This window comes from Neovison vison, chromosome 4, assembly GCF_020171115.1.
Source record: "Neovison vison isolate M4711 chromosome 4, ASM_NN_V1, whole genome shotgun sequence".
NCBI classification, from domain to species: Eukaryota; Metazoa; Chordata; class Mammalia; order Carnivora; family Mustelidae; genus Neogale; species Neogale vison.
In genome coordinates this window covers 186,341,699-186,463,594 of record NC_058094.1, presented here as the reverse complement: position 1 = coordinate 186,463,594, position 121,896 = coordinate 186,341,699, and the positions used below count along the sequence as shown (strand labels likewise).

Here is a 121,896-nt window from a genome sequence, read left to right as displayed (position 1 = left end):
TGATCTAAAAGGACTCAATTAATCTCTTTGAAGGGAAAAGTTCCTCTGAGATGCAATTCCTGTTGGATGATGTCCCATGCTGTTGGCAAGAGTCTATAAAACGCCGTCTCAGACACAGTAATCCAGGAGGACCCAGGCACTGCATCTTAATTGCTGTCATCATAAACAGTTGCATCTGGTTGCTGGAGTGCCAGACACATGAGTCCGTGTTCCATACCTATGGTAACTGGAACATCATTTTCTATTATGTTCTATTTTGTTCTGACAGACAAATGATTAATTAGCACAATCAGCATCTCTCCTTGAAAATGGCCATGGATCAGTGTGTTCCTCTCCATCATGTAATTGAATCAGAGCCCACACACCTGTTTCCACTTCCTTTAAACAAACACCTGCCCAATAACCAACACAAAGCAATATTAAATCTCAACCTGTCTTGTGCGTAAGTACCTCTTTCAACTTGACCTAATCAATGCTGAAAGCTATGAAAACATGGGTCTCAGAGAAGACTGCTGCCTGATCCTCACATGTAATCAGAGCGTCTGCAGCTCTGACCCCATTCAGGGGGCTGCGTGACAGAGCTAGCCATGGCTATATTGTGGAACGATTCAGAGTTTGGCTCTGGGGTCAGAGCAGCCTAGGGTCATACTTGGTTTTCCAGTTGTGTGACATTGAGCAAGTCACTTAACCCCCATAAGTCTCTGTTTCCTCATCTATAAACTGAGGATAATGGAGTTTTTAACAAATGTTTGTTGCTTTTCTACATGTAAATCATGCATACAAAGTTTTAACCTTTTAGCACATAGTAAACAACTGTTGTTAGCATTATTTACTATAATAAAAGAATATGAAGAACAATTAGATTGGCAAATTTTAGTTCTGGTTAAGATGGAGTAGATGCATGCCACTCTAGCTTTTCTGCAGATGACAACAAAAAGTCCTGAACAGAATACATGAAACACCATCTGAGGACTCTGAAGGATATATAGTAACAAGTTAACTGGGGAGGAGACCAAAAAACTCAAAGAACACCTATGGAGAAGAGTTTCTGTTTCTTCTTTCCTCCCATATTTCCTGGCATAGATTCCAGGGAAACCTGAATCTTGAAACTGTGCAGTAGGTGTTATTAGAAATTGTTGCAAGAAAAATTCTCCCTCTTAGGCTATAAAATTAGGAAAGGAGCCCCTGGAAAAGAGAGATCATTACCTATTCAAGCCCTATTTGAGATGTGTCAGAGTAATGAAGTGGCATTCCCATGGTAGTGGCAAGAGCAGCGACAGTGGAGGTGGTATAGCCTATGGCAGCATGTGGTTTGAAGACTCCTCTTGCTACTTTGCTCTGAGGTAGATCTAGTTTCAGGAAGTTCCATAGAGTGCATTGATGCTAAAACAATGGTTTTGCAGGTAGAGCCATGAAAAGAGCTCCTGGGAGTCAGTGAATATGGTGGCTTCACAGAAGGGAGGTAGCTGGAGGAAGGGATCCTTTAAATCTCTATATACAAAGTCTTGGGCTGATCACAAGTTGTACATGCATAGAACTTGATCATAAACAACAGAGCAAACACTCTGAGAGCTGAACTGTAGTGTAGACCACTACCCAGGTTTTTATACTGAGCCCTGAAAGGTGCATGAACAGGGTAGGCCAGAATTACAGAAAGGTTGTAAATACTAAATTGAAACTGAGCTACAGTGTGCAAGTGGGTAAGGACTGTGGTCTGAACATAGCTAGGTTGGTTGCCTACTAAAGCAAACAAACAAAACAAAATAAGACACTCCCCATAAATTTTTTATCCAAAGTTAAGAGCAGAACCCAGAGTTTCCTAGAATAGGAAAATATCTGGGATACAATCCAAAATTACTCGACATGCAAAGAAACCAAGGAAAAAAGTAATCAACAAGCACAAATTCTGAGATGACCCAGATGTGGGAATTATTGAACAAAGTTTTTCAAGAGCCTCTTATAATGATATACATAGAATAAGGCTGAACCTCTTAAAAATGGAAAGATAGAAATTCTCAGGCAAAAAACAGAAGTGATATCAAGAATCAAATGGAAAATTTGAATGGATAGATACTATAATAGAAATACAAAGTCCACTGTAGAACCACCAAAGCAGAATGGAGATGAGAAAGAAAAGAATCAATAAACTTGATGGTAGATCAATAAAGATTACCCAATCTGGAAAACATAGAAGAAAAAAAGTTTGATAAAATATACACAGAGTCTCAAAGAACCCTGAGACAGTATCAGAGCTTCTTACTTGACTGTTATTATAACCCTGGAAGGTGAGGAGAAGAAATGGTGCAGAAATTTATTTGAAGAGATAATGGCTGAAAAATTTCCAGATTTTATAAAGGAACATATATTTGCAGATGCAAGAAGTTTGTCAAACTTCAGATAAGATAAACTTGAAGAAAGCCATGCACTGACTCATCATAAAGAACGGAAACTAAAAGCAAAAAATCTTGAAAAGGCCAGATGAAAACAACACATAAGGAATCCGTAATTCAAATGAAGGACGCTTTCTCATCAGATATCATGAAGGCAAAGCAAAAAAATGGAAAAGGAAATAGTGGAATAACATCTTAAACTGTTGTAAGAAAAATAACTCTCTATGCATATTTCCATGCCCACTAAAAGTATCACTCAGTAAATTTAGTTCTGGGATCAGTTCCCATATATTAAAATATGTTTATTTTTTCACCAAATGCCCCTATCATTTTCTGATTACAATTCTCTCTACAAGCAATTTCAGAAAAATAAGGACTCAACCTCTCACTTTAAGAAACTTACTGTAAAGTCTGTGGAAAGGTGGAAACGTGAGCAATTAAGTGTGATGTAGAGTTTGGAATTAAGGTTGGAGTCCATAGAGGGGACTCTGGAGACACAAAGGACAACATAGTTGTCTCTCTATTCCGGCAAAAAGAGGGAACTGGGTATAGTTTTAACAGGAGATCATGGTGAATATTCAAAGATATGTCTCAATGCTGGACACATATAGTGTGTCTTAAATCATATTAACTACACACTTATAAAATAGTCCCTCTTAAGATTTAAAAAGAAAAACACAGATATCCTGTGACTCTGGTACCTTGTCATCAACAAATAAGCAATTATTGAAGGATAACAGGAATTTTAAAAAGTGCACGTACAATTTAAGAATTGTTGTCATTCACTCCCATTTTCTTGGTGAAGTACTGAGTTCTTGGAGTACTCAAAGGGAAAATTCTTCAGTGTGATTCTAATAAGAAATCATCTCCGATGCGGAGGGCTCTTCTTTTACTTAACATGGGGCAGAATCAGAAGGGCACATCTCATACTAAACTTCTGGTCGACTAAAACTACCATGTTTTAAAATTAGACTACTAGAGACTGAGTTTAGATAGAGAAAGGTGCCATAAGTTTAGGTAAAGAAAGGTGGCATCCATATTTTGCCTTCTGCTTATACTCTGAATTTTCAAAAAAAAGCAATTTGACATCATTTTTAGTAACCCATAATCCCTCAAATTATGGCTGCTCTTCGTTGTTTTGTTTACAGTTTGAAATTAGATTTGCAACCCACCAACCCACAATGAAACACTTTGAAGCTTTTCTTCTCAAAGAGAAACTACTTTCTATCTTTAAACTCTGCACAAATGTCCCATTTTATTTGACTAGTGTTGTACTACAGAAACGGATGACTTTCTTAACAAAGAAAAAACAGTTTAATAGAGCAGCTTTTCAAGTCATTAAGAAGTCTTCTGATCTTTTTTTTTTTTTTTTCCTCAACAGAATTATTTCCTTTTGAAGACAAAATAACTCTGGTCTTGCAGACAAAAATCCACATATACAGTAATACCTGTTAAAATCTATCGAATGGGACACTTTTCTGAGAAATGTTTATCTGTGGACAAAAATATATATTTGCTTAGACAAATCTATACAGCCTATGCATATGCTGTGGTTCAAAGCAGCCTTCAAGGTTTCATCTTTTTGTCTCCATCATGCAACCTGGGTCTTCACTCACGCATAACAAAACCAAGGAAAATACGTGACTTGAGTTCCCAATATTGTTTCTCAAGTCAGTCTTCTCTATTCAAAGCTCTGGCTTTGAATACAGAGATGGCATCTGGATAGAATGAAATTAATACAGGGAAGTGACCCTTGTCCTTTGATATAGAAGGGGTTAAGCTGTTCCCTTTCTAAATTCTAAATTTGATAATAAACAGGTAGTATGGTTTTACTTTTTCCTTCTTGTTCATTGAAACAAAATGGCTCCAACACTGAACTGGGTTTCAGAATTAAAGAGATTTTTGTTTTAACTTCCTACAAATATTTATTGCAATAATCTCCTCTGTTTTTCAAATACATGGCCTGTGTTTTCCTGAATATAGTCAACTTGAATACAGACAACTTTCAAAGAAAGAGAATTTAAGATCTTGGGACTTGATGATAGAACAAAAAAATGACCCAGAAAATCATTCAGAGGCTGCAAAGGGGTTCTAGCCATTATTCCTGTCAGTGGGACAAGTAGTAGTAAGCTAAGAGTTTTTAGGATGCTAGGTTCTTGAGGATTCCTATGTGGTGGAAGACATTTCCTTGTATGAAAGCAACTCGGAGCCTGTATCTGACTCTAAGAGTCCTGTATGATTAGCATAGTACAGTGCTTTTCAAACTTTTCTATAGTAAGGAGATGATTTTTTTTTTTTTTAAAGAAAAATCTCTGCTGAAGCCCACTATGTAATGTAGTCAGGAGCAGGGCTATTCTGGTTGATTTGGACCCATCAGTGGGCTCCGCATAAGCCCCACATCTTGGCAGAGCCATAAACGGGAACCACTGGCAAAGCAGGGAATCAGAGAGTCAACTCAGTCTCCTATTAGTTTCCAGAACTTAGACAATTTACAATCTTTTTGAGCACGTGTGTGTGTGTGTGTGTGTGTGTGTGTGTGTGTATTCATTCTTGCCTTTCAGGATGGTTGTGAAGAAAAGTGATAATGCACATACAATGTCTAACCCAATACCTTGCATGGAAGTAGGTATTAAGGAGTTTTCTCTCCTCTTGTTATTATTGTCATCAGAATCTTAATCATACTGAGCCATACTCGGTATGGAATCCTACTGAACCATATTCCAAAGAACCATATTGCACTCGTTCTAAAGGGCTATATATGTATTCACTCTGATAATTTATAGATGGTGACACTGAGGCTTGGGGATTAAGAAGTTTACCCAACACAGATAATAAGTAGAAGATTTGGGTTTAAGCTTCAGACCCTGGATTTAACTCCAGAGCTTAAGCTCCTACCCCCAGCATGCAGTTGCTTCTTAATAAAGCACAAGATTCAGTGTGTGCTTATGACGTCAGCCCCTCCATATCTTAGCTTCCTCGTCGTTCAGATGGGGAATACTTCCTTTAGCACTGTGAGACTCAAATGAGGTAAAGTTTGTCACAGGCAAAGACTCCTATTTTTGTGTAAACAAATGGTGACCTGCATGGTCTGTCCATCGGTTTTATCCAGTTTGATTATATAAACTGGTAACAACCAAATCTTCATTTCCATCTATTTGTGTGGAAGCAACTCAGGTAAAAAACACCTCTGAACTTCGTCAAAATACATCTGGACTCCAAAGTGGAATCTTATTTAGCTTTAAGCTAGGTTCTCAGAAGAAAAATTTTCTGAGCCTAGGGGTGCCTGGGGGGCTCAGTTGGTTGAGTGGTTAAGCATTGGACTCTTGGTTTCAGCTGAGGTTGCATCTTCATCTGCGGGTTGTGGGATCAAGCCCTGCATTGGGCTTCACACTCAGCAGGGAGTCTGCTGCTCCCTCTCCCTCTGCCCTTCCCCCTGCTCTTTCTCTTTCTCTCAGATGAATAAATAATCTTTAAAAAAAAATTTTTTTTCCAAGCCTAGTGAGCAGTTTTGCTGTGAACCCACATTTGAGAACAAGAGATTACAAGGTAAGTGCTTAGTATGGGACATTGTTTGTGTATCACCTTGAATAAAGAGGCCAGCAAGGGATGCCTGAAGGTTCAAGGTGGAAGGCATTTACTTTGCTTCAACATTCGCTCCATAACCGTAATGTTTTATGATATTTTAGGTTGAGTACATTGATATTGGAGTAAAACACTGTAGCTGCTATAAATAGTATGATATGCACATGAATTTTAGAAGCTTATTTATGGAAAAGCTGGAAGAATACAAGGGGAGATCATAAGGTCAGAGTATTTGAGTTACCTAAATGCGTATTGTCGATTCTGTCCTTGAGAAACTTGCTTCATATCCTCATGTACTATAAATAATACTCAAAACACCCAGTTTTACATTTATATTTAATATTTATGCCATAAAAGAAATTTGTCTAATTGTTCACCTTTCTAGAATGTTTGTGCTGTGTCCTAGTGGTGGAAGAACTATATACATTTAGAAGACTACTTACATATTCATAATTTTTGTAATGGGCTATTTTATACAGACATTTTCCTCCAAGAGAAGGAAGGTGTTAAATAGAAGAAACAAATAATCCTTACCCTGACCTACTGAGTCAAATATGTGTATTTAATCTGGTTTGTCAAATTTGGAATAGGACTTCTGGGAAAGGAAGGAAAACAGAACAAAGTCATCTGTTTACCACTTGTTTATACATAAAGATGAAATGTTAGAACTGATGAGCAAGGTAGAAGTCAATGCTAAAAAAATAGAAATGAGGTCCACACATCATTTTTCTTTCTCTTTTCTCCCAGTTTCCTAATTCAATGGTTGTCAATGAATCATGAAAGACTTCTTTAGCTAAGAGGGGTGGTATAGAAAGAAAAATGGGAAATAAAAGAGAGTCCTTAGAAAACAACAGGAACAGTTGAATTGTAAGGTAGCCTTTTCATCCAGAGCAACAATTTTAACTGCATATTAGAATAATTTGGGGAGCTGTTAAAATTTGTGGGTAGCTGGATCCCATCCCTGGGGATTCTTGTTTAATTGATCTGGGGTGGGGTTTCAATGTCAGTATTTTTTAAATCTCCCCAGTGAGTCTAAAGGGTATTCAGGATAGAGAATCCCTGGGGACACTAGCAGTTACTTCACAGATCACCAGGTAGCCTGGGCTTCTAGAGGTTTCATGTTTATGAGAAGAAGGACATGAACTACAGAAGATGGCATTTGGAAGTAGTGTTGGCGATCAGGTCATGATGGGCCAAAGACAGCAAAAGTTCTGGGTTGATGGGCAGCTCTCTACATCTTGGTTCCCCTTTGGTGCTCTTTGTTAGAGAGTTTGGAGAATAAACAAGGAAATGCCATGAGATGTTTAGTGATCCTTAGAGATTCCAGATGCTACCCTTCATCTGAAGGTGATGGGTGTTTTTTGCCTCCCCCTTCACTTCTGAAGTCATCTCCAGAAATTATGGCAAATTTTTCAAAGTCTACATTGGAGATAAATGGAGATAAACAAGGATGCCTAGCATCTGACCCAGGGAAAGAGTAAAAAATTTTAAAAGTTTAGAAAGGGAAAAAATTTGGGGGGTACCATATACATACATAATGTACATATGCACATATATATGGACTATATCAGGAGCCAAGTTGGGGCTGGAAGCTAAACCATGCTGCAGGAGCCAAAAGAGGGATGTGGTCCAGGGAAATGAGGCAGCAGGATGCAGGAGGGGGCATAGAGCTTGTTTGGGGCAAGACTGCTCTGGGCAGGATGATCCTGGGACTTCTCTCTAGTTCTCTAGGATAGCCTAAAAGGACTCCCTGGCTACTCACCCTAGCCCAGGGTAATATGACCCAAGTGATGACCTAGGGAGACCACTTTGGCAGAGGCCAGTATAGCTCAGAGAGAAGGAAGCTAGAGGCAATTAAAAGGCCCCTCAGTTGGTTGTTCACCAAGTAGTAGGTTCTGAGGGGGCTTGTGGGAATGACACTGTAGCAGTACCCTCAGCGTTGATGTGATCTTTGATTCTGAGGGAAGAGGATGAAGGAGGACTAGGAGACAACATGAATTTGTGGTTCTGAGTCCACACGTTGAGGAGAATGATCATGCCGTGGACAGAACGTATCAGGAAGATGAACCGATTCTGGGACATGACAGGATCAGGTTGGAGGCTGAGTGAGACAGACAGGCCAGTCTTCCAAGTGAAAATATGTTATAGAGAGTAGAGAATGCTGGGCAGGAATTCTGGAGAGGGCAGGAACTGGAGACGGGTGCCTGTAGATTGCACATATTGGGGAAATTGGTGTGGAGAGAGAAAAAAAAGAGAATTAAGGATCGAAGGGGAATGTTCCCAGTCTGAGAAAGGGCCGTCAACAGAGGAAACTGGAATGGTCCAGAGGGTAGGAGGGTTCCACTGAAGCCAAAGGTTTTCAAAAAGCAAGAAGGGTGAAGGATGAGACAGGCTAAGAGGCCCAATCTGGTAGTGGCTAGTTTCCAAAGAAATAGCTTCTGAGTTTCCTTGCTAGGAAGTGACCTCCACTGGCCCATCTCCTACACGTTATAACTTCTCTCAAGGGATTACTTTTTCCATGAAGTTCTTCTGACTGTTCCATTCTTCTTTCATTCCCCATTTTTTAGAACTCCTCCAGGGCTTTAAGACTGCCAGTGCATCCCGTGTTTCAGTGGGGTGGGGGTGGGGGGTTCCCAAGCCTCCCCAGCTGCATGGAAGCAACTCGACACTTTGCTTCTTACCGCAGGGATTACACCACAGCCTCGTCCCTGGGAGCGCTACCTAGCTGCAGGTCCCCAACCGCATGCTCCCCACTGGCAGACAGTGGGATTTTTAAATGTAAACCAGACTATCTGACAATCCTACTTAAAGCCTGTAATGGCTTCCACAAGGAAGAAGGATCCTGGCTCTCAGACCCCCATACAGTCAGCCTATGGACATCCTCGCCCTCCACGCTCCCATCACTCATGTGCTCAGCAACTTCGGCTGGTTCTGCCTCAGGGCCTTTCAACTTTCCATTCCTTCTGCTTTCAAGGTTCTTCCCTCAGAATTTCACATGGCTTCCTCTTCCTCACCATCCAGATTTTAAGCAAATAGCCTCCTTTCAGCAAGGCCCTGCCCATCACCCTCAGGAATTCTGTACACTTCTCTTCCATACCACCCCCTACAGTGTTCACATGTTGTCTTCTCCGTGGTGTTTGTCAATGTTGAAGTTATCTTGTTGTTTGTTCTTTTCTCCGCTCTCCATCCCGCTCTTTATGAGTCGAATGTCTGTCTTGTTTACAACTGTCTCTAGCGTTCGAGGATCTCCTGGGTCATGGTGGGAGCTTCTTCAATGCTTTCAGGGACCGACCACCTCAAGCCATTGGACAGGCTGGCCCTTTTGAGCCCTGGATTTTCTTTCCCTCTTCTGTTGTCACTTCCTCAACCAGGCACTCCTGACAGCTTAATCTCAGTCAGATTCCCTGCAATGTTCTCTTTCACAAAACCCTGTGATTTCCCTCAAATCTCTTTCACAGTTTTCAAAACCATATGTCTTTATGTGTCCACATTCTATCTTACCCAGTAGACTGTGTGTTTCTGCAGGGCAAAGACTGTCTATCATTTATATCTAGAGATATGTACACATATTTTGGCCCCCATGTATTCTCTGTGCCAGCCACATAGTAGGTGCTCACTTATTATGTATTGAATAAATATTGAAATATTGAGTTTCTCCTGGGTTGAAACACAGAGTAGAATATTTTTAAAAATAGCTGGAGCAGGTTGACCAGACACTTCTGGGGGGCAATTTAGATTTTCTTGTCTGGCTGGAATGTGCTCTTACACTTTGAAGGAAGATCATCAAAACCACTCTGATCTAGAGGAAGTCATTTGTACCCTTATCTCCAATAGGACAACTTGACAAGGGGGCTGGGCCTGACTCTGCCCCAGCTGGAGGAGACATCCTGGTGCTGCTCTCCAAGGTGGCTGAAGAGAAGGAAGGTAAATGGGTCACCCTTGAGCTGAGAGTTTGCTGGCCATCTTGGGAAGGAAAGGCAACCCAGGGGGCCATGGCTGGGTGGATTTTAGCACATGGAAGTCTGGCCATTCTTCTCTTCTGTCCAGTTACAGTCATGCAGGTTTGGATAGTGTTCAGTTTGTTCCTCTGTGAGAAGCTCAAAGTGCTAAATAGAAAATAAGAACAAAAAGAGCGTGCAGCTTACCATATTTGCTCCAAACAGTTAACCCAGACTTGTGGGAAAGGTGCTCCTGGGTGGGGAATTCTCTAGAGTGGGCTCTGTGAGCTGGCAGCAAATTCTGGCAGTGACTAAGCCAACTCAAAAGTTGTGTTTCTTATTCTCATTGGGAAAATGGCCAATAATAATAATAATAATTATTATTATTATTATTAATAGGTATTGCTTATTTACAGGGCAGGAGAAAAGACTGGCATAGCAATTAGACGACCTGAGTTCTAAACCTCAACTGCCATCAACTAGCCATGTGGCCTTGAGCAAAGGCTTCACTTTCTTTATACTTAAAATGAAGGTGTTGGCACATAATCCTAGAATCTGAAAGGATCGCACAATCAGGTTTCGGATCTAACGCATCCCTCTGGTGGTCTTCAGGATGGAGTCAAGTGTCACCCTCCACCGCCCCGTACCAACAGAATCTCGTCTTTGATCTGCTGAGCCCGGTCTCCAAACTGAAACGCCAGCTCCTCCACCTGCTGCTGCAGAGCCCAGCGGAGAGTCTGCAGCTGTTTGGCCTCCTGCCTGCAGTCAAAGAACAGAGATGGACCACATTTCCCATCATCTCCAAGCTCCAAGCTCAGTCCTCCATCATCCCTCTCAAAAGGTAGGTCACTCCTCTGACATCTCTTACAAGGGACTGTCACCTTCTTTATTTGTATCAGATACGGTATATCACCAGGGCAGGTGTTCTTTCTTTTTTAAATAACTTTATTGCAGAATAATTTGTATACCCAGAGTTTACCTATTTTAACAGTCCAATGCAATGATTTTTAATAAATTTTCCAAGTTGCATCACTCACCACTGGTCAGTTTGGGATAGATTCCATCTGCCCAATAAAAACTCCCATGCTCCTTTTACGGTTAATCCCTATTTCCACCTCTCAGGCCCAGGCAGCAGCTAATCTACGTTTGGGACATAAGCTTTTCAGCTATGTGAAAATAATGCAGATTTCCAAAACTCTAATAATCTCCAACACTTACATTTGCATAAGCCCCATTCACATCAATGGAAGATACCCTGCTGGCTATTCCCCATCTTCTCAGCTGACTGCCCATCTTCTGACCTCAAATAGCCTTGGCCTTAAAGAGTAAGTGTTGCTTTCTCACAAATAGCTCTCACAGATTCCTGCTGCGAAAGCAAGAACAAGAACAGGAAAGCCAAGGAAAGGGACTCATTTCTCATTAGTCCTGCTCCTGGGTGCTCATCTGTCCTGCCCTGATTACTTTTCCTTGCTTCAGGTGTGTGGGCTCTACTTACTTTGATGACTCTCTTCGATAATTACCTTTCCTCCTCTGTCATGTCCCTGCAAAAGAGTGCCTGCTGTCCTGTAAGGTGTTGTTCAATTTCCTCCAAATGCTCCTGGAAACTCTGGCACACCATCTTCATCACTTCCATCTCCTGGACTGTGCACTGAGAACAATTAGAAAGAGCTGAAAAGGAAGTCCTTTCTGATTCACAGTAAGATCTCAACATGGTGGAGCCTGCCTGCCCCGCCAGGGCTCCCTTGTCTGCAGTGAAGCCCCATCGCTAAGGCAAGGGAAAGAATAGATGGAAAGCCCAGCCTCTGGCTTCTCCAGGTGAGCAGAGGCAATATTTGCCTGGGACAGAAGGGCAGCAGTTGGTTGTTGATTGGCTCTTGGAGACATTATGTCCCAGAGACAGGACTGTCTGAAGAACTAGATGATGTCAGGGTACAAGGACACAGATAAGAAAATCAGGGGGAAAGTGTCGGAGAGATGGCTTGTGCTTAGGAAAGCTGAGTCCTGTTAAATCTTGTTTAACGTAGGCATTGAATATTGCCTCACTCTGAATCTCAATAATGTTGAACACATCTGTTCCAATGCTATGTGTTTGATTAGAGAAAGTCTGCTTAGAATAATATATATATATCAGTCTTAGCCCTGCTTAACCACGGTCCCTGATGGTGAAATCTGCAAGATTTCACCATGTGGCTAACAAGCTCACCCAGAGTAAGGGAGGCATCAGTTAGGCATCCTACTCTCTTTGTGAACTGGAATCTAAAATTAAACTCTGTCTATGCTCCCCATACTGCTCCTTATTTTTCCTGATGTGAATGGTTCTTTATTTTTATTTTTTTATTAACATATAATGTATTATTTGTTTCAGGGGTACAGGTCTGTGATTTATCAGCCTTTCACAATTCACAGCACTCACCATAACACATACCCTCCCCAATGTCCATCACTCAGCCACCCATCCCTCTCACCTGCCTCCCCTCCAGCAACCCTCATTTTTTTCCCTGAGAGTAAGAGTCTCAAGGTTTTTTCTCCTTCTCTGGTTTTGTCTTGTTTCATTTTTCCCTCCCTTCCCCTATGATCCTCTGTCTTGTTTCTCATATTCCTCATATCAGAGAGATCATCTGATAATTGTCTTTCTCTGATTGCTTAGCATAATACCCTCTAGTTCCATCCACATCTTTGCAAATGGCAAGATTTCCGTTTTTTATTTGATGGCTGCATAGTATTCCATTGTATATATACACCACATTTTCTTTACCCATTCATCTGTGAATCGTTCTTTAAATTGTTCTTAAATTTCTCTGTGTGACTCTGTTTCTGCCGTGGTGTCCTAATTTATATGTCTTCCTGAAGCCCCTAAGTCCAGTCCATTTGTTGATTGAACCCGATGATTTGCTGAGTTCTTACTAGATATCTGCCTTCTTTTCCAGCCCAGGTTGGATCATGCTTTGAACAGATGCATGAAGGTGACTGGGTGGCTCAGTCCCTTAAGCATCTGATTGCAGGAGCCTGAGATCTCAGGAACCTCAGATCAAGTCCCATATGAGGGTCTCTGTTCTGCAGGGAGTCTGTTTCTCTCTCTGCCCCTCCCACCACTCATTCTCTAACTCTGTCAAACAAATAAATAAATAAATATAGATGCATGATCCAGAACCCCAACATCTCCACCCATCTGACTTTAAGCAACATTAATGCTTGTTAGACCCTAATGCTTTCTCTACCATGCTTATGGATTTGGCTCCCCTCCCCACCGCCCAAAGTAGCATAGCAGAGGCTGTTAGTTGCCTGCTCACTGTCTTTTCCCCCTTTATTCACGTAAAGAGACTTCTAATATCTTAGGGTAACAGTGTGTCTAACAAATGATATTTCCCAGCATCCCCTGCAGTAGGATGGCAATGAGATCAAAGTGGAAAACATGGGGTGGGGCTTCTGGAAAGTTCTTTAGAGGAATCTAGTTTTCATGGCAGCTGTCTTTCAACCTTATCTTCTTCTTCCTTCCATGGAGACCAGTCTTATGGCTGTGTTAATTCCTCTTAGCCCTGTTTTAAGGAAGTCCCAGATTTCTTACTTTACTCCCCCAAACCCCATGGCCAAGATTCTTGGAGCTTCACTTCTACTTTTACTGAAATTGTCATAATAGAAATACTTTGCTGCAAGTGATGTTCTTAGACCAAAAACTCCTCATCATTTTGCTCTGAGAGTCTGGTTTGATTCTGTCCCCTAATTTTTATGTATGAATAACATATTTTACATGGCAAAACTCTCTAATTACTTTGGCTTCAGTGTGAGTGCATTTGAACCAGTTAGAGAAGTATTTGAAGTGTTATTGATGTTGGCAAGCATGCTTGAAGGGTGACTACAATTATGGCTATAAATAAATATAAATAAAGCAGAAAAGATCTTCGAGACCATGAAGGGCTCATTTTATAGAGAGGTGTTCTGACACCGAATGGCAAACTGACTTGTCCAAGGTCCAGATTTCCAGCCTGAGTCATATCTTTTCTTCTCGAGATCTGAGTCACAGTAGTGTGCCTGGACACGGGGACAAGCTATTTGTCGCTTAGGACTGAGCTGCCTGAATGGTCCTAGTAGATTTCCTACAGACCGACCAAACTCTAGGGATGGAAATATGGTGCTCAAGTAGGCTGAGCATTAGAAACATTAAAGTTTACGCTTCATCTAGTTATTCTGGGGTAATTCTTTGTGATTGGAAGGCACAGGGGTCTGGGATTCAGAAGTACTGATAGCTGGCCCAGAAGGTGTGAGGTGGAAGATTCTAAAACACTGCCATCTTCTGGTCATTTGGAAGTACTAACAGTACATTTCAGTTCTAGAACAGGTATGTAGTTTTCAGAAAAAAGGAAACACTAGGCAAGCAAAAACAAAAGGCTGTTTGGAACTCTTTCTTCCAAAGTAAGTGCTGGGTTATAACCCAAAGTCAAATCAAGGTCTACTTGACTGACCCAAGTCCATTAAAACAAACTTTAACTTTAATAGTAAGAGCAATACCATGAGAAAACATTGAAACGTCACTTTTGAATTGGTTCATCTTAATTTTTAAGCGGTGTATGCTTTTTACTTAAATCTAAATTGCGAACATTATAAAAGACTTTTCTAATATCCAAAAATCTAATTTCAGATGTTACTTTCTTGTATAGAAAGTATTTTTTTAATCACTAAATTATTATGAAGAATTCACACATTCATAAGAATTAATCCTAGGGGCATCTGGGTGGCTCAGTGGGTTAAGCCTCTGCCTTCAGCTCAGGTCATGATCTCAGGGTCCTGGAATCGAGCCCCACATCAGGCTCTCTGCTCAGCAGGAAGCTTGCTTCCCCCTCTCTCTCTGCCTGCCGCTCTGCCTACTTGTGATCTCTGTCTGTCAAATAAATGAATAAAATCTTCAAAAGAAAAAAGAATTAATCCTATCAACAAATCATGATGACCCACAAGACCACCAAAATAACATTTACCGGTAAGTCAAGTGAATCTCTGCACTGTTATGCACTCCTCTGTAAGGGGAGGTGATGGGAATGTTTTTCTGAGTCTTTTACCTAAACTTGCTCTTCCTTTCAACACCTGCTTGGAACGGGTGGTAGATAGTATCTATCCCTGCCTTTAATCTTCACTTGGTCCAAATTCATTTTCCAGATTTTTTTTTAATAAATAATTTTTGTAACCCTAGTTAGCAGCTGGCATCTGATTAAGAGATATTTTTCTCCAGAATATTATTTGGGCCTTACAAACCCAGGCTCACTCACCACAGATACCTTTTCTCTCTGTTCCTGAGTATGTTCTTTGGCTTAAGTAGCCTGCTCTTGTGTGAAAATGCAATCCTCCATTTTCACTTGCTTTTCTGCTGGTCTCTGTGTGCCTGTGTGTGCACCTGCCCACAAGTACAATAATGCACATGTAAAAAGACTGTTTTCTTTGAGTGTATGTTTGTGGTTCCTCGAATCTAAGTAAGGAGAAATGCATTGTCATCTAATAAAACCTGAGATAGTATGTATTTCAGGGTGTATAATCTCAGATCAATTCAATTCCAAATGCCGGAAACCTTGCAATTTGAAAAATGATGAGTAAATCACTTATCTTTCATTGATTCTCTTTCTATGTTTATACAACATTTATGCAGATTTCTAGATGTTGCAGGGCTAGGTAGTAATTGCCTGGTCTTTCACATAATCACTTTCTCATGTTGCCATTACACTTCTTCGGATTTAGATATTTTAAAGCTAGATGCATCATTGCCTGGAGTATGTTGTCCAAGAATCTGGTGTCAGCTAAATCTGAATTTGCATCTGACTTAACCACTTATTAGTAGAGGAAGTTGGAAACTTATACTCTCTTGATTCTAGGTTCCTCATTTGTAAAAGGGGGAGGACTTGGCATATATATGAGGGACTCAGGATTTATGGTATGGGTGAAAATGAGGGTTATGCAACATATGGTAAATAAAGTGATTAGCATAGGCACCCAATAAATATTTGTGGAATTAAAAGAATGGGAAGGTAACCCGTCAGGCCTCAAACAGTAGGTGCTTAATAAATAACAGTTGCCTTCTACTCTCCTTTAAACAGCTGTAGCCCTATATTATCTGTGCCACCTTTCTGGTTTTTTTTTTTTTTTTTTTTCACTTTAAATACAGGTGATTTCATGTGTGATGCTATTTATTTTTTAAAGAAGAAAAGCCTAGATCATTTCTCACCTTGAGAATCAAGGAAGAGGAAACATGGGAAGGACTCACTAAATGCTTATTGATTTATCAGGGGCTGAACAGGTTGGGGGTCAGGCAGTTTTCAGTAAACTCAATGTCCACTTTTAAATAAACTCACCCACGATGGAGCAGGAGTCCCTCCATTTGACATGGAGCTTCTAGAGAAGCTCTAGATTCAAGAGCTGAACAATAATAAAATAATGATAAAAATGAGTAAGAAAACCAGGAGCCATTCAATGAGCATTTTCTGGGGCCTTGTGTGGGCTGGGCACTGGGCTGAGCGTCTGCGCATGCCGAATGCTTTACAAGCTTTCTCTCGCTTAATCCTAAAACAATCCTGTGTCTGTGCCATTAAGAGTCTCCCTATTTTGCAAAGCAGGAACTAGAATCAAGAGAGATGTAATAACGGCTTGTGCAAGATTATTCAGCTAAGTGAATTTAAGACAGAGAATGGTTCAGTTAGACTGAACTGGAGATGAGGTACAGATGCGTTAATATTTATAACCTTACATGTGAACTTATTGTTCTATACCCCTCTGTCATATGAGGATTAATAATGAAATTTGCCTTCTTACTTCCGGAGGGGATTGGATGCATCAGATAAAAAGAAATTTGTGAGAGGGGAGCCTGGGTGGCTCAGTGGGTTAAGCCACTGCCTTTGGGTCCAGTCAAGATCCCAGGGTCCTGGGATCGAGCCCCGCATCAGGCTCTTTGTTCAGCGGGGAGCCTGCTTCCCCCCTCCCTGCCTGCTTCTCTGCCTACTTGTGATCTCTCTGTCAAATAAATAAGTAAAATCCTAAAAAAAAAAAAAAAAAAAATTTGTGAGAATGTGTGGTAAGCTATAAAGCACTCTACAAATATTCATCATGATTTGAGCTCACATTTGGGAGGCCTGAACATTCTCCCTGAGGTGGTGTTGCTCCAGCGGCCTTCCGCCCTGTCTTGGCAGAGAGGAATACTTACAGAGCACAGCTCCTTCACTGTGGTGTCCTGAAGGACGCTCAAAGTCTTCATGAACTGGGCTTCCAGATGGTGATGGGAGCACAGGCAGTGTCTACAGGCTGAAGACACAGGGCTGGGGCTCTGCCTCTCTGAATGGCAGTGGGGCTGGTGATGACAGCAGACACTGCTGTGGGTGTGTTCAGTGTGGCAGATGCCCGGTGGGCAGATATAAGGGAAGCTTGTGTCCAGAGAGACGGATTTGGTGAGGCGCCGGGCCTTGTTACTCTGCCCTGAACAGCAGTGACAGGGTCTAAGCTCACGTATATCAGCCTGAACAGAAACATCACGGCACTGTCTTGATTTTGTCTCCAGTCCTGGTTCTGCTGTGGGAGTAAGGTCACCCATGGTGCATTCTAAAGCTGTTCCTTTAGAATCAGTCCCCAAAGCCCCAGCATTCAGAGCAGCCGATGCCAGGTTGGAGGACATCTGGATTGTCACCGACTTGGAACCAGCAGCGTTTGAGTCAGCGTTTGGAGGAAACTTTCCCCTCTCAGATTCTGCCCAATGTGGTATTTGACCCAAAGCATGACATACTGGCTTTGCGTCGGGAGTATCTCCAGCAGGTTTGTCAAGGTGGGGAATGAACTTCGCAGATGTTTGAATAAGGTCAACTGTATAGGACGTGACATTGCTGGGTCTCGGGACATGCTGTGATGGGCTCTCTCCTGTCACTGAGGTACCATTGGTGTCAGGACAGGTTTCCTCAGCGCCTACATGACGCTTGTCCTGAGCAGAATCAGCTCCCCGTGGTCTTCGGGACTTGCAGTGGTGCCTTTGCACGGATGTTTCCTCAGCTCCCTCAAGCTTCAGAAACCCATCCTTGGCTTCAGTGCTATGGGGTAGCCTAAACCCCAGAGGACAGTCCCACCTGGAGCTAGCTGGACCCACCAGGGCCTCAGTTCCAGTTTGGGGCCTGGGCAAGTCCTGCCTTGGATGGCTGTCTTTCCTTGGGTGTTCTCCCCCTTTGGGGGTCCCGTCAAGGGCTGTATATGGGGTCAATGCCTCTGGGGGCTTCTCCATATCCTCAAACAGAGACTCTTCCTCCACTGTAGATGTTGAGGCCTTTTCTTCCATGACACTCCAGTCTTGATTCGAAAAGGCTGTGTTCACCATACTCTTGGAATCAGATTCATCTGACTCTTGCTGGCAGTCCTGGGGTGGCACTAAGCACTGGCTCTGATCCCTTGGCTCTCTACATCCATTCTCAACAGGACTCTGGCTGCTTGGCAAGGAAGGCATCTGTGTGAGAAATCAGGATAAAAGCAAATGGGTCAGGACAGTGGGGAAGGGATTGGTTTAAGATGCGCTTGTGTCTGTCCCTTGCCATTACCCTTAACTTAGGGGTCCGGAAATAAAAGTTACAAACTCAGGTTTCCATGAGGTCACACTTTAACTAAGCTCTTCCGTCTATGCAGCTCACTTCCTTGTTTGGTAAAATCAAAGAAAATAAAAAGGAAAGGAATGCTAAGCTTTCTGGCACCTTGTTTAGTGTGACTCCAATCCCCCGCCCCTTGGGTGCTTGTGGTGCATGTCTTCTACGGGCTGGCTGCCCTTCCCAAATATGGCAGTGTGGTGTGCTTTCTGTTTATCTTTCCTTCTACTCCAATTCCAACCCACCAGTGGCCCTCTACCTGCAAGGACAATGGTTCCAGGGGGTCATCCAGGAATCCGCTGCTGTCAGACTGACAGCTGTTTTCTCTGTTCACTATGGCACCTGTGGAAAGAAGTCACAAGGCCTGGGGTCAGTGAAGGGAAGTGGGGTGTCAGAAGGACTGAGATCAAACCCTCTCTGTGCCGGACAGGCCGAAGATCCTCAATAAATGCCCAATGCATGGAGATAGAGATGAGTGGGGGGATTCCAAGGGTCTATTTTCTTGATTGTCAGAGGGTCCAGGTAAAACTGTGTCACTGGTTTCCTGATACAAGGAGTAAAACACAAAATAAAGGAGAAAGGATGACCATCTCTTAAGACAAAATAGCAAATGATTGCAGATACGTCTTTAATAAGGGGAAGAAAATCCAGAAGGAAATGCATAGCCCTTAAATGCCATGCTGACAATAAAATAAAAAACAAAATGTATATATCTCCGTATGTATTTTGCAATGAACTGAATATTAAGCACACATCCCCCATCATACATTGAAATCCTAACTCCCATGGTAATGGTATTAGGAGGTGGGGCTTTCAGGGAGTGACAGGTAAGGAGAGCAGAGCTCTCATTAGTGGGGTTACTACTTTGCAAAATACCTTCAAAGGAGTCCCCGGAGAGGAGAACTCCCTTGCCCCTTCTACCATGTAAGAACACAGTGAGAAGATGACCATCTGTGGACCAGGAAGTGGGTTCTCATGAGACACTGAAACTGCCAGCACCTTGACCTTGAACTTCTAGCCTCCAGAACTGTGAAAAATAAATTCCTATTGTTCATAAGCCACCCTGTCTGTAGTATTCTGTTACAGCAGCTCTGCCTAAGACATATATATTCTTTTTTTTTTTAAACTAAATGTTAGATAAGAACCTTACTAGCTTCATCTGCACGCTATATGACTATAAGGCCATGTTCATGTTTTAGACTGCTTCTCCTGTCATTGCAAAAGGCTGGAAGGAGCAAAGAAAGAACTACATGAAGTGAGGCAGGTAACAATTCTGTAAATATGAGCCTCTGGAAGTTCTAAATCTATCTGAACTTTTACCATAGATATTGTGTTATATTAGCAGGGGTGGGGGGTATGGGTGGCTACTAGAGGATGAACCTGCTAAAGATTAAATTGGAAGATTTTTTTCTCTTACCTAAGGAGAAATACTTTATGGGCTAGCAGAGGAAGTCACCTGGGAGGAGAGTGGTTGGAGTGTCGCCCTTCTTCTACAAGAAGTAGAAAGAATACCCTTGGGCACGTGGTTGGCTCAGTCAGTTGAGCGTCTGCTTTCGGCTCAGGTCATGATCTCAGGGTCTTGAGATTGAGTCCTGCATCAGGCTCCCTGCTCAGTGGGGAGTCTGCTTCTCCCTCTCCTTCTGACTGCAGCTCCCCAACCTCTCTCTTTCCCCCTTGCTATCTCTCTCTCTCATCATTTCTCTCTCTGTATCAAATAAAAATCAGAGGATATAAATTTCAACAGCTGAATCCTAGACACATGGAAGAAATTTGAGAAAACAATGTCTTTGATCTTGTTATTACCTCTCTTACTATATAGATAAGGGTAAAATATGGAAAATATTGACTGGTCATCGACCTAAAGAAGACTTCTGCTTCTGACAAGCTGAAGTAATAAGAACTAGATTTTCCTCCCACCTCAAACAACTGAAAAACTGGACAAAGTATATGAAAAACAGTTTCAAAATATGGACGTCAGGCAATTAAAAATGGGTGTCCCTGAGACGTAGGAGTAAATAATGCGAGCTGTATAATCACCCAGCTTCCTGCCTTGAGATAGTTTATAGGCTGTGGTGTAGCGAGGGAGGGCAGACCCAGGCAGCACCTGGCAGATTCTCTGAGTTGAAGAGACAAAATGAAGAGTCGGGAATGACTGACCCAGCTAGAGTTTGCAGGGAAGAGTGGGAGAGAGGAGAGATCTTCACAGAGAGAACTCACAGAAACCCTCTGGAGTATTTAGCTGGGGGCTGAACTGCTCATGTGTGTGAGGAAACACCACAGGTTGGGAAAAGAATCACTGGAAAGGCTTAGAAGACACAGTGCCTAGGAGTCCCCAGGCTGGGAATAGTGCAGTCTTCCATCAGCCAGACTCCAAAACCTCACAATTCCCAGAGCACTGGTGGGGCAGAGTACTCATAGGTGTCTTGCTTTAGGATTGAGGAATGATTAGGCCTAGAATGAGCATTTCCCCCACACCACATATCTTAAAAGTGAGACTTGAAAGGACTTGAAAGGACCACGTAACTCAACTGTGTCCCAGACCTAAGCTCAAGCGCATTTATAGAAATAAAATAATATCAAAAGAAACAAAAAAAGAAATAAAATAATATCTAGCCTCCACAAGGTAAAATCTATAATATCTGGCATCTAACAAAAAACACCAGGCATGTAAAGAAGCAAAAAAAATATGACCCATAGTGGGGGGTGGCGGGAAATAGTCAACTGAAACCAATCTAGAACTGACAATGTTAGAATTCACAAGAAAGGACTTTAAAACAATGACTATAGTCCATATGTTTAAGAAGCTAGAGGAGAGATTAACTATGTTAAGAGGAGACTGCTAGATATAAAAAATACTCAAATTGAAATTCTAGAGATGAAAACACGATGTCTCAGGCAAAATTTATACTGGATAGGATTAACAGCATTTTAGAAATTGTAGAAGAAAAAATAGTGAAATTGAAGACATAACAGTAGAAACTACCCCAAATCAAAAACAGAGATTCAAGAAAAAAAATAAAAAAATAAAATAAAAATAAAAAGAACATCAGTGAGCTGTGGGACACGTCACATAGCTGAATATATAGGTCCCTGGAATATCCCAAAGAGGACAGGAAACACTGGAAGAAATGTTTCAAAGGAAAGTTTGTTTCAAGATGTTGGACAAACCCCAAGCACAAGAAATATGAAGAAAATTATACCAAGGCACATCAGAATGAAATTGTCCAACACCAATGATAAAGAAACATTTTAAAATCAGCTAGAGACAAAAAGACACTTATACATAAGGGAAACAAAGTCAAGGAAAGCAGTGAATTTCTCACTGGAAATGATCCAAGAGAGAAAACAGTGGGATGACATCTTAAAAGTACTGAAAGAAAAAAAAATGTCTGTAAGTTTGTTTGTTTGTTTAAAATTTTATTTATTTTTTTTGATAGAGAGAGAGACACAGCGAGAGAGGGAACACAAGCAGGGGGAGTGGGAGAGGGAGAAGGCTTCCTGCCAAGCAGAGAGCCCATTGAGGGGTTTGATCCAGGACCCCGGGATCATGACCTGAGCCGAAGGCAGACGCTTAATGACAGCCACCCCAGCACCCCTGGATAAGTTGCTGTTTGTTTGTTTGTTTGTTTTTTAAATATTTATTTACTTAGAGAGAAAGAGAGCTTGTACAGGGGATGGGGCAGAGGGAGAGAGAGAGAAAGAATCTCCAGCAGGCTCACTGCTGAGTGCGGAGCTGATGCAGGGTTGGATCCCAGGACCTCGAGATCACAACCTGAGCTGAAATCAAGAGTTGGGCGCTTAACTGACCAAGCCATCCACGTGCCCTGAGTGTGGATACATTTTACAGATTTTTAAAAAATTCTCTAAATTTTTTAAAATAACAACAGACTATTTAAACAAAAAATAATAATACTGTAGTGTGAGGTTTATAACAAAGACTTAGAAGCATAAAAGGAAAAACCAGCCCCCCCCCCGCAAAGAAAACACCTGTTATAAAATTGAGTAGTTTGTGTGGAAGTAACTCCCTGTGAGGTTTTCCTTTGACTATGATGTACAATCTTTGTAGAGGCTTTAGCCTGGCTAATAGAATACTTGTTTACTTGTTGTCAAAGGAAATAGTGTATACCCATTGTGTATTTATTATAGGAAGTTTACTTGTGTAATATTTACACAATATGATGTAATATTTAAGACTTCACTGCTCTTGTTATAATGAGCTATAAAATTCTTCCAACTCCTTTAAGAGTTAGAAAAAAAATCACCTATTTTACTTCTTATAACACCTATGGGTATGAAATCAGTGGTGATTATGGCAGAAACATTTGAAATGGCCAGAGCAGAATATACAATATTTTTCTGGTACTCTACGAAGGGCTGTGGCCACTTCCGTTGGAACCCCTCCACTGAACAGCCTCACCAAGTGGGCAGCCCTTCCTCATGAGTTTTCCACACAAACCTCCCATCCCAGTTTCTGTGATGGTGACCCATGGCAGCTTTTCTACTTGGCCCCCAAAGCCGGTTTGCAGTAGACAGACCACGGAACAGGAGGGAGCAAGATGGGACTGACTGTACCCCTCACTCTCCAATCCCCAACCACGTAAGTGTCGGGGGACCAGAGATATTCAGCAGCAGGGTTGAAACTTGCTGAAGGATGGACAAAACAGCTTTGAAACCTCTTCTTTCTATATGTTTTGGTGCAAGATTTGCACTATAAGCTGTGAAGGATTCCCAGTACGTCATTATCATTTAAACTTTCCAAATGATCCCTAAGCAATTATTATTCTAGTATAAGCTTCATCCAAAATGGTAGCTCTTCCCCTTCTTACAACCTTTTTTTTGTTTGTTTAAGATTTTATTTATTTAACAGACAGAGATCAAGAGTAGGCAGAGAGACAGGCAAAGAGAGAAGAGGAAGCAGGCTCCCTTCTGAGCAGAGAACCAGATACGGGGCTTGATCCCAGGACCCTGGGATCATGACCTGAGCTGAAGGCAGAGGCTTTAACCCACTGAGCCACCCAGGCGACCCTCCCCCCTTCTTAGAACCTTAAGATGAAATTATACATTTGAGCACGAGAACAAAACTCTATGTCAGAGTTCATTCCTCCACGTGCTGGTTGGTCCATGCCCATCTGGTCCAAATGAAAATAAACAACCACCAAAGTAAAGGGTCCCTAAAAGATAGAAAGAGTGATTTCTTCTAGGAAGGATGTGTTTAAATTATAACTGTTACCATCAGTTAATGGCACTAGTGTAAAGCACAACGAACAAGAACAAACAACAAAAATAACCTCCGAAACTCATTGAAATGAATTTGTGAAACAATCAGATTTTGAGAGTCTTTCTGTGATGGTGAGATCAAGCGGTGGGATTGGACATAGTTCTCCCAGGACTAGAGGCTTGTTTATCTTGTATTTTAGAAGTCAAATACACGCATCTGAATCATTTAGAGAGCGTTACCAAGCAAAGTGTGGGCCAGTTTACAGATGGTTTAGTTTCTTCAGAGAACTAAACATCCTTCCCCGCCTATAAACCACCCTTTCAGCAACTAGATGGAAAAACACCTCAAAAATGGGTTTGAGTGTCCCAAATATTCTCTTAAGGTTGTGGCACTTCCTTGCTCAGGATGGCTACAATAGATGATTAAACCAACAGACTAATGCAAATGTGCTCTGCTTGTCCTGCCCATGTCCTCACACGGAGGGGCATGACTTAAGGGAAGGCAGTAAGGCATCTGGCTAAGAGCAACGGAAGTAGCACCAGTGCCCACCTGCCAACCCAGCCCAGTGCCTGAAACCTGGAGGCTAAGACTGGGAGAATTTTAGAAGCCTCATCAATGGGATTTTCCACAGGCTTTTAATATGCTCAAAGAGCTACAGTTCTTCCTTACTTCTCTAGATTAGGGCCTTGACTTCCCACCTCACGTCTACCTACCAGTCCTTTTGTCCTAGCTGAATCTAATTATTCAACCCCCCCCCCCACTACTGGAGGGATCCTGCTCCAAACCACCACCAATCCCCTTATGGGTTTGTCAGGTCCCTTGAAACAGCTGGCTCCCTTACTCTGCTAATCCCATACTTTCAGGCGCCCCCCACCCCCTTCTCTGCAGGCTAGGCTACTGAGATCCTAGCCGGACCCTTAACTGAGTCGTTTAGAAAATATGGAACCAGATCTACTGGATTCAGAGTCTGACTCTGCTGCTGACTAGTGGTGTGAGCTTGGCCATGCCACTTAGGTCCACACAGATTGTTTCCTCACGCGGGAAAGAATAAATGCGGGGATGATGGGTCACTTGAGGGGTTGCAGCGAGGATACTATCTAATAAGATATACTGGATATATGAAGACTTCAGGCACAGGAAAAGATGATCTAATCACGAATATAAATTTTTGCTGCAGAACATCCTCTTAATATTATCAATTAGAACTCAATCACGATGAATATCATTGTTAAATATCATTCATGTGTACTATTATTTATATCAGTATTCGTTAGAAATGGCCTTTTCCAGCATAGGCCTGTCTTCTCAGAGTCAGATTTTACCCTCCCAGTTGGGTGGACCCCGTCTGGGCGGGACCCCTTCTCTGCCTAAGAAGTTTGCAACCTTTCTGCCCGCGAGACCGATGCCTCAGGCACTTTGTCCAAATAATCAGCAGGTGGCAGCATTACACCAACCACAGGACCGAGGAGCCTGGACCCTGCCCAGAGTCCCCAGAACGGCTGAAAGTTGCAAGAAAAGTCCACCGCAAGGGCTTGCTTTCCAGAGCTGAGTTGATAATAAAGACTTCTGAATCCTAAGTAGGGAGTTTTAAGGTTAGTGTAGTTTGAGTTCCCAGAGGCTCAGGAAAAAGAAAGTCTATGGAATCAAAACATAAATGAGGGAGGGAAAAAAAGGACAAGACGTCTTTGGGGGTGCACCATAAGCTAGAGTTGTGTAGAGCAAAAGAAATAGTCCAGCCTTAGCCTGGGGCTCACTGTCTACACTGATCTATGCTATTTCACGGATTTCCCTGCCATGGCCCCGTCTCTTCTGTTCCCCCAGTGGTAGAAAATTCTGTGACAGTGCTGGTGAAGTTGAGTCACAGAACAAGTTATCTTGGAACTTCACTGGACATTATAGATTATGCAAACTCAAACCGGGCAGGTGGCATAAAGCTTGTTAAGCAGCTAGGATGCGAGACAATAGGGATGGTGTGGACTGCCTGGACTCCAGAGGGTGTGTTCCCCTGAGGCATTTTAAAAAGTAATTTTAAATGTCTGGTAGAACAAACAAAGTTCTCTGTGGGCCACAGTCCGTCCTCCAGATTGGAAGTTAGGATGGTACCACCAATCATCCAAAGTAGGAATCCCTTCCAGAACATTCCTTACAGATGGCCATCTAGCTAGTGATTACGCATTTGTGGTACAGAGACCTACTTCTCTCTGGTCAGAACATATCATACTTTTTTTTTTTTTAATTGTAATGCCCGATTTTTTGTTTAATAAATCAAAAATCATTTTAAATAAGAAAAAAATTAAACTGTACACTGAAAAGTCACCTTACTTCCTAGTATAAACTCCAGTAAGAACATATCATACTTTTTACGAAATGCTTCTTTATATTGAGCTGAAACTACAATTGATTTTTCCATTCACCGGTCATAGTTTGATCCAGGGAGTAATACAGAACACGTTTAACCCTTTTTCCTCAAGACAGCTCACTTGTACTCTGCAGGCCTTTCTTCCTCAGCTTAAATCTCCCCAGAGCCTTTAAATCAACCGTCACAGGGCAGTTTTCAAGTTATCGTGTCTTGGGCTTTTCAGTTAAGTGCTTACCTAGTCATGTTTGCCATAAAATCCAGCAGTCAGAACTAGATTTAGGAGTTAGGATAGGGTCTGACCAACATGGTACAGAGAACTGCCCTTTGCTTAGTCAGAAGTTGGGCTCCCAGGGTTGGGTTATACACTAAGCTCAGTCTCTATTTTGTTCTCTTGTGAAATTGAATCTAGCTCAGTTGAGACTACATTTCTATGGCCTCAAGATGATTTTGATCTTCATTCTGAAATCTGTTTGTGTCATCTGGGACCTTGCCACCCGTTCTTGCTGTGGGCCAAGCCACTGCTAATATTCTGAAGAGAATAGGCCACATCACACAGCCTGGGATTGGTTTACTGCAAACCTCCATTTTATTGTTTTCCACATTTCACAAATGTTACTGGGCGCCTGTCGGGTCCTACGCTGTTCTAGAAATTCCAGCATAATGTCAACAAAGATACCCACTCTCACAGAGCTTATATTTATCTTGACTCTGATCCTAGAACTGAAGAATGGTTGAGAACATTCGTGACTGTGGCAAATATTCCTGAAGCAATTTAATTCTTCCTTCTATGCCAAGCATACTTGGGCGGAGGAGTTCCTATCCTACAAAAATTTCTACATAAGGTTTTCATAATTTCCACAAGTGCCCTGCTGACATTTTTGTTTTAATTTCTTTCTTATTACCTGGGGATTCTTCCTCCCTTCCTCCCCCATCCCTTCTCTCTCTCTCTCTCTCTCTTTTTTTCTTTTTCTTTTTTCCCTTTCCTTCCTCCTTCTTTTCTCTCTCCCTCTGTTTGTTTATTGCTCTTGGTTTAGCAGTCTGTCCTCTGTTCTTTTTTTTTTTTTTTTTTTTAAGATTTTATTTATTTGAGAGAGAGAGCAGGAGAAGTGGAGGGTGAGAGGGAGAAGCTGACTCCCTGCTGAGCACGGAGCCTGTTGCAGGACTGGGTCCTAGGACTCCAGGATCATGACCTGAGCCGAAGGCTGTCGCTTAACCAACTAAGCCACCCAGGTGCCCTGTCCTCTGTTCTTTAGTGAGAATTACCCTCCTTCATCATTACAAAAGAGAAAAAGAAGAAGAAAACAAGTTGCTTCTGTAAACTGCTTCTTTTGGCTTAATACCATTAGTTGTTTTTTAGGATCATATAGTATGTGGTGGTGAAGAAAATTTGGAAAATGAAAAAATGTCAATAAGAAAATGAAAATCACTTATCATCTAAGGATGAAGGAAAATAACAAGACTGTGTCTATAGATCTTTCAGTCCAGCCCGGTTTCTTTGTGCATATGTATGTGTGTATTTTATAAAATAAAAATAATACACAATTTATAATTTGCTTTTTTGCATACATATGTGAGTTTTTCTTTATCAAAAGTTCTTTATAATGTGTGTGTGCACATATTTGTGTTTGGAAGCATGTGCATTTCTGTTTCGGACTGTGATGTCATGACTGGCTTGCTGTGTAGAACATAACTGGACAGGCTTCTGTCTTTGTTTCTATGTCCTCAAGCAGCATGGAGAACTGATGTTGTATTACTTTCTTAAACTTAAAACCACTAACCATGGTACATTTTAAAAGATGAAATTCTTTGACAACTTTTAATTTCGACAATAAGTACTGATATTTCAGGATTCCTACTTCTTGGATTAATGGTATTTCTTTTTCTTATTTATTTTCCAATGCCCTCAGTCAAATGATTTATTTATTTTCATTCTGAGGTCTCTAAAAAGAGAAAAGACTATGTCTATGCCTCTTAAGGTAGCTTTGGCCTTATTTCCTAGGTTTTTGTAAAAATTCCATTCTATCTAATGGTAGTGCTATCATTCTTGTTTTCCTTTTCTTTTTCTTTCTTTTTCTTTTTAAAGATTTTATTTATTTATTTGACAGAGAGAGAGAGAGAGATCATAAGTAGGCAGAGAGTCAGGCAGAGAGAGGGGGAAAGCAGGCTCCCTGCTGAGCAGAGAGCCTGATGTGGGGCTCGATCCCAGGACCCTGAGATCTTGACCTGAGCTGAAGGCAGAGGCTTTAACCCACTGAGTCACCCAGGTGCTCCTTGTTTTCCTTTTCTTTTTCTTCTTTGCACTGGCATGCTTTTTTGATATATTTCTGCCCATTCATTTTTCCTTTAGTTTTTGTGTGATTCCTTATTTTAAATGTGGCTAACAGTTTTACAAAATTTATTTATTTTATATATATATGTATATATTATTTTCTATATTTTAAGTAAGTTCCACACCCAGTGTGGAGGCCAACATGGGGCTTGAACTCACCATGCTGCAGTCAAGACCTGATCTAAGATCAAGAGTCACTCCACCAACTGAGCCACCCAATCTCCCCATAAATGTGGATAACATTTTTTAAAGGACCTTTGAGTCTTTTCCTTTGTTAGAGGCATTTATTCCATCTATAGCTATTTTCATAAGAATGTACTGGGTCTTATTGCTTGTAATTTTATGTTTTCTATTTTTAGAACTGGGATTGATGTAGCTAATATGTGGCACACTTGATGCAAATCTGAAAATAAGCATCACTAATAATCCATAACAGTCTTTTCTGCTGAGCTGGAATCCAGCCTCAAAATATTTATCAGTTCAACATTACCAATGGCTAATATCAATCAATGAAAATTGGGACACAAGTTATAATCTATATTTGCTATCTTACTGTTGTATTAATAAACCCCAAACTTCACATTTAAATAGACCTGATTTTGAACTGCACCATAAACAGCTATCTCAGAGACTTAAATGAGGATTAAAGGAGGTAATTTAAAATATTTAGCATAGTTCTTTATTATCCAAACGTTCAAAATGTGGCTATTTGGCCTCAGTATTTGGTAGTATTATTAATATAATTAATTTTTCATGTTTATTCTTTTGCCATGTGGACTATATTTTCAATGATTGCTTTCCCCCTCTGGTAATTCACAAGGCATGTAGAGTGTTTTTAAACTTAATTGGTGATAACTTAAAAAATCCAAGCATTTCGGGACGCCTGGGTGGCGCAGTTGGTTGGACGACTGCCTTCGGCTCAGGGCGTGATCCTGGAGTCCCGGGATCGAGTCCCACATCGGGCTCCCGGCTCCATGGGGAGTCTGCTTCGCTCTCTGACCTTCTCCTCGCTCGTGCTCTCTCTCACTGTCTCTCTCTCAAATAAATAAAATAAAATCTTTAAAAAAAAAAAAAAATCCAAGCATTTCAAACTGTAATTATCAACATCAAGAATTAAGCAGTATCTATTGACTCCCCAGTTAATCAGTATTTGCTGACAATTTTATTCTCTTCTACATTCAGCTTTTTCTCTTCTACATTCAGCTTTTGGATATGATCTAAGATTTTAGATCCAGGATATTATTGTTGAATTCTTTTATTCATGTTTCTTCTCTTTCAAGATTTTTCATGGTATTTGCATTATGCTTATATGATTTATGATTCCTGAAACTTTGCTTATTTGAAATAAGGCTTCACTAAAAATATGACAACTCTGAAGGGTATAGAATTCTTAAGCTACAAAATTTCCACTCTAAACGGTGCCCCGTTATCTTTGGGCATCTAATAAGAGGATGTTTGTTGAGAAGTAAGTGAGCATGAAAACCTCTCTATTGGTCCCACTGTCTGACCATGGTATTTTTAATGCCTAATTCACACTGCTTCCTCTGGCATCTTTTCAATACCATTTTCTTAAAAACTGTCATATCAACAAATTACCTTAACAATTGTTGAAAAAAACACTTTAGAGTAATATATTCACAGGGAGTGACTTGTGATGTTTCTCTCTGTTCCCTCCTCCCCACAAGTTATGGTCCTACCCACAGGAGAAAAGAAGCCAGTGCACCTGGAGCTAAGTGGCATAAAGTAATTAAGGGTTTGGTCATGCAGAATTTTGGAATGAAGCAAGTTAGAAGTCTAATTCAATTAAATATTTCTAAAACATAACATTTCTATGAATCTATAAAGATTCTATGAATCTATAAAAATGTATAAAAATTGCAATATTTCAATACACACATCTTCTTTGTATACATAGATCCTTATTTATTAGATGTTCCTGAGTCGAAAAAGAGGGGCACAGATCCAGTTTTTTTAATAGCAACCCTGCATTCACTGTCTTGGGAGAATGTAATGACACATTTAAATTTAGATCCAGTGCTTATCCTATATTTGAAAAGAGAAAATTAGAAGTTTCCACGGTGAAATGAATAATGTCCCCATCACCATTTGAGACAATGGGTGGCTTGCAAATTTTGTAATACTGGTTCTTTGGAATTTTTAGTTTCTGAACTGATTCGACTACCACAGGCCTAGAGACAAGCAGTCCCAATGATTTTTTGTATTTTTTTTTTTCCTCCTTGTGAAGCAGTCTGGGAGCAAACATTATTGTTGCTTGAGTTAACCAGTTGATATGCAGGTGATTATGTCAAATCCTCAGACAATAGGAGGAGGTAGTCTTTTCACGTGGTAGCCTACTTCATCAAAAGTAATAATCCAGGATTAAGAAAGGGGAAAAATTTTTGATTCACCAAGCTGGAGAAGTAAGATTTTCTTCAAGAGTCAGCTTATGATTTTCATCTAGATGCAGTCTAGGGGACAGATGTGGGACTCATGGCTGCATCAGGGACAAAGGGGGACTCTTAGGGAAGCCAGGTGTGTGCTGGTTGCTTTCCCTTTGCCTTTCCTTGCCTCCACTGCCTCACTCTGGTCATTCTCTGTCCCATCTGTGCTCCAAGATTGCACTGGTGTTCAGTCCTTGGGAGGTGCCAATAGAAGTAGGAGGTAGAAGGGCAGGATAAAGAAGATGGCACATTTATTCACCCACATCCTTCAGGGTGTTTTTTGAAAATGGCTGCATTCCTTTACAGTAAGAGTCTTGATGAGGTGTTCTCTCTCTTTGTGTGTGTGTGTGTGTGTGCACATGTGTGTTCTCTTTTCAGCCTTGCACTTTTACCTGGCTCCAGCAGCATGATTCTTTCCCTTTGTCTTTTCAGACATGGCCTTCTACACTTACTAGCCTTGGCGTGCTTCCCCATCTCTTCGTGGCCCCTTGAATCCAGCCCCCCTTGGCAAATAGTTCCTTTTCAAACTTTTTCAGTCATATACTTCAGTCATATACAAGAGAATATACTTTCTCTTTCTTACCTGAGTGATAGACACAATACAATCAATCAGACAACTAAAAATGCCTTGCCATGAGTAACTTTGACAGAGTATTGTATTCTTTCCTTTAATCCTGAGTAATCTGCTTTTTAAGAAAAACACAGTTTGGGTTTTTAGAGACCTCAGCTCACTCAAGTTTGGAGAGAAGACGGACAGAGAATTGGGCATTGTCTTACATCTCTGTCATATCTGATGTTATGTTTATGTCATATTGTCCTGTTTATATTGATGATTCTCTAAAGAATATCTTCCATGTCAGCTTTTTCTTTTCTGTTTTGTAATACTCATCTTCTTTTTTATTACCCCTAAGTCATTTTAAATTCTGATAAAATTATTTCATACATATTCTCATTCATTTAACAACCACTTACTGAATGGCTGCTTTGTGCCAGATACTGGATGAACAGTGAGGAGAATTGAAAGATGCAACCCAGGCTTTGACAAGCTTGTCCAGTGGAAGAGCCACAGATTAAGGATAGAGTAGATGCTAAACAAAAATTCGAATACTGCCTTTTTATTTAATTTGATAGCAATGAATAATATCCCAGGATATTTTTCCAAAGCTATGTTTTTTTAGAAACACACAATTCACAAAATATGCTTCTTAAGCAATAAAAATCATCTTAAAACTGATGATTAGTTATCTTCTAGAAGAAGCTTGCCCTAATTGTTCATTCATTCTACAAATATTTACCTACTGAGGGCATACTGTGTTAGTGTACTAGATGCAGGCAATACATGGCGAATAGAACCGTGCCTCTCCTCTCCGAAGCTCAGTCCATGAACTTTGAGGATGTTAGTGGCCCTTACAAAGAATAAGCTGCCTTATAACAAGAGTTCAGGGGCACATTTAAAACTAAGCCCTTTTATCTGGGGCCCCAACAGCACTGGCTGCTCCAGTAGAGCATGGTTTCATTGACATGGGAAAACTGGATTCAAGTGTTAAAAACTATTCAGAAGAGAAATCCTGAGAAATCACTACAGGAGGGAACTCAAATAAAGCTGTTCTTTGCAGTATTCATGATAGCAAAGGAAAACATGATAACAAACGGAAAGGTCAACCACAGATCTGTAAATAGTAAAATAGAAACAAGAAATGTATCAGGAAAACTTATTTCTATCTAGTAGCACCAGTTTGGTGACTGCAATTTAAAATGTTACTAATGGCATGGAGGACAATTAAATGAAGGGCAGAAATCAGAGTGGGAGAGGAACCAAGAGAGACTATGGGCTCTAAGAAACAAACTGAGGGTTTCAGAAGGGCAGGAGGTGGGAGGATGGGTGAGATCAGTGATCAGTAATAAGGAGGGCATGGATTGCTGGAACACTGAGTGTTGTACACAAACAATGAATCTTGGAACACTGCTTCAAAAACTAATGATGTACTGTATGGTGATGAACATCACATCATAAAAAAATTATGATAATATAAAAATAAATAAATAAATAAAATGTTACTAATGGCAGTTCTCAGAACATAAGGTTATCACCCAAACTTAAAATATAATTGTGGTCATAAGGTAGCCTATTTGCAAATCGCCCTTTCAAAAGGAGTCATGCAATTGGTCTCATGTCAAACAAGCAATTTTTATATCTTTAGTTGCACGAAATATCCTCGATTGCTTTATGTGATGCTATGATTTTTTTTCCTGGACTCTGCTCACACGAAAGGAAAACCAGAAGACGCATGCACAGTAACAGATTTGGAGGCTGAATTCTTTTTTTTTTTTCCTTTGGTAGAACATGTTTTTGCCAAGATTACAACCCACTTGAACTTCTGTCTGTTCTTTGATTTTAGAATCAACTTGGGCTCCTTTTAACACTGGAAAAATCACAGATTGAGCCATAGATAAAGAAGTCTGAGCAAAGTTTTCTGAAGGTTTTTATCATCACTAAATATCTGTAAATAAACTTCTTGTTAATATTTAGTGTAGCTGAATCTGAAATATAGTGTTTTAATAAAAGGTGAGATCGTTTTATTTTGATAAAACATTTATAACAAATTCCTAAAGGAAAAGATTTTTATTTTTTATTTTTATTTTTTGAGGAAAAGATTTTTAAAAAGACATCCTAAGAAACGCCTACTCTGGTTTTTTAAATATTTAAAGAACACGCTTTATTTAAAAACCTGTTTGGTCGCCAACATACGTATTTTTAAATATTTGCTCCAAGCCAGGCACTAAGGTAAATTATGGGTATTGAAGAGAAGTCAGACACTATTCTTAACCTCAAAATGCTGTGGTATAGTGGATTTACTGGCTTAACCTTGGCTTTGTACATAGAGTTTCAACAAAGAATGAATTAGGATCGTGTTATACAGAGAATTTGTTAATCATTAAATAACTAGGATTGAAGATTCAAAACTGAGAGTCTTGGGTCTGGTTTTAACTAATTATCACTGGTACTTGGAGCAAATCACTAACATCATGGGCCTTTGTTTCCCCCTCTATGAAAGTATGAGGGTTGGCCTAGAGATGTAGACATTAAACCCTTTATCTTAAAATGACAAAAATTTGATTGCCTGAAGATAAGCATGACCCCAATTTTGCCTTTAAATATCTAACATGCATGAGCATGCATATTGGCTCAACATGGTTCCCCGAAGCCTACAGAGATAGAGAAAGAATACTTTGCATGTATTTACAGACAAAGAAAAGGAGAGGGGAACGAAATATCTTTTAAAATACTAATAACGGGGCACCTGGGTGGCTCAGTGGGTTAAGCCTCTGCCTTCAGCTCAGGTCATGATCCCAGGGTCCTGGGATCGAGCCCCGCATGGGGCTCTCTGCTCAGCAGGGAGCCTGCTTCCTCCTCTCTCTCTGCCTGCTTCTCTGCCTACTCGTGATCTCTGTCTGTCAAATAAATAAATAAATAAAAATCTTTAAAAAAATAAAATACTAATAAAATATTATGGTTAAAATGAAATAATTAAAGATAATGTGAGTATATTTTAGAAATTGGGAGAAGACAGTGGCAAACACAGAGACAGGGAACAGTGGGAGGAGGGATTTCCTCTCTCTGCCATACTATATATAAGGCAATGGGCAGTTGGGTAGTCCAGAGTGACTTCCGAAATACTTCGTGATTTCATGTGATAAACCATCTTATCCATTTTGGCTTCTAATAGAATGCAATCTGCATCAGCAAAGCACATTTTATAATACAGTTATTTACAGCATGGAATCTGGGCAGAGCATGCCATTTGGAGTCAGAAAGTTCTGGGCTTTGTCCTGATGCCAATACTTGCCAGCTGGGTGAACTTGAGCAAGTTCCTTAACTTTTACGAGTACTGATTTCCTCATTCACAATTTAGAAATAACTGTGGGTAAGTCTTGATCCTCAACTATAATTATGGTGTTCTACATTATAACCCAGTTAAGGAAGGCATGTTTCTGAAAATCTGCTTCTGGCCTTTTTTTTTTTTGGCTCCCTTTGGCTTTCTTGGCTCAAGACCTTTTCCAACATCATGTCTACCTTCTCTTAGGAGAAGAATCTCCTGGAGGCATTTTGTCTTGGAAGTGAGCAATGGATAAGCAAAAAAAAAAAAAAATTCTGTACCTCACCTTTCTTGACCAAAGGTTTTGCAAAATGTGGGTACCCAGAGGTGGTAACACCCTGATGCCTCCAACAGGATTGTTATCTCAGAAGCAAAGGACATGAGACGGAACTCCAAGGAATCATGGACACTTGTCCCATGAGCAGCCCCAGTTATTTGTTATGGGCTATTGGTCCTATTGTAGGGGAAGAGGGGCAAATTGTGCGGTGACTGGAAAGATAAACACAAAGCAGAAAAGCTCTCGGGTTTGGAGAACTGGTTACACTATTGATCTTGGTAGGGACATCACAGCCCTTGGGCCTGTAGTACTAAGGCGTTCAAGAAGGAATGACAATTCCTAACGTCTGTAAGCAACATGGCTTCTGCCTTCTCCAGGCTTCCTTAGGATGACTGGAAGGCTACAACAAGCAGGGAATGTCTGAAAAGACATACAATCTCTGAAACCACAATAAATATAAGTGTGCTTCTGAAGTTCTTTTCCCACCATTTCCCTTGTTAAAATAGAAAAGGGACTATATTTTCTTCTCCTGCAGTGATTTGTGTTGTTAGAAATAATTTTAAGCATATCTCTTCTGAAGAAGTCAAATATTTTTTTTTCCTGAAATCCAGCTATTTTATCTCCATTCCCTCAACCAAGTTAACTGAACTTTAGATAGTGTCCTACTGCAAAAACTGGAGGGGGGCACAACCATAAATCAGAAAATCACCAGAGAGTATGGTATTTCTTTTTTTCCTTAGGAAATGAGACACTGGGGGCACCTGGGTGGCTCAGCGAGTTAAGCATTTGCCTTTGGCACAGGTCATGATCCCAGTACCCTGGGATTGAGGCCCACTTTGGGCTCCTTGCTCAGTGGGGAGCCTGCTTCTCCCTCTCCCTCAGTCCCTTCCCCTGCTTGTGCTTGCTCTGTCCCTCTGTCAAATGAACAAATAAAATCTTAAAAAAGGAAAGAAAGAAAATGAGACATTGAATTACTTGGAAAGTAAAGGACTTGCCCAAAGAACAACTGTTGATGGAGGAGACCAATTGGGATGAATTTTCTCTGAAATAATTTGTGTGATCTCTTTTTTAAATTTTTTAAATTTTTATTTTTTTTTAAAGATTTTATTTATTTATTTGATAGACAGAGATCACAAGTAGACAGAAAGGCGGGTAGAGCGAGAGGAAGGGAAGCAGGCTCCCTGCCTAACAGAGAGCCCGACGCGGGGCTCGATCCCAGGACCCTAGGATCATGACCTGGGCCGAAGGCAGAGGCTTAACCCACTGAGCCGCCCAGGTGCCCCAGTTTGTGTGATCTCTTAATTTCTACTCACAATGAAGTTTTCTTCACAAAAAGCAAGATGGTTCTGATTTTGTGCTAATAACACATTTTCTTTCAATTAAATTGTTGGGGATACCTGGTTGGTATTTCAATGCCCATCTTGCTTAACTTAGAAATCCTTAATATGCACAGAAGTAAGATACCTCTGGGCAACCTAACTGTAAGGCTGATTTCATTATAGGTTCTCAATGAACACTTGAGACAGAGAAACTCCTTTACACAAATCACCCTCTCCGCAAAGGTCTACCAATTCTTAATCACTGGTGTTATCTCCATCCTAATGAGAGCAATGCTTTGCATCTGCTGAGGGTAGTAATCACAAGATCTTCTCTTCTCTAGGCCTTTCTTCCTGCAAGATGCCAGATGCTCTATATATTGAACAAGTCAATAGACCAATTGTGCCAGGACAGGCACACCCACTACTGATCCACACCTATCTCTGGGGCAGCTCCCTGCAGCTCTTTCCCATCCCACAGTGGTGCCCAGGAGCAGTCGGTTTAAAAAGGAAGAAGAATGTTACTCAGAACAGAAGCAACAGGGGCCTGGAGGAAGAGCAGACATAATTATCTAGATTGGAACATGAACAGGCCAGTGACACCATCTACGCAAACCACCAAGATTAAAATCATTGCATTTATCAATGGATTGCACAGATTTTGAAGGCAAAAAAGAAGGCAGGGGAAGTTGGGGAGTCTGACAGTTGTTTGAAAGACAAGCTAATGTGTTTATGCTGTTGCATATGCATTTTAGAAACCTTCCTGGTCTTGTGTTTTTTGTCTCATTCACTTGTGCATAATCCTCATGCTGTTTCTTGCTTTGGGCACAGAGGAAATCAGAAAAAAGCCATCGAAAACTACTCTTCCGGTTATCTGGGGGAATCTACTGTGTGACTTAAGCTACTAGCTATTTTCAGAGCTAAAATAACAGGTACTGCCTGTGGACTCAATGAGATGATGAAAAAAATTAGATCTTTGTTGCTGTGTGGCAGGGTGTGTTAAAAAGTGTATTACCTCCTTCTCATCACAGTCCCACTCCTCAGTCCCCTATGTTTGTTTGTTTGTTTGTTTGTTTCTGGGAATACATCTTAATAAAACACTTTAACACAAACCTTTCCCCAAGGTGAGTTTCTGAGACAAACAGTAACAATGATTCATAACTGAGCTCTAGAACCTGCCTGTTAAAAAATCTGATTATTGAAAGCAAAAAGCCCGGACACGTAAATATTTATCACTGGGCCCTGAAGGGCTTACCATAAATATAATAAAGAAAAATAAATTAACAATGACTTACATTTTTAAAAAATCAAGAAATGCCACAATCGAAAGCCATGATCCATTAAAGACGATGCTATTAATATACTGATAACAAACCACAATTCTTGAAATTTGCAAGAATTCCAACAATTTACAGGTCTGTATTATAAGAGGCATTTTGTAACACTGTCAAAGCAGGCCTCTTAACAGAAAACTGAGTTAGAATTCCCAGGACAGTTTAACATACTACTTGTATTAGTTTTTACTTCGAAACTTAGAATATTACTAGTAACAGTCCGGATCTTTATTTCGATACTCAGAGTATTACTAGTAACAGTCTTGATCTTACCTGAAGTTTAAAGTGGAAGCAATTACACATGCGTTACTCATAAGCATTAGAGAAAGGATTTCCATTTTTTAAATCAGTTAATGTTTCATTTTCCTTAAAAAAGTAAGGACGATACATTGATAATCACTGATCATGTCTTTATATCTTTGTTCATAGAAATGACAGAAGAGGATTTGCAAATGATCTGTGGGATGAATCCATATTAATAACAATAGTACTAATAGCTACCATTCCTGTTTGCTGTTACTGCTTGTGATGTTCCCTACATGCCCTCTCGCATTCTTGCAACTGCCAAGTTAGGTAAACTTTGTCATGCCCATCATGAAAATAGGAGCATTGAGGTTTGTGGGCCTCAGATAACTTATCATTGGTCACACAAATGATACATGTGACCTGACCTTTTTCCAAAAAAGCACACATATCCAATTTTTGGTGTTATCTCCAGTCAGTCCAATATCCACACTCAAAGAAGAAATGAGAATATATTGGCCGTATGTATTTGGTAAACCCCTATCATTTTATTTTTCTAAGGGTTAACTCTGGACGATGGTAACTTCTACAATTTTGCTAATCAATATATCTGTCATGGAAGCTATCTTATTCTCCTTTCAAAAATTAATCTAAGATTAACCTGAACTAAGTTACATTTTCAAGCCCGCGCTTATAGCTAAAATATCTATCTAGTCCCTTGGATGATGGGGATGGACACTATTAGCAGTGGACCCTCAGTGAGATCCAGTGTCCATCCCTGCCATTCTATGCCAGGGGACAAGAAAGGACAATTCAGGATTCCTCGTGATCTGAAAGCAGAAAAGCAGCTGCTAAGTCAGGAGTTTTCTCAGTGGTTCTTTCTGGAGTTGGTTTCAAAATAGAAGCAATGACTTCTCTAAAGTCAGGTGACAATGGTGTCTGATACTGTCTCCTCAGAAAACATTCCTTAATTATCCAATAAAATATACCTCCATGGACCAGGACACTCTAAACTATATTACCCCATTTTATATTTTTATAACCTTAAAAAAATCTAAAATGATCTTGTTAGTTAATTAATTCCATAAATATTTATTGAACACCAATTATGTACCAGGATCTGCATATGTCCTAAGGATCTGGGGATACAGTGTTGAACCGCTGTATCATGAAAATTGATGAAAATGAAAACAGAGAAAATTACTGTATTCATGAGGCATATATACCTATTAATTATATGTCATCTTTTCTTTTTATAGAGGCATTGTCGGTATTATTTACAGCTCTGGACACACAATGGGTGCCTAATAAATATTTGTTAAATGGTTAGAAAAAGTATAAAGCTGCAGCCCTGTGTGCAGAATTATTTTTCAGATAAGCGAATGAGCTCAAGTCTCATAGTCTCTTCCATGCCTTCCTCCCTTCCAAAAGCAAAGGTATCTACTTCCAGCCTTCCCTGGTAAAGGATCCTTTATTGGACACATCCCTGGACTCATCTCCCCAGCCCCTTGTCTTAGATGCTTAAGAAGATCTTGGAGGTTGTATCAGTACTTTAAGCATTGGATGTTTGATACTAAACAATGACTGAACACTCCATCCTACCTGGGAGCAAGGACACTGGATGGTGTATTGAAGAAATCTCTAAACTTTTTCATATAGGAGACCAGGATTCAGTGCCTAAACTTGGTGCACAGTAATGGATTATTCTCTAGCAAGTCGCTTAACTTCTCTGAGCCAAAGTCTGGAACCTAAAAAAGATACTAAGTCTGACTGCTTGAGCAATCGCACAGGTGATGTGAAGAACAAACCTATGAGCTAGAAAGTATCGAACCCTTACTAACTGACAAGAAGGACACCAATGGAACTTAATATCTTTATGTTGTACAAAGGGCAACAAAGAGTTCAAAATGATACCTGCATATGAAATATATAAAAAAAAAGATACCTGAATTTCTGAGGAACCATTTTTCAAATTCAGAAATGTCCAGAGTGTTATTGGGTATATAACATAAACATAAACATAACCACTGGATCTGGCTTCAGACGGAAACAAAACAGACTGCTGATCATATGGGAATTTAAAATAAAGATGGCCTTGACTAAGAATATCTTTCCTTCTGGTGTGTCTTACTACCTGATAGTCCACTAGTAGCAAATTTAAAATCCATTGTTACTGAAAAATAACACAAACGTAGGACTGGACTAAAATGTTAGAAGGAACACATAGTTTTTTTTTTTCTTTTAATTATCCTACTAAAGCTCCAGTAAAGAAATGTTTTATTACAAAGACATAAAAGGAGAGAAGTACTTCTACACCTCCAAACCCTGTTACTCCATGAAAGTAACATGAACACTGGCAAGAATTGTCAAAATTGACTCTTTTGGAACTCTAGAAATTAACCAAAGTCCTGCAACAATCTAAGGAATATAAAATAAAGAAAAAAGTAGCTGAATATAAGTAAGAACAATGTATTTTGTGACATCTTATCTGAATCCTGTCATCATCTCCCCAGCTCTATCTACATTAGCTCTAAAACCCAGGACCCCTGGAGTAATGAGAGCTAGGAAAACCTACAGCTCTAGCACTTACTGGAGAAAACAAAAGGGATGCAAAAGCCTCATTCCTAGAGAACTGTCACTATTGAACCTGTGTGGCAGGTCTCCAGTAAGACTATGAAATGGCATAGCTGCTTTGGGAAACGATTTGACAATTGTTCAAAATGTTAAACAGAGAGCTACCATATGGCCCAGTAATCTCACCCCTAGGTATATTCCCAGAGGAATAAAAATGTATGTCTACACAAAACCTTATACATAAATGTTCAAAGAAGCATATTCATAATAGCCAAAATGTGGGAACTACCCAGATGTCTATCAGCTGATGAATGGATAAATTAAATGTGACATATCCATGTATTAGGATATTATTCATCAATAGCAAAAGGAATAAAGTATGGATACATGCTACATCATGGATGAAACTTGAAAGTGTTATGCTAAGTGAAAGAAGTCAGTTAAAGAAGATCACAAATTGTACAATTCCATGACATGACATGGCCAGAATTGACACTGAACCAAAAAGTAGATTAGCAATTGTCATAGGGAGCGAGAGCATCAGAAATGAAGAGGTGACTGATAATGGGTATGGAGCGTATTTTGGGGGGGATGAAAGTCTTCTAAAATTAGTGATGGTGGTTATTCACACAACTGTGAATACACTAAAACCTTTGAATTGGTACATATTATAAGGGTGAATTTTGTCATATATAAAGTATATCTCAATAAAGTTATTATAAAAATAAATTGAAGAATAAATTAAAAACGCATGAGGGGAGAACAAGAAGGAGATGCAAACACCTAACTTTAAGAATAGCATGTGTCGGGGCTCCTGGGTGGCTCAGTCATTAAGTGATTGCTTTGGCTCAGGTCATGATTTCAGGGTCCTGGGTTTGAGCCCCACATCAGGCTCTCTGTTCAGCAGGGGGCCTGCTTCTCCCTCACCAACTCCCCCTGCTTGTGTTGCTTCTCTCACTGTGCCTGTGGCTATGTCTCTTTTTGTCAAATAAATAAATAAAATCTTTAAAAAAATAGCATATGTCTGAGTAAGCTACTAGAGATATTCCTCCATCAGAGGAAGGCATCACACGAGACAGAGAAGTATAAAAAAAAAAAAATTAGGGCTCCAACAAAGATTCAATCCAACTTTTTAGAAAAGGTAAACAGGAGAGTAAATCTGAGAAAAGCAGAAGACTAGTTTGTTAGTGCCAATATGCAAATTATTGAATTTTCAGAATGAGAAAAAAGTGTTAAAAATTATTAACAAATAATTTGAAATTGAAGGCATGTATTTATGATTAAAATGGACCCTGGACACTGAGTCCAGTGTATAGAAATAGGCTCACACATATCATTATGAAATTTCAGAACACTACAAACAATGAGAAAATCTTTAAATTTCTAACAAGACAGAAAAATAAAACAGGGTTGAACTTGGCTTTAGACTTCTTAACAGTTTAACACTGGAAGCAAGAAAATAGTGGAGGAAAGCCTTCAGATTTTTGCAGGAAATGAACATAGAATTTGATGCTGAGCCGATTTATTAATCAAGTGTGAGGGCAGGATAAAGACATTTTCAGATACACAATTAAGAAATTTACCCTTTTTGCATACATCTGAAGAAGTTACTAGAAATATCCTTCCATCAAAGTGAAGGCCTCCATCAAGACAGAGAAGTACCAAACAAAAACAAAAACAAAACTGGAGATCCAATGAAGATAAAACCAAAAGGATTTTCCAAGGTGATGTTGCCAAGATATCCTAGCACGACAACTATGCACCAGGCATGAAAGGGCCACCATCTGATGGGAATGGCACAGTGAGGGCAGAACTTTGTTCTCTGATTCTACATCCTTTTTATCTAATGAAATCAGTGGAGGATGTTCTATGAACAAAACAAAACAACAAAACAAAAAAGGAGAATTCAAAAAGAGAAGACTTGAGCTCTAAGAAAGAGAGAATCTAACCCAAGAAAAAAGCAAAAGAAAAAAAATCTCAAGGTTGACTCTTCATAGCAGGCTTAGAAATCGTCCCAACTAGAGGAAAAAAGAATGGAAATTACCGTAAGGGTAGATGCCAAGAGTAAACTGAAACTATTAGATTTGCTAGTCTACATGAGGTAAAGTTTTACTTAAAAAAAAATTGAGAAGGTATTGGAAAGTATGAAAGAGTTGGCACTAATCACACAGGAAAATAAACAACAAGAAAAAAAAATACTTTCCCAGAAATATCTTGGTCCATATCTCTTTTTCAGTATCTCTATGTAAACTTCCAGTTTCTTCAATTTCCCTGATGAACTCCTTTGTTGATACAATAGTTGATACAAATAATTGAAAATGAGAATCTGATGGACACAAAAAATCTTTTCTTTCTCTAAATTCAAAGCTCTTTTTCCACATCATGTCAGACCAACAGAAGCCTATGATAGTGGATTGCATTATCTTTGCAAAGTTTTATCTGTGTGACCTCGGTTTCATTTCAGCCTCAGGGAATTGGCCATCATGAGTTTCTGTCCATCCATCTGTCTTGTATCATTGCAGACATTTCCGGACGAGCTGGAAGTTTTTTTTATCATAAATAGAAGTACAGCTCCTGGGAAATTTTTCTTCATCTCATTCACCCATTGAACAAACCATTTGTAGCTTCTAGTAGGTGTCAGGCACCCACTAGGTTAAAAGGGTATATGTGTCAGGGTCTTCCAACTGCCAGGAAATCATAATTTGTTCACTTTCCAGTTAACAAAGAGCAAATAATGGTTTTTGAAAAAGCCTTCTCATTCAGAATATAAGAATGTATACTCAGTATTATTCGTTAAAATAATAGAAAATGATAAAAAATTGAATTTTGAAGTTCCCTGGAGACCATTTCTACAGATTTTTAAAAGAGAACCATTTAATGCAAAGGGAGTATCTATAACTTCATACCGTGATATATTTTATAAAATAAATTGTAAAGCCCATTGGTTACAGCCTCAGACCCCGATCAAGGTTAAACCTGTGGGACTGCCATGCAGGTGGGCAAATTGCACATGCTGCAGGAAATAGACCATGTCAGATACGATCGTTGACGTCTGTGTGGGCACCAGAAGCTGACTAGAGTTGGCAGCGGAAGAAACCAATCAAAATCTCAGCTGCTCTGGCCCTGTGCCTCTCTCTAACCTCTCTACCCAGGAAGAAGAATGAGCCTTACCTCTGGCTTCAACTTGCCAAGGAAGGCCGGGAGGGAGAGATGCCAACTCTCCTTCCAAGATGAGGAGAACAACCAGAATACGATCAGTTATGGAAGGAAAAATCCTAACCCTCCAAGCCTTTTCTAGCACGGGTTTCCTTTTCATTGGGGTACCCTGTTTGCTCAGCCTTTTCTAGAGCCTCATGCTTACAGAATGCTGTTTGCTATACCAGACAAGAATTGGAACTTCCTTCTGACAGGGACTGGAAAAGGAGCTGGGAAGCTATGACTTCCCCCTTGTGCTTTCCCAAGCCACTGATCTTCAGACTACCTCATATAACCTGGAACTTTAAACACACACACACACACACACACACCCCTCCTTTTAATTAATGGCCTAGTTTCTTGATTAATGGCCTTGTTAATTAATGGCCTTGTTTCACCTTGAAAGGTTTTACAGGAGCTCTTGGACGATGACCAAAGGGACACAGAAAGGAGTAGAGGAGAAGTGGGAGGGCGGAGCTGGGGTAGGAATAGGAGATAAAATACAAGAGAAAGAGCATCTGAAACACATCCTCTTACTGTCCTTCCTTCATCTTTGCTTCCATCAACTACCTTGGCCACGCCCTCCCTTCCCTGCAAGATCACCAATCCAGGATCGAAAACAATCTCTCGGGCTAAAATGAAATAAAGTGTTCTTGGTTTCATACCTGTCATGAACTATCTTCTGAAAACACTTTGAAACACATCTCTTGTTAAACCAAAAAATTTTATAAGGGGCATGGTGAAGAACGTTCCTGTTTATTTTCATATTTAGCATAGTTCTGTGGGGTTTTGAATAATAATATTATAATATTAACATAATAATAATTATTATTATTATAATGATTAAGTCTGAATTTAAATAGACTCAATTCTTGGTTAAGTCATAAACTTTATTTTGTTCCCTTTGTTGGTTTGGACGATTTCAACCATGTGAGTACACTTTGATTTTAATATTTCCTTGGAGATACAGCAGTGTTTTCCCTATTGAATTATCACTCGACTTCTACCTACCTTTTTAGATTATGGGGGCATCTTGGCAATTTTAACATAACAACATTAAAATTTTTGCTAGGGAAACAGAGGAGAGTTTTAGTAAAAATAAAAGCTTGGGGTCAGACAGAACTGTGAACCCCAGCTCCATCCCTCACTATCTGAGCTAGATTGATCCAGATTACTTATCCTCTCTGAGCTCGGTTTTCTCATCTATAAAATGGTAGTAAAATCCACCTACCCCCATGGCTGTTTTGAGGATTAATTAAGAATGTAAAGTGCTTTGTAGAGTGCTTGGCACACTGAATGCTCAGTGAAGATATCTGTTTATCCCTGAAACCCATTCCCCATGCTCACCCCTCTGTAGATGTGATGCCAACCCTTAGATATGAAATGCATGGAGAGAATCCTTAAAAGAAGTAATAGTCTTATTAGGGACATATGTCTTACTCCAGCTAATTACAATTCAAGGAAAATTGTGTCAAGGCTTGGAGTAAAGGCATATGTCAAAATTTAGGGGAGCAATGAAGAAGGTATATCCCCAGGAAACAGGTTTCTTGCAGGAAGTGAGACAAGAGTCATCACCAAACCGAGACACTGAGGATGGGTGATATTTGGCAGGTGGAATAGGAGATTGGGTGGATTCCGTGAAAAAGAAGCAATGCACTGCAGAGATGGAAATGTGGGGAAAGCTGGAGGGCACTGAACAACCCAGTACATGCAGTACAGGCTATGGGAGAGGAAGCGAGACCACAGGATGGACTAGGGCCAGAATGGGACAGCCCTTGAATTCCATCCTAAGGAGATTTACATTCATACAGAGACAACTGAGAAAAATAATTAAAAAAAATATGAATAAACACGACCGCATCTTTAAAGACACAAAAGCTACCAAAAACGTGTAGGGTGTTGTATCTACTGAACTTTGCATCAAGCAACTGCCCCTTTCTTTCCGTCGTGGATAATACCAGGCTTCGCACCATTAGAACATACTCAGTCAATTAAGAAAAGTACTGATTGCCGGCTGCAAAATATCCCCATGGTGCCAAAATGTCTGTGGAGTGGGTGGGGAGAGGGAGGGAAGGTGTGATAATTAAAAGAATTGTTACTTGCGATGTCACAGGAGCCAATGTGTTAACTCCGCATGCTGGGAAGCTAGAGTGCTCCCAGCTGCCACGGGGAGGGAGGATGTGGTTTGATCCCTGGCACCACTCGTTGGGACAAGATGAATCACAAATGTGTTAATAGTGAGGTTCCATGTCATAATGTGCCAGATGGAGGTGGTTACATCTCTGATTGATTGCCTCCTGGCCAAGACAGGGGTTTTCCAGAAGGCAAAATTGGCATTGGAGCTCTAAGGATCAGCAGGTCTTTATTTTGGTCATTGTGGACCTGACATTCTCGACTTTATGAAGTGCGGCTTCCCCCAAGACACGGACAGCCAGAAACAGTATGTGGATGAGGAAAGAATGCATGAGGGTGTAACACACGGAAGAAAGAGTTTTCTGCTGGACAGAGGTCCTCTGGCTGACCTTGGCCTTTAAGGCATCCCCGGCGGCCGGTGGGGATAGGGGCAGTGGGCAGGGGAGCAGCGCTGAAAATAAGGGACTGGGGTGTAGATGGGGAGTCACCAGAGATGCCTTGCTTGCAAACGAATGAAATAACTGGAAAGGGAGAGAGAAAGTCAAGGAAGAAAAGGAGCTAGAGAAGGAGGAGCTTCAGACACCAAACTCCCAAAGCAGCAGAGTCCGGGAGCCAGGCTGAGACCACCGGGGGCGGGGGGGGGGGGGGAACCACCGAGAGCAGAGCATTGCAAGGTGACCTTCCTGCCTCTTCCCTCCCACTAACCCCGACCAACCCACCGACCATAACCACCCAGCTCTTTGTTGTGGTGGTTTCCTTCCCCGGATGCAAGCTTCCAACTATAAACAGCCAACTACAAGGGCAATAACTGTGGCGTCCTACTGGGAACCAAGGCAGCCTCTCGTGCAGGCGCTGGGTCCTAATACAGGACAGTGAATAAAGCTTCATTACCGAACAATGGAGTTAGCTGCCAGAGCCTACAGATTTGAATAAACAACAAATAAGCAACATCTGCTCCAGCATATGTGTATGGTAAAAAAAAAAAGTCACAAAATAAAAGAATTTGTAAATGCCAAAAGCAACACTAAAGTGCCAGTGCTACTGTAGAGTGAATTTTTAATTGCACATGCAAAGAGGCAGGCTGTGGGTATTAGTCTCACATATGTCTTGTTGCTGCCAACCTGGGAGTATAGATGAATTTAATTAAATAAGGATTATCCCTTCTCCCCAGTACAATTACTTATTTATAACAATGATAAAATTGCCTAATAAAAAAATTGTAATATTTCAAAAACAAGCCCAGAAAACACCCTGCTTTCCGTGTAAGTCGTTCAGGGCTGTTTGAGTTTGAGGGTGTCTTTTAAAATTAAGTCTTTGCCTACTGCCAAGGAAGGAAAAAACAAACAACAACCCTTATCATAAAGCCTGCTGCCGTTAAACAGCCAGAGACGGCATTACTGAGAAATATAAAGAAGACACAGAGCAGCATGGGAATTGCCTTTCATGGGGCGCGTAGAAAATTAAGCAATTGGACTCAAATGGAGGCCAGGCGACTGAGCCAAGGGACAGGACTACTGAGGCTTGGGCTCCCCCAGAGCGCTGGTCCTAATCTGTTTTTGTGAGCAGGCAGTCACCGGTGATCAGTCAGTCAGTTCCCTTTAGTTTGGCTATCCCTCTTCCCTGCGTGTTAATTCTCTGAAAACAAGGAACACCACCCAAACCAAACAAACAACAAAAGAGATGGGCACTCCAGATCCACTTCTCAGTGCCAGCAGAGTTCATTTTTTACCTCCAAGTTAGCAACCTACATCATCGGGGAGGCCAGTGGCGACAATCCAAGTATGAAACTGTAGATGGTAGAGTCATGTGTAAATTACCACGGAAACCAGTATCTTCTGAGTCTCGTCATGTAAGTTAATCTTTGAGCCATTTCGTTGCCGAAATAGCTTTTCTGTGCTAGAAGTTAAGGCAAGTGCTAAGAGCTTATGATCAGGTGCATTGTCTCAAAGTTAATTCAGAAGCCAGCCAGAAACGAAAGGCAGTCAGGGGCTCTGGGGTGTGTGACTGAGGGCAGTTACACCATCTCGTCACCTCAGTGTCCTCATCTGTGCAATGGGAAGAGTAGTGATCGAATCCACCTCCAAGGGAGAATTCAACGCAGTAACACATGTAAAGTGCCTGGAATGGCATCTGGCATGGAGTAAGCGCTCAATAAATGTTGCCAAGAATTTAAAGGGATGCTTTAGCAAGGCACGCAAATCTGCACTTGGCTCTTTTCTGGGTGTTAGTAGATTTCAATTTATCTCCTGCTTTCCTTCGTGACACATCGCAATTTTAATTCAATAATTAATTGGTTTCTCCTGAAATTCACAAGCTCCATGAGACTAACTTCTGTTTTGCTTTGATTTGTATCCCCAGCACCTAGACCAGGTTCTTACATGTTTAAGCGCTCATTAAATATTCACTGAATGAATGAATTCAGTATGGAAGGAGAGCTAGATTTGAATTCAAAAGATCTTGACCCAAATTTTGGTCCTTCTTTTTTGCCAGCTGTGTAAACCCAGGCAAGTTGCTTAATCTGTTGATGTTTTATCTCTAAAGAGGAAAGAGTGGTATGGTGACTATATTAAATAATGTAATTGAAATGGCTCAGGACACTGCAAAAGTGGGTATCAAATATAAATTGTTAATTAACAACAAACTGCTTCCTAATAATAATTGTAATTGATAAGAATATCAAATTAAGCAACAGACTCCGTATATATTCAGGGAAAACAACTGTCTGAGAGATGTTGCTGGAATGTGTGCAAAACCAAAATAAATTAAGTCTATATTACTTAGGACTAAGTGCAACTTGCAAAAAGAAAGCACCAATTCATAGATTTGAAAGAAAGATACATATTGGATATAGTCCTAATTTACAAATACTGAAATGCATGCCAGTAAAATCATTAAAAATACCATGTGCTGCATTTTAAGATAATCATTATACTCTGCCCACAGTCCACCATTGCAACATTAAATCACCACTGGTGAATTCGAATAGAAACTCTTCCAGCTAAGGTAAGAGAAGTTTAGACGGTGTCGTGCATGGGGTTCCCTGATGGGTCAGGCACTGTGCGAGGCACGGCGATGGCAGGTAAATGAGACAAGATTCCTACTCTCAAGCAGAGCACAATTTAGTGTAAAGGAGAGAGGCATAAGCAAATGGTTAGGGGTTTTCCAGGTGAGTCCTGTAGAGGTGTTATTTACCAAGGCTAGCAATAGCATATAGGGAGAGCTTATAGGTTGAGAAGAGAAAGGAGGAATAGTTGTAGGGACTGCGGAATTTGCCTGCTTAAAAAAAGAGAATGGGCTGTTTTTGGTGTTCTTCTAAATTAGGATGTCAGTGCCTTTGAAATAACAGGGAGATAAGAGAGAGGGACAGAATGAGAATGAGAAATTGAAAGAGAATAAACAGAATTTTGTGGTACTGATGAGGAAGACTGCAAGGCCAACTAGGAGACAGAATATAAGAGATCTCTTCAAAGCTACCTTTTTTTCACATCTACTTTGGAGAAAAATCCTATTAGCAGAACTTTAATAATTTAGCTCTCACTCAATCCCCAAATACACCCAGTTTGTAAAAATGAACATTAAGCATTATCTTGGTTGAGTGATTATTTATTTTGTTGTGGACAAATTAGCAAATACAGAGAAGAAAAAGAAGGAAAAACCAGATGTCTCTTATCATCTAGATTGCCATCGTTTATACCATGTACACTTAGGCTTTCTCTATTTTTTTTTCTTTGTGGGAAGTTGAGGGTTAGAAACTTGTATTAAAAAATTTAACTTGTAGCATATAAAATATTTAAAAAAAGAAAAAGAAAAAATACTACCTGAGACCCATCACCATGAGATGGTCACCAAACTGTTAACTGTAGTTTAGATCATATGCAATTTTTTAAAAAAGATTTTGCTTGTTTATTTGAGAGAGAGAGAGAGAGAGTGAGAGCACAAGCAGAGGGAGAGGGAGAACAAGATCCCCTGTTGAGCAGGGAGCCAGATGCCCGGCTCGATCCCAGGATCCCAGGATCATGACCTAAGCCAAAGGCAGATGCTTAACTGACTAAGCCACCCAGGTGCCCCTCCTCATGCAATTTTTATGTGTATTATATAGATTATATATGTAATTTTATATAAGCAAATTGAAAGATTTTTCTGTAAAAACATTTTATTTTATAACTTGTTAAAAACCACTGTGGCATGAAATACCAGTTCTCATTTTTTTTTTTTTTAGATTTTTATTTATTTATTGGACACAGAGAGAGATCACAAGTAGGCAGAGAGGCAGGCAGAGAGAGAGGAGGAAGCAGGCTCCTCGCTGAGCAGAGGGCCCAATGTGGGGCTCGATCCCAGCACCTGCGATCATGACCTGAGCCGAAGGCAGAAGCTTAACCCACTGAGCCACCCAGGCGCCCCACCAGTTCTCATTTTTGATGACCGCATGATACTCCATATAATGTATCAAGATTTACTTAAACAATCCTTTATATTGGACATTGAAGCAGTTCTAATTTTTTTACACCTCTTCATAATTGCCTTAGGATAATTTCCAAGAGGACGTACCCAGGTAAGAAGATAAACACTGCTGCAAAGTTTCTGATACATATCGTTGCATATTGCCTTCCAGAAAGCAATGTGTATTCTTCCCAAAATTAGGTTATATGATTTCTGAAATCTCTATCAATGTATTAACTCATTTGTTTATTTTATGTGTATTTCTTAGGTTACTACTGAGGTTGAAAACTGCTTCATTTGCAATAGCTTATTTAATAAAATTCCTATTGACATCTTTTTTTTTTTTTAAAGATTTTATTTATTTGACAGAAATCACAAGTAGGCAGAGAGGCAGGCAGACAGAGGCGGGGGGCGGGGGAAGCAGGCTCCCCACTAAGCAGAGAACCTGATGCGGGGCTCGATCAAGGCTCGATTCCAGGACTCTGGGATCATGACCTGAGCCGAAGGCAGAGGCTTTAACCCTCTGAGCCACCCAGATGCCCCCTATTGACATCTTTATTTTTTGTTCAATTCTCTTGCACTGGGAGATTTCAAACATGTACAAAGTATAGAAAATAGCATGACATGCATTCATTCCTTGTAACCACCTACCAGTTCTATTAAAATTTAACATTTTTCCATAGTTACTTTAGATTTTTTATTAAAGGAAACATTACAGATACAGTAGTGCTATTCACCTGGTTTTATCCCTTCCTAATCCTATTGCCTTCCCCTTACCTTTCTCCACAGAGTTAACCAGGATCCTGAATTTGGTGTTTATATTTACATTTTTGTGCTTTTATTTGGTATATGCGTTAGTAATACCAAGTGTGGCTAAGGTAAATATATTTTATATACTACATGAACCTAGTTGTGATTTATTTACCCCCACCTTATATTTGTGATATTTTTTCATATGTACAAATTAACTTGTTTGTTTATCATCATTGTGGTATATTATATTCTACTCTGCGACAATGCTATGATATCATTAACCTTACTCTTATTGATTTGATTGACTTAGGTTGTTTTAAGCTTTCCACTATTTCACTATTTTCACTATTTCGGTGTTGCAAAAAATGTTATTATATCTTCATTCATCTGCATATATGTGAGGATTTCCCTAGGGCATATGCTACAAATGAAATGGCTGAGTCAAAGGGTCCGTGGATCTTTTTTAAATGATTTTTAAACTTCTTTGTACAATGGCTGTACTTTAATGGTTTCCTCATTGGTTATTGGTGGTGTGAAAATAATATTGATTTTTACATTTTGTTCTTGCATTTGACAAACTTGACACACTTTATTAATCTATGAATAAGTCTATTAATTCTCTTGGATTTCTATGTAGACAGTTATTTTGTCTGCAAGTGTGGACAGTTTTTCGGTTTACATACATCTTACTTTCATGGTGTTGTCGTCCTGCTTTGACCTTTAGTTTGATGCTGAATAAAAGGAATGTCAACAGGTTTTTTTTTTCTTGGTTGAATAGGATTTCCTTGAAGGTTTCATTGTTAGGATTGATACTTGCTATCAAGATTTAATAGATACCACTTAAAGTAAGAACATTTCCTTCTATTTCTACTTGCAAAGAGTTTTTGTTCATCCTTTATTGTTTATGATGAAAATACACTCTCAGCTTGTCATTTACCTTTTAATTTTTTATGATTGTTTTCATGCATAGATGTTCAATGTTAGGTAGTGAAAACTGATTAATTAGATATTGCATTTTAAGTCACATTTTAAAAATAATTTCCTATTCCAAAATCATATACAATTCATTTAGCCCTGTGATAATTTGAGTGTGTTTTTTGCATTTAGTTGTCTATATGAAATTTCATTCATCTAAATTTCTGTTGGTAAACAGTGAAATATTTTGTAAATACACATATATTTTTCATAAGCTATCAAATTGATCATATCATTTATTTCCTCTAATAATTTATCATTGTAGTTGATAAATTAGTTTTTCAATTTTTGAAACACTGAAATCTTCAAATAAAAGCTAGTTTTCAAGGATTAGTGTACTTTTAATGTTTTACTGCATTTAAAGTTTTTTTAAAATTTATTTGACAGACTAGAGATCACAATTAGGCAGAGAGGCAGGCAAAGAGAAAGAGAGGAGGAAGCAGCCTCCCTGCCGGGCAAAGACCCTAATGTGGGGCTTGATCCCAGGATACTGGGATCGTGACCTGAGCCAAAGGCAGAGGCTTTAACCCACTGAGCCACCCAGGCACCCCTGTTTCACTGCATTTAAATCCTCATTACTTTATTGAAAAATGTTTATATCTGTATTCATAAGTAAAAATGATCAATTTTCTGAGCTATCTTAGTCAGTTTTGAAATCAAAATTTTGTTTTGTTTTGTTTTTAATCTAAAAGGAACTGGAAAGATTTGTTTACATTGTCTGGAAGATTTATAAAGAAGGGCAATTATCTATTGAAAAATGGAGAGTCTACCCATGTAACTGTTTTGGTTTTATTTTGGCATTATTCATTGTTGTTCTTAGAGATAGTTTTTGGTAAACTCAAGTTTTATTTGTTTTCTCCCCCTTTCTGTATTAGTTTACTTAACAGTTATATTATGTTACTTTGTTAATTTTTTGTTTTAAAAATAGATATGTATATACAAATTTTGGTAATATAATACCAGTATAAAATTTGGTAGTATAAATACATACATTTTCTAAAATATCATCCATATTAATTATCCCTGATTTTAATTATACCACTTGTATTGGTATTAGTATTCCTTTATAATTTAAACATGGTTTTGCATATGGTATAACTTCTTTTCTATATCAGTGGTTCTGTCTTTTCTCTAATTTTGTCTTATCTAATTTTGTTTGCATGCCTTTCTCTCTTCTGTTGTTTGACAGCTTCTATTGTTTTTATTCCCCAGACAAAAAAACTAGTGCTTGATTTTACTTACCAAATTATTTTTTTCTGATTTCTACATGATTAATTTCTGGCATATTAACTTCTAATTTTTAATTATGTTTATTTTATTGTTTTTATGATGATTTCATGATCCAAATAATTAATTTTAGTTTTTACTTGTTTGATAATGAGAGCAATTAATGCTATGAATTTGCCTCAGATTACTGCTTCTGTTCCAGTTCTTCAATTTTATATGAAACATTCATTATTATTGAAATGATCTGAACTTATAGTTCTAAATGACCAACTTCTGCACTCTTTGTAGGATGGAGAACTCAGTCCCCAAGTTCTGGATTTAGTGTTTTGTTTTGTTAGGAGGAGGAAGTGTTACTTATATTTTTATTTTTGAATTAAAATATTACTGCATTTATTCATGTTAAGGTGGCGTATACATAATATGGGCATATGTAAGGAATCAATGAGATAATCTTTGTGTTTATAAATTGTTAGCTCTTTTAATAAAATATACCAAGAACACTAAGAAAGAACACGTGTTTCAATATTTTCTATTATACTCATGTTATCAATTATAATATTAATACATTATCTGTCACTTTTTAATATGACATGTTTGGTCTGCAGAAAACTGAGGGGAATATTAAAATCTTTCAATTTTGGAAGAGATGTTGATCAAAGGATACAAAGTTACAATTATATAGGATGGATAAATCTAAGGGTCTAAGGTACCTGGTGGCTATAGTCAATAATACTGTATTGAATATTAAAAATTTGCTGAAAGAGTAGATTTCAGGTATACTTACCACACACACAAAATGGAAACTGTGTGAAGAGATGATATGCTAAGTAGCTTGATTATGGTAATCATTTCAATATGCATATGTATATTGAATCATCATGTTTCATATCTCAAATACATACAGTATTTATTTAAAAATTAAAAAAAATAAAAAGTGTCCAAAAGTTTTGGACTGGTTCTCATGGGGAGCAGAGATTTAGTAACAACAAAATCTCCCATTTTGGGACGCCTGGGTGGCGCAGTTGGTTAAACGACTGCCTCTGGCTCAGGGCGTGATCCTGGAGTCCCGGGATGGAGTCCCACATCGGGCTCCCAGCTCCATGGGGAGTCTGCTTCTCCCTCTGACCTTCTCCTCGCTCATGCTCTCTCTCACTGTCTCTCTCTCTCAAATAAATAAAATAAAATCTTAAAAAATATATATATATATATATATATTTAAAAAAAAAATCTCCCATTTTTATTGTGTCAATTTCCTATAGTATCACCAGAATTTTTTGCTAAATAGTGTTATGAAAATAACATATGCACATGATAACAAAAGAAAATTAAAAGATGCCAATTAATTTAAAACATGTTAGTTTCCCTTCTGTTAAGTCACTTCCATTAGCAGTTCCTTATATATTCTTCCAGAAGCATTCTGTGACTTTCTTCCCTCAGTAGAAATAGGTAACTATTTTAATAAAAAGAGGTGTCTCTATAAAATATTTTGCACATTTTTTTCTCATTTAACAACTGTATATCTCAGAGACCTCAACACATAAATATCTGCTTCATTTTTCAAAGTGAAGTCTGAGTAGATTTTAATGTAAAAATATACCGTAATTACTTAAAGCTAATTTATACTTTTGGGTCAGTAGGCTGCTTCTAGATGTTTGCTATTATAAATATATTTTTGCAGTCAAAATCCTTGTGTATACACTGGCGTCTACAGATGGTTCAAACTGCAGAACTGGAATAGATGCATACATTTATAATTATGTGACATTGACAGAGTATACTTCAAGTAATTATTATGATTTTAACTGACAACCAACAATGGGTAGGTTTATTTCACATTTTTACTATCTCTTGGTACTACTAAACTTGTGACCTAGAACCACAGTTGATGATTATTTGTCATGGTTCTTTGGGTTGACTCGGCTCAGCTGTGTGGTTATTGGATTCTCTCATGTGGTGGCAGTTAGATGACATCGGGTGGGGGGGGATGGTCATCTGAAAGTTTGACTGGGTTAAACATTTAAAAGTTTGACTAGGTTGTCTCACACAGAGGCTCAGTCAAGGGTGTCTACCACAGTGGACAATCCCATGTGGTTTGGGATTTTCACAACATGAAGGCTGGTTTCCCAGAGGGAATGTTCCAGAGCAAGTATCTCAAGAGCCAGGAACCAGTCAGGTGGGTTAAGGGCTACACTCTAGACACAACACAGTATCACTTCGCTATATCCTATTTGGTCAAAATAGTCCACGTACTATCACTTTTGAAAGAAGTCATCTTTTTAACTTTGAGTCAAAATTCATTTCTTGATATTCATATACAGATACATATACAAATTCATTCACATATATAGTTGGTTCATATATATAATGAATCCATTCATTCATTTATTCATATATAAATAAAAATAATCCTTTTCCCTTTTTCCCATTAAGAGAAATAACAATTTTTTCCCCTGTCCTAGTTTTTATTGGTTAATGACACTGTTTTTGAAAGTAATAAATTATATTTGCTTTACTTTAGTTTAGATTTTCTCCATTGGTCTAACCTTCACCCATTTTACTTTGCTCTCTGAATTTGAAATTAAATGTAGGCTAGTGCTTTTGCCTAACTTCCCAAATCATTTTTTGGAATGATTGGGGAGACTTACATGATATCAGCAGACCTCTTAATTGAATGTCAAGGAAGGCAGCTCCTATTGGCACAGGGACCTCCAGCTTCATTGAGAAGCATTCAATTAGATGGAAAACAGATGCTTATTTTTGTCTTATAAACCTCAATGCAGGTTATGTGGTAATTACTTCGAAGAGCAGGATAACAATTTATGTAATCAGCAGGACCCTATAATTACTAATGCATAATTTCTAAACAGCATTTAGCAAAATGAGGCCCATACATACACTTCGTAATGAAAAAGATGTGTTTGACACCACACTAAATTAAATTAAAAATTTGCATATTTTCTTCCAGGAAATGCACTAGCTTCATCTGCTTTATTTTGCTTCACTAATCCCTGTCTACTTTTAGCTCTGTTATAGGATCATGGAAATGCTGAATCACAATGATGGCTGAATGGAAGCATAAGAATGAGGAGTAGAGAAAGCCCTCTTTCTCTGCTGTCTAGGATCCTATAACAGGTTTCTGAGAGATTATTTGGAAAGTGACATCCAGGCTACTTTTTTCCAGAGTTAAGAGGAAGGTCCTACTATCACTTAATTTAGAATGTAGGGGCAAGCAGAGAACTTAAAAAATTACTTCCACTTCCCTGAGGGCCAGTAAAATGATATGATTTTTGACCCATCTAGCAGTTGTCAGTAGAAGTTAGAAAGTATTCACTCAGTTAGTCCCAGTCCTATGTGGAATCCCTTCCGCTCTCCTGATCAAATCACACAGAGCTAATCTGAGAAAACCACATATTGCATCAGCCCCAGGGCTGTGGGATGTGTCTGTAGTAAGTCATTTGAAATTTACATGTACATTGGCATTGCTAGTGGGTTTTCAATAGTAGTAGGTAGAAATAATAATGGCAGTAAATAACAGTAGTAGAAGCCATGCCATTTTCTGAAGATTATTTAAGCTCTACATATTAAGAAAGTTGAGTGCTAGTTATTTACATTCTCTTTCTGAAAGGCCATTGATGACTTTGCACTCTGTGCTAAATCTTACCTGTAATTCCTGATGTCATGTCAGGAGGATTACCAGTCTCTTCCTCAAAGCTCTGGACCTGCGACACCAAAATACATCAATCTCATTAGGAATGCTTTCATAATAAATTCACTTCATTTGTTTAATCAACATATAATGACTGCCTCCTGGCTACTGCTAAGAGGATTAACCATGACTTCTGAACTCAAAGAGCTTACAAGTCCTCTGTAGGCAGATGGCATGTATAAGGCACTCAGGGTAAAGACTAAAGGAACTAAAGGAGATCAGGAGAGAGAAATGGGGGAATCACTTCCCGGTGGGAGGAACAGAGACTTTGTGTGGAAGATGAAGCATTTGAGTAAAACAGAAATAATAATATTATTATTATTCTAGTTTTTTTTTTTCTCTTAAAGAGCTTTAAATATATTTGGAGAAAGCAAGTTATTTTCCACATTTAATTTTATCTCTCTAAGGGATTTATTTATGACTTGGTAAATTTATGGAGAGCAATTCAGAAAATTCACAACTCAGTTGCTATATGGAGCTTAGACAGCCAAAGAAAATTGGTTTTCCAAATTGATAGAGCAGAATTTCTTTTAAAATTCTTTACAGAAATTAATAAGTATTATTCTATTGTGAGTAAAATTATAGATAAAATAATAAATATTTCTTTACAAGTAATAATATAGATTACTATAGAAGCTGGATAAATAAAAAAATTAAAGAAGGTAAGAAAACAGTGACTGTTAATATTTTGGAATGTGTATTTGCATATTCTTTTGCAGGAATGTTTCTTTTTTTAATATTTTTTTTCTGAATGTAGTTATGTAATCAAAAATTTTCACTCAAAACTTAAAAGGGGAACGTTTTCTCACTTGTAAGATTTCTTTGAAAATACCAATTTTAATGACTTTACAATAGACCATATTTGGAAGCTACATTAATTTACTTACTGGTTCCCCAATGTTGGACTATTTCCTGAATTTTGCAAATAAAAGTAATTGATAATGGTGAGATGAGTATCCTTGTACAAAAATCTTTTTCTACATGTCATATTATTTATTTAGACTGATGTCTGTATAGTGAAAGCTGAATCAAAGGACATTTAAACATTATGGTACATGTGGCCAAAAATGACCTCTAACTCAGGAAGAGAGGACCACAAGGATATAGCCCAATAATGTAAGAAAGACTATTTATTCCTTCTTTTTAATCCTTCATCGCTTTCCTTCAAAAAAGTTGTTTTATACTTATAATTAATTAGACATATTTCTTACCATTATTTTTATTAGTTTTATAACTAAAACCAGCATTAATCATGGAGGTTTTTAAGTACAATAAGAAAATTCTTTTTCTCTGATCATTAGCATGGAGAAAAGCCCATTTAATGTGATGTGAAGTATGTATTCATGTGTTGAGAAATAACCCTCAAACAACAAAATTTCAACAATTTAAAATGACTGAGTGTATTCTTGTGTTATTCTGCCTGAGCCAAACTAATTAATACATTTTTAAAAATTAAAGAAATAATTATTAACTTTGGAAACATTTTCCACCTAATTAGGATGCCGACTGGCATTGTTTAATAATATGGACAATATTCTCACATATGAGTTCTAGACAGCAGGATCCCTGTACGGAAGTCAGAGGGAGATTAAAATGCTTTATTTTGGATATCAAGAAGCATCTTACCTTGACTTTACAATTGTATATGCTTCATCAGTATTAAATGCTCAATATGTTTGGGAGTTAAAAAAGAAAGGAACAGACTTAGTTTTACTAAGTAAACTTCAACACAAAAATATGTTGATTTGTGCATTAAAAAATCTATGCATAAATACCTTCTTGATCAATGAGGCACAGAGAAGTTAAGTTCCTTGCCCAAGGCCACACGTGGCGGGTGGGACCTGAGCACACCTTCTGCCTGGGGTAGTCTGTGCTCGCCACCCCCACTCTGTGGGCATGTAACAAGTGCCCTCTTACCTCTAGGAATTAAAAAAGCCAGGAGCTGATTTCTTAAAATCATAGTTTTGAAAAGTGAGCCAAATATTGCCAAAGGATGTTAGGGAAAGCATCATAGATTGATCTGGAGGAAAATTTTGGCCAATTCCAGTTGAAATTCTGATAGCTAGATATTTAAGGACATTGGCTCATGTTTTAAATGCCATGAAAATCTGCCAATTTCACACATATTTTTCATTTCTTATAATTGAATTTTTAAATTTGCCATTAAAAAAATGACTATTAAATCTGGCATTAGCTCCGGTTTAAGATGTAACCTACCCAAGCTTCATTTACTCATCCATTGGTATCGAGTGAAACAAGCATTTTTTCCCCAGACTGGGATGAGGATGTAATATTTTAAATATTTTTTAGAAAACCAAAATTCAAGTAGTGAGTTTCTTTTATATTGTTTTGGGGGTTCTCTCTGCCTTAGATACACAGACAGCCTCTCACACACACCAATCTGGGCAAATATTAAAGAAACACCATAAACAAATTTGGCTATGTAGTTCAACAGAATATTTTGTTTCTCTATGGATGCCACCCACTGACTAAATTAATGTTATTAAACTCTTCACATTGGTTTACTCATTCATAAATATTTACTGAGTACCACTATATGCCTAAAAACACATGAGTTTGTTTTCTTTCATTTTGGTGTCTGAGTTTCTTCCCACCTCCACATACACTACTAGATCGCTTTTCGTTGAATAATTGTCCTTTATGAATATCTGAAAGTGTATCATGAAAGAATTGACATTCTTTTCTCAGTCTTTTTTATGCTGAATATGATACAGCATAATATCATATAATCTCTCCCTGTACTCTCACATATAGGTAGTATCTAATGGACATTATATTCCTCAGTCTAGACTGAAGCATAAAAACTTTGTAAGGGACAGTAGCGTTTGTGCGGCCTGCCAACAGGCTGGAGATGGTGACATTTCTTGTTTAGATAGTAGGTGATATAGCAGACTGACAAATGGATTGCAGATTTTCTTGATATTCTTTATAGAACTTCAAGTATTAACTTGGTAATTAAATAATCTTTGCAAGATTGAATTAAAAGAAAATAATTTTTCTCAGTGCCACATCAGTTGATCTTCAAATCAGGGCATGAGACCAAAGGTCTGCTTTTCTCTCCATTTGTAATTTTTATTCATTTGTAGGCTACTGGTTTACATTCAGATTAATATTTCAAGGTTCTTTTTAAAAATATTTTAAGGTTCTTGAAATCATTTCAAACATAAGACATGTACATGTATAAACATATCTACATACGTATTAGGAGCATTGACAGCTACGTATTTTGAGGCAACTGTTTTATCTCTGTTGGCTAGGGAGGGCTACTCATAGGCACATTCACCTACTTTCTCTTCTTCTTTTAGGGCAATGGGTAAGCCTTACTTCCCCCAAGTTAGCTGGTCCTCTCAGTCCCCTGGCAGGTTAAGAACCTCTTTTCTTGCTCCGCAGATATTCCAGACATGTCTAGAGTGATATAAAAGTTTACCAGTAGAGCTGGGCCTCTCCCTGCATGTTACTGGTTTCTGTGCCCATCCCTGTCACTGCACAGAGGTTCCCTTGGGGGAAGAGTCTGCCTCCACCCCCAACCCATTAGAGTGTCTTGCTTGTCCCAGGCTCAAAGGAAAGGTGGGCCCACCTTGGAATTTCCATAAAAATATCCTGCCCCACTTCTGGGTAATTTACATGATAAAGGGGAAAATTTTGTTCTTTTGTTCTTCCTTGTCATTATATTAAAGAGTAGAGAAATGTGTGAAAATGTGTATTTTTTTTTAAAAGACTGAGGAGTGGATGGGGGTGTCCTCTAAATGGGGGTGAAAATCAGCACAAGTGAGGGAATGTAAAGATAAAGGAGCACATTGCAAAATATGTTGTTGTTCTTGTTTTGTTGAACAAAAACTCTTTATTGACCGATGTTAGCCTTCTCCCACTCAGAAAAGAGAAGCCTGTGGGGTTACAAGGCTCTCACCATGGGTGGATGGGAAATTAATAGTCTGGAGAGGAGAAAACAGGCAGTGTGAAGAGGTACGAGTGGGGAAAGGGTCTGTAAAAATATAATCTTTTCCCTGTCACATGTTTCACGCCCATGTTTTAAGAACAGAATGTATGGTGACCAGGCAACATAAGATGTGATAAAAAGGATGGAGGCAAGAAGTCACTTGATGTGTGAACTTCAGTCAACCCACAAAAGCCATGCCAAGGGGCGCTGTGTTATGGTGCAGCCCAGGGAGAACCAGAAATGGGAGGAATACCCCTACGCCTCAGTCTCAAATGCATTCATACTTTTCTGGAGTTGAGTCAAAGTGGCATAGAATGAGGCTGACGATGCCAATGGCATGGACGCCTGAAGAAGGTGGGATCAGCCCCAGAAAGTTGTATTGGCCTAGGAATGAAGCTGATGCGGTGAGTTCTTTTTGCACAGAATGGTGAATATATATATATATATGTGCAAGGGGAAGTCAAGTTATGTGACTATCAATAAATTCCAAAGCAAGCAAACAAATAAAATACTAGTCCTGTAAAATCAAAACCAAACCCAAGTCCCTACTTCTTTGTCCAAGACCCTGCATGAAGCATCATGGGGAAACTATTTCCAAGACACATCTTGTTAAGGCCAAAACCTTGTCTTGGGGAGCTGACAGACCAGCAGGGGAGATATCATCGATACACATGATTAGTCTCTGTTATACAAGTGCTCCCTACCAAGGCTGTGAGAACCCAGAGTGGAAGTGGTGGACAATTTCACTGAGTGGGAAGTAGCTGAACTGACCCTCTAAGACGGTGAAACAAGGAAAGTTAGAGAGTGGATGGAAGCAAGCTAGAATGGCCTTAAATGTCCTAGACAAAAAAAAAAAAAAATAGGAGTTTGGACCAATAACATATAACTCTGAGGAAGTTAAAAGATTAAGGGATCAACTGAATATAGTAGGCAGAAAATGCCTTGGGGAGGATTGTTCCCTTAGAAGTTGAGCGCGTAGGTATAACACTGACCTCTTCCAATTCAAAGGAGTCCAGTGCTTCTCTTGCAAGATGAGGCAAGCTCTTGAGCTTGTTAGTTTGAATGGAGTGTACCTTTTCAGTTCTGTCCTTGACTGAGCGCTCAGACATACAGGAAAGAGGAGCCCTCTTAGCCAATGTGGATGAGCGAGGCCATTGTTTGCTCACAAGAGCCTGGGGAGCATGACAGGGAACCAAATCATTGCAAGCTTGGAGAGACAAGTGTTCTGCCAAAGGAAACAAATGGCTTTGGTCATGGTTGTTTGTCACAACTGGTAACTCTGCTCCACACCCTCCTGATTTTGCAGAGGTGATGGAAAATTTGTCCCTCATCTTCAGTGACTCTGATGCTTCTGGGCTACAATCTCTCTTAATGCTCTGCTTTGAAGTTCTCTTGAAAAGTTTACCCATTCTCTTCCGATGTCCATTGGCTTCACTCATTGAGGTTCTTTGCACATTTTCGCCTCTGTCTTCCTCTTCATCTTTGTTCTGCAGGATGTTAACATTATTCAACAAAGATGAGAAGGCATTGGCTACCTGGTCCAGGATCTCCAGCTGTTGGAAACGACCTGCACAATACAATGAACACAGAATTTTTAGACTGGGTCCTTTCCATGAAACTGCATAAATGTAGTAAAAAGTGAAAAAGTTGGTGACATATGTGATTTTCAAGGTCGGATGGACTACAAGCCCTTGAAGCTCTTGACCTTTTTCTCAGTACATGCCACTGGTTATTATGGAGGTGATTCCCCAACCTAAGGAGATGCCGTTGTGTCCTGCAGAAAGAGAACACCTCTTATATATAAATATAAATATAAATATAAATATTTAAATTCATATATGCCTGTAGATTTTATGTGTGAATTCATAAAAGCTATAGGTGAGGATGAATCTGAATCTTGTATATTAAACTAAATGACAAAGAGTGAACCTAGCTCTTTCATATGGGGTGAACTTGCGTATTCCTCCATGGCTTTATGTGGTAGATATCCTAATCATCACCTTCATCATCTCCACCTATACTGTCACTTACAGTTTGCAATGATCATGCAATATGGAGTCAGAAGGCCTGGTTCCAAATCCCAGGTCAATCAATGACTTCAAGTGTGATGTCAGAGTAAATGAGTTAATAGAAATATGGTGCCTAGCACCTGTGTCAAGCATATAATAAATGGTCAGTTTCCTCATCTGGAGAAAGAGGGTAATGATACCCATCTATGTGTCCCTCACATCTGTGTAGAAAGCACAATGTTGTACAAATACCAGTAGTTAGAGTTATAAATGTTTAAGTCTCGGGACAGGAATATATTGTCCTTAACCGTCCAAGAGAAAACAGCCATTAATGTGAAAATCCATTTGCCTTTTTACATGAACCAGCTCTTCAACCTGTAAGTCTTTCTGGATGGCTCATTATCATATGGATGGGACCCAGTGCAGCTAGTGGGACACATTGCCACTTTGAATGAAAATAGCAAAAAAAAAAAAAAAAAATCTCCAGATAATAAAACCAAAATGATGGAAAAAAAAACCATTTTGCTTTTATTACACAGCCTTTTTCTCAAGCCCAGTGATAGCATGCCAGGTTGCACAGCTCAACAGTGGTCAAGGGTCCCATTGGTGGGTAAGGACGCTGGCCTCTGTTCTGTTGTTTGCACCAGCAGAGCAATGCTACTGACTTTCCCATGAGCATATCCTTCCACCTACCTGATCCCTTCACCAGAAAGGAGGGGGGCAGTGACTACTGATCCTTCTACTTTAAACACTGTGATGGACTTTTCGCAGAAGATCACGACATTCTTTTAAGACCAGGAGGAACTCTTGGGTTCTGGGTATTTTTAGAAACATTCTGATTGCATTTTCAGAATGCAATCTTTTTAGTTGAAACTAAACCTTCTTTTTGTGAGCCCCAGGGTATGACTGAATCATAATTGTACTTCTATGACTGTCTTAACATCCATCCTATAGCAGAATTGTTAGACTAAGATAAAATCTATCCATTTAACTGGTTAGGTTAATTCAAAGAACACCATCTTGTGGTATTAGATGTGTGGGAGTTTTTTCTTTTGTTTTGTTTTTGTTTTGTTTGTTTCATTTCTTGTTTGTTTGTTTTTGCCTTTGGGAAAATTGAGTGATGAACCAATTGATTGTCATCCCTTTGAATTTGAAGCTATTTTAGTGACTCTGAATGAGACATACTCTCCCTTCTGTTTTTAGAACAACCAACTAATTTTATTATAGCTTGTTTTACATTTGACCATCTCTGTTTTCTTGAATCAAAAGTGTCCAGGTAAGTGTTGAGTGAGAACTGTTAGTGTGCATTATTAGCACAGTGATGATGGTGGAAATAAGAGTAGGGGCACAATCACAAGACTAGGGACCATCTCCTGGGTCTTCTATAATCCGTATGTCAATTTCATCTGCAAAATGACAGCTCACGTCAAACACTCCCCAAATAACAAGACGTGTTATTATTGTCTCCAAAGAAAGAATTGATCTAAGAACTTGCATCTCCCTATGGCTTGGAGGATGAGACAACAAAGGATACTAATTTCCTCTAAAAGGTAAAGAAACATGTCATTGCAACACCTTTGGGGATATATACACTCTTTTTAAAAAAATTACATTGCTGAGATTTGAGACCCATTTCACCCACATGAAAATGGGGAAACAGAGACTAAAATGAAAAATCTGAGATATTTGTTTGAGAAAAACACTGTATCTCACTTGACTTTCATGAATTTATTTAAAGAATGTATTTCAGAAACAGAATTTTGGCATTTTCTCCAGTCCAGAATTCTGCTAACTCTATCTCATGGAGGAGATGCTCTTCAGTGCTCCTCCAAGAGGGGGTTTCATATTTAAATAATTTTGAAAATTCTGCCTGGCATCTTCTCTAGGAGATCGAGAGTGCACTTTGGCATATTAAGCAAATTCTGAAGTAAATAAACCTGTTCAACTGCCAGGTATCTTTCCCCCAAGTTACTTGAGCATAGTACAAACGCTCCAAGAACATCCTGGTAACCTCCTAGAGAAAAGTATTCCATTGACGGCCAGTTGGGGAAAAAAATAGCAGCATGCATGATAATGAAGAGGGTTAGGCAGAGTTAGTCCACAAATCTGGAGATGTGACAGCTTCACACCTACCACTTATAGCTCATAGTGGAATAAGAAATGTTCCTAGCTTCAGACAAGAGGAAATTAAGGTTTTACCTTGTGACTGGTGATAAGATTTGTCAGCTCCTGGTTCTTCTGCCTCCGGGGTATGTGATTATGGTATATACTAGTTCTGTTCAGTGGTATGGCTTTCCCCGCAAGCCCCCCCCCCCAACATATGGTGAGATGGCACATTCTTAACCCTTTAGAGTTAAGTGTGGCCATGTGACTGATTATGGACAAATAAATCTGACAATGATACCACTGGGTAAATTCTGAGCAGAAAGAGGTAAGAGTCAAGTATGAGTCTCCATTTCTACCTTTCCTTTGTTATTGCAACCAGTGACATTCCAGATGACAGGGCCAAGTCCACATAGGAGGACAACACGGAGAGATCTCCTTTCCCCAAAACACTCATATGAACCTAAAGCAGACACTTCTCTGTTCTAGGCTGCTGCAAGAAAGGGGTGATTGCTACAGCACACATTTTCCAGAGAGTTCCTCCTGATATTGTGACTCTCATCTGGACACTCAGCCCCATTGCTCAGATTCAGAAACCACACAGCCCCCACTTACTGTACAAGTCAGGGTTCTCAATGTTCGTTCGCTGCCTTTGAGCTTCAAGGAAGACCCGGATGTTGATTCCTCTGGCGGCTGAGCTACAACCTAGGAATCTGGCTGGGACTTGTGTGCAGATGTCGGGCTCATCTGCACCAAACCCCAGATCCAAGAGAATCTCCACTGGATCTTTTTCCCAAAATTCCAGCCATTCAGGAATGCTGTGGTAAAATATGAATATCTTTATCCGGTAACAGTTCACTTAACAAAATCTGGTCTTTTTTCTAGTCACCTGCCCTTCCTGCACCCCCTCCTGCCCCAGTCTTCCAGAAACTGAGTAAAGAGGAATCTAAATAGACAAGATGGTGTGTCTACCAGAGCGCATACATACTTATTTAAGGGACAGTCTATCACTCCCACTCAGGGACTGCTTGTCTGTACTTCCTATGCAAGAGCCATGAGTTTATTTACCTGACTTTCCATTTCATAATAGGCAAATGTTAAGTTAGGTAGGGCAGGGAGATTGTGGGTCAGAAGCCAGAAGCGATACACTGATAACCACAAAGAAATGGTAGTTTATGGCAATAAGAAACAGAAGAAAAAAACCAAAAACCTGTAGGGAGTGGAACTCAAAAAAGAATTTTTTTTTCTCTTTTAAAGATTTTATTTATTTATGTGACAGACAGATCACAAGTAGGCAGAGAGGCAGGCAGAGAGAGAGAGAGTAGGAAGCAGGCTCCCTGCTGAGCAGAGAGCCCGACAGGGGGTTCGATCCCAGGCCCCTGGGATCATGACCTGAGCCGAAGGCAGAGGCTTTAACCCACTGAACCACCCAGGTGCCCCAAAATAGAATGTTTTTAAAGCGAGTCAGTCTGGGGGCCTCATCAGCTGTACAGATCTGCTGACCATAGTGTGAAATGCAGACTCCAAGGACTGATACAAGTAATGATTTTCAGCCCCAAAGTAGAATGAAAATATGTTCTGGTTTTTTGTTTTTTGGGGTTTTTTTGGACATGGGTGAGAAATAAGACATGGTTTCTTCAAATTGTTTGACTCAGTTTTGGCTTCATTTGGTTTAGTTTTGGCTTAGTTTGACTCAGTTTATTATTATTAAAATAATAAACTTTCGTTATCTGGAAATTCTATTTATGTCTACCAACTCTTGCCAATTATTGACCTTTTCCTTGGTGACTGTGCTCTTGACCTTTTAGAACTCATGGACTGTATGGAAAGCAGAACTTTTGATAAGGTTTTTCTAGGTTTGCTTGGCTCTTTTGTTGCAAGTCCCTGTTTGCCTATACTTTCCACGTAACCCTAGGGAGCTTATTTGAGATAGTTTGGGTGATTTACTTTCATGACTTCATCATTTAAATTGGATTAATTACAATTCATTTATTTAGCCATTCACACATTGAGCAACAGTCACCTGTAGTCTCCCTGGGCAGGCCCACTTACCACACATTACCCAACGTCATGTTCACACTTTCTCATGTAACATAGAGATCGGGTGCTTTGCTTCCCGATTCGATCAAGGAAGAAAAGACAAGCCAAAAACTCTTATTGGAGGGCTTAAATGGCTGAGGTTGGATATCCTAATCATTGGAATAACTGGAGAACAGGGGTACCAATCCCTTGATATCTTTTTTAAATTTTTTATTTTTATTATTATTTTTTAAATTAACATATAATGTATAATTAGCCCCAAGGGTACAGATCTGTGAATCGCCAGGTTTACACACTTCACAGCACTCACCATAGCACATACCCTCCCCAATGTCCATAACCCCACCACCACCCTCTCCCTGCCCTCCTTCCCCCCATCCCTTGATATCTTAACATAAAAAAGTTTCAAGGGAGAAAAAAATTCTTGCAAGAAATCTAAATTGCATCTGAAAGTTTTAATCTGTGATCATATTGACCTCATTGTACACATTTTTATCCCTGCCCATTTATACAAATATTTATTGAACATTTATCACATTCTATGCTCTCTGCTAGTCACCCATGGCACAAACAGGAATAGGGCATAGTTCTGCCTTTCAGGGCTTACAACCTCATGTCTAAGAATGTATTTATTGATTGATTTGTTACTAAACATATTTTTAATATCATTTACTCTTCTTTATATTTAATTATGCAAGAAACACATACATAAATTCACCTTGTTAAAAAATTATTATATTATACATAAAGCTCTCTTTCTCCTTAGCCATTACACCTATCAATCCTGACTCCTTTCCTGCTAAATTTATATTTATCCTTCTAGATATTTTTCTGTTACATATATGCTTTCTACTTGTCACTGGTTCAATCTATAAATAGTAGCATACTCTAGGTGTCTTTCCACATCTTGCTTTTTTCTCCTGAAAAATATGACTCAAAGGTTGTTCTAAGCTAATGTATATAGTTCTCTCTGCCTATTCCTTTTATCATGGTATAGAATTCCATGAAATGGGTTGGCCAATTGTCTGTTTGGCCATCTCCCCATGGACAGATACTTAGTTCGATGTCACTGAATCTTTTACCTTGTTCTTGCAAGTTGGAATTTTGAAAACCCTTTATTCATTCTCTCATCTGTTCATTCAACAAGTTATTTCTCAGGGGCCTATTTATAATTTCATAAAATCTACAGTCACACTGAATGATTTCTCTGGTTGACAAGTGCCTGGAAATCACATACCTTTGTGGGAGACTTGCAGCAGAATGGCAAGAGTTGAAACTGGTCCCTCTGGAAAGGGTGGGAGTTTCTGAAAACGGATGCAGAGATCTACAGTTGGGGAAAATACCAACGATGAGATGTGTTGATTTAGATAGTCCCCTGGGAGATCATTGTGAATCTTTCCCTTCCAGGGCGAACATTTGCATTTCCTCCTCATTTCTAATAATCCCATAATGGCCACACCTTTGAGGAAGAGAGAGCATGCCGTGGAGAAGCTGCTCCTCTTTCCAAGAGTGTCTTGTTACAGAAGGTGTGAGAATTTAAGTGTTAGGTGCCCGCTAGTGCTCATTATAAAGGTGACAGAATGTCTCACTTTTGACAGATGGCAAATCATTGGGGAACCTTTCAGGAACACAGCTCTGCTAGGCACCAACTTTCTGAAGAAGTTAAAATTGTGTGGTGAAAGAGGTATGGCGAGCCGTCACTGACGTGACTCTGTCTTAATTCCCATAATGGTGAAGGGTTCCATATTGCACGGTTCACAATCTTTCAGTGCTGTCTCCTGGGCTCCGGGGGCCATCCATATGCAATAGTAACCAACTCCTCTACTACCACAAAAAAAAGTGTCACTCTATCCAAAGAGGCCTGCCTTACAAGTCCTTTGGAAGCACTTCCAAACAGAATGAAACCCTGTTGTCACATAGTTCAGTGTTACAGAGCTCGGATACAGCATCAACACAGCCATCCTCATCAGTCATAACAGCCAGGTGGCACGAGATTAGAATTAAGCAAAGAACACCATGTAGATACCAAGTTTCCCTAAGAGACCAACTTGTCTTGAATTTGCCTTAGTCCTCGTCCCACAGGTAGTCAGAATAGCTGGTCTTTGCCTCTTCGTTCAGTTGCTTCTCCACGTTAAGGTGGAGAAAGTATGTGTTTCTGAACAATAAAGATTCTGGTTTTAACAGATGGTTGAGTTTGCTGGGAGCCCTGAAGAGATGCAGAAGATATCCTTTTATTTATTGCCTCCCCTCAGCTTGTATTAAGCCTGCCATATTTATGTTTCATTCTGGGTTTGAGGATCACACCTCCCTTTGTAACGTTCATCAGAGCCACTCAGAAACTGCAGGCCTAGGATCCAGGAGAATCCCTGTAGAGTCACGGCTCTAAGCAAACCAGGAGAGCAGGAGTGAGTCACTGACCTTGGCTTTCATTTTCCTCTTCAACAAAATGAGAAAGTTGCCTGAGAGACTTCTGGGTCCCTTAGGGCTCTCTGATTCTGTGGGCAACAAAAATAGCTAATCTGCTCAGAGGGGAAAACTGACAAAGTAGCATTTTGATTGTGAATTGGTGGGACTCACAGGGAGACAGTATTGAATATTTGGTCTTCAATGAGTTGAGATTATGTTGAAAATGCAAGGGTGGCTGAGGCATGGGAGCAGAGTTCCCAACCTCAGAAAGCTCACAGTCTATGCCAGTGGTTCTTAGACCAGAATGTTTCTCAGAATCATCTGAAGCGTTTGCAAAAACACAGATTTCTGAACCCTACTTCCAGATTCCCTGGCTCAGAGTGTCTGGGATGGGCCTCAAAAATTCTCAAGGCTATTAAGTTTTGAGGTGATGCTGTTGTCCCCACTGTCAGGCACCACCTTGAGACTTAGTCTACCCTCATATTAAGAGATTCTCACTGCTTTCTACCTGTAACATTGGAAATCTTATGCACAGGTGACCCTTGAACAACATGGGGGCTAGGGGCACTGACCCCCATCATAGTAAAAAATCTATGTATAAGCTTGGACTCCCCTGATACTTAATGACTAATAACCTACTGTTGACAAAAAGCCTTACTGAGAAGAGTCAAGTAGCACATATTTTATATGTCATATACAAAAAATTGTCCTTACAATAAAGTAAGCTAGAGAAAAGAGAACGTTATGAAGAAAATCAAAAGGAAAACACATTTATAGTACTGTAATCTACTTATAAAAAATCTGCATAGCAAAATACTTCAGTTGGAGAAGGACAAATACCATGTGATTTCACTCATATGTGGAACTGAAGACATAGAACAAATGAACAAACAAAGGAAAAAAAGATAAACATAAAGTCCCAGACTCTTAAATACAGGGGAGGTGAGTGCCAGGAAGGGTGAAAGAGAATTAAGAGTACACTTATCTTGATGAGCACCGAGAAATGTAGAGAATTAGTGAGTCATTACATTGTACACCAAAAACCAAAACTGTGCGGTAATTATACTTGAATTTGAAAAGAAGTCTGCATGTAGGTGGACCCACACAGTTCAAAGCCATGTTGTTCAGAAGTCAACTGTCTTATTGCCCAGCAAAGAGCATGGTGATGAATAACACTGACTATGTGAGAATACGAAAGCAACTCTCATGAACAGGTTCTTCTGGACAGTTGTCTTATAGTCAAATGCCTTTTATGCATGTGTTTTCTTTTTTTTTTTTTAAGATTTTATTTATTTACTTGAGAGAGAGAGAGAGAGAGAGCATGAGAGAGAGGGTCAGAGGGAGAAGCAGACTCCCTGCTGAGCAGGGAGCCCGATGTGGGACTCGATCCTGGGACTCCAGGATCATGATCTGAGCTGAAGGTGGTCGCTTAACCAACTGAACTACCCAGGCACCCCATGCATGTGTTTTAATTAAATTTCTTCCCCACCCCTATGCCAGCGTTTGTTGATTGAATTTGCTCACCCTTTTATGACATTGAAAGAACCTCTATCTCTCTCAAGGGTTGTGAAAGCATTGTGGGTAATGTAGCTAAACCAGTGACAAGATCCCAAGCTCCATGGTGGTATTAAGAAGTCTCCTCATTTCCATTTCATTTGTGAAAGATGTGGCTCTAAAATACTAGAGTGAAGCCACACGGGTCCCACCACCTACCTCATATAGTCCTTCACGGTCATGTGCACCATTTCTTGTTCATGTAAAGAAACTGTAACAAAGAAAGATTGGAATTAATCAAAGCTTCAATTCTTTTAAGAAGCTTCATTTCCTTTAAGATAGAAGATTTTCTGGTCCTCGTCTGAATGAAGATGGGATTGATTTCCATATCTGAGATGGTATCAGCATGAGGTAGAAGGCATCCCTGCAGCGAACAAGACAGAATGTAATTAATGGCTAAATGGTGTGACAAAAACGTGAAGAAATGTACTTGTTCAGTCAAGATGGAAGTCGGTGGCAAAGGAAGTAGCCTGCAAAGGTTTCATGGAGAAACTGGTACGTGTCTTAGATTTTTAAGAAGGGGTAGAATTTGATAAATGGAAAAGAGGTGTGGCCAAGCACAAAGTGTGTCTGTAGCAAGTCTGCTGAGAGCATAGGGCATTTTGGAAGACTCACTCATGGTCCACAAGATGAAGGAGTGAGTGTGAGGACAAGCAAGAGGATACACGGAGGACCCCACTGTTGTCCAGCACCGGCCATGCATCTCTATCTTCTAATCCTCATGACAGTCTTAAATTTAGGACCTATCCTGATTTTTCAGATTAGGAAGCAGATTCACAGGAGTCAAGTAATGAGCCCGGGATCAGGCAGTCAAAAGTAGCAGATCTGGGGATACATCGTCACCTTGGTGATTGATTATAGCAATAACAGCATCATTTATTCAATGTTAACTTATAGGAGGCAGTGGGCTAAGCAGGTTGTATGCACCGTCCCTGTTAATTCGTACGACAAATCTATGAAATAGGTATTATGAATCCCCACTTAACAGAGAAGCAAACTGAGGCTCGGAGAGATTAACTGTATTTCGCACAGCCAGCAGGACGCCTCAGCTTATTTTTATTTGTTGCTGTTGTTTCTTTTCAAAACACCACACTGCCAACAGCAGGTCCGCAGCTTATCTGAAAACCAGAAAGAGGAGTTTATGTGTATGTGTCGGGACATGGGTTTTGAGCACACGAATAAATGTGAGAGAGACGATGCCGACAGTCCATTTGTCTGATTAGTGGTGCTGAGGACAGACCAGAAGAGCTCAGTACTGGGAGGCTCCGGAACGAGCCGTGGCAGCCTTCAGGATCTGTGTCACGATGTAATGCTACGGCAGCAGACGTATGCCGAGGGAAACCTTCAGAACATGGGCCAGTTCCTCCGAAAGTTCACCAGCCTTCTCATTTCCTCTCACAGTGGCTTTTTCTGGGTGCGAATGTGTGACATGTATAAAACTGGAAATGTCGCCACCCAGCCCTCCCCTGAGAAAGTATAAATTTTTCACTGTAAGAAATACATGCAGGTGGGGAGAAATTTTGGAAAAACAAGCCTAAATGATTGAAACATTAAAAAAAAAAAAGGGTTGAAAATAATAAAGGGCTCCTCAGTCTAGAGCTGGAGTTCTTGTCTGGGTAGGATACTATGAACAGATCTCTAGGTATCTGTGACCTTGGCTCTGAGTGCCAAATTTTGAGGGTGGAGATAAGAACATGTGTAGTTTCCAGCTGTTTTTTCAAAGGCTCAGTGACCCTGCTGAATGGGACAAGAACACTGGTCTAAGAAGATAAAAACTTGAAGCATATCAGGAGGTATGCGCAGACAGTGAGTTCTTAACTAAGCCCAGAACACACAACTACAGTTTTAAAAGGTAGCGAGAGTGCAGTTTCCATGAATCTCTGCCCTATGGAACAAATAGAACTCTGTCACCTGAGAGTCACAGGGAGTGAAAAACATAAACCCATGATGTGCCTTTCCAGTGCTGGGCCAAGCGGTTGAGAGTCTCCCAAGACAGAATGAAAGTATTATTCCTTGCCTGTTGGAGGGTTTGTTGGGTTTTAGTTTAGTTCAGTTGTTATTGTTTTTCCACTTTGCTAATTTGTAAGATAAACTTCCTGGGCTTGTCAGGGTTGGGTCCTTCCTTGTTCCCTCTGTCCCTTTTCAATAATGAACCTGAACCAAGAGGCACTAGCTGGCAGCCCAGTTCTCGCCAGTCCTGGGGTTCCTAGAATTTCCTTACAACTCGAAGATAAGGCAGCGTCGGCCCAGATCTCTTCGGAAAGCAATGCATCGGAGGCCACGTGTGCGGCAAACATGTGCAGTCTCCATCCTACTCGCTTGGTTCATAAGCAGTTATCCGCCTGGCTCCCGGGAGCATTTGAGTCCGCTGCCTCTGAGGACAGGAATTTGACACTAGGGAATGCCACCATGGGACAGATAAACTGCTCCTGGCACCCTGCGTTTCCTCAAGCTTCTGTAGGCATCATGCTCCAGGCTGAAGGTGAGACACCTGTGAAATATGCCTGTATCCATCCCATAAGGCCGTGCCTGCTAGGGTCTCCTTACCTCCTTCTTGTATCTCTAATGGTTTGGGCTCATTATTTTTCTCCAATTTTTTTCTCCTTCTATGACAGTCTTAGTAGGTTTTTAAAACCAGATTTTACTCTTTAAAGGCAATGGTGGATGGATGAAGAAAAAAAAAAAAGAAAAAAGAAAGAAGGAAAGAAAGAAAGAAAGAAAGAATCATAATAATGTCCTCCTTTCCCCAAGGCTCAAGGCTCATAAGGGTTGAGTTGGAAGAGAATCAAAGTAAGAAAAAGGTTCTCCGCTTTACTCATTACATCCCATCGCATGGGTTAAAATGCCAGTTCTGAGTCTCCAGCCGCCCTCCCGACTGTGAGGTGGACTTCTGCCATCTGAGGCAGCAGACACCACACTTAACCCTGCAAACTGTATTACTGTGGAAGATGTAGTGAGATATGCAGAAGGCACTAATTAGCACCTTTATTGGCTTAGAAAGCATTTTTTATTTTGGTTTTCCTAAGCATTTCTGACTGATTCATGGAAGACATTTGGTTCTTTGGAATATCGTCCAATAGACTAATCAAATTACATTTTCACAGGGCTCTAAAATAATAGCATTCTGCAGCTTTCTGTATGTTTAACTCCTGCATGACCAAGACGCGGAGCAGAGGCCCTCGGCAGCGTTTATTTCTCCCAATTTGTTCATGATTTCAATCTACACTCTTACAAAATAAAAGATTCTTCCTTCTCCCTGACACTCAGCCTCAAGACCTTGAAGGCAGCCATACTCTGCTCTTCTCCGCTCACCTAGCTGCTTAGTTCCCGGATGCAGCTGACTCCTCCTTTTTCTTCCAGCGTGGAGCCCCAGCCCCAGAGACCTCAAGCCCGAGAGTTCTCAACAGCGTCTTCCCAAGATGTGCCCCTTCTTTCCTCTCGCCAAGATAAGCAGCGGAATCTGTCATCTTTCTCCTCAGAAACCATTCAAAACTCACTCTAATAGACATGGCAAGTGGGTGACACGCCTGGTCCAATTCCCCAGCGCTGCACCTATGGCAATATCACTAATTATTCATGACCTTCTGTTCAGGTGAACAAAGACACGGTCTTGAATTCCTCCTAACACAGACCCCAGTTACGACTACCTCTCCTTTGACTAGAACCTGAGATGATCGTCATACATCAAGTGTGGTTCCTTCTTTCTGGATTTTAAGGCGTTTACAACCAGACAACACCCTATTTACCAGAAGAATTTCCACCTTTGTTCTCCAGCATGAAACCATTTCTCTAGTCTGACCGTCTTCTATATGCTTTCCTGCACACATTTCATTTTCTTTTCATTCTGTGCCTTTGTTCTAGCTCCTTGAACCAAGTGACATTGTCTTCCTTTGCCTCTTTGTTTGTTTTCAGAACCACATTGCTCTTTGACTAGCTCAAGTCACTCTTCTTTGAAGATTTCCCAATCTGACTCACATCAGCTTCATTATGGACCAGTTGTACAAAGGTCTTTTGTTGACTAGCTTTGGGGAAATCAGATGTGTTAGATATCGTTCCTGCCTCAGCGGGATTTACAATTTTGTTAGTGAGGCCGCTCGTATCCCTAATAATTTGAGGAAGCACGGGCCAAGTGCCGTATGGGTGGAACCCAGCACGGATGTGGCAGGTGTGCAGAAGAGAACTTGAGGCTCTTAGTGCGGGTGTCAGGAAGCCCCTTATAGAGAATGGGGGACCTGAGGCATGGTTCAAAAGAAGGCAAGAGGAGAACAGAACAAGAAAGACTTTATGGCAGGAGGCATTGGATGAAGAAAGATGAAGCATCAGGATGGCAATGAAAGGGGATAAGATAAGAGGGTCTTGTGAAACATGGGCACAGTTATATTAAGATTGCAACGGTCCTGGGAAGTCAGCATGACATATGTAAGAGCAGGAGCCATGCAGTCTACATCTTTGTATTCTCCACCAGCACAGTGCTTTCTTTTTTTAGAGAGAGAGTGTGTGCCGAGGGAGAGATAATCCCAAGCAGACCGCATGCCCAGTGGAGAGCCCAATATGGGGCTTGATCTCAAGACACTGAGATCACGACCTCAGCTGAAATCAAGGTCAGATCCTCAACTGACTGAGCCACCCAGGCCCCTCTCTACCGGCACAATTCTTCGCTCTGGGTGCTTCTGTTTGATAAGGATTAAAGAAGCATCTCTTATGTTTAACTGGATTTGCATCGACCTCAGCTTCTAGGCCACAGATTTTAGAATTTGATTTTGTAGTTCTTATTGAGTAAATTCCTTCTGGAAAGGGTAACTTTATTGCTCAAGGACCTCTCTGGGGATTGGAGAAGATATATCTAAATATCAAAAGGACAAATAAATTAACCACCTACCAAGTAATCAATGGATCCAAGGCGATCTTTGACAAAAAGCTTTTTTTTTTTCTGTAAACATTGGATCTGTTTTTTCTCCCCTCACAGTTATGTGTGGCTGTGTTGTTAAACAAGCACACATTTTATAAAGCTCCCCAGTGACACAGGCATTCATGTAGGTGTCCACCCCAGCAGGGTCACTTCAATGTACTCTCACAGGGCAAAGGTGTCGAAGTCTAATTTGTTCCTTGGTGGTGGAAATGGGCTTGTCAAAGATCAACTCCTCTCCCTAGGCTTTCTTATACACAGTTTTAATATGGAATCTGGGATTAGGAAGAATCAGCAGCCTAAGACAGGCCTTCACATCCATGGGCACGCACCGTTTAGCACCCCAATTGACCTCAAAGAGGTTCCGACTGTCCTTTGTGTTTGTGGTTATAGGAATGTCCACAGATCCTCGGAGAGCACAAACTGAGAATCAAACTTGCGTTTGCTTATATTGTTGGTGACAAGTATGAGGAGCTGATCTGCACCAGGGGTGGTGGTTCTCAGAAAGAGAAAAGCCAAAAAATGGAAGGATGCCCATAAGGGTCTTCCCTCTAAGTCACCCACGTGCACTGAGCAGACAAGGCTCTAGAGATCCTAAGAGGACCGCCAGACCACTCAGCCAAGATGGCCAATATTTGTCAGAAGACAGGACAGACAGCGAGATACCATCCTTTGTGAAATACTTCAGTGAGTCATGGGAGGCAAGCAGCCAGCCAACCTTCATGTGGCTTTTCACAGGAATTATTTGATGCACCTTTTTTTTTTTTTTGACATAAAAAAATTAGTTCTACTCTTAAAAAATGTAAATCCCGGAGGACTGTGTTGTGGCTCTGAAGACAGGTGCATCAGAGCCAGGTGACCTGCAGAGTCAGTAAACTCGGCCACAATGCTCACCCTCTGACTTTTCCTCGCAGCGAGATAGATGCAGGCCTTGCTTTCCTGCTGGAGCTCCCGTGCGTAGCGCACAGCATAAATGACCTGGGCCTCTGGAGAGGCAATGCGGCTACTGAGTCAGACAGATCCAAATTCAAATCTTGACCCCCTTACCTACTCACTGGCCTACTTTGGGCAAGTTACTTAACCTTTCATTTTCCTGCTTGCAAAAGTTAGTGACTGTAATATTTACCTTGGGAGATCTCGGTTTGGGTAAAAGAGATAATATAGGTGAGGTACCTAGGCTGTGTGCCCTTTACACATATTCCTTTCTCTCCCCTCCTAGTTCTCCTGACGAAGATGCTGAAGTGCCCAGAGTTAAGGCTTTCATCTAGCATAATGGTACTGAGCACAATGGGAAATGGGCCAGCCAGATTCTAGGAAATTTTTGCTTGTTTGTTTTTTGTTTTTGTTTTTTAAGGATTTTACTTATTTATTTGACAGACAGAGATTACAAGCAGGCAGAGAGGCAGGCAGAGAGAGGGGGAAGCAAGCTTCCTGCTGAGTAGAGAGTCCGATGCGGGGCTGGATCCCAAGACCCTGAGACCATGACCTGAGCCGAAGGCAGAGGCTTTAACCCACTGAGCCACTCAGGTGCCCCGGGCCAGATTCTAGTTTAATGAAAATGAGACTTTAGGTGACCACAAAGCAGCATGAAAGCCAGAGTCACCATAAAAGGCCAACACCCCAACTTGGCCATCTCTAAACTCACAAGGAATTCAGCAATAGGACCCCTAAAGCCTTGTGCCAACTACCTCCTTTCCATTTTATTTGGGACTCAGTCCAAGACCTGGAGGCCACTAGAATGCTTCCTATAGAGGGCCCTGTGTCATCTATAAGATGAGCAACCACTTGGATCTCGTTGCTGCTTCATTGTATGAAGGGCTCAGGCATGATCAATGAGGGAAACCAGCCTTAGAATATATTCTACTTGTACTGGGTTGAATCAAACTTCTGTATCAGAAATCTTATTTTATTTTTAAAAAAAATTTTAAAGATTGTATTTATTTTCTTGAGAGAAGAGAGAGAGAGCATGCACAAGTGGGGTGAGGGGCAGAGAGAGAAGCAGACACCCCTCCAAGCAGGAAGCCTGATGTGGGACTCGATCCCAGGACCCCAAGATCATGACCTGAGTTGAAGGCAGATGCTTAACTGACTGAGCCACCCGGGCGCCCCTGAAATCTCATTTTAGATTGTGTCTTTTATTTAGAAATAGGGTTTTTGTAGATATAATTAGTAAAGGTGAGGTCATACTGGATTAGGGTGGGTCTTATGTCCTTATGAAAAGACAAAAGCTTTCCCCCCACAGGGAAAAGCGGCTGTGTGGAGATGAAGGCAGAGAACGGAGGACTGTCACCGCAAGCCAAGGAATGCCCAGAATTTCTGGGAGCCACTTGCCACTAGGAAGAGGCAAGGGAGGATTCTTCTCTAGACCCTTCAGAGAGCGCATGACCTTGTCGCCACAACTTGATTTCAGATTTCCAGCCTCCAGAACTGTGAGAGAACAAATTTCTGTTCGAAGCCGTTGAGTCAGTGGTACCAAATTACCTAGGCGGCCCTAGGAACGAATGTACCACTCTGGGTAATGCTAGGATTGCACAAGTTGTTCTGGGATTTTCCCGCAGGTCGCGACCCCTCTTTTCTCTTCTCTTCAGTTTCTTTTCATCTCACCACAGTTCTTCTCCTTGCCACCCTCACCACGACCTTCAGGTTACCAGCTTGTCCTGTTCTAATTTCCACATGTTTTAAGTATGACCGCTGGCTTCTCTGAACTCCGCATTTATTGGTCTCATCGTGGCTGTGACCAGCACACAGAGGGCTGATAGGACGCTGGGCTTCGAGTTCCTCTGTCCCCTTCTAACCAGAGGGGCCCCCAAGTCACAGTGCTTGATCACTCTGTGGCCCAGAATCTTTACCTACAAAGCTCAGATGAATACTAGCCTTGCTCCCAAACAGGTTACTGAGTTTAAAATATGATAGATCATAAAGAGCCTTGTAAAAGTGAAGGCTCAATTAAACTTGTAAGAGGCGACTCCATTATTATTAAAACCCTCACTGAAGATAAAGGACCTGGCAAGTGGGAACTGTGCATTTCTGCTGGGCTAACCCTTCTTTCCTCCAGCTTTGCACCTCCTGTCTGTGCCTTTACACTTCATCAACTTGATTCAAAGGTGGAAAGACCATAGTGTGTCATGGTGTCTCTTTCTGGGAAATGAAGCTTTTAATAATACAGTTACTGACAACCCCAGAGTTAGTACCAGGCCCTGGGTAAGATAAAACATCAGGGGAATCTGCATCTCATCCTGGCTACATTTCTTAAGTCCTTCCCTTCCCTTCCCTTCCATTCCCTTCTCTATCTTTCCCTTTCCCTTTTTTCTTCCTTCCTTCCTTCCTTCCTTTTTCAAGATTTTATTTTTAGGTAATAAATACCCAGTGTGGGCCTAGAACTCACAACCTCAAGATCAAGTCACATGCTCTACCAACGAAGCCAGCCAGGCACCCCAAGTTCTTGCCTTTTTCTTGATTCTGTACCACTATAAATAGAAAATTCAGTTTATTGGCAAACATCTTCAGAGATGTGGGGATTGTGGAAATTTTATATTTAAAAAAAAATAAAGAAGCTTGGAGAAAGAGGAAATTTCAATGATATACTTGGTTTTTTGTTTTTATTTTCAGTAAAGAAAAAAAAAGTCTAAATTTAAACTAGTTTGTAGCCAGTGGTCAATCTTAATTTAAGATGTCAGTGAAGGAAGTGAAATAATTAAAACCAGCCAAGTAAGTAACCAGTAGACTAATAGTTTTCCCCTCTAATCATTAAACTCCTAATTTATGTCATTTTTTAACGTACATTATTTATGGTGTTTCCTCAGTTTTAAAACATGCATTTTGTCACATTTTAACATCTATGAAATCAGGAAGTGTCTTGCAGTCAGTGTTGCCTTTCATTTATAATTGCCAGGGCTTGCTGTTTCATTTTCCTGAGTAGTACTTAATATGTGGATGTATTTTTCTTCCTTCCTTCTTTCCTTCCTTCCTTCCTTTCTCTCTCTCTTTTCCTTTCATTTTTATTTTTTATTTTTTTTTTAAATACTCTCTACACCCAAGGTGGGGTGCCAACTCACAACCCCCAGATCAAGATTCACATGTTCCACCAACTAAGCCAGCCAGGGTGGGGGTAGGGTGCACTGTGAGTGCATCTTTCAATCGTATTTCTATGAAATACAGTATTTTTTTTAAAGAATGTGGGAACTGTGAGATCTGCAATTAATTTCTTTTTCTTTTTATAATATTCTTATCAAATCTCAGTGTAACAAGTGTGATACAGTCTCTGCGTCAGAAATACATACTTTCACTGTTTGCCATAGGATTCAGTCATCTGTTCTTTTTGAGAACAAATGCACCATTAGAAAGGGAGGATATAATTTTGAGACTGGAGAATAGAAAGAAACTAGATTTAGACATAAAAGTACCATACAGTGAGAGGAAAAGTTAGACAATTGCATTTCCATAATTACATCCTTGCAAAATGTCTTCATAGAACCCAGTGAGTTTTCTGGTAGAGTCTGAGCTAATGATGTGGCAGGAGGCCTGGTTTGCAACCCCACATGCTGCTGTCGACCCCTATCCTTCCTGAGACTCTGATTTATATATCAAACAAAGCAATTGAGCTGGATGGTTTTCGAGATCCATTACATTTCTAGAAAGCTCTGATAATTCTCATTTTAAGAAGATTTATTCACATAAACGTTTTAATAATTTTACTCAGGTCCACAAAGCCTAAATGCTTCTGGTTCTCTTGATAATTCTCATTTTTTTTAAAGATTTTATTTATTTTATTTGACAGATAGAGATCACAAGTAGGCAGAGAGGCAGGCAGAGAGAGAGGGAGGAGGAAGTAGGCTCCCTGCCGAGCAGAGAGCCCGATGCGGGGCTTGATCCCAGGACCCTGGGATCATGACCTGAGCCAAAAGCAGAGGCTTTAACCCACTGAGCCACCCAGGCGCCCCGATAATTCTCATTTTAAGAAGATTTATTCACATAAACGTTTTAACAATTTTACTCAGGTCCACAAAGCCTAAATGCTTCTGGTTCTCTTGTCTTACCAGTGTGGTCAATGACTTGCTGAAAGTTTTCATTTACAGAGACCCTATAAAGAAAGAAAAATATTGCAAGTCAAACAATGTGTACAACTCAATTATACTAAATTGCATTTTAATTAAACAGATGAGAGTAAATGCAAAGCTAGGCTTTATTACGGGGGGACTTTTTAAAAGCAATCAACAGCCAGGGACTGGAACAGTATTCTGTTGAGTACTTTCAAATTGATATATAACTTTTGCAATAATAGATCCTTCATACACTCAGTTAAAATGAAAAGGTAGGCCTGTCTCACCTTGCCCCAGAAGAGTTACCCACATTGTTTTCACAGATTTTTGCAAGAGATATGTGTAAAGGCACGAAGAAACACTTACAAGAATCCAGAGTCCAGCCACTGCTGAATACTTGCTTGTTTGGAATCTTCTATGAAGGGGAAAGAAACAGACCATCAATCAAAGCACACCAGCTAAAATAACACTACCCTATTATCCAGCCACCACCCATAGCTCTATTTCCTACATAGTTACACACATGTTTTAGAAGGCATATTCATTTATTTTCCCAAGGCAAAACTTCCTGCTTTCCATAATCAGTCTTTCCTGAGAATGAAGTATAAACTTGCCAAATGACTGACATCAAAACAGAAAGTGAAAAAGAAAGAAAGAAAGAAAGAAGAGAAAGTGTGAAAAGGGAAAAGAATAACACCAAAGTACAAGAGATGTCAGGATAATTTTTAAATTACCTTAGTGTGAACATGAAGAGTGAGAAAGCATACTAGACTTTTGTCTTTGTCTTGTCAGATATAGATCACCATGGACCCTCTCCTTATTGAATCACGTTTACCTAAGGCAGCTAGCCAGTGATGTGTATTTGCAAGGAGTTCTCTGCCAGGTTCTAAACCAAATTTGCATTCATTCCAGGGACAAATTGCACTACAGTCCCAGGATTGCCAAAGGCACCCTGTGTTAAAAAGGCACCAGTCTTTTAAGGTGGATCTTTGTCACTGGCTTAACCAATAGTCGAGGGGCAAAAAGGAGAGGATAGAAAAGCAGTATTTCCCAATAAATATTTCTTTCCTTTCTGGTTGGCTACAGGCTACTCTGGTCTGATTTTCTTTGACTTTATCCCACCGAACGGTGAAGCACCTGACTTAGCCCCTCACAAGGGGTCTGGTGAACCAGAAAGGCCAAGTAGGCAAGGAAGGTGCTTATTTTTCAATTTAGGGACTCTAGAGAGATAGAATGAATTGGGTGGTGGGCAAAGAAGAAATACTGTCAGTTATATCACTGCGGAGAAAAAAGTGTTTTCCTACTTACGACTCTTTAAACTATTAAAATTATTACGGATGCTTCATGCAAGACCCAGCAAAAAGAGCCTTTCGATAGAATGTTTGATGTTCTGAAGGAAGCGTCAGGTGTCTGGCATGGATTCCATGACCCTTCAGGGTCCTGGGGAACTTGAGATGAGGGGACCTTGAAGTAGAAAGGGAGAAGTTGGTCTATTTCCATCAAGAAGATGTGTGTTTTGAATGTGTGTGGGTGGAAGTCAGAAGTACCCATTTCACAGAAGTCTGTAGCATCCTGCCAGGAACACTGGATCTTCAAAGCCAAGTGTTTGTTCCAGAATCATCTGTCCCCAGCCAAGCCCCCACGACCCTCAGCACCCGCAGCAGAATGTTTTCAATAGCCCTGAGGGCCTGTTCTCACCCAGTGTGGGGATGATGACACTCTGGCTTTCCTCCTCAGAGCCAGGAGGCAGCTGCTCATCGAGGGGAGTCCACACCCTCTTGGTGGACCTCAGGATCTCTCTCCTGCTCTTTTCTTGGCCTCCTTGGGGGTTGCCGGGACCATGTGACCTCTCCGCCATTGTGAGAGAGCAATTCGGTAAACTGAAACACGGAGACAAACAAATCAGACCCCACGAGCCCGCTTTCTGGCTTGATTCAGTGAGAAGGAGAAGCCAGAGCGCTCGTAGGCCACCACAGTCTTCTGGAGCTTGGCTCACCCATCTGATCAGAGTTCCCAGTCTCAGTGAGGAAGAATGGTTCCCTCTCGGTGGAGCAGCAGCTGGAGACTGGGGACTAATGTGGCCTTGCCTGTTGTCAGGCCACATCCACCCTCTGGTGGATCCAATTGGGTGGTCGGCAATGTGGACAGGGAGCAAAGAAATTGTGGACTGGAAAGCACTCCAGCCAGGAAGAAAGATCGAAAGTATTGATTAACATAATCAGTATCCTTCAAGTTTATCCAACGTTACATCTATAAAAATATTTTTAGAGAACCCAAAATGTAAGAAATAAGGACTTTGGCAACAGGTCAACCTGGATGAGTCTCACCTCTGCAACTCTGTCGCCTTGTGTAAATGATATAATCTTCCTACATTCTCTTATTTCTTAGTTGGGTATAAATTGTACTGAGTGGTAATTACTGTTGACCTCAGTGAGTACTTATGATGTGCTAGAATCTATGCTGAATTCCATGCATCCATTATCTAACAATTGCCAACAAAGGAAGCAATCTAACTGCCACAATTTCATTGTAAATTGGAAAAGCGGAGGGGTTGCATACCCAAGACAGCCCAATAACGAGCACTCAAACCAGGCACTGGAGAATAGGGACTGTGCCTTATTTATCTGTGTGTTCCCCAAGCATATTCCTGTGATTAGTAAGCTAGACCATCTAACCGATAGGATGGTTGGGACAGTTAGAATATTAATAAATATATTATGCATACCACTCAAGAAATATTGACCACCCCCATTATCTCATTTAACCTTTGTTAATGTCATTATGAAGCTTGCAGGGTAAGAGGAGGGGACAGAAGCGTAGAGCAGAGGAGTAAACTGTTGCAACTCCCCAGATTATCAGGACATTAAGACAGAGGGCCTCCTTCTCACTCATCAATCTGTCTCCAGTATTTGACTGAATTCCCAGCACAGAATAGATGGTAAATAAATACATATAGAGCTAAAGTAGCAAAGCTCGGTTTCAAAACCACGCTTTCTGACTAAATCCTTTCCATGGCATCTACTTGAATTTGCATTCATTTATGCTTCAAGTTTAGAGAAATGACTAAATAGTCAAATAACCTATTTCAGCAGCATGTCTTGCATCCCTAAACTCACCCATAGTCACTGGCCCTGTGACTTAAACCATCTTTTCTGATCAGTGTTTAATCAAGGCAAGTCATTCAGATATATTATAAACATTTGAATATTTTCTTTTAAGTATATGTAAGCATTCTTGCTGGAATTGGTAGTGAGAGTTTCCTTCCCTGCTTCATACGTTAGAATTCTGTAATTCAACCGAAGTATAAATATACATTTATTGTTGCAATAGTAAATTACTGCAAAAATCAATGACAATGGTGATGACTATACATTTTATGATCAAAAAAGCAAATACTAAGAAATTTCAATTGTTTAAAAATTATGGCAAAGGGTGGACAGGTGAGATCTAAATTAACAGTGAGTCTTTTAGTCAGCCAACTTTAGAAAGTTAACTTTTGGAGGGGCCGGAGTGGCTCAGTCAGTTGAGCATCTGATACTTGATTTTGGCTCAAGTCAGGTCATGATCTCTGGGTTGTGGGATCAAACCCCACTTTGGGCTATAAGTTCAGCAGGGGGTCTGCTTGAGATCTTCTCTCTCTGTCTCTCTCTCCCTCTGCCCACCTGTCAGGGTTCTCTCTGTCTCTCTGTCTCTCCAAAATAAATAAATGAATCTTTTTAAAAAAAGGAAAGTGAACTCTCAGAATATTCTATGGGAACAAAAAAAACGTTAAAAAATTTTTCAAACACAAGACAAAAATAAAATAATAAAAGGCAAAAATGATACAGATAAGATTATATTTCTAACTTTTATTTGGTATAGTAGGATGCATAACACTAGACAAAATCAACTTTAGGAATTGCATTTAATTTCTGGCTATTTAATTTTACACACGCTTTGGCTCTTTTGAGTAAAAAAAAGTCCTCTTTGGCAATGCCAAGCATCTTGCATGTGTATTCAACTCCGACAATGCACAATTTCGAAAGGAAGGAAAATCTCCCAAATCGTGCTCAACAAGATTCATGAGAGCTCAGACTCAGTAAGTGCTCAGGGTTTGAAGAAAAGAATAATGATTTATGGAAAAATAAGATACCCCAGAGAGTCCTGCTCTTCCACCAGCCTCGGCTGTAAGTGGGGTCATATTTAGCACAAAAGCTTCTGTGCTCCGTAGTGGGGGCCGGAGTTCTCAAGCAGCTGAATTCCTCAAATTGCTGCATCTGTACTACAATGTCCAGTTTTAACCGAGCTACCACATTTTTTCAAAAAGAACGCTGTAAAAATCACCAAAGTTTTCGATAAAAGTGCTGCTTTATTGGTCTGTCCTCAAACTTCCGTTCTAAAATGGCACGTTTGACCTTAGCCACCAGGCTCGCACAACCGGTGAGGATATGCTCCCTGCCAGCTCGGTGGTAGTTGGCTTTAGAGCAGTAAAAGCCTGCCAAGAAAAGTGGGAACCTTTGCTAAAGGCGAGGGTCAGGGACCAGTTTGTAAAAAAAAACCCTTTTGTTCCGGTCTGTTTCAGTGGATCCCTTTCCGCTTAGTAAACAAATCTGCTTTGGATTCTTCAGTGCTCATGCTGGATGCTCCGGTGTCCTTCCTTTGACCTCCACTGGCTTGACCTGAAGAGCTGTTCTTTGTAAAGGGACAGGGATCAGGTGGCAGGTTTCGGGATGTGGTCTCTGCCCAATCCTCTGATTAACCCCTTTATCCCCAGGACCATTTGGAACCAAATTCTTGCCAATGCTGACTTAGTCCAAAGTGAATCTTCATCTCAGATTATGTTTCCGTCTGTGCCTGAAGGTCCCTTCCCTGTCTTCAGATCCTTTCTATCCTAATTATGCCATTAACCCTTATGTGTATAAAGAACTTCCTTTAATATGGGAAATTTCTTAAATTATCATGTTTAATTAAAAAAGAGGATGAAAAACAATATATGCAGCAAGAACTCAATTTTGTAAAAACAAAACTAAAGTGAAGTGTTTTGAAAAGACAAAAAAGAGAAATGTACTGAAATATTATCAAGTTTCCTAAAATAGTCAAAATGAGAAAGAAAATTGGTGTTGTTACATTAACTTTACATGACATTGTCTTTCACTTGGGCAAAGGCAACCATGTATGTGAAGCTTTCAGCCCACAGTGAAATCACAGAATTTGATACTTTGATTCTTGAAGCAGGGACAATGGTTACATTCTTGTCCTCTGGGATTATTTAACTTTTTTCACCTCTCTACAAACAGGTTGTCTTGCCAAACAGCTTGTTCAGACTGGAGAATAGGGACTGTGCCTTATTTATCTGTGTGTTCCCCATAGATCCCAGCACAGAACTCTGCCCAGGGTAAATAATCTGTAACTGTAAGCTGATTGCTTGGTTATTTGGTAAAGGGACACCAGCTGCCTTAGCCAGCATTCTTGGTTCTTATGTGGTTAAAAAAATAAATGTTTTCAGGTTAGATAACTCCAGATTTTAATCTCAGCTCTGCTGCTTTTCTGACATCTCCTTGGGGAAATTTTCAAACATCTCTGATAATCTATTTCATCTCTGTAATTAGTAGGAAATAACCACTTCATATGGCTGTTGGAAAAAAAATTAATGCAAAATGTATATAAAACAATCAATACCCATATTGATCAGTTTTTTTTCTTTCTTTCTTTATGTTGCCTCTCTAGGTCACTTTCATGTCAATAATCATCAAGTATAGGAAAAGAATCACCAGTCAATGTAATAGTGCTTTTTCCATAGGAGATCAATTCGACACTCATAGTTTGTGGATAACCTGTGTCATCTTGAGATTACTTAGTTTGAATAATTGTGAAGATACAGTTGGAGAGTATGAGAATAAAATATTTCTGTGACCATGAGAATGCAGATTTACCTGAGACTAGAGACTCATATAAGAGTTTGGAAATACCTTCAACTACAGTCTTAATTTCAAGGTTATAACTGATAATTGTAGGCTGTAGTTCTAGCCTTGGCCCCACTTGTGAAGGAGACCTGTGCTCAAGAAGAGAATATCATAATGGGAAAAAAATTCCACAAGCATTCTAGGTCCACAGGAATCTCACCATCCCTATGTCTCTACAATGGATCCTCGTCATGGCTGCCTCTGCTCAAGCCTTCTGTTAAGATCTCAAATGGTGGGCACCTGGGTGGCTCAATGGGTTAAGCCTCTGTCTTCGGCTCAGGTCGTGATCTCAAGGTCCTGGGATCGAGCCCCGCATGGGGCTCTCTGCTCAGCAGGGAGCCTGCTTCCCCCACCCCCCTTTCTGCCTGCCTTTCTGCCTACTTGTGATTTCTCTATCAAATAAATAAATAAAATTAAAAAAAAAAAAAAAAGATCTCAAATGGTGTCCTGGCTTCCTTGCTCCCCTCCACCTGCCATATACAATGACTTTCACCAGCAGAAAAATTTAGGAGAAGTCTACTTAGAGCCATATGCTCCATGAAGACCTGTCCCCTTCCCAGTTGTGACATCACTCATAGAGGTTTAAAAAGGAAGCCTTGAGAGCCCCTCATGCTCTGAAAAAGATGATTACCGTGAGCTTTGATATCATTCACTTCCCTCCAAAGATTAAGATACCAGCCCTGGGAGGCTAACACTTTAAGAGAACTGATTCATACTTCTTACTCTTGGAGACCATAGGACTAATCCCATCATGCCCCTGAACTATGCTCCTGTGGCAGTGGACGTTGCCTCATCTGGCCCAATCTCCACCTTCTCCAGGCACTCCCAAACCCTATGCCCTCTGGAATTCAGGGACTGTCACCTACCAAATCCCTTTTATCCTAAGCTCTTCATTGAATGTCCCTTCATGCCCTTTTTCTAATTCAAACCTGAACACGGTTTCCTTTGCCTCTTTCTCAGGCTGTGGCTCCCCCCCCCCCACTGAATAAGGACCGTAATCTTGGAGATAGTATAGAGTTCCTCCATGTTCCTCAATGATGCTTTCAGATCTCATTTCCTCTCTCCTTCGAAGCATAAGCTATCAACTGTGTTGTCATCAACATGCAGGACACTCACCCTCATTTACTGAAAATGGAATGGTATCTCTCTCATCCTCCTGGAAGATTTCCTTGTCAATCTAGATGACCCATCAACACCTGACCACTGAGTTCAATAATCTTCCCACTTTAGGTATCCCTTCCTTCCACTCAGTTCCATGGTCATACTTCATCACTATAAATGAACAACCTTCAAATTCCCAATTTCAAGCATCCTTTGTCACCTCTATTTTACTCACAAACTGCTTCGATACCATTTTCCTTCCCTACTGGATTGTTTCTTTAAGCTTAGAACATGCTATCATGTCTCTCATCTTAAAATTATTCTCCTTTGACCCTTCAACTTCCCTCCAACTCCTACTCTAGTTTTCTATTTATCTCAAGATGATTCCTGAATTCATATTTCCACATCTTAGAATAGAGGATCTAAGCTTCAGAATGGGGTATTCCTAGTCACTTGATATCTTCACTTGGATGCTTACATTTTTAACATAATATGTAGCACCCTGAATTCTTTACTCTTTTCTTGGCTTCTGCCTGATCCCCTGTATACCTGCCTTTATTCCATTGGCCCCCATCTCAATAAATGGTGTACACTATTCAGGCAGTTGTTCAGGCCAAAAGCTTATGAGTCTTCCTTAGTTCCTCTATTCCTTTTACATCTCACATCAAGTCACTTAAAAGCGGGTGAGAAAGAGGCCCTTACAGTGTATCTCACTTTGACCTCTGCTGCTGCTAACTGTATGTGAATGAGAACTTATAGTCTCATTTGGATCACATAGCAAATGCTCCCACGTACAGACCTATCCACACCTCCCACTCTCATTACCCACCCCAATCAGTATGCTAACACTTAACTATCTGTTCTCATCATTTCAGAATTTTCAGTAGTTTACCACTTCCTCTTAATGGAAACAATCTTTTCATTCCTTTTCTTTCTTTCTCACTCTTTCTTTCTTTTTAATATATCTTGCTCTCTCAGATATCCTCCGATCTCACTCAAGGCTTTTTTTCTCAAGATCTTTTGTTGGCTTTTCTAAATTTTTTTTAGAGTGGGGGAAAGGGCAGAGACAGTGAAAGAGAGAATCTTAAGCAGGCTCCATGCCCAGTACAGAGCCTGACATGCAGCTCAATCTCACCACCCTCAGATCATGACGTGAGTTGAGATCAAGAGTCAGATTCTTAACTGACTGGGTCACCCAGGAGCCCATGACTTTCCTAAATTTTGAGTGTTCAAATCTCAGCCCACTTTTATCTCCTCTATCTACATGCTCTCCCTATGTGCATATGGCTTTAATTGCTCCTCTGTGATCTAATAGTTTAGTATAAATCACTATAAAGTATGTTCACATTGTTTTATAAGTTTGTACTTACAATTCTGTTTGACCATGTAAGATTTTCTTCAGGAGAGAGATCTTAGCTCTCTTATCGTAATTGTAAGATAATGTATTCAATATATGTTTGCTGAATAAATTAATGTTTAAGTGGATGCTAGCAAGGAATTGAGAAGTATCATTGCAAGTTTGGTTATGAAATCTTTGATAAAACTTCGATATTCAACAATGTTGAAGGTACAACTTGCCAGGAATAGCTATGGTATCAGAGAACAATGTAACCTGAACTGGAAAAATGATCAGATTATTTTTTTTTAAAGATTTTATTTATTTATTTGTCAGAGAGATAGAGAGAGTTCAGGCAGGCAGAGTGGCAGGTAGAGGCAGAGGGAGAAGCAGGCTCCCTGCGGAGCAAGGAGCCTGATGTGGGACTTGATCCCAGGACCCTGAGATCATGACCTGAGCCGAAGGCAGCTGCTTAACCGACTGAGCCACCAGTCATCCCCAAATGATAAGATTATTAAACAGATACATATATATTTGCACACATACATGCACATATATTTCAATATATATTCACTATATAAATACATATACTACCTCCAATTTGAAGCAAAATTTTCTGGGTTATCACTTGAGGTCCACTTCCACTATTTCAACCAAGATTATCTGAGTAAATACCTTCTTTTACCTTCTCTTATGTGCCTTCCACCAGCTAACAGCATTTGAAAGATCTTAATTCATCACCAGGGAAACAAAAGGTAATTTATTTTAATTAATCAACAAATAGTTCATTGGTTGCATGACATTGGGTATGTGGTTTCAAGTTGTCATGGAATGTAATTTCCTCTTGCACGACATAAGAAAACTGGATGAAATGAGATGATTCCATAAGATGATTATTCTATCTCTAGCCTCCACATAACCTATTCATTGACCAATGGAGCTCACATTTTAAAAATATTTTAGGGGCACCTGGATAGCTCAGTGAGGTAAGCCTCTGCCTTTGGCTCGGGTCATGATCTCAGGGTCCTGGGATGAAGCCCTACATCGGGCTCTCTGCTCAGCAGGGAGCCTACTTCCCCCTCTCTCTCTTGCCTGCCTCTCTGCCTACTTTTGATCTATCTGTGTGTGTGTGTGTGTGTGTTAAATAAATAAATAAAATCTTTAAAAATAAATAAATAAATAGAAATATTTTAAAGGTATGACCATCAAAACTATACAAGCGATAAGAATAAAAACACTGTTCCTATTACTTAGAAGACAACTCAAAAACTCAAGCAATAAAGCCAGGCCAGGAATGCCCTTCTGCTCTTCCTCCCTGTCCAAGTATCAAAGTCCCATAAATATGGGTAAAGATTTCCAAGTGATTCAGTGAAGTAGAAGCAGAGCCTAGAGAATAGAGTGTTCTGTCAACACTCTGCTAGGAGGAACACGCAGTCTGTGATGATTCGCTCCGTGGGTGGCTTCCTCCCACTGTGAAATCTGTGAAGGGTGCTCTCTCCTGCCATTTAGGAGCAAGCTAGATTTAAAGACAAGGCAGTTGCGCCCAAGTTGGAATCCAGAATCAGTTCTCTCAGACTTGGAGTCTTCATCTTTTGCTGGTGAAATAAGCAAAAGAGTATTAAGATGACAGTCAAGAACCTTATCTACAGCTTCCTAGAAACGTGAAATGCCTTTGAGGCTGGGAACACTGAATCAACAGATTCACCTACTGCGAGCCCTGTTCCAATCCCTTTCCAACTTCAAGGAGATTCTTTCCTCCTCAATGATTCTTTCTTTTTTTCATTATTCCTACTCTTGTCTTCTCCGTATTTGCCTCGCCTCGTCCTGGGGAAGGAGAATGGAAGGTGGTGGGGCTATCCTCCATTCCCGTAGCATCGCCATCCAGGTTCCTTCATGTACATCATATTCTGGATGCGCGGACCTGCTTGTTGTTTTCAGCGTGCCCTCCTCTCTGCTGCTACGGGCTGCAGATCCCTCTGCTGGTGCTGCTTTCCCCTCTTTCCTGGATACCATTCCACTGAGTTCAGATGGAGCTCATTCCGTAGAACTTCCTTCTCTCACCACTCTCCACTCCCATCCTAGCTCTCTTCTGGCACTCCCAGCAACCTGCACAACTCCTTATGAAAGCACTTTTCACATCAGTTTATTTACACTTCTGCCCTTCCCACTCAACTAAATGGACCCCCTGGAGACAAGGACCATGACTTTTTTTTTTTTTTTTAATCCTTGGCACTTAGCCTAGACCATGAGTAATAATGGGGGATTAGCCATGACTGTTAAGAATGAATGATTTTTCTGATACTGGACTCTTGTTTTTGTTCTCAGGAGGTGAGAATTATGACTTACCTTCACAGTCTCTGTCATATCAGAGACAGTAATGTGCACTGGTCATTCCTCATAAAAATGCATTGTATGCATGAACTGTTACATAAATGCAATAATAAAATCTACTAATTCAATGAAACATTTTACTGCCTATGGTATACAAAGAAACTTTGAGGAACTTACAGTCCTTTATAAAAAATAGTACTTATTAACTATATTGTGAAGTAGAACATAATATGCATTTTAAGAAAAGTATAAAACAACTGTTCTCAATATTAAAGGAGGAGAATGCTCATTTAGGGACATAAAAAAGGTTCCTTTGAAGGGGAAGTATTGGCTCTGGTTCTTGAAGATGGGTAATGGATAGGCAAACATTCCAGACAGGGGGATTAAAATGCATGTGAACAATTATAGCATAAATTTCACCGACGGGCTATTCAGCAGTGGATTTGCAACAATTAAACAGCTGTTCTTCAATGTTAGCTTACTGAAATCACAAGTCATCTTATCTGATAGAGCGATGATTAATATTTTGTGTCTACTTGACTCGGCCGGGGGTGCCCAGATATCTGGCTAATCATGATTTCTGGGTGTGTCTATGAAGGTGTTTCCAGAACAGATTAGCACTTAAATCAGAAGACTGAGTAAAGCAGATTGTTATCCTCGGTGTGGACAGGAATTATTCAATCTGTTGAGGCCTGAAGAGAAGAAAAAGGTGGAAAGAAATTTGTCCTTCTCTCTGCCTGACTATTGAGCTGGGACATCAGAATCCTCATGCTATAGAACTGGGGTTTACACCATTGATGCTCCTGGCTCTCAAGCTTCACACTCAGACTGGACTACACCACCAGCTTTTCTGGTTCTCCAGCTTGATGGAAGGTCATAGAACTTCTCAGTCTCCACAATTGTGTGAGCAACAATAGGTAGGTAGATGGATAGATAGATGATAGATATAAATTCCTCCCTCCCTCTCTCTCTAATTAAATACATGGAATTATTTTAATATTACATATTAAATATATATTTAATATATAATATATATAAATACAATATATTTATATTATATACAATATATAATATAATATAATATATATAAAATATATATATAATATTATACACACACACACACACACACACACACACACACACACACTAGCTCACTTCTCTGGAGAATCTGACCAACCAATGCAGATGGCTATTTCTCTTAAAAATACTCTTAATTGGACTCTATAATACCATCTTTCTATACACTTTTCCTAATACCTTTAAAAAATAACTTATCAATTTGCTTTAAGATTTTCCGGGTGTACAAGGCACCTGGGTGGCTCCGGGGATTAAGCATCTGCCTTTGGCTCAGGTCACCATCCAGGTGTTCTGGGATCGAGCTCTGCATTGGGCTCCCTGCTCAGCGGGGAGTTTGCTTCTCCCTCTGACCCATTGCCCCCCACCCCACCTTGCTCTCTTTCTCTCACTCTCTCTCAAATAAATAAAGTCTTTAAAATATGATTTTAAAAGATTTTCAGGTGTGCACATCTCAAGTTTCAAAACATACTGTTACACAATAAAAATTGCATCATATTTCAGTCCAATAAGAAACTGTCATAATGGTTAAATTCTTGACTACAATGAGAATGTGTTCCATCCGAGAACACACAGACATAGCTGGTAGTGAAGAGAAGAGATCAAGATTTAAGCCAGCCCCTGAGTCTAAATCCTCTTTCCAACCTGGATTATTCCACAAAGGCATATTCTAACATATTCTTTACTCCTCTGACATCAAAGGTGTCATCATCTTTGCTTTCCCACTATGATCATAATCATAAAAATCTCAGGGAATGTAGAGAAGAAAGTAGATATTATTCCTTATAAGTGATTATGAGAAACTGTCCTGATATTACAACTTCATAGCTGTTAAGTATGTTGATAGGATTTGTCCTATCCCAGATAGAAATCTACATATGCAGAAATAGGTTACCTATGTTGGAAGGATTCCTGCATTAAGGCAGGTAAACTTCGTATTATTTTTAGAACTGTGTGTGAATTTATAGTTATTTCTGAATTTAAGATTTAATGGAAAAAATACAAAGCAAAACAAACAAGAGACCCCTACACAGTTCATCAAAATGAGTTCCAATAGTGTTAAGGATTTAATGTGAAAAAAATGAAATGAAAATAGTCCTCAAAGAAAATATTGGTAAATGTTTTTCTAATCTTGAGGTGGTAAAAGCTTATGGTGAAATGACACCAAAGGCAATGAAGGAAAATTGCAGTGGATTTAACCGGTTAAGAGTTTAAAAATTTCCATGGCAAAAATAATAAAAATGTCAAAATGTTAAAAAATCTATAAAAATGTTGACAGTATGTGTGACATGAAAGGCGTTTTTATCCTTGATGTATGACATGCGATTATAAACCAATAAAAAGAAGACACATAGAAGTAGAAACAATGTAATGAGGCAATTTGAAAGTAGGAAATCGGGGCAGCTGGGTGGCTCATTCAGTTAAGTGTTCAACTTCTGACTTCAGCTCAGGTCTTGGTCTTAGGGTTGTGAGTTCAAGCCCCCACATTGTGCATGGAGCCTAGTTAAAATGGAGGGAGCATGTACGAAGGGCTAAAGAATGTAAATGTAGTGAAGCTTATAAAAATTCAAGGAAATGAAGACTAAGAAGACAATAGGTGACCATATTAGATTCTCAGAAATTCATTAGTGTGAGAACACCTAGAAGATAGGAAATTGATACTCATCATTGTGGAAATATTAATTAGGGAAACCTCCTGGAGAGCTCAGATAATGTGTACTAATATCTAAAGGAGGCAGACCTGTGGGGAGATGGGAAAGCTATTCTTAGAGAATCCCAACAAATAATGATAGAAGGAACGACAGATTAGAAAATCATCCTCTGAACCAAATCATGGTAATAAGTATCAGAGAAAATGACACATGAGTCCCACTAGTTACAATAGAAAGTAAAAATAACTTCTTCCTCTAACCTCAGAAACATCCCTTGACATGGTATTCACAACCAAAGGGAAGTAAACTAAGAATTTTGAGCCTAGAGCATTTCCATCCCCTGTATTTTTTACCTTTCTTTGTTAAGGGCAGCCACCCAGGTAGTCCTGGGAGTACGGAAATCATCCAGGCCAGAATCCACGCAATTAGATCGCTTACCTTATTGCTTATAGTCTTTCTTCCTGGGCATCACGATGTCACACTGCTGCGGGTACGGAAGTTTCAGATCCTACCACAGCTGCCCTCCCATTCCAACAGACAGAAAATGAGAACAGAGGATTGAGACCCTTCCCCCACAGGCTGGAAACAAACAAATGGTAAGAATGACTCTACCAGAAGAAAGGAATTTTGGCAGAGAGGTGGCCCTTGCAACTTGCTGTGTTGTTCTCAGAAAGTGTCTGCTTCTATTTGGATGCCTTCCTGTCTCCTTGAGCATCACAGCTGCTAACACTAAAAAGTCCTTGTGAACACAGACGCAGGTTTCTATCTGCTTCTGTTTAGGAGCTAGACATGGAAAGCCAGGGCAGTGGGCTTGCCCAAATCTACAGTCAAGCTGGGGATAAAGATACAGAGGGATTCTTTCTAGTCTCCCCTCCAAGAAAGCTGAAAGCAGTTAGAAATGGCAGGAGAGATTGGTAGCCAGTCCTGGACTCAGGGGAGGAGTGTGGGGGAAGGAATACAATGGCTCCAGTTGTGTTTTTATTTCTCTGAACCCTTGGGCTGTTCCTTTAAAGCCCTTGACTGTTGGCAGTAACATCAGGTCTGAATGCAGGGCTGGAAAGAACTTCACTGAGGAAGTAAGGCAAACTTGTCTTCATTTGGTTACCATGGTTATGGTACTGTGTGTAACCAACCCGACAATTTGCATTGCAAACCATCACTGGAGATGAGGACAGTAGAATTTGATATTCCAGGTGGAGAGACTCAATTCCCAGGAAGTTCTATTGGAAAGTTCAGAGGAAACGAAACATAAACATACGTGCGTATTCCCAAACCCATAAAGAAGGGACCAAGCTGTCAGGGCTAACAGTCAGTCCTACCTTCCAAGGGATTTCAGTATTTGTGAAGAATTTTAATTGAAAGATCAGACAATCCCACTTTAGAAAGGTAAATAAGCACAATAGCAGCTTCATTTTTAAAAAATTAAATTTCACAGTCACATTCACCATGCATCCTTAAAAAGGACACAACGTTAAAGCACTATTTAAAAATGATTCTGGGGCGCCTGGGTGGCTCGGTGTGTTAAGCCTCTGCCTTCGGCTCAGGTCATGGTCTCAGGGTCCTGGATCAAGCCCTGCATTGGGCTCTCTGCTCAGCGGGGAGCCTGCTTCCCTTCCTCTCTCTCTGCCTGCCTCTCTGCCTACTTGTGATCTCTCTCTCTCTCTCTACCAAATAAATTAATAAAATCCTAAAAAAAAAAAAGAAAAAGAAAAAGAAGATCAGAGCCTCTATATCACTTATTAGGATATGATAGTCTTGGACAAAAGCTAATTTATAAAACATAAGTTAATTGAAATACTATGTCCAGAACTACACTTAGAAGATGAAATCCCTATTTTAACAGATTTCATCTCAGAAGACTTTTTCAAAAATGGTTTTTTAGGGCGCCTGGGTGGCTCAGTGGGTTAAGCCGCTGCCTTTGGCTCAGGTCATGATCTCAGGGTCCTGGGATCAAGTCCCGCATAGGGCTCTCTGCTCAGCGGGGAGCCTGCTTCCCTCCTCTCCCTCTGCCTGCCTCTCTGCTTACTTCTAATCTCTCTCTTTCAAATAAATAAATAAAATCTTTTTAAAAAATGGTTTTTTAAATAAAAACGGGAATGCACTTATATCCACAAAGAAGCCCTCAATTACCCACATTTTGATTATCCATTAATTACACATGTATTTATTTATGTAGCTCATTTATTGAGACTTGCTGTATACATGCATAGAAATCTGCATTTGAAAATAGGAAAATAGGAGCCTATCTAAACATAGCTCCTACGAGAAAGATCATGGAAAAATCAATTCCTTTTCAGATCCATAGTCAAATCAGAAAAAAAGAAATGTGTCATCACTGAATTAAAACAAAACAAAACAAAACAAAAACAAAACCTTTCTTCATGAAAATTAAAGAAGATATAATAGTGAAAAAGTTGGGTACCCGTGGCTCAGTGGGTTAAGCCTCTGCCTTCAGCTCAGGGTCCTGGGATGGAGCCCTGCATCGGGCTCTCTGCTCTGCAGGGAGCCTGCTTCCCCCCTCTCTCTCTGCCTACCTCTCTGCCTACTTGTTATCTCTCTCTCTCTGTGTCAAATAAAGAAATAAAATCTTTAAAAAAAAAATAGTGAGAGGGGCACCTGGGTGGCTCAGTGGGTTAAAGCCTCTGCCTTCGGCTCAGGTCATGATCTCAGGGTCCTGGGATTGAACCCTGCATGGGGCTCTCAGCTCAGCAGGGAGCCTGCTTCCCCCAACCCCCTCTCTGCCTGCCTTTCTGCCTACTTGTGATCTGTCTGTCAAATAAATAAATAAAAATATTTTAAAAAAAATAGTGAGAAAGTCTGTGAAACTTTGAAATGGCAATTGATAGCCAGTGCAGTGTTATGCTAAGAACAGCCTCCCAAATAGAACACTTCCTACAGGGTCTGTCCTTCAGGTTGCAGAAGAATATCGCTCAGGCACAAATAGATACTTCGAGTGAGTGAACAGAGTTCACTGTCTGATGGAGGAGGCAAGAAAGTAGATCAAAATGACAATAGAGTTGCTAAGTTTTTCCGGAGAAAAAGAAAGTATTATGGGACCTTATATGTAGGGTTCTTGGCCTAGCTCTGGGGGTTTGGAAAAAACATCCTGGAAAATACCAAGTCGGAGCCTGGTCCTAACAGAGAATAGAAGTTAGTGGAGGAGGTGAGGGAGAAGGGAGGCAAAGTAAAAGGCGGAGTTTCTCTGGTTAGCGGAGAGGTGAGAGTAGAACAAAAGTGAGATTGGATAAGTGATGCCATGCAGTTTCCATATTTTCAATAAGTAGGTCATTCTCATAGCCTTGACTTTTTTGGATTAACACAGTAATCTTGTAATGGAATGTCAAGGATAAAAGGAAAATGAGACCCGGAAAAGCTAAGTGATTTGACAATTTTGCAAAATGAATTTTTGGTATATTATGCACTAGAACGAAGGTGTCAGGAAGCCTCTGGGTAATGCTTCTACCATTAATGGGTCATCCTGGGAAAACATGCTAAAAGAAACCCAGTTATCAGGTGAGTTCACCAGTAAACCCCTTTGTCTGTGGTAGCCTTCTTAAAGTGCCAGTAAGTAAATGTTAGCCCCTACGTTCTGCATGGGGTGGGAGGAAGGTAGAGGGAACAGCCTGTGCTTGGGACAAGAGAGGGAATGGTCCACTTGAAGAATTGCAAGAATCTAGGAATGGCTACTGCAAAAACTATGAAGAGGTGTTTCAAGTCATAGAGCTGGAGAGAGAAGGAGTAACTGAATCGTGAAAGATGTCATTGTGCTATTAAGAACTTTAAACTTTATTCTGAGGGTAATGGGAAGTGATATGATCAAATTTATGTTTTAAAAATGTTCTCTTGCTTCAGTATGGAGAATGGAATAAGGGGAAGGAACTGAACTGAAAGATGGGAGCCTGGAAGCCAGGTGAGATATCATTGTGACTACAGCAATGGCCCCAAGATTAGAAATAAAAATGTGAGTAACTTGGGACTCATGTGGGAGAAAAAAAAAAATCAGTAGGTTTCATTAATTGTCCACTATGTAGGGGGAGACAGTGGTCAAAGATTTTTCTCAGGTTTCTAACTTGGGCAAGTGGTTGGTACAATTTCTTTATTGAGCAGGGATTACAGAAGGAGGAGTCAGTTTATGGAGGGACCTAGCATGTTTTGTTTTGCAAATGTAGCTTGAGGTTTCCATAGAAACCCTGAGGAGGAAGTATCAATATGCCTCTTGGATACTAAGTCCAGAGTTCAGTAGTGAAGGCGGGGCTAACATACCTGGCCAGCCACAGACTGGCTCCTACGTGAACCAAGTTGACAGATGAATTCATTGAAGGATGGAGTCTGGAGTGAGAAGAGAATCTAAACTATGATGATGAGGAAAAGAGTTAAGAATGCCAAAGCAGAAGCAGACATGGGCTCTAAAGAACTAAAACCTTTGACCTACATGAGAAGCCACATTATAATCATGTTGCTTGGAGTGGACAATAGAGTCGGAGGCATTGTTGAAATGTCTACTGGGAATAAACTCTCATAGGGAGAGACAACAGTAAAAGGTCTAGTAAAAGGCCTCTCAGACCTGAATGAGCATGGGAGTTGCTGGAGAGAGCTTTCTAGTCCATCAGTAGATCTGGGGTGGAATCAGAAAATCAGCATTTTTTCCTCAAGTTTCCAAAACAGCGCAGATGTAGTGAATCCCAACAACAGTATTTCAGAATCATTGTCTCTGGTGGGCTAATCCTTTCCCCTGGTTGAGCTCTGACCAGGTTTCCTTCTTGTCATTGTTCTTCTACACACACACTCACCTTCTTTTATTAAACATTTAAAAGGACATATTGATTAGGCTAGAAGAGTGCTACAATCCCCATTTTCATGCTCAGAAAACTGCTTTTGCAGAAAGTGAATTAGCGAACTAGTGAAGAGGTGGATTGGAATAGTGGTGGGTTAATGCTCAGAGACAGAGCCTGGGGTAGGGAGAGAAAGCCTCAGCCTTCCCAGAATCTTCATCTGACCCACATTCTTTATAAGACCCATTGAAGTGTTTCCTGTTTTATAAAAAAGATTATGTCAACATAACTTCAAAGGTATACTCACTCTCATTTCAAGCTAGTCCTTCCCATATAGGAGTTCTGTATTTAGTAGTTGTGATAAAAATAAGATGATAAGATGATGGTAATAATGGCCACTATTTATTTTTGACTTGTGCTAAATCTCATACTAAAAGTTTTACAAGATTTTCTTACTTGATTCTCCCAAGAAACTTAGGAGGAAGTCATTCTTTTTTTTTTTTTTTTCTTAAGATGTATTTATTTGATGGGGAAGGGCGTGGAAGGAGAAGGTAAGGAAGAGGGGAGGGGCAGAAGGAGGGGGAGAGAGAATCTCAAGCAGACTACCATTGAGCAGGGAGCCTGACATGGGGCTCGATCCCAGGACCCTGAGATCGTGACCTGAGCTAAAATTGAGTGGGATGATTAATCGACTGAGCCACCCAGGTACCCCAAGGTAGAAGTTATTCTTATCTTCATCCTGTAGATGAAGAAACTGAGATTCATAGATCTTAAAACAATTTGTCCTCAGTCACATAAGTCATATGGATAGAGGCAGGGGGCAGGCACATCTATATCTATCTGAACCCCAAATCCATATTCTTAATAATTATACGTATTTCCACAGCTCAGAAAGGAATATGCAAACAGCTCCTATACACTTTCCAAAATTATTAGTTGAAGGAAGAGAAGCATATCTTTTCAGAGATGTCAGTTTTCCAAGTAGATTTAGCCCTGGGCTCATCAAGCTGAGTCAGAGAGAGATGGTTGTCATATCTGCTGACAGAGTTTCTATGCAGTTCCAAGAACCTGGCTGAACAGGGACAAGAGCTAAAGGTAGGCTTTCCTTCCTCTCATATTTATGCAAATATGCTCCAGTTCAATAGTTTTGTACATTCCCAATGAGCCAGAAACTTACGAGAAAATATAGTCTCCATGTACAGTACAATTAAATGATGATTGGGACTGATTTATAAGTTAGTAAGCTACAAAAATAAATGGGAGGCAATTCTTTCCTAAGTAATCTTTAGCAGATAATATAAATCTAGATGCTAATGCTTGTTATGAGATTAAGTGACCCCAAATAGCTCTATATTCCACTAGATGGACATTAAGATGGGATTTCATTTTGGGAAGACATTTAACAATGCTTTTTATATTTTAGCCCTTAGAACTAAATTGGACACATCGTGACTGCTCAACAAATATTTGTTATTCATTCTCATCTCAATAATCCTGCTAGGTCAATTCAATCTTTCCACAGCGAAGATCCAAATTAAAAGCTGCCTCTACTATGAAGGAGACTTCCTCCCCACCCCCCATTTTCCTCTCATTTTATTAATGCTGGTCCCAGAGCACTTAACACATTGTGTCTCTTATTAGACCACTGAGTCAACTGGAACTGATTTTGCCAATGAGACCTTGGCCATGTCTGCAGACATTTTTGTTGTCACAAATGGTAACAAATGATGGAGTGCGCCAATGGAATCTAATGGCTAGAGGCCAAGGAAACTGTTCAATATGCTGAACAGAGCAGAGCAGCTACCCTCCCCCAACGACAAAAATTTTTTCAGTTTTAAGTATCAAAAGAGTGTTGAAACCCCCATACCACACAAAAGAGAAGCATAAATTGCTTAGGACTTAGGGCCCCAAGGGCTTAGTCCTCGCACTGGTTCCAACGTGTACTATAGGTGAAACCCTGTAGGTTTCAATCCCTAAGACTCAGTATTCTCACCAGTAAAATGCAAACATTCATTTCATAGGTGCTCCCTCACACAATTATTGTAGGCATCACTGCCGTAATGTATGAAAAATATTCTTTAAACTGACTAAAATCATGTTAAATGGGTGGTGATTGGTATGTAGGATGACAATCAGGATAATCATCATGCAGGCAGTTTGGATACATGACTTTAGAGCTCAGTAATGAACGAAGCTCGACTTCAAATCTAAGTAGAATCTTATTAGTTTTAATTTCATCTCAACAGGTATTTATTGAGCAATATCTCTGAGATAGCTTTCTTCCAGGTACTACAGATAATAAAAATAAGATATTCTCCCTGAATTAAGGAGCTATCTTTTTAGGATGGAAATAAAGGCATAAACAAAAAGTTATAATACTATGGGAAATAATCTAAGATAACAGAGGATAGGTGAATAAAGTTTTTTAGAAGCAGAGCAATTCAAAATATATTTTAAAAGTTTATGGGCTGCATTATTTCTGGCAACAACAACAAAAACCCTTTCTTTACTCTCTCCCTTTATTGAACCCCATGGGGGAAAATGTACATTCTTATGACTAAGATTACCTGCTCTACAGAAGACGAAAGTTGGCAAGAAAACTGAAATTGCTTTCTAACAATGAATATGTTAAATCTGACCATATAGGAAAGTAACACAATGGAGGCAGCTCCCTAATCTTTACTCCTGAAATGGGACCACTAGCCATGACACAAAACAGCTATCTACACTGTGAATTGCTTATCACTGTAATTGAGGTATAAAATGCTTTCAGAATGCAAAGGAACGGTATTTGAGGAGAGTGTTCTAGGACACTCCAGACAGCTGGATCATCATCTTATTTCTTGTGCTCATAAGAAATAATTAACTGATCAATAAATAAAGGTCTGATGAACTGAACCAATGTGACACAGTAATATAGTAAGGGGGCACTAGTTTTAGTCCTTCCTCTACCAAGTTTGATTGGAAGGGAGAATGCCAAATATTCAGAAACATTTCATAGAAAACAGTAAATGGAGTCATTTTGCCTACACATTGTCTTGAGAACTGAAAAATATCAGGATCACTAAATAGCTGTTATATTAGTTATCTTACGTTATATTACATATATTCAGACACTCCCTGTCATGTTCCTTTCCATGAATGTAGTCAGCATTTTCCACTCTAGTGGTTCCAAGCCATTTTAGTCTAAAGGTTTCTTCAATAGTTCAAGAAGAACCACTACCCTTACAACTACCATTTCTGTCAAGAAGCCTCACAAAGTAAGAAAAAAGTCCAGATTTCTGACACAATCCTAATGAGGGATAGTGTATTTGTTACTATTTTGCAACAGTAACACACTGAATATAACAGAGTTTGAGGTCACCTAAGATCCCTCATGGATGTAGTCCAGAAGAATCTCTTATTTTTGTGGGCTTTACCTCCAGGAAACCCACCAGGTCCTCACAGTGAAGATATCAGAAAGATCCCTTCATGGTTCTGAGAGAAGGAGAGGAAAAGTAATCATTATGAAATATGTTCAGATCTTTCTCCACAGCAAAGGTCTACTTTCCAGGAGAAAAAGGCTTTGCCAGAACTTTACCCCAATTTAAGGGAAGAGAATTGTGGAAGGGGATTTCTCCTTTATTAGACCATTTTAGCCTTGTCTCACCTAAGGAAGAAAAAAAAAAAAAAAAAAAAAAAAACCAACCATAGTTAACAGTGGTCAGATCTCCAAGAATATAGACTGGGAATGCTCTGGCATGGGCAGGAGGGAAAAAGTTATCCCACTAGAGAAACACTTGGGAAAATCACAGCCCTAAGGCTAGAGCTAATCAGAGTATTATAGAATGCTTCCTCTCCCAACATTCATCCAATACACCAACAGGGTTCCTCTATAATACCAGTGGGTTACAGTGAAAGAGTTGCAATCTCTGTCTCTCTTTTTCTCCAAGGAAGGTCGAAGTCAAAATAGGAGCCCAAAACTAAGACACTAGAGGAATTGGAAACTTCTGGAACTTAGAGCTATAGCAATCATTAAACACAGGCCAACTTCTAGTTTGACTAACATAAATTCTCACACCAAAAGCTGTTTACCTCAGTTCCTATGACCTGACACAACACGTATGACTTTCAACAAAAATTTACAAAACACATCAAAGCCAAGAAAAAACATAGTCTGAGGAGACAATATAATCATTAGAAACAAACTCAGGTATGACACAGATGTTGGAATGATTTACAGTGTAAAATAACTATGATTAATGTGTTAAGGGTATAATGGAAAAAGTAGACAGCATGCAAAAAAGGATGGGTAACGTAAGCAGAGAGAAGGAAACTTTAAGAAAAAAAATCAAAAGGAAATTCTAGAAATAATATATATTGCAGCAAAAATGAAGAATGCTTTTGATGAAATCATTAGTAGACTCACACAGCCATGGAAAGAATCTGTGAGCTCAAAGATAGATCAAGAGAAACTTCCTAAACTGAAAGTCAAAGAAGAAAAAGAATGAAGTCTAAAATAGAACATTCAAGTACTATGGGACAATTCTAAGATGTGCCATATACGATTTTAATATCAGAAAGCAAAGAGAGAACAGAGCAGAAAAAAAATATTTAAATAAAAGCCGAGAACTTTCCAAAATTAATGACAGACTCCAAACCACAGATTCAGGAAATTCAGAGGGCACCAGGTATGATAAATGTGAGAAAACCACACCTACCTATATCATCTTCACACCATAGCAACCTAAAAACAAAAAGAAAATTTTGAAAGGAGCCAGAGGAGGGGAAATGTACCTAGAAAGGAAGGAGGGTAAGAATCACAACAGGCTTCTTATCGGAAGCCGTGGAAACAAAATGGGAGTGAAGGGAAATATTTCAATTATTGAATGAAAATCCCCCTCCCAAATTAGAACTCTCTATCCACTAAAATTATTTTTCCAAATGAAGGGAAAGTAAAAACATTCTCAGAAACACAAAAATTGGGAAAATTCGTCACGTGTGGAACTGTCCTGAAACAAATGTTAAGAGAGTGTCTTTGGGTAGAAGGAATATGATCTAGGTCCAAAATTTGGGTCTATAAAAGAAAAGAGAATCATGGAAGAACAAAAGATAAAGGTGGAATAAAATGTTTTGTTTTTCATACTCTTAGCCAATCCAAAATATAACTGTTTGAAATAATAATAGTAACAATGTATTAGGTGATTATAACATACAGATAAGTGAAATAAATACAGTAATATCACAAATGGGATAGAAGGGAGGAACTGGGACTATTCCATACAGATACAGAACGTATCTGTATGACAAAGGAAGTAGTATAGTGTTATTTAAAGTGAATTTAGATTAAGGGTGACTGGGTGGCACAGTCAGTTAAGCATCAGACTCCTGGTTTGGGCTCATGCCATGATCTCAGGGTCCTGATCTCGTGTGAGATCAAGCCCCATGTAGGCTCTGGGCTCAGCACAGAGCCTGCTTCAGTTTCTCTCTCTTCTCCCTTTGCCCCTCTCCCCTGTGCTATCTTTCCTGAAGAGAAAATTTATTTATTTAAAATTTATTAAATTATTTTAAATTTATTTATTTATTTATAATTTATAATTTATAAATAAAGAAATCTTTAAAAAATTGAAGTGAATTTAGATTAAAATATGTATTGTAAACTCTAGGGAAATCACTAAAAGTATTTTAGAATAAATATAACTGACAAGCTCAATAAAACCAAAGAAAGGGGCACCTGGGTGGCTCAGTGGGTTAACACCTCTGCCTTCAGCTCAGGTCATGATTCCAGGGTCCTGGGATCGAGCCCCACATCGGGCTCTCTCCCCTTGGCGGGGAGCCTGTTTCCTCCTCTCTCTCTGCCTGACTCTCTGCCTACTTGTGATCTCTGTCAAATAAATAAATAAAATCTTTAAAAAATAAAATAAAATAAAATAAAAATAAAACCAAAGAAAGCAGAAAAAGGAGAAAGAAAAGAAAAACAAGGAACAAGTGCAGCCAATAGAAAACAATTACAAACACAGTAGATACTAATCCAATTATATCAATAATCCCTTTAAATGTGAATGGTCTAAATACACCAGTTAAAAAACAAACACTGTCAGAGTGGATTAAAAAAACAAGCCCTGATTATATACTGTCTACAAGAAATGTACTTTAAATATAAAGACTCAGATAAATTAAAAGTAAAAGGGATGGAAAAAGGCATACCACACTAATCAAAGAAAGCTGAAATAGCTATGTTTATTTCCAACAAAGCAGACTTCAGAGCGAGGGAGATTATCAGGGATAAAGACGAGCATTATATGATTATAAAGGTTTAAATTCTTTTAGAAGTCATAACAATCTTGTGTATGCACCTAATACAAGAGCATTAAAACACATGATGTGAAAACTGACAGCACTTAAAAGAGGAATAGACAAGTTTACTATCATAGTTTGAGACTTCAACACTCCTCTTTCAGTAACTGATACACAAAGCAGGCAGAAAATCAGTAAGGGTATTGACAGCCTGAACGACACTATTAACCAACTTGATCCAAATAGCATTTATAGAAAACTGCATTCAACTACTGAAGATTATGCATTCTTCTCAAGCTCACATGGGACATTCAGCAAGATCGACCACATTTTGGGCTATATAATTCAGTTACAAGATGAGATAAATGTCAAGACTTTATAGGTTTACAAGACTAGAAATCACACAAAACATGTTCTCATGCACAATGGAATCAAACTAGAAATTAAAAACAGAAAAAACCTGGGAAATTTCAAAATAGATTAAACAACAGAATTCTAAGCAACATAATATGAGTTAAAGAAGAAATCTCAAGATAAATTTTAAAATATTTTGAGCCAAATGAAAACGAAAACATAAAAGTATAAAAGCAGTGTTTAGAACGGAATTTAGGGTACCTATATTAGAGAAAATAAAGATAAAATATGGACAGACTAAGCTTCTACCTTAGAAAACTAGGGAAAGAAGAGCAACATAGGCTTAAAGCAAGCAGGAGAAAAGAAAAGAAATAATAAAAATGACAGTGAAAATCAATGAGGTTGAGAACCGGAAAATACTAGAAAAAAATTAATGAAACCAAAGCCATTTCTTTGAAAAGATTAATAAAAGGGATAAATCTCTAGCCAGGCTGAGAATAAAAGGGAAAAGACACAAATGTAAGGCAGGAGCCAGATTTCTCACAGTTGGAGTGGTAATTTACAAGTAAACAAGGGGAAGAGGTGGCAGTGACCCAGGTGGTAAGGGATTAGACCTGGGGACATCAGAATTAACTCATGATTAGCTTACTGTAGATACAGATGGTTACATATGGACATATCATAGATATACAAGCGTCGACAGACACATATATATATATATTTCCTCCTTCTGTCAGCTGAGAAGGCCTAGAAGCGAAATACCCCACCATTAATAAGCATGCCTAGTACCTAGAACTTGGTTTCTGATACCATTCTTCAATAAAAGGAATCAGTGCTCCTTGAGAGCTGGCTGATTCTAGGTCTAGGGCAGGAAATAAAAAACATGAACTTACAGCTCTTGACAGTGCTAGAAGGTAAAGAAGTGCTAGACACACACACACACACACACACACACACACACACACACATACACACACGTGTAATGTTGGAGATCCAAAAACCATCTGGGAAAAAAAAAGCCTCCTAATGGCCAAAGTTGGTACAATTTGAGCACACACTGAATCGAACAGCATTAGATCAAGACCAAAAGTTTAAAATAACTAGCCATGAGTCCTCACTGATATAAATGAGTGATTGAATAAATAAATACTTGTGGGAAAAGAGACCAATCTCCCATGCAGAAGAATTCCAAATAGTTTAGGTCGATACACCACCTTCTAAATTTCCACTCCTTGGAGGTGGGCTATGCATAGTGACTTTCTTTTAGAGGGTCAAGTATAAGCTGTGTTTGGGGAGTAACTTTACAGTAGAGACACCAGGCAGATAGTACCTGTGCCAGGTGATCAAGGTCAACATCGGTAGCAATATCATGTTGACTGTTATGTAGCCTTGACCCAATATAAGTAGAGTGCTACTTTACCTCTGAGTTCTTCCTCCACCACACTCATAACCCTACTCTAATCAGGAGACAAATCCCAGAGAAATTCCAGCTGAGGGATAGTCTACAAAATGCTTGGTCAATATTCTTTAAAAAAAATGCCAAAGTCATCAAAAACAAGGGAAGTCTGAGAAACTGTGTCAGTCAAGAGGAGCCCAAGAAAATGTGACAACAAAATGTAATGTCACATCCTTCATGGGATTGTGGACCAGAGAAAAGAGTATCAGTTACAAACTAAGGGGATGTAACCATGGACTTTTGTTACCAATAATGTATCAATATTGGTTCATTGATTGTAACAAATTGTGCCACACCGATGTCAGATGTTAATAATAGGGAAAACAGATCTGGGAGACTCTCTGTACTACCTTTGCAATTTTTCTATATATCTCAAGTTATTAAATAATAAAAACTTTTATTTATGTGGAAATTGGCCTAGATGGCTTTTAGTGTATCCACTCCAATGCTGAGATTTAGTGACTTTAAATTAAAGGTATCTGTGAGAGTGCATTGTGACAACTAGTAGCAGGAGATTATATATATATATATATCTCCATTAAAACTATACATTATTGAGAGACTGGAAATCCATATGTATATGTACACATCTACATAGAGATATAATAGCACTATAATCTCTGGACACTATCATTCCGATTATGGACCATCTTTATTTTCTTCATTTCATTGTGACAGTATTTTAAAAACAATTTACCTGGTGCCTACGTGGCTTCATTGGTTAAGTGTCTGCCTTCAGCTCAGGTCAAGATCCCAGAGTCCCGGGATCCAGTCCCCTGTGAGGCTCCCTGCTCTGTGGGGAGTCTGCTTTTCCCTCTGTCTTTCACCCTGCTTGTGCTCTCTCTTTCTCTCTCTCTCTCTTTCTCTCTCTCAAATAAATAAATAAAATCTTAAAAAAGAAAAGAAAAACAGGAGCACCTGGGTGGGTCAGTGGGTTAAGCCTCTGCCTTCAGCTCAGGTCAGGATCTCAGGGTCCTGGGATTGAGCCCCGCATCGGGCTCTCTGCTCAGCAGGGAGCCTGCTTTCCTCCTTTCTCTCTGCCTGCCTCTCTGCCTACTTGTGATCTCTCTCTCTCTCTCTCTCTCTGTCAAATAAATAAATAAAATCTTAAAAAAAAAAAAGAAAAGAAAAAGAAAAACAATTTACCAAGGGCACAATTATTTTTGTCAACTAAAGAGAAGTTAATGCGAAGTTTTTGTTTTGAAAAACAAGGAGTATCCATGGCGAATGGGGCCTGTTGGGGCTGTGTGTCCTTCTTCCAAACTCAGCTAGCACCCTGTGCTTACCTCTGTCATTGTATTCATGAGAAACCGCTTTATATGTTTACATTATTTGTTGTCTTCCTTCTGAAATCACACAATTCTCCGGGGGGGGGGGGGGGTGTAGAAATCCGTACTCCTACCACCTTAGGAAGCCTGGCATGCATGCTGTGTCCTTGGGGGCACAGGCGGAGGGCAGCGCTGTGTGAGGTCTTGGACAAGTGACTGCTTGAGTTTCTTCACATGAAAATGCAGGATGTGGGCTACTGCCATCTCTGGGGCTCCTTCCAGATCTAGGATTCAAGATTCGTTTCCCATCTCAATGAATTGGGCATAATTTCACAAAACAGGAACTCTAGGGAGATTATGTGACTTGCCCACATTCTCCTTTTGCATCTTCTGGAAGGTGATCGAGATTCAGGAAATGTCGGCTCTGTGGGAATGGGCTCAGAAAGCCTTTTTCTGTAAGGTTTAAATAATTTATTATCTGCAGTTAAATTTGTCTTTGAAAATTTACAAATGCCTGAACAAACCGGAATGGTTAAAATATGAAAGGATTAAATACGAGGATAATTATTTTGTAAGATCTTTGTGAATATGTTTTTTAAGTTTTCCACACTGTGCAGAGAAGCTCCTGTGTGACGAAGTGAGTGCATTGCTCTATGTGTGTCACTCAGATGATGCTGCTTTTTCCTGGGACCCAAGGATTAAGGAAGAATGATGGAAAAGCACCATTCACTGTCTCCACCTCTAAAAGTCACACTCTGAGGCTTTTCCAGCTTCAGTAATTCTGCCCTGTCTTGATCAGCAATATTCTCCAGCTATCCCACTCCTGTCCTCAGTGACACTGATTGCTTGGAACCACTAGTACACATAAAAAAGTCCATGGCAGTGGTATTTGTTTCCTATTGAGCTGTAACAAATTACTACAAATTTGATTGAAGGCAACACATATTTATCATCTTACAATTTTGGAGGTCAGAGGTCTAAAATCGGTGTCACTAGGCTCAAATCAAGGCATTAGCAAGGCTGCATTCCATTCTGGGGGCCCCGGGGGAGAACCCATTTCCTTGCCTTTCCCAGCTTCTAGAAGCTTCCCATCATTGTGTGCTCAGGACTGCCCCTCCAGCTTCAAAGCCAGCAGGGTGGCATCCTTGGAGCTCTCTGACACGGACGCTCTGCCTGTGTCATCACATCTCCTCTCTAACTCTGACTCTCCTGCCCTTCTCAAACAAGGACCCTGTGATCACCCAGGGCCCACCCAAATAATTCCAGAGAATCTTCCATCTCAAGACTCCAAATCATATCTCTGAAGTCCTTTTTGATACGTACGGTAATGTGTTGACATCTTTGCTACGGGGGCCATGATTCTGTCTAGTATATATCCATCTTTCCTTTACTAGCCAGTGGAGTGGACATTTCTTACGTGAAACCCTATTTTCTTGTAACCTCTGAGTCAGGCATCTTTGGTACCCGTCACATCTTGTCCCAGAGAAGTCACTGCTTTGTTGGTTCCATAAGGCTTGCCCTTTTAGAAAGTATAAAAGGATACGTGAAGCTCTAATTATAGCCTTGTGAGCATATGATACATTCGTGTCAGGCAGAATTTGTCTTTTTTTTTCTTTTTCTTAAGAGTATAGCTTTGGTGGGACACACTTTGATTTAAATCTGGGCTCCACCGTCTACGATCTCTGTCCCTTACAGTGGGTGGCTTGCTTTTTTCCGAGCTTTGCTATCTCGGACTCAACCACAACTCCTGTCATCCTTATACTACATCCTCCCCCATCCCTGAGATTTCTCTCTTGAGATTTGAAGGATAGCCAGGGTGTCTTGAATTACATAGTAAGGGGCATAATTGAACTTCATAGACTTTAACAGAAACAAGCAGAAAACAAACAAGATCATAAAATGTGGGCGGGCTTTTTCTATGAAGCCTAAAGTTTGACTTATTCAAATCCTGTCTCTGAAAACATTTTTAATTCTTATTTTCTAGAACCTATAAACACCTACCAAAAAAGAAAACAAAAAAAAAAAAATAAAAACCTTGAAAAAGTACCTAAAGTTCCAGTAAGACCCTAAGGTGATGAAATATTATGCACATTATAAAATATGATATCTATAAAAAGGAGTTTTACTATTAATCTTCTGGCCCCTTTCACTCCTTGCCCCACCCTGTGTCTCTGTGATTCTCTGTATCTTGTTCAAGTTGTTCTGCATGCCCCATGGTTTTGGGGGTCCAGCTCCTTTTTCCTTTTTTTGAAAAGAAAATTAAACTAAATTCCCAAAGTGTTCCTGTCCTTCCCCAATGTCTCTTTTTATTAATCTATTGAATTGGTTAAAAACTCAATGTTTAATTAGGAGCCTAGTATATTATTAGCAACGTAATTTATTAGGGATTGATTTTATTTATACACACACTTATTTTGCCAATGTCTTTGGCATTTTATAACATGAAATAGAAAACAATCAGCCCCATCTGCAAAGGAAGACTCCTCGATCACATTCTTGGGATCTGTGCCCTGATTCTTTCTTTCCCTCTTCTCATTCTCTCATTCATATTCCCTCTTTCAGTCATTTTTTTCTTTATGTAAGAAATGCAACACTTTGGCTCATTGCCAACATTTTGAACAACACAACATATATAATACAAGGTGGGAAAATGTTCCCATCTTCTCAATCTTGTGAAGTAATCATGATAAAAGGTGTTGCCAATTTTGGCCTCCAGGATGTTTCATCTGTATACACCTGCTGGACATTACGCCATGGCCAAGTGTGTAGATCTGACTTATGTTTTAGTGGCCAGATAGGTGTCCATTGCATGGACGTATCACAGTTTGTTTCTCTAGAGTGCTCTCTTTACTGTTGCCGCAGAAAGCAGATTGTTTGTCTCATTGCATTGATCACTCCATGTATTTTTCAGGGGAGAAGCACCAAAAAGGAATGCAAATGCATCCCTAGAGCTATTTCCTTCACCAAAAAAAAAAAAAAAAAAAAAAAATCCTTTCTCCCAAATCCCCTCACTTCTTGATCTCTCATCTTAGAGGAGTTGAGGGAGTGGCCCAGGAAGTTTTGTTTAGCAACGTATTATCCACCATGAATAAACAATTACTAGGGTACTTCTGTGAGAATACCCCGGGAATGGTGATGTCAGAACCAGGATAGGGGGAGGGAGCCCTGTGCTGACTTTGAAAAAATATCTGCTGAAAATAGTTACTTATAGTTACTTTATTATGCAGCAAGACAGACAGATACACACACATATATAAAACAAAGGTTTTTGTGTTTCCATATGTTGATATATAAATATATTGGAACATTTAATTTCATTAGTCTTAGCATATTTGATTAATTAACAACTTATATCTGCTAAAGATGAGGTACCAAAACATCATTCTGCTTAGGGCGTGCTGAACATTGTTCTGAACGACATCCTCACACAAAAATATCAACATCTGGAAACCAGAAATGGAGCATTGTGCTTACAGCGGGTTCTTATCTCCTGGACTTTTCTACTTGTCTCTCTCTCTCTCTCTCTCTCTCTCTCTGTCTCTCCCTTCCCCTCCCCTGGAGTCAGCCAGCTCTCATGACCACTCCATGTGTTTGTCAATTCCTAGCAACAGCTCTAGATTATGATCATCAGTGATGTGTCTTGACCTACAGAGAGACTCAGACTTCATTCTCCTCCTTTTGTCTCCTCAGGGAACTCCTCAGCCTCTGTATCACTGACAGGATTTCTCATCGTTCTACTCGTTTCTAACAAAGGCAGTCTCATCCATGTCACCTGTGTGCAACCCAAGCCTGTTAGCTTGGTCACAGTCAAAAGAGACTTATAAATACTTAAAAACAAAAAGTACTTAGAAATAGGAAGAGGGAAAGAAGAAGGAGACTTTCCGTGTCCCTTCTGTAGTGACCAGGAAGAATATTTAGGTTGCTAAGACACCAAGAGAAGTTCTTGACGAACAGTCTTACCTCTGCCCGGTGGCGTAGAGCTCAGGGGGCAATCAAAGCTCATCCCCTAAGGAAGCCAATCGTCACAGTCCCCTCCACCGGCCCCCATCCACTTGCAACGAAAGATCCACTCCTGAACTGACTGACAGTTGTGTACCTGGACAGTTCCTAAAGGAAACAGTGTAGCATTTGACTAATCTTGCATAATATTTTCATAATCCACGCCCATTTGTCCCAAGGAAAAACCTGTTTCCTGATCTTTTTGTATCAGGAGAAATTCCAAACAAGGGGCTGAGACAGGGAGCTCCTTCAGACAAAGGATCCGAATTAGAGGAGAATTCCTGTATGTGTGGGCACCACAAGATTTGGGGAGGTTTACTTCAAGCTGGGCCCAGGACTAGAGAAAGAAGTGAAGAACAAATCACTCTCCTCTCCCCAAGGATCTTGCAGACTTTGGAGGGGTCACATTCAGTAACTCCCATGGAGAAATGTTGAGGACACAATGGGAGAGGGGACATATTATCAACTGGGAATCTGGGAAGGATTCACCAAGGAGTATTGTCTGCAATGGGTTTTGAAGCATGAGTAGGAGTTCTTCTATTGAATGAGGATTGAGCTAGGCTTGGGGTGGTGGGAAAGATGTTGAAAGCCAAGATATCAGTATACAAAGGTAATAAATTATTGAACAGGATGATACATTTGAGGAACTGCAAAGTCTTCTGTATGGCAGAAACCAAGTATGGGGAAGCAAAAGGGAGAGATGAGGCTGAAGAAGTAGGAAGCCCATATAAATCATGGGCTGATTTACAACTTAGAAAGTAACAACTGTGAATTTGGGTACTATAATGACTCTTCACTTTACTGGCTGAACTTAGCATATTATTTGTAATTACGAGGGGGAAGCATTGAAGGGAGGAGTTTGATGTATATTTAGTTACTCTGTGTGCTCAGAAATTGGGTGGTCTGGTTGGTCAAACGACCTACCTTGAATTAGGTCACTGAATACCAGCTTCCAAATAATTAGAATAATTAAAGTCCATTAAATATTAAAGCTGCCATTAGTACATGTGAATACTCCTTTGACATTTCAGAAGGAACTTCAAGATTTCAGAAAGGGTCAGGACTGTAATCAGCATGACTCCCACTCTGTGTGAGGTCCAAGGTAATTGCCAACAAGGTCCATGAGGGAGGAGGTGAACTTAGGATTCTCCTATTTTAAAAATCACTTGCATTTAGAATATTTTTACACTTTATGTGCTGTGAAGCCTCCTGACAGATTGAATTTGAGCCAATGTAATACATGAAGCACTGCACTAATAATGTTAATACAAACAAATAATCAGAATAAACCACATTTTCCCACGTGATCTAGTAAACATATGGTCTTGCGGTTGAAACTTGGCAAGTTAATTATCGTAAGAACCCTGAAAGGAAGGTGGAATGAATTGGTAATTCTATCCCTAGGTCAGATCTCCGTCCTTGATATTTCCCTGTTCCCACAGACTGGCAAACCCTTAAAACAGCAAGTACATTCTATTGTTAGCATTTCTTCCCCTAGTGAAATTGCATTAATGATTATAATTTGCTCCATTGGTATTGGTTTTACAGCTTCATTTAAATGCATCCATTATTTTACTTTGTTTTTAAAGACCTGTTAGATACCTAGGGCAGGAAAGGGGTTTTTTTTTGTGTGTTTTTTTTTTCTTTCTATATTTAACATGTAAGAAACTAAGACTCAGAAATGTGGTTGCTTTGTCCAAGGATACATAACCTGAACTCCGGACTACAATGGATGCTTCTACCTCCAGAATCTGAATTCCCATTTTCACAATATCATATGGCCTCAAGGACCTGACTTACTCACTTATTCAGTTTATTTATTTATTTTTAAAAAATTAACATATAATGTATTATTTGCCCAATACATATAATGTATTATTTGTATAATTCACAGGTCTGTGGATTGTCAGGCTTCAACATTTCATATCACTTACCATAGCACATACCCTCCCCAATGCCCATAACCCAGCCACCCTATCCTTCCTTCCCCCTCTCCTCCAGCAACCCTCAGTTTGTTTCCTGAGATTAAGTTACTCACCAGTCTAAACACTGTTTGTGTTCCTTACACTGTCTTAATTAAAACCTCACATCACACCTGCATTATAGGTGCTATAGTTAGTCCCATTTTGCAGATGAGGAACCTGAGACATGGAAAAATTAGGGAACACAAACCCTCAAAGGAGGAATTAGGATTCAAACCCCAGGACTTGCTTGGCTCCAGAGTCTCTGCTCTTAATTACAGTCAGTATGCACCCGCCAAGGCAGCTAATTTCCCTTCCCTGATGCCATTACTGTACCTTGCAATTTTACTACAATATCACTTGTTTCTGTGGCTTTCTTCCCCACGGAACTTGAAGATTCTGGACAGCAGAACCAATGACTTAATTATTTTTGTTTGTATTTGTTAAGCCGCAAAAATATTCCCCTGTATTTCCTGTCTTCTGATCTCAGTTAATGACATAATCATTGACTCAAATTCCAAGTCAGAGATGTGGCATTATTTTAGATTTTTCCTTTCTTCCTCACTCCTATCACAACCAAGTCCTGCCAATTCTTCTTCCTTAACTCCTCTCAGATTTGTCCTTTCCTCGCTCTCCACCAGCACTACCTGTTCAAACCTGCACATTTCTGGATCATATCAGCCACGTTGCTGGTCTTCTTGCCTCCTTAGCTCCTCTCATTCCAGTCTATCCTCACAGCTAGTCACGATCCAACCACGTCACTCACTTACTCAGCATCGGACTCCTTGGAACAACCTGAAGGTCATTTCTGTTTTTTGTTTTCCTCACTCATCACACCCATGTAGATTTTGCTTCCTTCCTAGATCAAGAATAACTTCCCTTTACTTCTTCGCCTGTGGAGTTCCCACTCATCATATAAGAGTCAAGTCTATTTCTTTTACTTATCCATTCCACCACTGATAAAATCTCAGCTGGGCTCCAGCACGGCCCCGTCGCCTGCAATGAAATTTTGAGCATTCATGGTCATGTCTCTCATGGCTAGGTGTTCATGACGTTGTATATGAGTTTATCTGGGATATATACTTTGTAGTCAGAGGTCAGGATCAGTCAGTTAGGCAAAGTCACAGAGGCTAGTCTAGAGTCACGGATTAGTGAGAAGGGTAACTCAGATATGGTCAACCTTACATTTTACTTTGTCTTTTGGGTAAATGATATACCTACGATCAAAGATCATGGTGTTGTGAATGATCACAGCTCTCCCAGGTCTCTTTTTAGCTCAGGATACCTCCAAAGTTTTGAGGTCTCAGCTAGCCTTGTAGAGTGAAGACCAAACAATAGCAGAGAGGCCCAGAGTCTTGGGCTATCTTCTTTGTTATTTTGTTCTTTGTAAGGTGGGCGTGGCTAACACCAACATCCATGATCCACCCTATTACCACAAAGGGAATTGTATGCCATCGAAGAATTGAATGATTTGGTTGCTTTTCTGTTGTTTTTTTTTTTTTCCTTATAGCATTCCTGCTCCTTCTCATCTCTACAGGTCAGACCATTGCCTACCTTAGATGGTTTATGCATTTCTTATATGACCCAGGTCTGCCGCATTGCTCTCCAGAATGGTGTTGCCTTGTCCATACTCCCACCAGGGTTCAGAAAGTGATCTCCTTTCCTAAGCATTTGCTAAGTCTGGGTGGTATCTGATTTTCAATTAGATGGACAGAAAGTGGTATGTCCGCATTATTTTAATTTTTACTTCTCTTGTTACACTTTGACTAACAGTTGAGAATCTCTTCCACTACTTTTATCTTTCCAGGCTTTCCTTTCTTTGAACTGTAGCATCATAACCTTTGCCTATTTTTCTACTGTGTTCGTTTTTGTTTCTGGTTGATTGATAAGAGTCCCTTGTATTTTCTAGATTAATCCCTTGTTGATTTTTAAGGTTGCAAATATGTTCTCCTAATCTGCCACCCATATGTTAACATAATCTATAGAGCGGTTCATTGAACAGAGGTCTTTAATTTTGATATTGTCAAATCCAATTTTTGCCTTCTGGTTTGTGCTTTGGGGTTCCTATTTAAGAAGTACTTCTCCACCAGATGATTAAATAAATTATCATGTCTCCCATTCATTTCATAGCTTTACCTTTAATATATAGATCTTTTAAACATCCGGAGTTCACGCTAATATTCAGTATAAAGTGTGGACCCAAACTTATTTTTTATGCATATGATGAGCCAGTTTCCTGAATACCATCTACTGAACAATCTTCAGTCAATCCACTTCTTATTCTTCCTGTTTGTGGAAGCATTTCTTTACTATATCAAATCTTTGGGTGCATGTGTCTCTCTATCTCTCCGCCTCCCTCTTTGTCTCTCTCTGTCTCTGTCTCTCTGCGTGTCTCTGTCTATATGGATAGACTTTATAGTATCTATCTATCTATCTATCTCGCACATCCTGCTCTCTGTTTCTCTGAAGAACCCTGGCTAATAAACTAGTATAGAAGAATGATATTGATATAACTGTTTATTTTCTAATTTACTTTTTAAATTTATTTTTTAATAACATATAATGTATTGTTTTCCCCAGGTGTACAGGCCTGTCCCTCATCAGACTTACACATTTCACAGTATTCACCATAGCATATACCCTCCCCAATGCCCTTAGCCCAGCCACCTTATCCCTCCTCCCCCAGCCCCCAGCAACCCTAATTTTGTTTTGTGAGATTAAGAGTCTCTTATGGTTTGTCTTCCTCCGATCCCATCTTGTTTTATTTTTTCCTTCCCTACACCCCACAACCCCCCACCGCCTGCCTCTCAAATTCCTCATATCAGAGAGACCATATGATAATTCTCTTTTGCTGATTGACTTATTTCATTCAGTATAATACCCTCTAGTTCCATTCATGTCATTGCAAATGGCAAGATTTCATTTCTTTTGATGGCTGCATGGTATTCTATTAGATATATATATCTAATAGAATACCATATATATACATATACATATATATAGATATATATCTCTATATATATCACATCTTCTTTATCCATTAATCTGTTGATGGACATCTAGGCTCTTTCCATAGTTTGGCTATTGTGGACATTGTTGCTATAAACATTTGGGTGCACATGGCCCTTCAGATCACTATATCTCTATCTTTGGGGTAAATACCCAGTAGTGCAAATGCTGGGTCATAGGGTAGCTCTATTCTCAACTTTTTGAGGAACCTCCATGATGTTTTCCAGAGTGGTTGGAAAGCTGGTTGCACCAGCTTGCATTCCTATCAACAGTGGTATTGATATATAGTACCTAAGTTTGTACCTGACAATCTTTGGAACTCTATTGTTACCATATTTTGAAAATTCTGTTATACTTTCTGTGAAGATGATCTTGCAATTTACAGTAATAGCCATGTTGTCCCTTTCAATCTTCATAGCTTTTTTTTTCTTTTTCTTCCTCCACTAATTATTACTTTTTTTTTTCTCCTCGCATTGGCCAGAACTTCTAACACTATTTTAAACAACACGGTAGTAGTGATAGTGAGTGTATCCTTGTGTTATTTCCTACATTAAGAGGATCAAGTCTGTATTTCTTTGTTGTGCATGTTTCCTGGATGTCTTTAATATGTAGACTTTATCAAGTTAAGGTGATGATCTTCTAATTCTAGTTTTCTAATAATTTCTCTGAGTTAGTCTTCCTTTTAGGTATTAATTTCCTAAGATAAATCCTCACTGATTATGATGTATTACCTTAGAAATACATTAAGTATTCATTAGCTAATACCTAATTTGAACTTTTAATCTGTTTTTAAGTGAAATGTCCACGTAATTTCCATTTGTTGTTCTTCTCTAGCCTTGGTATTTCAAATATACTAGCCTCATGAATTATTTAATTACCTTTCCTTCTTAAAAAACAAAACAAAACAAAACAAAAACATTATTTAAAAATAGATAGAACTCTTTTTAAAAGTCATTTGGGCCTGGGATTTTCTGCTGGCAAAAGCAGAGTGGAGGTATAAGTCTTTAAACATTTCTTTGATAATGGGATTTATTTATGTTTTCTATTTATTCTTGTGGTATTTAATTTTGGTATTCTATATGTTCCTTGATATGCATTTGTCTCAAGCTTTTCAAGATGTTACCTGTAGTTGTCTCTGACATTCTATCAAACTGTAAGAGCTTTCCACTTTGTCCATAGTTATTTCTCAAATTTCTAAAATATTTTGCAGATAAGCATTTTTAAATTAAAGTTTTAAAAATTCAAGAATAATTAATGTGAAGATAAACATTTTTAATTTTCTGATTAGTCTTACCAAATACCTTTAGTTTATAGATCTTTGAAAAGAAACCAAGTTAAGGTTTTATTCATCTTCTGTATTGCTCTTTTATTCTGTACTCCATTTATTTCTTCTCTAATCTTTATTATTTCTTCTTTCCTCATTCTAGGCTTTACTTTCTTGCTTTATATCTACCTTCTTGAATTATATATTAGATCACTTGTTTTGAACCTATCAGTCTTATTGATCATATATTTAAAATTACGGACATTCTTTTTTTATTTTAAGATTTTATTTATTTATTTGACAGAGAGAGATCACAAGTAAGCAGAGAGGCAGGCAGAGAGAGGAGGAAGCAGGCTCCCTGCTGAGCAGAGAGCCCGATGTAGGGCTCGATCCCAGGACCCTGGGATCATGACCTGAGCCGAAGGCTTTAACTCAGAGTCACTCAGGCGCCCCATTCTTTTAAGTAATTATAAACATATTAGTTTCCATGATGCCAATGATATGAAATTAATTGATGACTAGTACTTGAATTTTTGTGAATTTTCTGTGTAATATTGTATGTAGTGTGAGCTTCTCTTTTGCAAACTCTTTGTATAGCTATTAGTTCTCACATTCCTTACATTCCTGAGTATATCTTTTTTTTTAAATATTTTTATTTATTTATTTGACAGAGAGAGCACAAACAGGGGGAGCAGCAGGCAGAGGGAGAGGGAGAAGCAGGCTTCCTGAGGAGCATGGAGCCCAACATGGGACCTGAGAGTATCTTTTTTAATGTTCAAGGTTAAGTGAGAATTTAAATGGATATAAAATTCTAGACTGAATCTTTTCTTTAAAGCTTTTGAAATTACATTCCATTGTATATTTGTATCTAGTGTTGTGATTGAAATCTGCTATCTCTCAGATTATTATTCTTCTGTAGATGATCTTTTTCTGTTCAGAAGATTTCAGAACTTTCTCTTTTCTTTCATGTTCTTAAATTTCACCACAACTGTAACAAATTGTATACCTTAATACTCTTCTTTATGAATTCTTGCTCTGGCTTCATTTTCTAAACCTCCTTCTCTATCCCCCGTGAGAATATTCATTGAATACTTATTGCACATTCATTTGTTAATTTGGCACTTAATATGTGCTAGGTACTATTCTGCAAGATGGAAATATGGCTGGGACAAAACATGTCCCACTGAATTGTATTATATCAAGGGGAGCAAAAAATAATCAAATAAATATATGTCAGGTGTTTAAGCACAGAAAAGAGATCTGAAGCAAAGAAAGGAATAGGAAATGTGTATGAAAATCCCATTTTTAAACCTTTTATTTTAACATAATTTCTTTCTTAGAGAAAACTTATAAAAACAGTACAAGGAATGTATACAGGTCATTTACCCCCTATCCTTATTATTTTTTAAAAATATTTATTTATTTATTAGAGAGAAAGAGAGAGATCATGGGGAGAGGCAGAGGGAGAGGGAGAGGAAGAGAATCCTCACTCAGATTCCCCATTGAGCAGAGAGCCTGAAGTAAGGCTTGATCTCACACAAACCTGAGATCATGACCTGAGCCGAAGCCAAGGGTTCGTTGCCCCAACTGACTGAGCCACCAGGAGCCTCCCCCAAATTCCTTATTCTTAACATTTGTCACACTTGCTGTTCTCTCTCTTTTTGAGTTTAGATATCTTTATTTAGCTATCAATCTACAGATACAAGTAGGTTATAGATATACAGGTCCAAATCACCTGAAAGAAAATTATGGACATGATACCTCCTTATCCCAAAAGACTTCAGTGTTAATACATACCACTATATGGTAATACAGTGATCAAATTCAGGATATTCATATTGATAAAATACTATTATCTAACCTATAGCCCTTACTGAGAATTCACTAGTTGTTCCCCAAATGTCCTTTAAAACAAATGAAAATTTTAGATGATGAGTTGCATTCAGTTATTATGTCTCTTAATTCTGCTTTCATCTGGAACATCCCTAAGTGTTTTAAATATAGTGGGAACAACATTTTAAAGCAGTAAATTGCAGGATGTCCCTCAGTTTGGGTTGTCTAATATTTCCCCATAATTAGATTCAGGTTATGCATTTTTGCATGAATACCACCGAAGGGTTTCTGTGTACTGTATTCCTCTCAGTGTACTGTATCAAGAGTCAAATGAAGTCAATGTGTCCCATTATTGGTGATGTTAACAGTGATAATTTTAAGGAGATGTCTTGCTAGATAGGTAGACATTTTTCCCTGGTCTATCAATATTCCTATATTCAGTGTATGCTGTTCAAGTTGTTGTCTTCCTTTTTTTTTTTTTAAGGATTTTTTATTTTGTTGAAATGTAATTGCTAGGTGAACAGACATGCATTTTTTTAAAGATTTTATTTATTTATTTGAAAGACATTTATTTATTATTTGAGCAGAGAGCCGATGTAGGGCTCAATCCCAGGACCCTGGGATCATGACCTGAGCCGAAGGCAGAGGCTTTAACCCACTGAGCCATCCAGGCACCCCCAGACATGCAATTTTTAAAAGAAGATTTATTTATTTATTTTAGAGAGAGAGAGTGAAGGTAGGAGCAGAGGGAGAGAATCTTTGGCAGACTTCCGACTCAGCACGGAGCCCAATAGGGCCTTGATCTCATGACCCATTAGATCATGACCTGAGCCGAAACCAAGAGCTGGATGCTTAACTGACAGAACCACCCAGGTGCCCCTGCTGTCTTCCTTTTAATGTTGCTTGCTCTTTAGCTACCCTGATGTCTTTCCCTCTGAATTTGTAGTCCTTTGGATATAGTGCACAATTCGACAGGTGGTATGAAACTATGGCAAAGAGTAAAAGCTTGGATGCTTCCTTATGTCCACAAGAGTTTAAATGGTGGGAGTGAAGGAAGGCCTCTTGGTCAGATGAGTCATTTGACCTCTCTTTGTACCTGTGTGCTGACTCTGCTCCTTTTCAGTGGCTCCTTTTCTCATTCATTTGTCATCATCTAACCAACACCTTGGGTCAAGGAAGGTGGTAATTACGGTGGAAAAGCTCAATTACTGATTGGCCCAGTTGTCATGCATCTGTTGCTAGTGGCCCTGCAGTCTGCTTCCAGCCCTACAGTGACCAGGTGTCCCCTCACCTCAGTTGGGCTGGTTGCTGATTTTTGTCTTTTAGAGGTGGTAGGGTGAACAGTAATCTGCCCAGT

General features: G+C 39.7%; 1 protein-coding gene across 1 annotated transcript; it reads right to left on the bottom strand.

The window, feature by feature from the left end:
- Positions 1-9,704: 9,704 nt before the first annotated feature.
- ITPRID1 (ITPR interacting domain containing 1) lies at positions 9,705-95,211 on the bottom strand. The gene is given in 15 exon segments (XM_044246326.1): positions 9,705-9,987; positions 9,989-10,078; positions 10,558-10,669; positions 11,431-11,558; positions 17,088-18,365; positions 18,758-18,840; positions 56,852-56,909; positions 61,847-62,421; positions 65,582-65,784; positions 68,244-68,330; positions 71,126-71,177; positions 80,909-80,952; positions 81,278-81,326; positions 82,610-82,791; positions 94,786-95,211. Coding segments are annotated over 14 exon segments (3,135 nt in total). The 5' UTR covers positions 82,770-82,791; positions 94,786-95,211; the 3' UTR covers positions 9,705-9,771.
- Between the last annotated feature and the right edge of the window lie 26,685 nt (positions 95,212-121,896).